The sequence below is a fragment of the Antedon mediterranea genome, chromosome 6, assembly GCF_964355755.1.
Source record: "Antedon mediterranea chromosome 6, ecAntMedi1.1, whole genome shotgun sequence".
Lineage (NCBI taxonomy): Eukaryota > Metazoa > Echinodermata > Crinoidea > Comatulida > Antedonidae > Antedon > Antedon mediterranea.
This window is the reverse complement of record NC_092675.1, coordinates 19,630,673-19,774,851: the sequence shown is the minus strand read 5'-3', so window position 1 is coordinate 19,774,851 and position 144,179 is coordinate 19,630,673. Positions and strand designations below refer to the sequence as shown.

Sequence of the window (144,179 nt, the reverse complement as noted above, 5' to 3'; positions counted from 1 at the left end):
TTATCTTCGTTCAATCATACATTTAAACATCGACATTAAATGTTACGATAATTATCACCATTCGTAATGAACACTATCATTGCATAATATTCAATGATTATAATCAACTTCTACTGAAACTATTACTGAAAAGTGAAATCATTATCAGCATATTCCAACAATTAAGTAAATTAAGTAACTATATGGATAAAATATAACATATAGCTTTAAGGCCCATTTACACTAGGGCGATAATGATCGACAATAAAAAGATAAACATAGGCCTACTTTTGTCTTGGATAAAACAAAAGAAATTAGAAACGTTTTTGTGCTAGAACTATAGGATAACCATCTATGCTGTCTAATACCCTTTTCACATCTCAGGTCAAGTCAAGTTAACATTTATTTCTTTCAAAACAAACTAACAATAAAAAAAGAACATTTCTTTTAATTTACAAATATTTTATGAAATTAAACAGACAGGAAAAGAAAGAAGTGTTTAAAAAAAAATGGTATTCATTTTTTAAAGTGGCAAGGTCCCAAAAAGTAAAATCAAAAGGAACACGGGCATATTCATGGTTGCAGTCGCGTGCTCAAGTTAGTGTTTACCGACCGACCGACCGACCGACATAGTGAGCTGTAGGGTCGCGTTGCACGCGCCTAAAACCCAAGAGAAACTTGTGTTGGGCAAGCCGTAGATATTATTAATAATGCTCTTTCATACATTATGTTTCATACATATACTGTTTCATACTGTTTCATACTGTTTCATACTGTTTCATACTGTATGCAGTAACACAACAAAAACAAACAGAAACATACACACAAATACTGAAACACAAGATACAAACAGAGGCAGTTGATCGATTACAATGAGTAGAGGTATTTATTTTTCACTTTTCTTTATTATTTTATAAGTTAAACTAATATGGCGTTTAAAATTATAGGAAAAGATTTTCTTCGTTGTGGATTTATGTATGTTGATGGGTAAGTTATTCCATCTGCGTAAATTATTACAACTTCTAACAACTTGTAATCTGCCGACTTATTACATGTTTCCACACACGCATCGGCGAACCTTGTAAAATCTCGTGGGAAGGATAGTTGGGCGCTATTTGATTACTATGATTGGTTAGTTAATACCAGAGCAATACATGCGCGCAGTAAAAAAACTCGGAAGATCTTGGAACATTTAAAAAACACAGGCCTTTTGTTGGTGTGTTTTTATCCCGAGATTTCACAGGGGATTTTCCAGAAAATTGTTGTTACAAGTTGTTACATTTTGCAGATGATATTTGATAAACATATTTATCATGACGTCATTTTTTGGACGTGTACAAATATTATTTTCATCAAAAGAAGCATAGATGGTTATGTATGAAAAATGCATGTTTATCTATTTATCGATCGTTATCGTCCTAGTGTAAATGGACCTTAGAGTAAGATCATTCAATACAACTAGGATTTGTCCTATATCAATGCAACAACACCAATAGTCCATGGGATTTAGACTTTTAACTCACACAAATTGCAAGAAAAATTTTTTTTTATGAAATATGTTTTTTAGACCTCACTGAACACATTTATCAACGTTAGGACATTTTTCGAAACGGCGGCCATTTTTAATAATGTACTATGTATCTTGGAAACCGCTAGTCACAGATACTTAATTATGGTGTTAAAATCGTTAGAATATATGTTTTTATATTCACTGTAATGAAAAAGTTTGTCCAAAAATGAATGGAAGTGCTATTTCTAACATTATTGACCTTTGACCTTGATTTATCATATATCAGCAACCACTAATCGGAGATAATTAGGGCTTAAATTGTTCAGAAACTACACATTTATATCCAGTCTAATGGCATGTTTTTGCAAAAAAATGGCGGATTCTAACATTATTGACCTTTGACCTTGATTTATCATATCTTAGCAGCCACTAATCTGAGAGACACACAATATGGCTCAAACTGTTCAGAAACTACATATTTATATTTAGTCTAATGGCATGTTTTTGCAAAAAAAATGGCCGATTCTAACATTATTGACCTTTGAACTTTGCACTACATAAAATCGAATCAAATTGTTCAGAACAAGGTAGAATAGTTTCAATACAGTTTAGCATTATAATTAACAATCTACTTACAACGAAAGCAGCCAAATTGTTTATATCTTTCTTTCGTGAAAATAAAACGTCTTCTTCGGATGCGCACATACCGCAATCATAACAACCGACTCATGGTATGTAAATTAGATTTACATACCAAAGCACGCCACCAACCGGTTCGACAATATCGGATACAACTTTCGATCCGCGACGACAACATACATACATGCTTTTATTTTCAAAAGTAAGTTTTTTTGTTTTGTTTTTTAAATCATTAACCTGATTTATATTTTTCTACTTGTGTTAAGCAAACAATAAGAAAACTAATATAAATAAATGAATATATTTACTGTAAATCTGGTTTAAAATACTAATAAATTTAGTATTGTAAAGTCCAACATTTTCGCGGCCCTAAATTTTCGCGATTTTACATTTTTAACTATTTCGCGATCTTTTATTTTCGCAATTTGAGTTTCTTGTGTAATTTGTTGAACGATAATTGGTGAATATATTGAACGTCAAACAACAATTGAATAGAGTCAGAGTAAAATTACAGAATACGCGATTGTACATTTAGGGATGTAAATAAATAAATGTTTTGGCTACACGATGGGTGACGCACGTGTTTAATAGACTCTTAGATAGTGAACACCCCATAATTAATGTACTCTACCAAATTATTGTTGTTTCTACAAAACGGACGCGACGCTTGCGATTGGTTTGTTTATATATAATTCAATATAATTATTATTTTAATGAGAATCAATAGATCGTTCTTCTATTCAAAGAGGTCTATGCTTGCGAATAGAAAAAATACATCTATCTCTATTTAAAGAACAATCGATTAGAAAATATTATACATATTCATACGCTCTGTCAATAATTTTCTGTTTTCTGTCTTAACAGGTTTATTTACATATGCACAGAAACACTATTTAAGCACCAGCAATTATAACCTGACAATCCCACGAACTAAACGAAAGACATTTGCTGACCGTTCGTTCGTCGTAGCAGGACCCAAAATTTGGAACAGATTACCAAGTCACATTAAACACTTAGACGACTATAATCAGTTTAAAAAACATTTAAAAGCACTATATTTCAAACAATGTTACGATACTAATTGATGTGAAGCACCGCTGATTATAATTAAATGTTGTATAAATGTGCGCTATACAAGTAATAATAATAACAATAATCGAATGTCGAAAAGGGACGTACTTGTTAATTACGCCTATACATTTACAACGGCTAACAACATTACCAAGTGAACAATTAGCATTTTGTAGTTAAGCTGCTAGTTTATCAATAAAAAGTAGTGTTTTTTTATTTTTATCCACATCAACTGATGCCCTTCTGATGACAAAGCGATACTGTTCGTTGGTTGAGACACATTATTTACTTCCGCCAAGGAGGTATATGTAATCGATCGCGTGTGTTTGTTTCTTGGCAAAACGAAATTTTGCCAAGTATAGTATTTACTTTGTTTGTATATATGTTTGTTTGTTAGCACGATAGCGATACAGTTTTCAAGTTATCGTTACTTAATTGTTTAGGTGTAGATAGGTATATACTTTCAGACAATGCTTATTGAAAATCAACAACATTGGTGTAGCCTATTAATAACTTCACAAATAACACAAATGATATTATTTTCAGACCGGCTAGTGTTAAAAGATAGGAGACCATTTTCAAAAGCCTGTGAGAAATCTTAAAGCAACACGTAAACTGAAATTGCATTTTCTCGAGAACTACTCTTGTCCAAAAACCTCATTTTTGGACAAGAGGCAAGGGTTATAATTTGTGATTTGTAATTTTAAAACATAACCATGTAAAGCTGATACCTAAAGCAAAAAAATGTATCATGCTCCAAGTCAGTGGATATATTTTGCCAAGTACTTCACTCAGTTTCTGAGTGCTTTCATTTGTCTGTTTGTTTGTTTGTTAGCAGGATTACTCAAAAAGTAATTAAAAGATCTTTACCAAAATGAATAACACCAAACTCGCATACACATGCTTGTAGTGAAACTAGCCTAAATCACAAACAGCATTAAGACACACACAAATATATATATGTATGAGAATTGTTACAGTAGGACTCGGAGTGGCTTTCTAGTTTAAATTTGGTATGGCGCGCCAATGGGAGGCTGATGAGCTATGAGATAAATATGAATACAGTATTATACTATTCAATGTTATATGCAAGAAAATAACATTACTTTTCCAATTATATTTTCTTAAACATGACTCAATCAATTATCTGTTAGATTACGTTAACATGTCTGTAATGTTCGCCGTTTATTACTGCAAATGTTTCGTGAGGTTGCTGAGTTGAATACAAGGTGCAACTGTTATTAGCCATTGTAAACTTGAACACGTCACAGCATTTTGATTTGCATATCTGACCACAATGAACCAATGATCGAGAATATACAGTATGTAGAATTTTGCCCTGAAAGTCCGCTAATGTTAACAGGGTCTCGTAAAGACCGTCTTGACCTGAAATTTAATATAGAAATTATAAAAAAATTATTACAAAGAGAGACAATATCACTCGGAGCTTAGAGCTCAAAAGCCCAAGTTTGCACTGATTTACATCAACAAAAACAGTGCTATCAGTTAACTATCGGTGGAGATATGAGAGGTATTGATATTTAATTATTTAAGAAGTATTATATTTATTACCATTAGTAGAACGATCTCGTACTGCTTTGATCTCGGATTCGTCAAGTACTCTATCATAAATTTGAAACATCGCCACGTTAGCTTGTGCCTCGGAGCCATCATGTCCAATTTTGATTGTTGTCTCATTGAAATAGAAATCTAAATGCGTACGTTGTGTATAACCAATACTTGCAATCTCTCCATTCCTCCAGAGTTTGACGTTTTCATTGATTCCATCGAAAGTCAGAGTAAGAAATGTCCAGACTTCAGGCAATAGAACATGAGCTCTAGTCAGTTCCTGATTTCCATAGAATACAGTTACCTCAGATTGATATAGATTGCCATTTGAATACGTTTGTTGTATTCGTAGACTGGTTCCTTTTTCGAATAATCCAACAATATCGCCCATCGAACTCTGGTACGGGTAGACATAGAAGGCGATTGTCAACGTTTGTATTCCGCTGGAGTATGGGTCTAAAGTCGCAACCTCAATCGACTCTGAAGTGTCACCTGCACACTCATTATTACCATAGTTACATGGTCGTATTGGCAGCTTTCCGTAGAAGTTTTCCAACAAACAAGCCATACTCAAAGTAAACAGTGTGATGGGATTCAGAATTCTCTGAAAATCACCTGAAAGTAATGGAAGATCGTTAATATGTGAACCCTGTATTTTATATCTGGCACAATTATGATTAAGATGACTTTTGTAAATGCGTTTATTACATGGTTCAAAACTTTAATTGAATTACAATAGGCCTACTGTAACTAGAATACAATAAGAATGTGGCTTGTTAGACTGTTATGTAACTTTGAACATTAATACTATTTAAAATAAAGTTTTGAAAGATACTTTAGGCTGACATACCAGTTACATATTCATATTCCGCATAGACTTTTATTTCACAAAAGTTCAAATACTGCGTTTTTGATGAAAACCATACCATTACGTAACGACCAATGATTGGAACTTTACAGATGATGTCGATGATAGGGCTAGTCTGGACATCAGTAACGGATCCACACAATGTGCTTGGGTAAGAATAATCAGATCCAATTCGTACTTCAGCATCTTGTAATCGTTTATGAAAGACACGTCCTTTGTGAAATAAATTATTTATAAATCAAAACTCACCAAATATAAACCTAAATTTAGCGATTTTGATATTATATTATAGGCTACACATTTTGTGCAAAACATAATTGTGGTACTGTTACCTTGGTCAACCATATTGATGATCGTCACACTCGTGACTTTGTGTTCCTGTGAAAGATCCACTTTCATCCATGGTTGATAGTGATAACCTGTGAGTTTATAATTACAATAGGTTAAATTTAAATAAAAAGACAGTTTTTGGATATGCAATTATTACAGCTTACAATTTAACTAACACATGTATACGTAGTTTGTACAGGAAGCTTTCGATTTGCGACCGACAACCAACAAAGTACGTCTTGTTTATTTTCAAGCTTTTCGTTTCATAACATTTATTTACAAACTCTGACAAAAAAAGAAAGGAAAAATACAATGCAAATAATATAATGATAATAGGTTAGAGAATGAAGGCAGATGCCCGGAAATAAGAAGACAAACACCTTGAGATGGGCGGCGAGCCTTAAAAAAATAAATACATTTAAAAAAAAATGAGTAAACAATATGGAAAAGGTACAGGTCAGAACATGACAGGCTAATAATAAGAGAAGATATGATTGTTCATTTGTTTTAAAAATACTTTTTGGAGGCGGATTCTAAAATGAAGGAAGGTAGATTATATCATAATGTGGGTCCGGAGTATCTAATATTGTAATGAGTTGGTTTTATTGACTTTACTGTGCGCAATCCCTCGACAGTTATGATGGTTTCTATGCAAATGTCCAGGATTTACTTGAAATAGGGAGGTCGTCGGTAATCGAACGTTCCCTATTATAACTATTGGTTTAGTAAGTAAGCTATTGCTGATAAGTAGCACTAACTGAGTATCTTACTAGAATGATAACAGTCGAAATTGGTATAATCTATTCCATCAGTTGCAAAGCTTGCATAATCCCAATAAACCACTGATGTTGAAGTCGCCTGTGCTTTGTAGGACAAGTATGCTGAAAATTACATAATATTAATAATCCTTAGCTACAAAATTGTAGGCCTATAACCAACAGAAAGGCTATCCTGTTGTAGGCCTAATACACATTAAATGTAATCATACTAAAAGTATACTTTATACAATCAAAGCACATTGAAAACGTTACAAATGAAAAGGTACTTAGTTTCAATAGTTTTAGTTTCAATAAACATTTATTTTAAAATGGTCATTTTTTTCATTACAAACAATATTTTAACAATAATCAACAATTTACCATTTTAGGGATCAAGATTACAACTTGTCTCACAGATAAGAGAACATATCGGTGCCGTTAACACAACACATAAAATGCATAAAATGAATTAAAATGTACAATGCGCAACATATTTAGTAGTCATTGGTTTGATAGCTAGAGAAATAAAAGGTTTTCATATGCATTCTAAATGAGCTTACAGTATTTAAACGAATCACGGTAGTTGTATCCAGATTATTCCAATACGTTGGTGCTAAATAAGCAATAAAAAACTGGCCTTTTCTAAGTTTAACAAAATGGAACATACAATTTATGATTTACCATCTATTCTAATTATATACAAACAACTTACAAGTGTCCGTGCCAGATATCAAATAAACAAAGGCAACAGCAAGAAGCAACAGCATTGTTACAGTCTTGCCTTTCGAAATGATAAACGTTGATGTGTTTTTCGTAGTTAATAAAAAAGTTGCAATTATTAAAACCGCTTATTACAAGTAACCATAACTACACAACACATAAATACAGTTATAAAAAATATGTTTGCAAATATCCATGACTACTGTACCAGTGAAATTATTTGGTTAACGAGTGGGGACATTTTTTTACACAGGCCTACAATAAAGTAGTATATTTTGTTCATAAAATGTTATGTTCTTAGTAAACGTTAGTAAATGTATGTTTTAATTAATTTGGTACCTCTTTTACAATTCGTAGATGGTACAGTCGTTTCACGAATACAAACTCTGTTTGTTCGCATTTATCCATTCTTATTACGTACGGTTTGAGAATCTGGATGGTTTCAAACCCCAGATTTCGGCGCGTAATGTCCACTAGGCCGTGTTTCGGCAGCCAAAACAAAATTATCCGATAAAATTGTTTACCAATAAGTGCGCATGATCAGTCACTACCAAACAAAAATGTGTCCTCAGGTCAAAGGTTAAAAAGTATCGCATTTATCCGATAATTATCCGATTTGCATGATAGATTATCGCTTAATTTTTCTCGAGTGGAATCGGTTAAACCCCAGTTCATCGGTTAATTTTTATCGATTAATTTCTGGCTGCGGAAACACGGCCCTAGATGTATGCCGAAATGAGTTTCCACAATAATTATATTTACTTATCTTCGTTCAATCATACATTTAAACATCGACATTAAATGTTACGATAATTATCACCATTCGTAATGAACACTATCATTGCATAATATTCAATGATTATAATCAACTTCTACTGAAACTATTACTGAAAAGTGAAATCATTATCAGCATATTCCAACAATTAAGTAAATTAAGTAACTAAGATATGGATAAAATATAACATATAGCTTTAAGGCCCATTTACACTAGGGCGATAATGATCGACAATAAAAAGATAAACATAGGCCTACTTTTGTCTTGGATAAAACAAAAGAAATTAGAAACGTTTTTGTGCTAGAACTATAGGATAACCATCTATGCTGTCTAATACCCTTTTCACATCTCAGGTCAAGTCAAGTTAACATTTATTTCTTTCAAAACAAACTAACAATAAAAAAAGAACATTTCTTTTAATTTACAAATATTTTATGAAATTAAACAGACAGGAAAAGAAAGAAGTGTTTAAAAAAAAATAGTATTCATTTTTTAAAGTGGCAAGGTCCCAAAAAGTAAAATCAAAAGGAACACGGCCATATTCATGGTTGCAGTCGCGTGCTCAAGTTAGTGTTGACCGACCGACCGACCAACCGACCGACCTACCGACCGACATAGTGAGCTGTAGGGTCGCGTTGCACGCGACTAAAACCCAAGAGAAACTTGTGTTGGGCAAGCCGTAGATATTATTAATAATGCTCTTTCATACATTATGTTTCATACATATACTGTATGCAGTAACACAACAAAAACAAACAGAAACATACACACAAATACTGAAACACAAAATACAAACAGAGGCAGTTGATCGATTACAATGAGTAGAGGTATTTATTTTTCACTTTTCTTTATTATTTTATAAGTTAAACTAATATGGCGTTTAAAATTATAGGAAAAGATTTTCTTCGCTGTGGATTTATGTATGTTGATGGGTAAGTTATTCCATCTGCGTAAATTATTACAGCTTCTAACAACTTGTAATCTGCCGACTTATTACATGTTTCCACACACGCATCGGCGAACCTTGTAAAATCTCGTGGGAAGGATAGTTGGGCGCTATTTGATTACTATGATTGGTTAGTTAATACCAGAGCAATACATGCGCGCAGTAAAAAAACTCGGAAGATCTCGGAACATTTAAAAAACACAGGCCTTTTGTTGGTGTGTTTTTATCCCGAGATTTCACAGGGGATTTTCCAGAAATTTGTTGTTACAAGTTGTTACATTTTGCAGATGATATTTGATAAACATATTTATCATGACGTCATTTTTTGGACGTGTACAAATATTATTTTCATCAAAAGAAGCATAGATGGTTATGTATGAAAAATGCATGTTTATCTATTTATCATCGATCGTTATCGTCCTAGTGTAAATGGACCTTAGAGTAAGATCATTCAATACAACTAGGATTTGTCCTATATCAATGCAACAACACCAATAGTCCATGGGATTTAGACTTTTAACTCACACAAATTGCAAGAAAAGTTTTTTTTTTATGAAATATGTTTTTTAGACCTCACTGAACACATTTATCAACGTTAGGACATTTTTCGACAACGGAAAGTAGCCTAATTTGCATAATTAAAAATGGCGGCCATTTTTAATAATGTACTATGTATCTTGGAAACCGCTAGTCACAGAAACTTAATTATGGTGTTAAAATCGTTAGAATATATGTTTTTATATTCACTGTAATGAAAAAGTTTGTCCAAAAATGAATGGAAGTGCTATTTCTAACATTATTGACCTTTGACCTTGATTTATCATATCTCAGCAACCACTAATCGGAGATAATTAGGGCTTAAATTGTCCAGAAACTACACTTTTATATCCAGTCTAATGCATGGCATGTTTTTGCAAAAAATGGCGGATTCTAACATTATTGACCTTTGACCTTGATTTATCATATCTTAGCAACCACTAATCTGAGAGACACACAATATGGCTCAAACTGTTCAAATCGCATAACTTTGAAAATATTGTACTGTACATATGAAATTATTTTTAGTGTCAAATTGTTCAGAACAAGGTAGAATAGTTTCAATACAGTTTAGCATTATAATTAACAATCTACTTACAACGAAAGCAGCCAAATTGTTTATATCTTTCTTTCGTGAAAATAAAATGTCTTCTTCGGATGCGCACATACCGCAATCATAACAACCGACTCATGGTATGTAAATTAGATTTACATACCAAAGCACGCCACCAACCGGTTCGACAATATCGGATACAACTTTCAATCCGCGACGACAACATACATACATACTTTTATTTTCAAAAGTTAACATTGTTTTTTTGTTTTTTTTTTTAAATCATTAACCTGATTTATATTTTTCTACTTTTGTTCAGCAAACAATAAGAAAACTAATATAAATAAATAAATGTATTTACTGTAAATCTGGTTTAAAATACTAATAAATTTAGTATTGTAAAGTCCAACATTTTCGCGGCCCTAAATTTTCGCGATTTTACATTTTTAACTATTTCGCGATCTTTTATTTTCGCAATTTGAGTTTCTTGTGTTGAACCGAATGGTGAATGTATTGAACGTCAAACAACAATTGAATAGAGTCAGAGTAAAATTACAGAATACGCGATTGTACATTTAGGGATGTAAATAAATAAATAAATGTTTTGGCTACACGATGGGTGACGCACGTGTTTAATAGACTCTTAGATAGTGAACACCCCATAATTAATGTACTCTACCAAATTATTGTTGTTTCTACAAAACGGACGCGACGCTGGCCGGATGATGGATCTCTGTGGTAGTGGTGGAGAGCACGATGGCGATGGTATTTTTGCCGCATGCTATACATACCACATGATAGGCTTACGCACGTAGAATAATTACTTTATGGACACATTACAACTTATTATATGATTTAATGGACAAAGGATTCGCCAAGCAAGTACGCTACACATTTCATAAAAAATTTCCTAAGAAATGTTGTAATGCTATTTTATTCCAATTCAAACATTATTTTAGCGATCAATCCTCACACGGATTTTAACCCAATCGTAATAAATATTTAAAAAAAATGTTCGTGTACAGAACAATGAAACTACACTCTTACCATTTAACTTTGTTTTACGATTGGTTTGTTTATATATAATTCAATATAATTATTATTTTAATGAGAATCAATAGATCGTTCATCTATTCAAAGAGGTAATGCTTGCGAATAGAAAAAATACATCTATCTCTATTTAAAGAACAATCGATTAGAAAATATTATACATATTCATACGCTCTGTCAATAATTTTCTGTTTTCTGTCTTAACAGGTTTATTTACATATGCACAGAAACACTATTTAAGCACCAGCAATTATAACCTGACAATCCCACGAACTAAACGAAAGACATTTGATGACCGTTCGTTCGCCGTAGCAGGACCCAAAATTTGGAACAGATTACCAAGTCACATTAAACACTTAGACGACTATAATCAGTTTGAAAAACATTTAAAAGCACTATATTTCAAACAATGTTACGATACTAATTGATGTGAAGCGCCGCTGATTATAATTAAATGTTGTATAAATGTGCGCTATACAAGTAATAATAATAACAATAATAGAATGCCGAAAAGGGACGTACTTGTTAATTACGCCTATACATTTACAACGGCTAACAACATTACCAAGTGAACAATTAGCATTTTGTAGTTAAGCTGCTAGTTTATCAATAAAAAGTAGTGTTTTTTTATTTTTATCCACATCAACTGATGCCCTTCTGATGACAAAGCGATAGTGTTCGTTGGTTGAGACACATTATTTACTTCCGCCAAGGAGGTATTATGTAATCGATCGCGTGTGTTTGTTTCTTGGCAAAACGAAATTTTGCCAAGTATAGTATTTACTTTGTTTGTATATATGTTTGTTTGTTAGCACGATAGCGATACAGTTTTCAAGTTATCGTTACTTAATTTTTTAGGTGTAGATAGGTATATACTTTCAGACCATGCTTATTGAAAATCAACAACATTGGTGTATTAATAACTTCACAAATAACACAAATGATATTATTTTCAGACCGGCTAGTGTTAAAAGATAGGAGACCATTTTCAAAAGCCTGTGAGAAATCTTAAAGCAACACGTAAACTGAAATTGCATTTTCTCGAGAACTACTCTTGTCCAAAAACCTCATTTTTGGACAAGAGGCAAGGGTTATAATTTGTGATTTGTAATTTTAAAACATAACCATGTAAAGCTGATACCTAAAGCAAAAAAATGTATCATGCTCCAAGTCAGTGGATATATTTTGCCAAGTACTTCACTCAGTTTCTGAGTGCTTTCATTTGTCTGTTTGTTTGTTTGTTAGCAGGATTACTCAAAAAGTAATTAAAAGATCTTTACCAAAATGAATAACACCAAACTCGCATACACATGCTTGTAGTGAAACTAGCCTAAATCACAAACAGCATTAAGACACACACAAATATATATATGTATGAGAATTGTTACAGTAGGACTCGGAGTGGCTTTCTAGTTTAAATTTGGTATGGCGCGCCAATGGGAGGCTGATGAGCTATGAGATAAATATGAATACAGTATTATACTATTCAATGTTATATGCAAGAAAATAACATTACTTTTCCAATTATATTTTCTTAAACATGACTCAATCAATTATCTGTTAGATTACGTTAACATGTCTGTAATGTTCGCCGTTTATTACTGCAAATGTTTCGTGAGGTTGCTGAGTTGAATACAAGGTGCAACTGTTATTAGCCATTGTAAACTTGAACACGTCACAGCATTTTGATTTGCATATCTGACCACAATGAACCAATGATCGAGAATATACAGTATGTAGAATTTTGCCCTGAAAGTCCGCTAATGTTAACAGGGTCTCGTAAAGACCGTCTTGACCTGAAATTTAATATAGAAATTATAAAAAAATTATTACAAAGAGAGACAATATCACTCGGAGCTTAGAGCTCAAAAGCCCAAGTTTGCACTGATTTACATCAACAAAAACAGTGCTATCAGTTAACTATCGGTGGAGATATGAGAGGTATTGATATTTAATTATTTAAGAAGTATTATATTTATTACCATTAGTAGAACGATCTCGTACTGCTTTGATCTCGGATTCGTCAAGTACTCTATCATAAATTTGAAACATCGCCACGTTAGCTTGTGCCTCGGAGCCATCATGTCCAATTTTGATTGTTGTCTCATTGAAATAGAAATCTAAATGCGTACGTTGTGTATAACCAATACTTGCAATCTCTCCATTCCTCCAGAGTTTGACGTTTTCATTGATTCCATCGAAAGTCAGAGTAAGAAATGTCCAGACTTCAGGCAATAGAACATGAGCTCTAGTCAGTTCCTGATTTCCATAGAATACAGTTACCTCAGATTGATATAGATTGCCATTTGAATACGTTTGTTGTATTCGTAGACTGGTTCCTTTTTCGAATAATCCAACAATATCGCCCATCGAACTCTGGTACGGGTAGACATAGAAGGCGATTGTCAACGTTTGTATTCCGCTGGAGTATGGGTCTAAAGTCGCAACCTCAATCGACTCTGAAGTGTCACCTGCACACTCATTATTACCATAGTTACATGGTCGTATTGGCAGCTTTCCGTAGAAGTTTTCCAACAAACAAGCCATACTCAAAGTAAACAGTGTGATGGGATTCAGAATTCTCTGAAAATCACCTGAAAGTAATGGAAGATCGTTAATATGTGAACCCTGTATTTTATATCTGGCACAATTATGATTAAGATGACTTTTGTAAATGCGTTTATTACATGGTTCAAAACTTTAATTGAATTACAATAGGCCTACTGTAACTAGAATACAATAAGAATGTGGCTTGTTAGACTGTTATGTAACTTTGAACATTAATACTATTTAAAATAAAGTTTTGAAAGATACTTTAGGCTGACATACCAGTTACATATTCATATTCCGCATAGACTTTTATTTCACAAAAGTTCAAATACTGCGTTTTTGATGAAAACCATACCATTACGTAACGACCAATGATTGGAACTTTACAGATGATGTCGATGATAGGGCTAGTCTGGACATCAGTAACGGATCCACACAATGTGCTTGGGTAAGAATAATCAGATCCAATTCGTACTTCAGCATCTTGTAATCGTTTATGAAAGACACGTCCTTTGTGAAATAAATTATTTATAAATCAAAACTCACCAAATATAAACCTAAATTTAGCGATTTTGATATTATATTATAGGCTACACATTTTGTGCAAAACATAATTGTGGTACTGTTACCTTGGTCAACCATATTGATGATCGTCACACTCGTGACTTTGTGTTCCTGTGAAAGATCCACTTTCATCCATGGTTGATAGTGATAACCTGTGAGTTTATAATTACAATAGGTTAAATTTAAATAAAAAGACAGTTTTTGGATATGCAATTATTACAGCTTACAATTTAACTAACACATGTATACGTAGTTTGTACAGGAAGCTTTCGATTTGCGACCGACAACCAACAAAGTACGTCTTGTTTATTTTCAAGCTTTTCGTTTCATAACATTTATTTACAAACTCTGACAAAAAAAGAAAGGAAAAATACAATGCAAATAATATAATGATAATAGGTTAGAGAATGAAGGCAGATGCCCGGAAATAAGAAGACAAACACCTTGAGATGGGCGGCGAGCCTTAAAAAAATAAATACATTTAAAAAAAAATGAGTAAACAATATGGAAAAGGTACAGGTCAGAACATGACAGGCTAATAATAAGAGAAGATATGATTGTTCATTTGTTTTAAAAATACTTTTTGGAGGCGGATTCTAAAATGAAGGAAGGTAGATTATATCATAATGTGGGTCCGGAGTATCTAATATTGTAATGAGTTGGTTTTATTGACTTTACTGTGCGCAATCCCTCGACAGTTATGATGGTTTCTATGCAAATGTCCAGGATTTACTTGAAATAGGGAGGTCGTCGGTAATCGAACGTTCCCTATTATAACTATTGGTTTAGTAAGTAAGCTATTGCTGATAAGTAGCACTAACTGAGTATCTTACTAGAATGATAACAGTCGAAATTGGTATAATCTATTCCATCAGTTGCAAAGCTTGCATAATCCCAATAAACCACTGATGTTGAAGTCGCCTGTGCTTTGTAGGACAAGTATGCTGAAAATTACATAATATTAATAATCCTTAGCTACAAAATTGTAGGCCTATAACCAACAGAAAGGCTATCCTGTTGTAGGCCTAATACACATTAAATGTAATCATACTAAAAGTATACTTTATACAATCAAAGCACATTGAAAACGTTACAAATGAAAAGGTACTTAGTTTCAATAGTTTTAGTTTCAATAAACATTTATTTTAAAATGGTCATTTTTTTCATTACAAACAATATTTTAACAATAATCAACAATTTACCATTTTAGGGATCAAGATTACAACTTGTCTCACAGATAAGAGAACATATCGGTGCCGTTAACACAACACATAAAATGCATAAAATGAATTAAAATGTACAATGCGCAACATATTTAGTAGTCATTGGTTTGATAGCTAGAGAAATAAAAGGTTTTCATATGCATTCTAAATGAGCTTACAGTATTTAAACGAATCACGGTAGTTGTATCCAGATTATTCCAATACGTTGGTGCTAAATAAGCAATAAAAAACTGGCCTTTTCTAAGTTTAACAAAATGGAACATACAATTTATGATTTACCATCTATTCTAATTATATACAAACAACTTACAAGTGTCCGTGCCAGATATCAAATAAACAAAGGCAACAGCAAGAAGCAACAGCATTGTTACAGTCTTGCCTTTCGAAATGATAAACGTTGATGTGTTTTTCGTAGTTAATAAAAAAGTTGCAATTATTAAAACCGCTTATTACAAGTAACCATAACTACACAACACATAAATACAGTTATAAAAAATATGTTTGCAAATATCCATGACTACTGTACCAGTGAAATTATGTGGTTAACGAGTGGGGACATTTTTTTACACAGGCCTACAATAAAGTAGTATATTTTGTTCATAAAATGTTATGTTCTTAGTAAACGTTAGTAAATGTATGTTTTAATTAATTTGGTACCTCTTTTACAATTCGTAGATGGTACAGTCGTTTCACGAATACAAACTCTGTTTGTTCGCATTTATCCATTCTTATTACGTACGGTTTGAGAATCTGGATGGTTTCAAACCCCAGATTTCGGCGCGTAATGTCCACTAGGCCGTGTTTCGGCAGCCAAAACAAAATTATCCGATAAAATTGTTTACCAATAAGTGCGCATGATCAGTCACTACCAAACAAAAATGTGTCCTCAGGTCAAAGGTTAAAAAGTATCGCATTTATCCGATAATTATCCGATTTGCATGATAGATTATCGCTTAATTTTTCTCGAGTGGAATCGGTTAAACCCCAGTTCATCGGTTAATTTTTATCGATTAATTTCTGGCTGCGGAAACACGGCCCTAGATGTATGCCGAAATGAGTTTCCACAATAATTATATTTACTTATCTTCGTTCAATCATACATTTAAACATCGACATTAAATGTTACGATAATTATCACCATTCGTAATGAACACTATCATTGCATAATATTCAATGATTATAATCAACTTCTACTGAAACTATTACTGAAAAGTGAAATCATTATCAGCATATTCCAACAATTAAGTAAATTAAGTAACTATATGGATAAAATATAACATATAGCTTTAAGGCCCATTTACACTAGGGCGATAATGATCGACAATAAAAAGATAAACATAGGCCTACTTTTGTCTTGGATAAAACAAAAGAAATTAGAAACGTTTTTGTGCTAGAACTATAGGATAACCATCTATGCTGTCTAATACCCTTTTCACATCTCAGGTCAAGTCAAGTTAACATTTATTTCTTTCAAAACAAACTAACAATAAAAAAAGAACATTTCTTTTAATTTACAAATATTTTATGAAATTAAACAGACAGGAAAAGAAAGAAGTGTTTAAAAAAAAATAGTATTCATTTTTTAAAGTGGCAAGGTCCCAAAAAGTAAAATCAAAAGGAACACGGCCATATTCATGGTTGCAGTCGCGTGCTCAAGTTAGTGTTTACCGACCGACCGACCAACCGACCGACCTACCGACCGACATAGTGAGCTGTAGGGTCGCGTTGCACGCGACTAAAACCCAAGAGAAACTTGTGTTGGGCAAGCCGTAGATATTATTAATAATGCTCTTTCATACATTATGTTTCATACATATACTGTATGCAGTAACACAACAAAAACAAACAGAAACATACACACAAATACTGAAACACAAGATACAAACAGAGGCAGTTGATCGATTACAATGAGTAGAGGTATTTATTTTTCACTTTTCTTTATTATTTTATAAGTTAAACTAATATGGCGTTTAAAATTATAGGAAAAGATTTTCTTCGCTGTGGATTTATGTATGTTGATGGGTAAGTTATTCCATCTGCGTAAATTATTACAGCTTCTAACAACTTGTAATCTGCCGACTTATTACATGTTTCCACACACGCATCGGCGAACCTTGTAAAATCTCGTGGGAAGGATAGTTGGGCGCTATTTGATTACTATGATTGGTTAGTTAATACCAGAGCAATACATGCGCGCAGTAAAAAAACTCGGAAGATCTCGGAACATTTAAAAAACACAGGCCTTTTGTTGGTGTGTTTTTATCCCGAGATTTCACAGGGGATTTTCCAGAAAATTGTTGTTACAAGTTGTTACATTTTGCAGATGATATTTGATAAACATATTTATCATGACGTCATTTTTTGGACGTGTACAAATATTATTTTCATCAAAAGAAGCATAGATGGTTATGTATGAAAAATGCATGTTTATCTATTTATCATCGATCGTTATCGTCCTAGTGTAAATGGACCTTAGAGTAAGATCATTCAATACAACTAGGATTTGTCCTATATCAATGCAACAACACCAATAGTCCATGGGATTTAGACTTTTAACTCACACAAATTGCAAGAAAAGTTTTTTTTTTATGAAATATGTTTTTTAGACCTCACTGAACACATTTATCAACGTTAGGACATTTTTCGACCACGGAAAGTAGCCTAATTTGCATAATTAAAAATGGCGGCCATTTTTAATAATGTACTATGTATCTTGGAAACCGCTAGTCACAGAAACTTAATTATGGTGTTAAAATCGTTAGAATATATGTTTTTATATTCACTGTAATGAAAAAGTTTGTCCAAAAATGAATGGAAGTGCTATTTCTAACATTATTGACCTTTGACCTTGATTTATCATATCTCAGCAACCACTAATCAGAGATAATTAGGGCTTAAATTGTCCAGAAACTACACTTTTATATCCAGTCTAATGCATGGCATGTTTTTGCAAAAAATGGCGGATTCTAACATTATTTACCTTTGACCTTGATTTATCATATCTTAGCAACCACTAATCTGAGAGACACACAATATGGCTCAAACTGTTCAAATCGCATAACTTTGAAAATATTGTACTGTACATATGAAATTATTTTTAGTGTCAAATTGTTCAGAACAAGGTAGAATAGTTTCAATACAGTTTAGCATTATAATTAACAATCTACTTACAACGAAAGCAGCCAAATTGTTTATATCTTTCTTTCGTGAAAATAAAATGTCTTCTTCGGATGCGCACATACCGCAATCATAACAACCGACTCATGGTATGTAAATTAGATTTACATACCAAAGCACGCCACCAACCGGTTCGACAATATCGGATACAACTTTCGATCCGCGACGACAACATAGGCCTACATACATACTTTTATTTTCAAAAGTAAGTTTTTTTGTTTTGTTTTTTAAATCATTAACCTGATTTATATTTTTCTACTTGTGTTAAGCAAACAATAAGAAAACTAATATAAATAAATGAATATATTTACTGTAAATCTGGTTTAAAATATTAATAAATTTAGTATTGTAAAGTCCAACATTTTCGCGGCCCTAAATTTTCGCGATTTTACATTTTTAACTATTTCGCGATCTTTTATTTTCGCAATTTGAGTTTCTTGTGTAATTTGTTGAACGATAATTGGTGAATATATTGAACGTCAAACAACAATTGAATAGAGTCAGAGTAAAATTACAGAATACGCGATTGTACATTTAGGGATTTAAATAAATAAATGTTTTGGCTACACGATGGGTGACGCACGTGTTTAATAGACTCTTAGATAGTGAACACCCCATAATTAATGTACTCTACCAAATTATTGTTGTTTCTACAAAACGGACGCGACGCTTGCGATTGGTTTGTTTATATATAATTCAATATAATTATTATTTTAATGAGAATCAATAGATCGTTCTTCTATTCAAAGAGGTCTATGCTTGCGAATAGAAAAAATACATCTATCTCTATTTAAAGAACAATCGATTAGAAAATATTATACATATTCATACGCTCTGTCAATAATTTTCTGTTTTCTGTCTTAACAGGTTTATTTACATATGCACAGAAACACTATTTAAGCACCAGCAATTATAACCTGACAATCCCACGAACTAAACGAAAGACATTTGCTGACCGTTCGTTCGTCGTAGCAGGACCCAAAATTTGGAACAGATTACGAAGTCACATTAAACACTTAGACGACTATAATCAGTTTAAAAAACATTTAAAAGCACTATATTTCAAACAATGTTACGATACTAACTGATGTGAAGCGCCGCTGATTATAATTAAATGTTGTAAAAATGTGCGCTATACAAGTAATAATAATAACAATAATGGAATGCCGAAAAGGGACGTACTTGTTAATTACGCCTATAAATTTACAACGGCTAACAACATTACCAAGTGAACAATTAGCATTTTGCTGCTAGTTTATCAATAAAAAGTAGTGTTTTTTTATTTTTATTCAAGACTTTCTTTGCATCCACATCAACTGATGCCCTTCTGATGACAAAGCGATACTGTTCGTTGGTTGAGACACATTATTTACTTCCGCCAAGGAGGTATATGTAATCGATCGCGTGTGTTTGTTTCTTGGCAAAAAGAAATTTTGCCAAGTATAGTATTTACTTTGTTTGTATATATGTTTGTTTGTTAGCACGATAGCGATACAGTTTTCAAGTTATCGTTACTTAATTTTTTAGGTGTAGATAGGTATATACTTTCAGACCATGCTTATTGAAAATCAACAACATTGGTGTATTAATAACTTCACAAATAACACAAATGATATTATTTTCAGACCGGCTAGTGTTAAAATACCATTTTCAAAAGCCTGTGAGAAATCTTAAAGCAACACGTAAACTGAAATTGCATTTTCTCGAGAACTACTCTTGTCCAAAAACCTCATTTTTGGACAAGAGGCAAGGGTTATAATTTGTGATTTGTAATTTTAAAACATAACCATGTAAAGCTGATACCTAAAGCAAAAAAATGTATCATGCTCCAAGTCAGTGGATATATTTTGCCAAGTACTTCACTCAGTTTCTGAGTGATTTCATTTGTCTGTTTGTTTGTTTGTTAGCAGGATTACTCAAAAAGTAATTAAAAGATCTTTACCAAAATGAATAACACCAAACTCGCATACACATGCTTGTAGTGAAACTAGCCTAAATCACAAACAGCATTAAGACACACACAAATATATATATATATTTTTCCCGGAGAAATCTAATGTATGAGAATTTTACAGTAGGACTCGGAGTGGCTTTCTAGTTTAAATTTGGTATGGCGCGCCAATGGGAGGCTGATGAGCTATGAGATAAATATGAATACAGTATTATACTATTCAATGTTATATGCAAGAAAATAACATTACTTTTCCAATTATATTTTCTTAAACATGACTCAATCAATTATCTGTTAGATTACGTTAACATGTCTGTAATGTTCGCCGTTTATTACTGCAAATGTTTCGTGAGGTTGCTGAGTTGAATACAAGGTGCAACTGTTATTAGCCATTGTAAACTTGAACACGTCACAGCATTTTGATTTGCATATCTGACCACAATGAACCAATGATCGAGAATATACAGTATGTAGAATTTTGCCCTGAAAGTCCGCTAATGTTAATAGGGTCTCGTAAAGACCGTCTTGACCTGAAATTTAATATAGAAATTATAAAAAATTATTACAAAGAGAGACAATATCACTCGGAGCTTCTTAGAGCTCAAAAGCCCAAGTTTGCACTGATTTACATCAACAAAAACAGTGCTATCAGTTAACTATCGGTGGAGATATGAGAGGTATTGATATTTAATTATTTAAGAAGTATTATATTTATTACCATTAGTAGAACGATCTCGTACTGCTTTGATCTCGGATTCGTCAAGTACTCTATCATAAATTTGAAACATCGCGACGTTAGTTTGTGCCTCGGAGCCATCATGCCCAATTTTGATTGTTGTCTCATTGAAATAGAAATCTAAATGCGTACGTTGTGTATAACCAATACTTGCAATCTCTCCATTCCTCCAGAGTTTGACGTTTTGATTGATTCCATCGAAAGTCAGAGTAAGAAATGTCCAGACTTCAGGCAATAGAACATGAGCTCTAGTCAGTTCCTGATTTCCATAGAATACAGTTACCTCAGATTGATATAGATTGCCATTTGAATACGTTTGTTGTATTCGTAGACTGGTTCCTTTTTCGGATAATCCAACAATATCGCCCATCGAACTCTGGTACGGGTAGACATAGAAGGCGATTGTCAACGTTTGTATTCCGATGGAGTATGGGTCTAAAGTCGCAACCTCAATCGACTCTGAAGTGTCACCTGCACACTCATTATTACCATAGTTACATGGTCGTATTGGCAGCTTTCCGTAGAAGTTCTCCAACAAACAAGCCATACTCAAAGTAAACAGTGTGATGGGATTCAGAATTCTCTGAAAATCACCTGAAAGAATGGAAGATCGTTAATATGTGAACCCTGTATTTTATATCTGGCACAATTATAATTAAGATGACTTTTGGAAATGCGTTTATTACATGATTCAACACTTTAATTGAATTACAATAGGCCTACTGTAACTAGAATACAATAAGAATTTGGCTTGTTAGACTGTTGTGTAACTTTGAACATTAATACTATTTAAAATAAAGTTTTTAAAGATACTTTAGGCTGACATACCAGTTACATATTCATATTCCGCATAGACTTTTATTTCACAAAAGTTCAAATACTGCGTTTTTGATGAAAACCATACCATTACGTAACGACCAATGATTGGAACTTTACAGATGATGTCGATGATAGGGCTAGTCTGGACATCAGTAACGGATCCACACAATGTGCTTGGGTAAGAATAATCAGATCCAATTCGTACTTCAGCATCTTGTAATCGTTTATGAAAGACACGTCCTTTGTGAAATAAATTATTTATAAATCAAAACTCACCAACTATAAACCTAAATTTAGCGATTTTGGTATTATATTATAGGCTACACATTTTGTGCAAAACATAATTGTGGTACTGTTACCTTGGTCAACCATATTGATGATCGTCACACTCGTGACTTTGTGTTCCTGTGAAAGATCCACTTTCATCCATGGTTGATAGTGATAACCTGTGAGTTTATAATTACAATAGGTTAAACTTAAATAAAAAGACAGTCTTTGGATATGCAATTATTACAGCTTACAATTTAACTAACACATGTATACGTAGTTTGTACAGGAAGCTTTCGATTTGCGACGGACCACCAACAAAGTACGTCTTGTTTATTTTCAAGCTTTTCGTTTCATAACATTTATTTACAAACTCTGACAAAAAAGGAAAGCAAAAATACAATGCAAATAATATAATAATAATAGGTCAGAAAATGAAGGCAGATGCCCGGAAATAAGAAGACAAACACCTTGAGATGGGCGAGCCTTAAAAAAATAAATACATTTTTAAAAAAATGAGTAAACAATATGGAAAAGGTACAGGTCAGAACATGACAGGCTAATAATAAGAGAAGATATGATTGTTCATTTGTTTTAAAAATACTTTTTGGAGGCGGATTCTAAAATGGAGGAAGGTAGATTATATCATAATGTGGGTCCGGAGTATCTAATATTGTAATGAGTTGGTTTTATTGACTTTACTGTGCGCAATCCCTCGACAGTTATGATGGTTTCTATGCAAATGTCCAGGATTTACTTGATATAGGGAGGTCGTCGGTAATCGAACGTTCCCTATTATAACTATTGGTTTAGTAAGTAAGCTATTGCTGATAAGTAGCACTAACTGAGTATCTTACTAGAATGATAACAGTCGAAATTGGTATAATCTATTCCATCAGTTGCAAAGCTTGCATAATTCCAATAAACCACTGATGTTGAAGTCGCCTGTGCTTTGTAGGACAAGTATGCTGAAAATTACATAATATTAATAATCCTTAGCTACAAAATTGTATAACCAACAGACAGGCTATCCTGTTGTAGGCCTAATACACATTAAATGTAATCATACTAAAAGTATACTTTATACAATCAAAGCACATTGAAAACGTTACAAATGAAAAGGTACTTAGTTTCAATAGTTTTAGTTTCAATAAACATTTATTTTAAAATGGTCATTTTTTTCATTACAAACAATATTTTAACAATAATCAACAATTTACCATTTTAGGGATCAAGATTACAACTTGTCTCACAGATAAGAGAACATATCGGTGCCGTTAACACAACACATAAAATGCATAAAATGAATTAAAATGTACAATGCGCAACATATTTAGTAGTCATTGGTTTGATAGCTAGAGAAATAAAAGGTTTTCATATGCATTTTAAATGAGCTTACAGTATTTAAACGAATCACGGTAGTTGTATCCAGATTATTCCAATACGTTGGTGCTAAATAAGCAATAAAAACTGGCCTTTTCTAAGTTTAACAAAATGGAACATACAATTTATGATTTACCATCTATTCTAATTATATACAAACAACTTACAAGTGTCCGTGCCAGATACCAAATAAACAAAAGCAACAGCAAGAAGCAACAGCATTGTTACAGTCTTGCCTTTCGAAATGATAAACGTTGACGTGTTTTTCATAGTTAATAAAAAAGTTGCAATTATTAAAACCGCTTATTACAAGTAACCATAACTACACAACACATAAATACAGTTATACAAAATATGTTTGCAAATATCCATGACTACTGTACCAGTGAAATTATGTGGTTAACGAGTGGGGACATTTTTTTACACAGGCCTACAATAAAGTATTTATTTTTTTAGTAGTATATTTTGTTCATAAAATGTTATGTTCTTAGTAAACGTTAGTAAATGTATGTTTTAATTAATTTGGTACCTCTTTTACAATTCGTAGATGGTACAGTCGTTTCACGAATACAAACTCTGTTTGTTCGCATTTATCCATTCTTATTACGTACGGTTTGAGAATCTGGATGGTTTCAAACCCCAGATTTCGGCGCGTAATGTCCACTAGGCCGTGTTTCGGCAGACAAAACAAAATTATCCGATAAAATTGTTTACCAATAAGTGCGCATGATCAGTCACTACCAAACAAAAATGTGTCCTCAGGTCAAAGGTTAAAAAGTATCGCATTTATCCGATAATTATCCGATTTGCATGATAGATTATCGCTTAATTTTTCTCGAGTGGAATCGGTTAAACCCCAGTTCATCGGTTAATTTTTATCGATTAATTTCTGGCTGCGGAAATACGGCCCTAGATGTATGCCGAAATGAGTTTCCACAATAATTATATTTACTTATCTTCGTTCAATCATACATTTAAACATCGACATTAAATGTTACGATAATTATCACCATTCGTAATGAACACTATCATTGCATAATATTCAATGATTATAATCAACTTCTACTGAAACTATTACTGAAAAGTGAAATCATTATCAGCATATTCCAACAATTAAGTAAATTAAGTAACTATATGGATAAAATATAACATATAGCTTTAAGGCCCATTTACACTAGGGCGATAATGATCGACAATAAAAAGATAAACATAGGCCTACTTTTGTCTTGGATAAAACAAAAGAAATTAGAAACGTTTTTGTGCTAGAACTATAGGATAACCATCTATGCTGTCTAATACCCTTTTCACATCTCAGGTCAAGTCAAGTTAACATTTATTTTTTTCAAAACAAAATAACAATAAAAAAAGAACATTTCTTTTAATTTACAAATATTTTATGAAATTAAACAGACAGGAAAAGAAAGAAGTGTTTAAAAAAAAATAGTATTCATTTTTTAAAGTGGCAAGGTCCCAAAAAGTAAAATCAAAAGGAACACGGCCATATTCATGGTTGCAGTCGCGTGCTCAAGTTAGTGTTTACCGACCGACCGACCAACCGACCGACCTACCGACCGACATAGTGAGCTGTAGGGTCGCGTTGCACGCGACTAAAACCCAAGAGAAACTTGTGTTGGGCAAGCCGTAGATATTATTAATAATGCTCTTTCATACATTATGTTTCATACATATACTGTATGCAGTAACACAACAAAAACAAACAGAAACATACACACAAATACTGAAACACAAGATACAAACAGAGGCAGTTGATCGATTACAATGAGTAGAGGTATTTATTTTTCACTTTACTTTATTATTTTATAAGTTAAACTAATATGGCGTTTAAAATTATAGGAAAAGATTTTCATCGTTGTGGATTTATGTATGTTGATGGGTAAGTTATTCCATCTGCGTAAATTATTACAACTTCTAACAACTTGTAATCTGCCGACTTATTACATGTTTCCACACACGCATCGGCGAACCTTGTGAAATCTCGTGGGAAGGATAGTTGGGCGCTATTTGATTACTATGATTGGTTAGTTAATACCAGAGCAATACATGCGCGCAGTAAAAAAACTCGGAAGATCTCGGAACATTTAAAAAACACAGGCCTTTTGTTGGTGTGTTTTTATCCCGAGATTTCACAGGGGATTTTCCAGAAAATTGTTGTTACAAGTTGTTACATTTTGCAGATGATATTTGATAAACATATTTATCATGACGTCATTTTTTGGACGTGTACAAATATTATTTTCATCAAAAGAAGCATAGATGGTTATGTATGAAAAATGCATGTTTATCTATTTATCATCGATCGTTATCGTCCTAGTGTAAATGGACCTTAGAGTAAGATCATTCAATACAACTAGGATTTGTCCTATATCAATGCAACAACACCAATAGTCCATGGGATTTAGACTTTTAACTCACACAAATTGCAAGAAAAGTTTTTTTTTGATGAAATATGTTTTTTAGACCTCACTGAACACATTTATCAACGTTAGGACATTTTTCGACAACGGAAAGTAGCCTAATTTGCATAATTAAAAATGGCGGCCATTTTTAATAATGTACTATGTATCTTGGAAACCGCTAGTCACAGATACTTAATTATGGTGTTAAAATCGTTAGAATATATGTTTTTATATTCACTGTAATGAAAAAGTTTGTCCAAAAATGAATGGAAGTGCTATTTCTAACATTATTGACCTTTGACCTTGATTTATCATATCTCAGCAACCACTAATCGGAGATAATTAGGGCTTAAATTGTCCAGAAACTACACTTTTATATCCAGTCTAATGCATGGCATGTTTTTGCAAAAAATGGCGGATTCTAACATTATTGACCTTTGACCTTGATTTATCATATCTTAGCAACCACTAATCTGAGAGACACACAATATGGCTCAAACTGTTCAGAAACTACATATTTATATTTAGTCTAATGGCATGTTTTTGCAAAAAATGGCCGATTCTAACATTATTGACCTTTGAAATTTGCACTACATAAAATCGCATAACTTTGAAAATATTGTACTGTACATATGAAATTATTTTTAGTGTCAAATTGTTCAGAACAAGGTAGAATAGTTTCAATACAGTTTAGCATTATAATTAACAATCTACTTACAACGAAAGCAGCCAAATTGTTTATATCTTTCTTTCGTGAAAATAAAATGTCTTCTTCGGATGCGCACATACCGCAATCATAACAACCGACTCATGGTATGTAAATTAGATTTACATACCAAAGCACGCCACCAACCGGTTCGACAATATCGGATACAACTTTCGATCCGCGACGACAACATACATACATACTTTTATTTTCAAAAGTAAGTTTTTTTGTTTTGTTTTTTAAATCATTAACCTGATTTATATTTTTCTACTTGTGTTAAGCAAACAATAAGAAAACTAATATAAATAAATGAATATATTTACTGTAAATCTGGTTTAAAATACTAATAAATTTAGTATTGTAAAGTCCAACATTTTCGCGGCCCTAAATTTTCGCGATTTTACATTTTTAACTATTTCGCGATCTTTTATTTTCGCAATTTGAGTTTCTTGTGTAATTTGTTGAACGATAATTGGTGAATATATTGAACGTCAAACAACAATTGAATAGAGTCAGAGTAAAATTACAGAATACGCGATTGTACATTTAGGGATTTAAATAAATAAATGTTTTGGCTACACGATGGGTGACGCACGTGTTTAATAGACTCTTAGATAGTGAACACCCCATAATTAATGTACTCTACCAAATTATTGTTGTTTCTACAAAACGGACGCGACGCTTGCGATTGGTTTGTTTATATATAATTCAATATAATTATTATTTTAATGAGAATCAATAGATCGTTCTTCTATTCAAAGAGGTCTATGCTTGCGAATAGAAAAAATACATCTATCTCTATTTAAAGAACAATCGATTAGAAAATATTATACATATTCATACGCTCTCTCAATAATTTTCTGTTTTCTGTCTTAACAGGTTTATTTACATATGCACAGAAACACTATTTAAGCACCAGCAATTATAACCTGACAATCCCACGAACTAAACGAAAGACATTTGCTGACCGTTCGTTCGTCGTAGCAGGACCCAAAATTTGGAACAGATTACCAAGTCACATTAAACACTTAGACGACTATAATCAGTTTAAAAAACATTTAAAAGCACTATATTTCAAACAATGTTACGATACTAATTGATGTGAAGCGCCGCTGATTATAATTAAATGTTGTATAAATGTGCGCTATACAAGTAATAATAATAACAATAATAGAATGCCGAAAAGGGACGTTCTTGTTAATTACGCCTATACATTTACAACGGCTAACAACATTACCAAGTGAACAATTAGCATTTTGTAGTTAAGCTGCTAGTTTATCAATAAAAAGTAGTGTTTTTTTTATTTTTATTCAAGACTTTCTTTGCATCCACATCAACTGATGCCCTTCTGATGACAAAGCGATACTGTTCGTTGGTTGAGACACATTATTTACTTCCGCCAAGGAGGTATATGAATCGATCGCGTGTGTTTGTTTCTTGGCAAAAAGAAATTTTGCCAAGTATAGTATTTACTTTGTTTGTATATATGTTTGTTTGTTAGCACGATAGCGATACAGTTTTCAAGTTATCGTTACTTAATTTTTTAGGTGTAGATAGGTATATACTTTCAGACCATGCTTATTGAAAATCAACAACATTGGTGTATTAATAACTTCACAAATAACACAAATGATATTATTTTCAGACCGGCTAGTGTTAAAAGATAGGAGACCATTTTCAAAAGCCTGTGAGAAATCTTAAAGCAACACGTAAACTGAAATTGCATTTTCTCGAGAACTACTCTTTTCCAAAAACCTCATTTTTGGACAAGAGGCAAGGGTTATAATTTGTGATTTGTAATTTTAAAACATAACCATGTAAAGCTGATACCTAAAGCAAAAAAATGTATCATGCTCCAAGTCAGTGGATATATTTTGCCAAGTACTTCACTCAGTTTCTGAGTGCTTTCATTTGTCTGTTTGTTTGTTTGTTAGCAGGATTACTCAAAAAGTAATTAAAAGATCTTTACCAAAATGAATAACACCAAACTCGCATACACATGCTTGTAGTGAAACTAGCCTAAATCACAAACAGCATTAAGACACACACAAATATATATATGTATGAGAATTGTTACAGTAGGACTCGGAGTGGCTTTCTAGTTTAAATTTGGTATGGCGCGCCAATGGGAGGCTGATGAGCTATGAGATAAATATGAATACAGTATTATACTATTCAATGTTATATGCAAGAAAATAACATTACTTTTCCAATTATATTTTCTTAAACATGACTCAATCAATTATCTGTTAGATTACGTTAACATGTCTGTAATGTTCGCCGTTTATTACTGCAAATGTTTCGTGAGGTTGCTGAGTTGAATACAAGGTGCAACTGTTATTAGCCATTGTAAACTTGAACACGTCACAGCATTTTGATTTGCATATCTGACCACAATGAACCAATGATCGAGAATATACAGTATGTAGAATTTTGCCCTGAAAGTCCGCTAATGTTAACAGGGTCTCGTAAAGACCGTCTTGACCTGAAATTTAATATAGAAATTATAAAAAAATTATTACAAAGAGAGACAATATCACTCGGAGCTTAGAGCTCAAAAGCCCAAGTTTGCACTGATTTACATCAACAAAAACAGTGCTATCAGTTAACTATCAGTGGAGATATGAGAGGTATTGATATTTAATTATTTAAGAAGTATTGTATTTATTACCATTAGTAGAACGATCTCGTACTGCTTTGATCTCGGATTCGTCAAGTACTCTATCATAAATTTGAAACATCGCCACGTTAGCTTGTGCCTCGGAGCCATCATGTCCAATTTTGATTGTTGTCTCATTGAAATAGAAATCTAAATGCGTACGTTGTGTATAACCAATACTTGCAATCTCTCCATTCCTCCAGAGTTTGACGTTTTCATTGATTCCATCGAAAGTCAGAGTAAGAAATGTCCAGACTTCAGGCAATAGAACATGAGCTCTAGTCAGTTCCTGATTTCCATAGAATACAGTTACCTCAGATTGATATAGATTGCCATTTGAATACGTTTGTTGTATTCGTAGACTGGTTCCTTTTTCGAATAATCCAACAATATCGCCCATCGAACTCTGGTACGGGTAGACATAGAAGGCGATTGTCAACGTTTGTATTCCGCTGGAGTATGGGTCTAAAGTCGCAACCTCAATCGACTCTGAAGTGTCACCTGCACACTCATTATTACCATAGTTACATGGTCGTATTGGCAGCTTTCCGTAGAAGTTTTCCAACAAACAAGCCATACTCAAAGTAAACAGTGTGATGGGATTCAGAATTCTCTGAAAATCACCTGAAAGTAATGGAAGATCGTTAATATGTGAACCCTGTATTTTATATCTGGCACAATTATGATTAAGATGACTTTTGTAAATGCGTTTATTACATGGTTCAAAACTTTAATTGAATTACAATAGGCCTACTGTAACTAGAATACAATAAGAATGTGGCTTGTTAGACTGTTATGTAACTTTGAACATTAATACTATTTAAAATAAAGTTTTGAAAGATACTTTAGGCTGACATACCAGTTACATATTCATATTCCGCATAGACTTTTATTTCACAAAAGTTCAAATACTGCGTTTTTGATGAAAACCATACCATTACGTAACGACCAATGATTGGAACTTTACAGATGATGTCGATGATAGGGCTAGTCTGGACATCAGTAACGGATCCACACAATGTGCTTGGGTAAGAATAATCAGATCCAATTCGTACTTCAGCATCTTGTAATCGTTTATGAAAGACACGTCCTTTGTGAAATAAATTATTTATAAATCAAAACTCACCAAATATAAACCTAAATTTAGCGATTTTGATATTATATTATAGGCTACACATTTTGTGCAAAACATAATTGTGGTACTGTTACCTTGGTCAACCATATTGATGATCGTCACACTCGTGACTTTGTGTTCCTGTGAAAGATCCACTTTCATCCATGGTTGATAGTGATAACCTGTGAGTTTATAATTACAATAGGTTAAATTTAAATAAAAAGACAGTTTTTGGATATGCAATTATTACAGCTTACAATTTAACTAACACATGTATACGTAGTTTGTACAGGAAGCTTTCGATTTGCGACCGACAACCAACAAAGTACGTCTTGTTTATTTTCAAGCTTTTCGTTTCATAACATTTATTTACAAACTCTGACAAAAAAAGAAAGGAAAAATACAATGCAAATAATATAATGATAATAGGTTAGAGAATGAAGGCAGATGCCCGGAAATAAGAAGACAAACACCTTGAGATGGGCGGCGAGCCTTAAAAAAATAAATACATTTAAAAAAAAATGAGTAAACAATATGGAAAAGGTACAGGTCAGAACATGACAGGCTAATAATAAGAGAAGATATGATTGTTCATTTGTTTTAAAAATACTTTTTGGAGGCGGATTCTAAAATGGAGGAAGGTAGATTATATCATAATGTGGGTCCGGAGTATCTAATATTGTAATGAGTTGGTTTTATTGACTTTACTGTGCGCAATCCCTCGACAGTTATGATGGTTTCTATGCAAATGTCCAGGATTTACTTGAAATAGGGAGGTCGTCGGTAATCGAACGTTCCCTATTATAACTATTGGTTTAGTAAGTAAGCTATTGCTGATAAGTAGCACTAACTGAGTATCTTACTAGAATGATAACAGTCGAAATTGGTATAATCTATTCCATCAGTTGCAAAGCTTGCATAATCCCAATAAACCACTGATGTTGAAGTCGCCTGTGCTTTGTAGGACAAGTATGCTGAAAATTACATAATATTAATAATCCTTAGCTACAAAATTGTAGGCCTATAACCAACAGAAAGGCTATCCTGTTGTAGGCCTAATACACATTAAATGTAATCATACTAAAAGTATACTTTATACAATCAAAGCACATTGAAAACGTTACAAATGAAAAGGTACTTAGTTTCAATAGTTTTAGTTTCAATAAACATTTATTTTAAAATGGTCATTTTTTTCATTACAAACAATATTTTAACAATAATCAACAATTTACCATTTTAGGGATCAAGATTACAACTTGTCTCACAGATAAGAGAACATATCGGTGCCGTTAACACAACACATAAAATGCATAAAATGAATTAAAATGTACAATGCGCAACATATTTAGTAGTCATTGGTTTGATAGCTAGAGAAATAAAAGGTTTTCATATGCATTCTAAATGAGCTTACAGTATTTAAACGAATCACGGTAGTTGTATCCAGATTATTCCAATACGTTGGTGCTAAATAAGCAATAAAAAACTGGCCTTTTCTAAGTTTAACAAAATGGAACATACAATTTATGATTTACCATCTATTCTAATTATATACAAACAACTTACAAGTGTCCGTGCCAGATATCAAATAAACAAAGGCAACAGCAAGAAGCAACAGCATTGTTACAGTCTTGCCTTTCGAAATGATAAACGTTGATGTGTTTTTCGTAGTTAATAAAAAAGTTGCAATTATTAAAACCGCTTATTACAAGTAACCATAACTACACAACACATAAATACAGTTATAAAAAATATGTTTGCAAATATCCATGACTACTGTACCAGTGAAATTATGTGGTTAACGAGTGGGGACATTTTTTTACACAGGCCTACAATAAAGTAGTATATTTTGTTCATAAAATGTTATGTTCTTAGTAAACGTTAGTAAATGTATGTTTTAATTAATTTGGTACCTCTTTTACAATTCGTAGATGGTACAGTCGTTTCACGAATACAAACTCTGTTTGTTCGCATTTATCCATTCTTATTACGTACGGTTTGAGAATCTGGATGGTTTCAAACCCCAGATTTCGGCGCGTAATGTCCACTAGGCCGTGTTTCGGCAGCCAAAACAAAATTATCCGATAAAATTGTTTACCAATAAGTGCGCATGATCAGTCACTACCAAACAAAAATGTGTCCTCAGGTCAAAGGTTAAAAAGTATCGCATTTATCCGATAATTATCCGATTTGCATGATAGATTATCGCTTAATTTTTCTCGAGTGGAATCGGTTAAACCCCAGTTCATCGGTTAATTTTTATCGATTAATTTCTGGCTGCGGAAACACGGCCCTAGATGTATGCCGAAATGAGTTTCCACAATAATTATATTTACTTATCTTCGTTCAATCATACATTTAAACATCGACATTAAATGTTACGATAATTATCACCATTCGTAATGAACACTATCATTGCATAATATTCAATGATTATAATCAACTTCTACTGAAACTATTACTGAAAAGTGAAATCATTATCAGCATATTCCAACAATTAAGTAAATTAAGTAACTATATGGATAAAATATAACATATAGCTTTAAGGCCCATTTACACTAGGGCGATAATGATCGACAATAAAAAGATAAACATAGGCCTACTTTTGTCTTGGATAAAACAAAAGAAATTAGAAACGTTTTTGTGCTAGAACTATAGGATAACCATCTATGCTGTCTAATACCCTTTTCACATCTCAGGTCAAGTCAAGTTAACATTTATTTCTTTCAAAACAAACTAACAATAAAAAAAGAACATTTCTTTTAATTTACAAATATTTTATGAAATTAAACAGACAGGAAAAGAAAGAAGTGTTTAAAAAAAAATAGTATTCATTTTTTAAAGTGGCAAGGTCCCAAAAAGTAAAATCAAAAGGAACACGGCCATATTCATGGTTGCAGTCGCGTGCTCAAGTTAGTGTTTACCGACCGACCGACCAACCGACCGACCTACCGACCGACATAGTGAGCTGTAGGGTCGCGTTGCACGCGACTAAAACCCAAGAGAAACTTGTGTTGGGCAAGCCGTAGATATTATTAATAATGCTCTTTCATACATTATGTTTCATACATATACTGTATGCAGTAACACAACAAAAACAAACAGAAACATACACACAAATACTGAAACACAAGATACAAACAGAGGCAGTTGATCGATTACAATGAGTAGAGGTATTTATTTTTCACTTTACTTTATTATTTTATAAGTTAAACTAATATGGCGTTTAAAATTATAGGAAAAGATTTTCATCGTTGTGGATTTATGTATGTTGATGGGTAAGTTATTCCATCTGCGTAAATTATTACAACTTCTAACAACTTGTAATCTGCCGACTTATTACATGTTTCCACACACGCATCGGCGAACCTTGTGAAATCTCGTGGGAAGGATAGTTGGGCGCTATTTGATTACTATGATTGGTTAGTTAATACCAGAGCAATACATGCGCGCAGTAAAAAAACTCGGAAGATCTCGGAACATTTAAAAAACACAGGCCTTTTGTTGGTGTGTTTTTATCCCGAGATTTCACAGGGGATTTTCCAGAAAATTGTTGTTACAAGTTGTTACATTTTGCAGATGATATTTGATAAACATATTTATCATGACGTCATTTTTTGGACGTGTACAAATATTATTTTCATCAAAAGAAGCATAGATGGTTATGTATGAAAAATGCATGTTTATCTATTTATCATCGATCGTTATCGTCCTAGTGTAAATGGACCTTAGAGTAAGATCATTCAATACAACTAGGATTTGTCCTATATCAATGCAACAACACCAATAGTCCATGGGATTTAGACTTTTAACTCACACAAATTGCAAGAAAAGTTTTTTTTTGATGAAATATGTTTTTTAGACCTCACTGAACACATTTATCAACGTTAGGACATTTTTCGACAACGGAAAGTAGCCTAATTTGCATAATTAAAAATGGCGGCCATTTTTAATAATGTACTATGTATCTTGGAAACCGCTAGTCACAGATACTTAATTATGGTGTTAAAATCGTTAGAATATATGTTTTTATATTCACTGTAATGAAAAAGTTTGTCCAAAAATGAATGGAAGTGCTATTTCTAACATTATTGACCTTTGACCTTGATTTATCATATCTCAGCAACCACTAATCGGAGATAATTAGGGCTTAAATTGTCCAGAAACTACACTTTTATATCCAGTCTAATGCATGGCATGTTTTTGCAAAAAATGGCGGATTCTAACATTATTGACCTTTGACCTTGATTTATCATATCTTAGCAACCACTAATCTGAGAGACACACAATATGGCTCAAACTGTTCAGAAACTACATATTTATATTTAGTCTAATGGCATGTTTTTGCAAAAAATGGCCGATTCTAACATTATTGACCTTTGAAATTTGCACTACATAAAATCGCATAACTTTGAAAATATTGTACTGTACATATGAAATTATTTTTAGTGTCAAATTGTTCAGAACAAGGTAGAATAGTTTCAATACAGTTTAGCATTATAATTAACAATCTACTTACAACGAAAGCAGCCAAATTGTTTATATCTTTCTTTCGTGAAAATAAAATGTCTTCTTCGGATGCGCACATACCGCAATCATAACAACCGACTCATGGTATGTAAATTAGATTTACATACCAAAGCACGCCACCAACCGGTTCGACAATATCGGATACAACTTTCGATCCGCGACGACAACATACATACATACTTTTATTTTCAAAAGTAAGTTTTTTTGTTTTGTTTTTTAAATCATTAACCTGATTTATATTTTTCTACTTGTGTTAAGCAAACAATAAGAAAACTAATATAAATAAATGAATATATTTACTGTAAATCTGGTTTAAAATACTAATAAATTTAGTATTGTAAAGTCCAACATTTTCGCGGCCCTAAATTTTCGCGATTTTACATTTTTAACTATTTCGCGATCTTTTATTTTCGCAATTTGAGTTTCTTGTTTAATTTGTTGAACGATAATTGGTGAATATATTGAACGTCAAACAACAATTGAATAGAGTCAGAGTAAAATTACAGAATACGCGATTGTACATTTAGGGATTTAAATAAATAAATGTTTTGGCTACACGATGGGTGACGCACGTGTTTAATAGACTCTTAGATAGTGAACACCCCATAATTAATGTACTCTACCAAATTATTGTTGTTTCTACAAAACGGACGCGACGCTTGCGATTGGTTTGTTTATATATAATTCAATATAATTATTATTTTAATGAGAATCAATAGATCGTTCTTCTATTCAAAGAGGTCTATGTTTGCGAATAGAAAAAATACATCTATCTCTATTTAAAGAACAATCGATTAGAAAATATTATACATATTCATACGCTCTCTCAATAATTTTCTGTTTTCTGTCTTAACAGGTTTATTTACATATGCACAGAAACACTATTTAAGCACCAGCAATTATAACCTGACAATCCCACGAACTAAACGAAAGACATTTGCTGACCGTTCGTTCGTCGTAGCAGGACCCAAAATTTGGAACAGATTACCAAGTCACATTAAACACTTAGACGACTATAATCAGTTTAAAAAACATTTAAAAGCACTATATTTCAAACAATGTTACGATACTAATTGATGTGAAGCGCCGCTGATTATAATTAAATGTTGTATAAATGTGCGCTATACAAGTAATAATAATAACAATAATAGAATGCCGAAAAGGGACGTTCTTGTTAATTACGCCTATACATTTACAACGGCTAACAACATTACCAAGTGAACAATTAGCATTTTGTAGTTAAGCTGCTAGTTTATCAATAAAAAGTAGTGTTTTTTTTATTTTTATTCAAGACTTTCTTTGCATCCACATCAACTGATGCCCTTCTGATGACAAAGCGATACTGTTCGTTGGTTGAGACACATTATTTACTTCCGCCAAGGAGGTATATGAATCGATCGCGTGTGTTTGTTTCTTGGCAAAAAGAAATTTTGCCAAGTATAGTATTTACTTTGTTTGTATATATGTTTGTTTGTTAGCACGATAGCGATACAGTTTTCAAGTTATCGTTACTTAATTTTTTAGGTGTAGATAGGTATATACTTTCAGACCATGCTTATTGAAAATCAACAACATTGGTGTATTAATAACTTCACAAATAACACAAATGATATTATTTTCAGACCGGCTAGTGTTAAAAGATAGGAGACCATTTTCAAAAGCCTGTGAGAAATCTTAAAGCAACACGTAAACTGAAATTGCATTTTCTCGAGAACTACTCTTTTCCAAAAACCTCATTTTTGGACAAGAGGCAAGGGTTATAATTTGTGATTTGTAATTTTAAAACATAACCATGTAAAGCTGATACCTAAAGCAAAAAAATGTATCATGCTCCAAGTCAGTGGATATATTTTGCCAAGTACTTCACTCAGTTTCTGAGTGCTTTCATTTGTCTGTTTGTTTGTTTGTTAGCAGGATTACTCAAAAAGTAATTAAAAGATCTTTACCAAAATGAATAACACCAAACTCGCATACACATGCTTGTAGTGAAACTAGCCTAAATCACAAACAGCATTAAGACACACACAAATATATATATGTATGAGAATTGTTACAGTAGGACTCGGAGTGGCTTTCTAGTTTAAATTTGGTATGGCGCGCCAATGGGAGGCTGATGAGCTATGAGATAAATATGAATACAGTATTATACTATTCAATGTTATATGCAAGAAAATAACATTACTTTTCCAATTATATTTTCTTAAACATGACTCAATCAATTATCTGTTAGATTACGTTAACATGTCTGTAATGTTCGCCGTTTATTACTGCAAATGTTTCGTGAGGTTGCTGAGTTGAATACAAGGTGCAACTGTTATTAGCCATTGTAAACTTGAACACGTCACAGCATTTTGATTTGCATATCTGACCACAATGAACCAATGATCGAGAATATACAGTATGTAGAATTTTGCCCTGAAAGTCCGCTAATGTTAACAGGGTCTCGTAAAGACCGTCTTGACCTGAAATTTAATATAGAAATTATAAAAAAATTATTACAAAGAGAGACAATATCACTCGGAGCTTAGAGCTCAAAAGCCCAAGTTTGCACTGATTTACATCAACAAAAACAGTGCTATCAGTTAACTATCAGTGGAGATATGAGAGGTATTGATATTTAATTATTTAAGAAGTATTGTATTTATTACCATTAGTAGAACGATCTCGTACTGCTTTGATCTCGGATTCGTCAAGTACTCTATCATAAATTTGAAACATCGCCACGTTAGCTTGTGCCTCGGAGCCATCATGTCCAATTTTGATTGTTGTCTCATTGAAATAGAAATCTAAATGCGTACGTTGTGTATAACCAATACTTGCAATCTCTCCATTCCTCCAGAGTTTGACGTTTTCATTGATTCCATCGAAAGTCAGAGTAAGAAATGTCCAGACTTCAGGCAATAGAACATGAGCTCTAGTCAGTTCCTGATTTCCATAGAATACAGTTACCTCAGATTGATATAGATTGCCATTTGAATACGTTTGTTGTATTCGTAGACTGGTTCCTTTTTCGAATAATCCAACAATATCGCCCATCGAACTCTGGTACGGGTAGACATAGAAGGCGATTGTCAACGTTTGTATTCCGCTGGAGTATGGGTCTAAAGTCGCAACCTCAATCGACTCTGAAGTGTCACCTGCACACTCATTATTACCATAGTTACATGGTCGTATTGGCAGCTTTCCGTAGAAGTTTTCCAACAAACAAGCCATACTCAAAGTAAACAGTGTGATGGGATTCAGAATTCTCTGAAAATCACCTGAAAGTAATGGAAGATCGTTAATATGTGAACCCTGTATTTTATATCTGGCACAATTATGATTAAGATGACTTTTGTAAATGCGTTTATTACATGGTTCAAAACTTTAATTGAATTACAATAGGCCTACTGTAACTAGAATACAATAAGAATGTGGCTTGTTAGACTGTTATGTAACTTTGAACATTAATACTATTTAAAATAAAGTTTTGAAAGATACTTTAGGCTGACATACCAGTTACATATTCATATTCCGCATAGACTTTTATTTCACAAAAGTTCAAATACTGCGTTTTTGATGAAAACCATACCATTACGTAACGACCAATGATTGGAACTTTACAGATGATGTCGATGATAGGGCTAGTCTGGACATCAGTAACGGATCCACACAATGTGCTTGGGTAAGAATAATCAGATCCAATTCGTACTTCAGCATCTTGTAATCGTTTATGAAAGACACGTCCTTTGTGAAATAAATTATTTATAAATCAAAACTCACCAAATATAAACCTAAATTTAGCGATTTTGATATTATATTATAGGCTACACATTTTGTGCAAAACATAATTGTGGTACTGTTACCTTGGTCAACCATATTGATGATCGTCACACTCGTGACTTTGTGTTCCTGTGAAAGATCCACTTTCATCCATGGTTGATAGTGATAACCTGTGAGTTTATAATTACAATAGGTTAAATTTAAATAAAAAGACAGTTTTTGGATATGCAATTATTACAGCTTACAATTTAACTAACACATGTATACGTAGTTTGTACAGGAAGCTTTCGATTTGCGACCGACAACCAACAAAGTACGTCTTGTTTATTTTCAAGCTTTTCGTTTCATAACATTTATTTACAAACTCTGACAAAAAAAGAAAGGAAAAATACAATGCAAATAATATAATGATAATAGGTTAGAGAATGAAGGCAGATACCCGGAAATAAGAAGACAAACACCTTGAGATGGGCGGCGAGCCTTAAAAAAATAAATACATTTAAAAAAAAATGAGTAAACAATATGGAAAAGGTACAGGTCAGAACATGACAGGCTAATAATAAGAGAAGATATGATTGTTCATTTGTTTTAAAAATACTTTTTGGAGGCGGATTCTAAAATGGAGGAAGGTAGATTATATCATAATGTGGGTCCGGAGTATCTAATATTGTAATGAGTTGGTTTTATTGACTTTACTGTGCGCAATCCCTCGACAGTTATGATGGTTTCTATGCAAATGTCCAGGATTTACTTGAAATAGGGAGGTCGTCGGTAATCGAACGTTCCCTATTATAACTATTGGTTTAGTAAGTAAGCTATTGCTGATAAGTAGCACTAACTGAGTATCTTACTAGAATGATAACAGTCGAAATTGGTATAATCTATTCCATCAGTTGCAAAGCTTGCATAATCCCAATAAACCACTGATGTTGAAGTCGCCTGTGCTTTGTAGGACAAGTATGCTGAAAATTACATAATATTAATAATCCTTAGCTACAAAATTGTAGGCCTATAACCAACAGAAAGGCTATCCTGTTGTAGGCCTAATACACATTAAATGTAATCATACTAAAAGTATACTTTATACAATCAAAGCACATTGAAAACGTTACAAATGAAAAGGTACTTAGTTTCAATAGTTTTAGTTTCAATAAACATTTATTTTAAAATGGTCATTTTTTTCATTACAAACAATATTTTAACAATAATCAACAATTTACCATTTTAGGGATCAAGATTACAACTTGTCTCACAGATAAGAGAACATATCGGTGCCGTTAACACAACACATAAAATGCATAAAATGAATTAAAATGTACAATGCGCAACATATTTAGTAGTCATTGGTTTGATAGCTAGAGAAATAAAAGGTTTTCATATGCATTCTAAATGAGCTTACAGTATTTAAACGAATCACGGTAGTTGTATCCAGATTATTCCAATACGTTGGTGCTAAATAAGCAATAAAAAACTGGCCTTTTCTAAGTTTAACAAAATGGAACATACAATTTATGATTTACCATCTATTCTAATTATATACAAACAACTTACAAGTGTCCGTGCCAGATATCAAATAAACAAAGGCAACAGCAAGAAGCAACAGCATTGTTACAGTCTTGCCTTTCGAAATGATAAACGTTGATGTGTTTTTCGTAGTTAATAAAAAAGTTGCAATTATTAAAACCGCTTATTACAAGTAACCATAACTACACAACACATAAATACAGTTATAAAAAATATGTTTGCAAATATCCATGACTACTGTACCAGTGAAATTATGTGGTTAACGAGTGGGGACATTTTTTTACACAGGCCTACAATAAAGTAGTATATTTTGTTCATAAAATGTTATGTTCTTAGTAAACGTTAGTAAATGTATGTTTTAATTAATTTGGTACCTCTTTTACAATTCGTAGATGGTACAGTCGTTTCACGAATACAAACTCTGTTTGTTCGCATTTATCCATTCTTATTACGTACGGTTTGAGAATCTGGATGGTTTCAAACCCCAGATTTCGGCGCGTAATGTCCACTAGGCCGTGTTTCGGCAGCCAAAACAAAATTATCCGATAAAATTGTTTACCAATAAGTGCGCATGATCAGTCACTACCAAACAAAAATGTGTCCTCAGGTCAAAGGTTAAAAAGTATCGCATTTATCCGATAATTATCCGATTTGCATGATAGATTATCGCTTAATTTTTCTCGAGTGGAATCGGTTAAACCCCAGTTCATCGGTTAATTTTTATCGATTAATTTCTGGCTGCGGAAACACGGCCCTAGATGTATGCCGAAATGAGTTTCCACAATAATTGGTTATCCGCACTTGGCGGATAACCCCTTGTTATTGTCAGGATCTTTTTTTTTTTTTTTTTTCTTTTTCTTTTTCTTTGTTCTTCTTTCTTTCCACGAATTTTGTTGGTCGCATATCTCTAATTCTGGCAAATATAACATTGTATAACTTTGTCATAAGATTGACCTGTAGCTGTAGATGTGCAGCCAAGCTTTTGGACGATTTGGAAGTTGCGCAGCGTAAGTTACGCGCGATTTTGTGAATTTCAATGATTGATCATAGAATAAAAACTAAAAGTCGTTTTGTATTGAAACTTGGTGAACTTTTAAGTCATATAATGCGCAAACTTTCTATGGATTAAAAATGGCATGATTCACAAAAAGTTACGCGCGCACGCGCGTTTAAAATTTCAAATTGCGAAAAATCAATATCTAATCAACTTTCTACGCGTTTCATGTCATTTTGAGCATTTCAAAAATTCCCACGCGTGCGCAATTTTTTTACGCGCACGTGCGCACGTAGCGCAAAAACATCATTTTTTTGCTTGATTTTTGTTTTTCCTGTCTTTTTTAGAAAATTTACCAACTTTCAAACAATTTCAACTTAAAATCACGTCATACGAGCACGTAGAATTAAACAATTTACGCGCATTTTTGATGAAAAAGTTCAAAAATTTGTCAAAATTATGCCTTTTTTTAAACAGTCATAGATTCTAAACTACGTGGTGAACTTTTTTATAATTACATATTCTGGTAGTAGATTAGTTGCAGATATCAAATCATGCATCAATATGGCTAACCGGACATTGTGACGTCATCGTATGACCACTCGAATATAAAATAAATGATTTTTGTCTCTTTCCTCGTAGCTCGTCACATTTAATATAGCGCATCTCCACTTATTTGTATTCCATTTTCCCCCATTTTTTTATGTTGTCTAGCTCTATCAATTATCTTTTGGACGATTCACCATTTTCAAAATTGTGATGACGTCATCATGTTCAAAAGCGTCAATAACTTTGGTCACTTATTTTCACCTATTCTGCACTGCATGTAGTACGTATACAGTATATAGTGTATACCGTATATACTCACACGTGACGAAAAATAGAGAGCACACTGAAATTGTTTCAATGACTTAATCGTTTTTCTGCGCGCAATATTTTAACGTATGACGTGCGCGTGGCCTTTGCGCTGCGGATAACCTAACTCGTCCGTAGTGACGAGTTCAAATCTAGTTGGTTATCCGCACTTGGCGGATAACCCCTTGTTATTGTCAGGATCTTTTTTTTTTTCTTTTTTTTTTTCTATCTTATTAGTTATCCGCTTAGTAGCGGATAACTCCTTGTAATCGTCCTGTTTCATCATATTTTTTTTTTTTTTTTTTTTCTGTATTATACTTCTTTCCTTCTGTCATTTTTGTGCGTCGCGTTTCTCTGAAACGTGTAAACAGAACAAATCGTAACTTTGTCAACATATCGACATTTACGTGAACTTGTGCACCTCCTATTTTTTAATGACGTCAGAGTTGCGCAACGTGACTTACGCGCGATTTTATGAATTTCAATGATTGATCATAGACTAAAAACCAAACATAACTTTGTTTTGACACTTTGTGAAAATTTAAGTTACATCAAGCGCAAACTTTCTATGGATTAAAAATAGCATCTTTCACAAGAAGTTACGCGCGCACGCGCGTTTAAAATTTTAGAGTGCGAAAAATCAACTTCTAATCAACTTTCTATGCGTTTCATGTCATTTTGAGCATGTCAAAAATTCCCACGCGCGCGAAACTTTTTACGCACGCGGTGCACACGTAGCGTTAAAAACATATTTTTTTCGCGTGATTTATGTTTTTTCAGCCTTTTATAGTAATGTTACCAACTTTTAAACAATTTCGACTTAAAATTACGTCATACGAGCACGTCGAATTAAATAATTTGCACGCGTTTCTGGTGAAAAAGTTCAAAAATTCGTCAAAATTATGCCTATTTTTAAACAGTCATAGATTCTAAACTACATGGAGAACTTTTTTTAAATTACATATTCTGGAAGTTGATGAGTTGTAGATATCGAATCATGCATTAATATGGCTAACCGGACATTGTAACGTCATCGTATGGCCACGCAAATATAAAATATAGGATTTTTGTCTCTTTCGTCATAGTTCATCACATTTAATAGAGCGCATCTCCACTTATTCGTTGTCCATTTTCACCCCGATTTTAATATATTCTAGGTCAATCAACTATCTTTTGCATGAATTAAAAATTTTTTTAATTTTTTCAACGTCATCATGCCTAAAAATTTAAATTACGTTGGTCATTAATTTCATCTTTACAGTAAATTTTAATCTGTTATAGCTCGTAAGAATAAAATGTGATAATCACGATTAAAACGTTTTCAGGAAGCTATTGTATTGTAGATACAAAATCATGTGAAAATTGCTCCAATCGAATGTTGTGACGTCATCATATGGCCAGTTAAATACAAAAAGTCGTATTTTCATCTTTTGCGTTATATTTCATTACATTTAAAAGAGCGCGCATCAATATTTCACGTATTCAAATTTCTTCTACACGTTAATATGTTGTTGCTGAGATAATTTCATTCTGAAATTTCTACTTTTGCATTTCATTTTGAAACCGTCAAGATGTTAAAAATTACAATAAAATACGGGTCCCGTAATTTCACCTATTTTACACTGTTTGTGATATGTATACAGATTGTACTGTGTATACTATGTATATGACACAAAATAACAGAATTCAGAAATAACAACATATCATATTCTTCAGTTCAGGTCATAGTGCCTTAATATTTTTCTGTGTGCAATATTCTAACGTATGACGTGCACATGGCGTTTGTCGAGCGGATAACTAACTCGTCATAGTGACGAGTTTCATGTCTAGTTCTTCTTTCTTTCCACGAATTTTGTTCGCAGGGTATCTCTAATTCTGGCCAACATAAGATTGTATAAATTTGTCATAAGATTCACCTATAGCTGTAGATTTGCAGCCAAGCTTTTCGACGATATCGGAGTTGCGCAGCGTAAGTTACGTGCGATTTTATGAATTTCAATGATTGATCATAGATTAAAAACCAAAAGTCATTTTGTATTGAAACTTGGTGAAAATTTAAGTCATATCATGTGCAAAATTTCTATGGATTAAAAATGGCAGATTGCGCAAAAAGTTACGCGCGCACGCGCGTTTAAAATTTCAAAATGCGAAAAATCAACTTCTAATCAACTTTCTACGCGTTTCATGTCATTTTGAGCATTTCAAAAATTCCCACGCGTGCGCAATTTTTTTACGCGCGCGTACGCACGTGGCGCAAAAACATCTTTGTTATGCTTGATTTTTGTTTTTTCAGCCTTTTATAGTAAATATACCAATTTTCAATCAATTTCGACTTAAAATCACGTCATACGAGCACGTAGAATTGAACAATTTACGCACGTTTTTGATGAAAAAGTTCAAAAATTCGTGAAAATTATGCCTTTCTTTAAAAAGTCATAGATTCTAAACTCCGTGGTTAACATTTTCAAAATTTCAGATTCTGGAAGTAGATGAGTTTTAGATATCAAATCATGCATCGATATGGCTAAGCGGACATTGTGACGTCATCGCATGGCCACTAAAATATAAAATATAGGATTTTTGTCTCTTTCGTTATTGCTCATCACATTCAACAGAGCGCATCTCACTTATACGTATTCCATTTCCCCAGAGATTTTAATATTGTCTACGTCAATCAACTATCTTTCGCAGGAGTTAAAATATTTTAATTCTTATGACGTCATCATGTCTAAAAATCTAAACAACGTGGGTCACTTATTTTCATCTTTACAGTGAATTTTAATCTGTTATATCTCGTCAGAATAAAAAGTGATATTCATGATTTAAACGTTTTCTGGAAGTCATTGAATTGTAGATACGAATTCATGTAAATATTTTGCCAACCAGATCCTGTGACGTCATCATATGGCCAGTTGAATAAAAAAAGTCGTATTTTTATCCTTTGCGTAAAAGTTCATTGCGTTTAAACGAGAGCGCATGTCACTTTTACGTGCCCAACATTCTTCAAATTTGTATTAATGTAATTATTTAGATAATTATCTTCTAAAATAGTTATCTTTATATGTCAATTTGATGACATCATCGTGTTAACAATTGGATTTAAAAGATGGTCTCGTAATTTCGTATATACTACACTGTATATAACATATAACAGTGTATTCTATAACATGCTGTATGCTACATAATAGGTACAATTCAGCACTGTAAACATGTTTAATTCATGTCATAGGATGGCATAATATTTGTCGAAGTTCATATAGTTTAAAGTATGTGCATGTTGCCTTTGCGCGGATAACCCGAACTCGTCAAAGTGACGAGTTCAAATCTAGTTATTCTTCTTTCTTTCCGCCACTTTTTGTACGCGACGTTTCTCTGCAACGTGTTAACATAACATGTTATAACTTGGTAAACATGTAGAAATTTAACTGAAGATGTGCAGCCAAGCTTTTGGACGCTGTCAGATCCGCGTAGCGTAAGTTACGCGCAATTTTCTGAAAATCTTAAATTGATCATAACTCAGAAACCGATAAATATTTTTTAACGTAACTTGCAGCCACGTTTTCTTCACATCAATTGCTAACTTTTTCAATCTTTAGCACATTTTTGGAGACTAGAAAGTTTGCGCGTAAATTGCGTTTGAAATTTTAAATTGCTCCAAATTTGTACACGCTGTTTCTCTGCAACGCGTGAACATAACATGTTGTAACTTGGTCAACATATAGACATTTAACTGAAGATGTGCAGCCAAGCTTTTGGACGCTGTATGATGCGCGTATCGTAAGTTACGCGCGATTTTCTGAAAATCTTAAATTGATCATAACTTTGAAACAGATAAATATTTTTTAACGTAATTTTCAGCCACGTTTGCTTTACATTAATTGTTAACTTTTTTATCCCTCCCGAATTTTGTAACATTAGAAAGTGCGTGCGTAAACGGCGTTTGAAATTTTAAAATGCTTCAAATCAAATTCTGATTAAATTAGAGCACGTTTCAGGTCATTTTAAGGGTTTAAAAATTGCCACTGGTGCGCACATTTTTACGCGCGCACGGCGCAGGGAACGCGTATGGGCTTTTCTTTTACATAAATTGTGTTTTTCAAACTTAGGTTAACAATTTTACGTAATTTTATTCACTTTTCAACTTGAAATGGCGTTCTACGAGCACGTTAAACATGACTGGTTGCGCACGAAAACGTCAACAAATTGTGAAAATGTTGCAAAATATGTCTACTTTTAAAAGTGATACAGTTCATCAGAATGCAAGGTTACCCCCATTTTTTATTTTATTTTATTACAGTCTATGAATTGTAGATCTGATTTATTATAGTGTTGAATGTTAAAACGTGTTTGATGGCTACATTATTTGCATATTAAATATAATTTTCGAAATTTTTATCATCAAACAAACAATAACATATTAAAAGAGCAAAACAATAAACATAACGTTTATCTTTTTTTTTACATGTTGATATATAAAACTTGAAAGTATGCACTTTGCTAATATGTCACTGTTTAAAATTTGTGAAGATTTCATCATAGTAAAATTTATGATTTAAGTTTGATATGTAATAATCAACTTGCATCGAGGGGATTCACGACATACCGAATGAACGAGGACTCTTTCTTCGGATTTTCTTCAGCAGGTGCTCATATGGCTCGATGTGTAGTGCAACCGACTTTGGTATCAGAGGTACCGGGTTCAAATCTCATCACGGAGAAACAATTAAATAAAAGGATTTGTTTGGTTATTACACCGATAGGGCAGTTTTAATTTTGAATAGGCTACTTTTTGGAAAAGTCAAAACTGAAAAGTACTTGAATGCACAAGATACGTTTTGTTGCGGGCGGATAACCAAACTCGTCCTCAAGTGACGAGTTCAGATCTAGTTATTCTTCTTTCTTTCTCAGATTTTGTGTACGCGTTTTCTCTTGAACGTGTTAACATAACATTTTGTAACTTGGTCAACATATAGACAATTAACTGAAGATGTACTGCGAAGCTTTTTGACAATGTCAGATCCGCGTAGCGTAAGTTACGCGCGATTTTCTGAAAATCTTAAATCGGTCATAACTTCGAAACCGATAAATATTTTTTAACGAAATTTTCAGCCACGTTTTCTTCACATCAATGGCTAACTTTTTCGCTCTTCAGCAAATTTTTGAACACTAGAAAGTCTGCGCGTAAACTGCGTTTGAAATTTTAAAATGCTCCTAATTTGTGCACGCTGTTTCTCTGTAACGCGTTAACATAACATTTTTTAACTTGTTCAACATATAGACATTTTACTGAAGTTGTCCAGCCAAGCTTTTTGACGATGTCAGAGCCGCGTAGCGTAAGTTACGCGTGATTTTCTGAAAATCTTAAATTGGTTATAACTTCGAAACAAATGAATATTTTTTAACGTCATTTTCAGCCACGTTTGCTTCACATCAATAGTTAACTTTTTTAACGCTATCGCAATTTGTAACATTAGAAAGTGCGCGCGTAAATGGCGTTTGAAATTTTAAAATGCTTCAAATCAATTTCTGATTAAATTAGAGCACGATTCAGGTCATTTTAAGCGTTTAAAAAATTGCCACTGGTGCGCACATTTTTACGCGCGCACGGCGCAGGGAACAGGTATGAGCATTTCTTTTACACGATTTGTGTTTTTAAATCTTCGGTTAACAATTTTACGTTATTTTATTCACTTTTCAACTTGAAATGGCGTTCTACGAGCACGTTAAACATGACAGGTTGCGCACGAAAACGTCAACAAATTGTGAAAATGTTCCAAAATATGTCTACTTTTAAAAATGAAACAGTTCATCAGAATGCAAGGTTACCCCCATTTTTTATTTTAATTTCTTGCAGTGTATGAATCATAGGTCTGATTTATTATAGTGTTGAATGCTAAAACGTGTTTGATGGCTACATTATTTGCATATTAAATATAATTTTTGAAATATTTATCATCAAACAAACATAAACTTATTCAAAGAGCAAAACAATAAACATAACATTTATCTTTTTTCTTTACATGTTAATATATAAAACTTGAAAGTATGTACTTTCATAAAATATCAGCGTTTAAAATTTTTGAAGATTTCATCATAGTAAAATTTATGATTTAAGTTTGATATGTAATAATCAACTTGCATCGAGGGGGTTCACGACATACCGAATGAACGAGGACTCTTTCTTCGGATTTTCGTCAGCAGGTGGTCATATGGCTCGATGTGTAATGCAACCGACTTTGGTATCAGAGGTACCGGGTTCGAGTCCCGTCACGGGAAAACAATTAATTAAAAGGGTTTAGTTGGTTATTACACTGAGAGGGCAGTTTTAATTTTGAATAGCCTACTTTTTTTGGAAAAGTCATAACTTGGAAGTACTTGAATACGCAAGATACGCTTTGTTGCTGGCGGATAACCAAACTCGTCCTCAAGTGACGAGTTTAAGTTCTAGTTATATTTACTTATCTTCGTTCAATCATACATTTAAACATCGACATTAAATGTTACGATAATTATCACCATTCGTAATGAACACTATCATTGCATAATATTCAATGATTATAATCAACTTCTACTGAAACTATTACTGAAAAGTGAAATCATTATCAGCATATTCCAACAATTAAGTAAATTAAGTAACTATATGGATAAAATATAACATATAGCTTTAAGGCCCATTTACACTAGGGCGATAATGATCGACAATAAAAAGATAAACATAGGCCTACTTTTGTCTTGGATAAAACAAAAGAAATTAGAAACGTTTTTGTGCTAGAACTATAGGATAACCATCTATGCTGTCTAATACCCTTTTCACATCTCAGGTCAAGTCAAGTTAACATTTATTTCTTTCAAAACAAACTAACAATAAAAAAAGAACATTTCTTTTAATTTACAAATATTTTATGAAATTAAACAGACAGGAAAAGAAAGAAGTGTTTAAAAAAAAATAGTATTCATTTTTTAAAGTGGCAAGGTCCCAAAAAGTAAAATCAAAAGGAACACGGCCATATTCATGGTTGCAGTCGCGTGCTCAAGTTAGTGTTTACCGACCGACCGACCAACCGACCGACATAGTGAGCTGTAGGGTCGCGTTGCACGCGACTAAAACCCAAGAGAAACTTGTGTTGGGCAAGCCGTAGATATTATTAATAATGCTCTTTCATACATTATGTTTCATACATATACTGTATGCAGTAACACAACAAAAACAAACAGAAACATACACACAAATACTGAAACACAAGATACAAACAGAGGCAGTTGATCGATTACAATGAGTAGAGGTATTTATTTTTCACTTTTCTTTATTATTTTATAAGTTAAACTAATATGGCGTTTAAAATTATAGGAAAAGATTTTCTTCGCTGTGGATTTATGTATGTTGATGGGTAAGTTATTCCATCTGCGTAAATTATTACAGCTTCTAACAACTTGTAATCTGCCGACTTATTACATGTTTCCACACACGCATCGGCGAACCTTGTAAAATCTCGTGGGAAGGATAGTTGGGCGCTATTTGATTACTATGATTGGTTAGTTAATACCAGAGCAATACATGCGCGCAGTAAAAAAACTCGGAAGATCTCGGAACATTTAAAAAACACAGGCCTTTTGTTGGTGTGTTTTTATCCCGAGATTTCACAGGGGATTTTCCAGAAAATTGTTGTTACAAGTTGTTACATTTTGCAGATGATATTTGATAAACATATTTATCATGACGTCATTTTTTGGACGTGTACAAATATTATTTTCATCAAAAGAAGCATAGATGGTTATGTATGAAAAATGCATGTTTATCTATTTATCATCGATCGTTATCGTCCTAGTGTAAATGGACCTTAGAGTAAGATCATTCAATACAACTAGGATTTGTCCTATATCAATGCAACAACACCAATAGTCCATGGGATTTAGACTTTTAACTCACACAAATTGCAAGAAAAGTTTTTTTTTTATGAAATATGTTTTTTAGACCTCACTGAACACATTTATCAACGTTAGGACATTTTTCGACAACAGAAAGTAGCCTAATTTGCATAATTAAAAATGGCGGCCATTTTTAATAATGTACTATGTATCTTGGAAACCGCTAGTCACAGAAACTTAATTATGGTTTTAAAATCGTTAGAATATATGTTTTTATATTCACTGTAATGAAAAAGTTTGTCCAAAAATGAATGGAAGTGCTATTTCTAACATTATTGACCTTTGACCTTGATTTATCATATCTCAGCAACCACTAATCGGAGATAATTAGGGCTTAAATTGTCCAGAAACTACACTTTTATATCCAGTCTAATGCATGGCATGTTTTTGCAAAAAATGGCGGATTCTAACATTATTGACCTTTGACCTTGATTTATCATATCTTAGCAACCACTAATCTGAGAGACACACAATATGGCTCAAACTGTTCAAATCGCATAACTTTGAAAATATTGTACTGTACATATGAAATTATTTTTAGTGTCAAATTGTTCAGAACAAGGTAGAATAGTTTCAATACAGTTTAGCATTATAATTAACAATCTACTTACAACGAAAGCAGCCAAATTGTTAATATCTTTCTTTCGTGAAAATAAAATGTCTTCTTCGGATGCGCACATACCGCAATCATAACAACCGACTCATGGTATGTAAATTAGATTTACATACCAAAGCACGCCACCAACCGGTTCGACAATATCGGATACAACTTTCGATCCGCGACGACAACATAGGCCTACATACATACTTTTATTTTCAAAAGTAAGTTTTTTTGTTTTGTTTTTTAAATCATTAACCTGATTTATATTTTTCTACTTGTGTTAAGCAAACAATAAGAAAACTAATATAAATAAATGAATATATTTACTGTAAATCTGGTTTAAAATACTAATAAATTTAGTATTGTAAAGTCCAACATTTTCGCGGCCCTAAATTTTCGCGATTTTACATTTTTAACTATTTCGCGATCTTTTATTTTCGCAATTTGAGTTTCTTGTGTAATTTGTTGAACGATAATTGGTGAATATACTGAACGTCAAACAACAATTGAATAGAGTCAGAGTAAAATTACAGAATACGCGATTGTACATTTAGGGATTTAAATAAATAAATGTTTTGGCTACACGATGGGTGACGCACGTGTTTAATAGACTCTTAGATAGTGAACACCCCATAATTAATGTACTCTACCAAATTATTGTTGTTTCTACAAAACGGACGCGACGCTTGCGATTGGTTTGTTTATATATAATTCAATATAATTATTATTTTAATGAGAATCAATAGATCGTTCTTCTATTCAAAGAGGTCTATGCTTGCGAATAGAAAAAATACATCTATCTCTATTTAAAGAACAATCGATTAGAAAATATTATACATATTCATACGCTCTCTCAATAATTTTCTGTTTTCTGTCTTAACAGGTTTATTTACATATGCACAGAAACACTATTTAAGCACCAGCAATTATAACCTGACAATCCCACGAACTAAACGAAAGACATTTGCTGACCGTTCGTTCGTCGTAGCAGGACCCAAAATTTGGAACAGATTACCAAGTCACATTAAACACTTAGACGACTATAATCAGTTTAAAAAACATTTAAAAGCACTATATTTCAAACAATGTTACGATACTAATTGATGTGAAGCGCCGCTGATTATAATTAAATGTTGTATAAATGTGCGCTATACAAGTAATAATAATAACAATAATAGAATGCCGAAAAGGGACGTACTTGTTAATTACGCCTATACATTTACAACGGCTAACAACATTACCAAGTGAACAATTAGCATTTTGTAGTTAAGCTGCTAGTTTATCAATAAAAAGTAGTGTTTTTTTATTTTTATCAACATCAACTGATGCCCTTCTGATGACAAAGCGATACTGTTCGTTGGTTGAGACACATTATTTACTTCCGCCAAGGAGGTATATGTAATCGATCGCGTGTGTTTGTTTCTTGGCAAAAAGAAATTTTGCCAAGTATAGTATTTACTTTGTTTGTATATATGTTTGTTTGTTAGCACGATAGCGATACAGTTTTCAAGTTATCGTTACTTAATTTTTTAGGTGTATTTAGGTATATACTTTCAGACCATGCTTATTGAAAATCAACAACATTGGTGTATTAATAACTTCACAAATAACACAAATGATATTATTTTCAGACCGGCTAGTGTTAAAAGATAGGAGACCATTTTCAAAAGCCTGTGAGAAATCTTAAAGCAACACGTAAACTGAAATTGCATTTTCTCGAGAACTACTCTTTTCCAAAAACCTCATTTTTGGACAAGAGGCAAGGGTTATAATTTGTGATTTGTAATTTTAAAACATAACCATGTAAAGCTGATACCTAAAGCAAAAAAATGTATCATGCTCCAAGTCAGTGGATATATTTTGCCAAGTACTTCACTCAGTTTCTGAGTGCTTTCATTTGTCTGTTTGTTTGTTTGTTAGCAGGATTACTCAAAAAGTAATTAAAAGATCTTTACCAAAATGAATAACACCAAACTCGCATACACATGCTTGTAGTGAAACTAGCCTAAATCACAAACAGCATTAAGACACACACAAATATATATATATTTTTTTCCCGGAGAAAACTTATGTATGAGAATTTTACAGTAGGACTCGGAGTGGCTTTCTAGTTTAAATTTGGTATGGCGCGCCAATGGGAAGCTGATGAGCTATGAGATAAATATGAATACAGTATTATACTATTCAATGTTATATGCAAGAAAATAACATTACTTTTCCAATTATATTTTCTTAAACATGACTCAATCAATTATCTGTTAGATTACGTTAACATGTCTGTAATGTTCGCCGTTTATTACTGCAAATGTTTCGTGAGGTTGCTGAGTTGAATACAAGGTGCAACTGTTATTAGCCATTGTAAACTTGAACACGTCACAGCATTTTGATTTGCATATCTGACCACAATGAACCAATGATCGAGAATATACAGTATGCAGAATTTTGCCCTGAAAGTCCGCTAATGTTAACAGGGTCTCGTAAAGACCGTCTTGACCTGAAATTTAATATAGAAATTATAAAAAAATTATTACAAAGAGAGACAATATCACTCGGAGCTTAGAGCTCAAAAGCCCAAGTTTGCACTGATTTACATCAACAAAAACAGTGCTATCAGTTAACTATCGGTGGAGATATGAGAGGTATTGATATTTAATTATTTAAGAAGTATTATATTTATTACCATTAGTAGAACGATCTCGTACTGCTTTGATCTCGGATTCGTCAAGTACTCTATCATAAATTTGAAACATCGCGACGTTAGTTTGTGCCTCGGAGCCATCATGCCCAATTTTGATTGTTGTCTCATTGAAATAGAAATCTAAATGCGTACGTTGTGTATAACCAATACTTGCAATCTCTCCATTCCTCCAGAGTTTGACGTTTTGATTGATTCCATCGAAAGTCAGAGTAAGAAATGTCCAAACTTCAGGCAATAGAACATGAGCTCTAGTCAGTTCCTGATTTCCATAGAATACAGTTACCTCAGATTGATATAGATTACCATTGGAATACGTTTGTTGTATTCGTAGACTGGTTCCTTTTTCGGATAATCCAATAATATCGCCCATTGAACTCTGGTACGGGTAGACATAGAAGGCGATTGTCAACGTTTGTGTTCCGCTGGAGTATGGGTCTAAAGTCGCAACCTCAATTGACTCTGAAGTGTCATCTGCACACTCATTATTACCATAGTTACATGGTCGTATTGGCAGCTTTCCGTAGAAGTTTTCCAACAAACAAGCCATACTCAAAGTAAACAGTGTGATGGGATTCAGAATTCTCTGAAAATCACCTGAAACCAATGGAAGATCGTCAATATGTGAACCCTGTATTTTATATCTGGCACAATTATAATTAAGATGACTTAATTTGTATAATCGTATATTAAATCTATCAAAATAGTATTCTTTTAAGAAAATCGGCCTGTCTTCAACATTATGATGCTGTACTCTAGCTGTTCAACCAGTTTTCAGCTATTAAAAACAATTATCGTAGGAGGAGATAGGAAAATGCGAAGCCTCCTCGCATTTTTGTGGCGGGTATTTTTCAAGATGGACATCCATTAGACAGTGTATACCACGATCGGAAAACACCCCTATTTGGGGCAAATCGTTGAACCTAAATTCGTTTTAATCGTCAATAACTAATTACCTAACTCAATTTAATTAGTAAACAGGGTTATGTCAGATGGTTAAAATCAGTACCGAAAGTATGAACCAACTTTATATACCATCGAGTAAAAATTCTATAAATTAACCGAGATTTATCGAATTTTGCCCTTACGTAAATTTATATATTAGATGCGTTTATTACATGGTTCAAAACTTTAATTGAATTACAATAGGCCTACTGTAACTAGAATACAATAAGAATTTGGCTTGTTAGACTGTTGTGTAACTTTGAACATTAATACTATTTAAAATAAAGTTTTGAAAGACACTTTAGGCTGACATACCAGTTACATATTCATATTCCGCATAGACTTTTATTTCACAAAAGTTCAAATACTGCGTTTTTGATGAAAACCATACCATTACGTAACGACCAATGGTTGGAACTGGACAGATTATGTCGATGATAGGGCTAGTCTGGACATCAGTAACGGATCCACACAATGTGCTTGGGTAAGAATAATCAGATCCAATTCGTACTTCAGCATCTAGTAATCGTTCATGATACACACGTCCTAAATATTGTCAAATAAAGTGTATAGAAATAACAAAACACAGAATATAAACATACACATTTTAAATACTGTAAACTACAGTTCAGAACCTTTTATTCATTTAAGAAGTACATGTGACCAATTATTGAATTGATCACATTTGTAATTTCATTTTGCTGTGTTTATTACACATAGGCCTAAAAGTTACAGTTTTATCTGTTACCTTGTTCAACCATATTGATGATCGTAACACTCGTGACTTTGTGTTCTTGTGAAAGATCCACTTTTATCCATGGTTGATAGTGGTAACCTACAAGGTTTAATACAAATTAATTAATTTGAACTTTCATCTAAATTAAAAATGTATGACGTGTAGGCTAACTTATTATATGGCTTAAGAAAACAAAAAAACTACATGAATGCCTTTTAGCAGGTCATTACATTAGTTTCATGATTGACGCTGACTGTTGTTACTTTTTTTTCTCTTTCGTGGGGGTCACCCACATTTATTCATTCCTTTTACAAATATATATTACATAACATACATACATTTTTATAAAATAAAGAACAATAAAAATGCAATATAACAGCTAAAAAGGCACTATATCTATACATGTACATAAAATCGATGGAGTAAAAGTATGCTTTAAAAACGTACATTTTATGTTTATTGCAAGTTATAGTAAAAGTACAACTATTTATCATTTAAATTTACTTTATATTAAGAAATGTATTAAAAAGTAGCTGTTTCTTTTATTATATCTTAAATCAGTACTCACAATTTGTTTCTTTATTTCTTTTGACCTTATATTACATCCGTTACAAATATATACACACATACACACATTAATATACCTATTTACATTTACGAATCAGTTTAATATAGTTATTATAAACACATTATATGCTACTTTTTATGTTTTGGCCTTGTATAACATTTGTTTCATTCCACTATTTCTATTCCTTTAAAGTTCTTTTCTTACTATGTTGGCCCTTTACATTTACCAGTTTGTTTACTTATATGCTTGACCGTGTGTTTCAGTCTATGTTTTACCCTAATACATTTATTTCTATCATGTATTAGTTTTAGTATAAGTCTAGGTGTTAGTTTTACACTACAGCTTGTACTAGTTTTATATTTTTCTTATTTTATGAATTCTAATAATTTAATTTTAACATCATTCCATTTTATAACTGCTTTATACTGATTACATGCGTATTCATTTTCTATAAGATTTTTTAATTCAAACTTAAACATATTCAAGATACTTTTTGATTCGTTACCCATCATGTTATCTAATAAACTAAGCCTTATGCGGGATTTGTATATACAAAACGTAAAGATAGATGTTAGCTCATTTACAAGTTTATCTTTGGAACCAGTAACTATATCAAACCAATGTATTGGCGTTTCATTGGGAAAACATTCAACAATAAGATTATTGAATTTCCTCCAAACTGGCTTAATCACTTTACACTTAAGTAACATATGTTCTTCGTTTTCTATCACATTCTTACATCTATCGCAAATATTAGTTTTAGACAATTTCCAAATATGTAATCTTTTATTACAAACAAGTATGCGATGTAAAAGTTTAAAATTGAATTGCGCAACTTTTACCATATGTTTCATATCTTTGACTTTATTATTCCATATTTTGTTCCATACCATAGTCTTATTTAAAAACTCTGCTTCCCATTTTACTTGGGAGATTGGCACTGTCTTTAGTTCAAATATAAACTTATCATAAAAACCTGTTTTAACATTTGATTTGAATAATTCATTTTTAATATCAACATTAACTTGTTCTTTCTCTAATCTATGTCGTGCCAATACTTCCTTCCATTCAATAGGAATAGCATTCATGAGCTTGAAGTATTCTATTATCCCATTATGCTTTACTAATAACGTGGGAATTAAATCTCTAAGACTTACAATTGTGTTATTGACCAAAATGTCACCAATTGTTTTATAGCCCGACTTTAACCAATCTTTGAAGTATAAAGACTTTCCGTCTGACAGTATATGTTTATTTTCCCACAAGGTTTGAGATTTAATTTCCTGTACATTTTGAGGATCTAATATTTCAATATTATTTATTTTCACAATTGCATTAATCATATTTAAATAAAATTCAGGCATAATTTGTAATTGTTTATGCTCTTCAAAATTAAGCCTACTTATCTCTAATGTACATTCTATAGGGTACATGTAATATTTTGGAATACATTTCCACTTGCCTGGGTCTGGGCTAAGTAGTCTCTTAACCCAGTTTAGCTTTAACGAGTTCACAACTACATAAAAATCAATCATATTAACCCCTCCTTCTTCTATTTTATTTATAAGTGTTTTCCTCTTAATCTTTTCTTTTTTATTTCCCCATAGGAATCTATACAGTAACTTCTCTACCATTGGAAATACATGTTTTGGTACATTGATAATACTAGCATTGTATATTAATTTTGAAATTGCTAGACTTTTAATTATTATCATTTTTCCAAAGAAGGTAAGGTGTCGTTTTTCCCATAGCCTTAAAGTATGTTCTAACTCCATAATTTTATCATCCCAGTTTTTTTTTTCACAAACACCTTTTTTATAGCCTACATAAATTCCGAGGAATTTCACTGGCTCTTTCGTCCAAGTGATACCACAAGGGGTTGCTAGGTTATTCTGAATTGATCCAATCCAGATTCCTTTACATTTTCCTTTATTTAGCTTCAACCCTGAAATATTACAAAATGCATTGATTTCAGTGAAAAAATATTTTAAACTATTTTCACCTGATGTAAAAATCACAGTGTCATCAGCGAGCTGAGCTATTTTCACCATATTATCAATATTTTTATTCTCAGGTAATTCAATTCCCTTACACAATGGATTATTCCTTATATTTATTGCCATTACCTCGACTACAACTGTAAATAATAGTGCAGACAACGGGCAACCTTGACGTACTCCACATTCCATATTAAAACTGTTTGAAACCCATCCGTTATTTTTAACCATACATCTAGTGCCTGTGTATATTACATTTATCCAATGTACAAAAGATAAACCAAAACCAAACTTTCTTAGAACATTTAACATTAGCTTTCTATCTATTGAGTCGAATGCCTTAGCAAAGTCAAGAAAAATCATGGCTCCTGGTATTTGCTTTTCTTTCGTATAAGACAACACATCTTCAACTAGTCTAATATTTTCTCCTCCAAATCTCTCATTAATATATCCTTTTTGATCATTACTGACAATAGACCCTAATACTTTTTTTAGTCTGTTTGAAAGAGCATGTGCCATTATTTTGTAATCTACATTTAGCAATGTAATTGGTCTCCAGTTTTCGAGACACTCTCTCTTTCCACTCTTAAATAAAAGATTTATTACACCTAACCTCTGTGAGTTACTTAAACTCTTATTGTTGTAACTGTAATTTAAAGAATTACACAAAATATCTTTTAGATATTCCCAAAAATGACGATAGAATTCGACACTTAGTCCATCGGAACCCGGACTTTTATTCAACTTCATGTTAGATATTGCTTTTGTTAGTTCTCCTTCTGTTAATATTCCCTCACATTCTATTTTATCTTTTTCTGATAGTTTTTTAACTGTAGTATTTCGTAAATATTTATTTATTTCATTTTCTGTTAGAATTTTATTTGAATACAGATGTTCATAGAATCTAATTTGTTCCTCTAGTATCTCGTGAACATCCGTAGTATGTTTTCCATTCCTTTTTAAGAGCTGACAGCTGACTGTTGTTACTAATTAACAACAGCAAACTAAATATTCTACTCATTGGTAACATTATACTAAGACTACAATTACTTAGGTTGATTAAGCACACGATAATAAGTAGCACTTTGACACAGACTGTGAATAGCTTACTGGAATGATAACAATTGGACGCATTAAAAACTGAATAATCAAGCCCATCGGTTGCAAATGCTGCCTCATTCGCATATACATATGCAGTTGAAGTCGCCTGTGCTTTGTAGGACAAGTATGCTGCAAATAAGAAAGCTTTCATTATAATATACCAAAAATTCAGTAAAATTGATTACAAAAACATGGTATACTTCAGTGGTTACATTGAAAAAGAGGAACACATTAAGCACACTGACATTAAGGTACTGTAGAAAAAACGAACTTTAAGGTACATTAAAAATATGAAAAACATTAAGATACGTTAAAAAAGATAAAAAGCATTAAGGTAAAAGGAAAAAAGACGAAAAGCATTATGGTATACAGTAAAAAAGAGGAAAAGTTATAAGGTATACAGTAAAAAAGATGAAAAACATTAAGATACATTAAAAATAATAAAAAGCATTATGGTAGGCCTATACAGTAAAAAAGATGAAAAGTATTAAGGTGTACAGTAAAAAAAACCCAATTAAGGTACATTAAAAAAGACGAAAAACATTAAGGTACAGTTTTAAAAAAATCGAAAAAAATTAATGTAGTGTACATTAAAAAGATGAAAAACATTTAGGTATTATAAAAAGAAAAAAAAACATGAAGGTATTGTAAAAACAATAAAAAACATTAAAATACATTAAAAAAGACGGAAAACATTAAGGTACATTAAACCCATTAAGGTACATTAAAAAAGACGAAAAACATTAAGGTACAGGGAAAAACAGATGAAAAACATTAAGTTAACAGGAAAAAAGACGAAAAGCTTTAAGGTACAGTAAAAATGATGGAAAACATTAAGGTATACAGTAACAAGGCCAACAGCCATTAAGTCGCGTGCTACAATGCATAGTGATACCGGACCGACAGACAAACAGACCGACAGACAGACAGACCGACAGACAGACGGACCGACCGACATAGTGAACTATACTGACCGAAATTACTGAACATGTTTAAAAATGTTGAAATGTTTAAAAACATTTATATTTTTTTAATTTACACGTGCGTAGCCTGTCACTTTTGACGTGCTCGTATAACGTAATTTCGAGTTGAAAAGTAAGTCAAGAAAACAGAAATCGGGCAAGAAGAGTGCGCAATAACATTTAACGCGCAGTGCGCGCGCAAAAATATGCGCACTCATGGCAATTTTGTAAACGCTTAAAATTGCCTGAAACGTACTCTTATTTCATCGAAAATAAATTGTGAAAATTTTAAGCGCGCTTACGCATGCGTTACATGCGCTACGCACGTAATTGTATTGCCATATGATGATTTATGCCCTGAAATTTATGAGTACCAAATTTTATTTAATTGTGATTCATGGTTGTTAAGATATGATTACAAACGTGATTTCGTTAAATCGTGCGTAGACCGCGTAATTTTTTATTGCGCACCGTGAAAACATAACCACATCGATTCCTGGCCATAAGGAATATTCTGTGAAAAATTGACTTAGCTAGATTAAACTGATATCAAGATAAGGTCATAAAGCGATAAAACGCACAGTGATACCGGACCGACAGACAGACAGACCGACAGACAGACCGACAGACAGACCGACAGACAGACCGACCGACCGACATAGTGAACTATAGAGTCGCTTCCACGCGACTAAAAAGACGAAAAGTATGTAACAGTGAAAAGACAAACATTAAGGTACTGGAAACTGAAAAATAATAACATATGTAACAATTGTGGAGTCATTGAAGACGAAAAACATATATTTTATTATTGTAGACGTAATCAAATACTGTGGAAAAAAATTGACAATATATTTAAAAAGCTAGATAACAGCAGTAGCTCGTTCAAAGAACTCCTTTTAGGAAGTAAATGTCAATTAAAAAATCAATTGTATTCAATAGCTGTGTACGTCATATACATAATTAAAATTAAAACTGAACCTAAAAAACCTGTATGCCAGAATCCCTGGATTCAGTTTAAATATATTTTAAAAGATATGAATACACTAGGCATGTTGTAACTTATAAGTGGCATCCATATTTGTATTTTAAAATGTACAGTATTATATCATGTACAAAATGAAGTGTAGATTGTTATGGTTTTTGTATGCATATAATCAAAACACTATATGTATAAAGGTTAAAAGAGTAAAAATCAGAAAATAACGAAAAAAGTAGAAAACGGAAATTTAATGTATGAAAATGAAATGTGAACGAAATATGTATGAAATATTGAATGAATAAAGGTGGTGGTTAACCACAAAAGAGAAAGAAAACAAAACATTAAGGTACAGGAAAAAAAAGATGAAAAACATTAAGGTACATTTAAAAAAAATCGAACAAAATTAAGCTACTGTACATATAAAAAGGCGAAAACAATAAGGTACAGTAAACAGACGACAAAAATTAAGGTACATTAAACTATAGTTATTACTTTTTAATTGTAAATAAACTTACCACTATCAATGCCAGATATAACAGAAAAGAAGTAAAAAAGCAACATTATTGTAGATCGAACTCTTAATGATGTTGATTCATACAAGTTGATGCGTTTTGAATGTTGAAAGATCCATTAAAAAAACCAATGCATTACAAGTAACCATGACTACCGTACACGTATAATTGATTGGTTAAAGATAGATATAAATATTTAATAGGTCTGAAGTAATGCAGTATTGTTATTTTGCTAAGATGAAACCAGATAGTCTCCATGACCATGTGGTTTCAAATGTCTACTGCTTATGTATCCACCCCCCTAAAGCTATTTTATCAATAAGAATATTTTATGAGAATTTACTATTCTTTTGACCTCATTCTGCAATAGGAAACTCATAAAGAATTCAATATTTGAAAACAAAATAAATATTAATATTTTATTATTAGTATATTATAGAAAGGGTTTATGGTTATAAGAATATTCATTTATTTAACCCTTTCAAAATTGTTATTCATTGAATTCAAAGGATAATATTTTAAATAAAGGATACACATTTATGCAAACAGCCACTAAATAGTTGTCAAATAAAAACCATGACACAATGCATCAGTTTAAAATGTTACATACGATAAAAAATAACTGCCTGGTAAATGCATTATTATAACTTCTTTTTTCCAGGCCTTTGACATCTAAAATGTAAAATTAGACAAAAAATAAGACTTTACAATAGCATCCATTCCGAGTTTATTTGTTTTACCATGAAATGCTCGTTTACGTAATGTTTATAGCTTAACATGTTTACCTTTCGCCACATTAAAAACAAATAAAAAATTGGTTACTAGCCTGGTAAATGGACCACAGAGTAAACATTGTGGTTACTAGCCCGGTAAATGGACCACATAGTAAAGTATTGTGGTCATTAGCCTGGTAAATGGACCACAGAGTAAACATTGTGGTCACTGGCCTGGTAAATGGACCACAGAGCAAACATTGTGGTTACTAGCCTGGTAAATGGACCACAGAGTAAAGTATTGTGGTCATTAGCCTGGTAAATGGACCACAGAGTAAACATTGTGGTTACCAGCCTGGTAAATAGACCACAGAGTGAACACTGTGGTCACTAGCCTGGTAAATGGACCACAGAGTAAAGTATTGTGGTTACTAGCCTGGTAAATGGACCACAGAGTAAAGTATTGTGGTTACTAGCCTGGTGAATGGACCACAGAGTAAAGTATTGTGGTTATTAGCCTGGTAAATAGACCACAGAGTAAAGTATTGTGGTCATTAACCTGGTACATGGACCACAGAGTAAACATTGTGGTCACTAGCCTGGTAAATGGACCACAGAGCAAAGTATTGTGGTTACTAGCCTGGTAAATGGACCACAGAGTAAACATTGTGATTACTAGCCTGGTAAATGGACCACGGAGTAAAGTATTGTGGTCATTAGCCTGGTAAATGGACCACATAGTAAAGTATTGTGGTTACTAGCCTGGTAAATGGACCACAGAGTAAACATTGTGGTCACTAGCCTGGTAAATGGACCACAGAGTAAAGTATTGTGGTTAATAGCCTGGTACATGGACCACAGAGTAAAGTATTGTGGTTACTAGCCTGGTACATGGACCACAGAGTAAACATTGTGGTCACTAGCCTGGTAAATGGACCACAGAATAAAGTATTGTGGTTACTAGCCTGGTACATGGACCACAGAGTAAACATTGTGGTTACCAGCCTGGTAAATGGACCACAGAGTAAACATTGTGGTTACTAGCCTGGTAAATGGACCACAGAGTAAAGTATCGTGGTTACTAGCCTGGTAAATGGACCACAGAGTAAACATTGTGATTACTAGCCTGGTAAATGGACCACAGAGTAAACATTGTGGTTACTAGCCTGGTAAATGGACCACAGAGTAAAGTATTGTGGTCATTAGCCTGGTAAATGGACCACAGAGTAAACATTGTGGTTACCAGCCTGGTAAATATACCACAGAGTAAAGTATTGTGGTCATTAGCCTGGTAAATGGACCACAGAGTAAACATTGTGGTCACTGGCCTGGTAAATGGACCACAGAGTAAACATTGTGGTTACTAGCCTGGTAAATGGACCACAGAGTAAAGTATTGTGGTCATTAGCCTGGTAAATGGACCACAGAGTAAACATTGTGGTCACTGGCCTGGTAAATGGACCACAGAGTAAACATTGTGGTTACTAGCCTGGTAAATGGACCACAGAGTAAAGTATTGTGGTCATTAGCCTGGTAAATGGACCACAGAGTAAACATTGTGGTTACCAGCCTGGTAAATAGACCACAGAGTGAACACTGTGGTCACTAGCCTGGTAAATGGACCACAGAGTAAAGTATTGTGGTTACTAGCCTGGTAAATGGACCACAGAGTAAAGTATTGTGGTTACTAGCCTGGTAAATAGACCACAGAGTAAAGTATTGTGGTCATTAACCTGGTACATGGACCACAGAGTAAACATTGTGGTCACTGGCCTGGTAAATGGACCACAGAGTAAACATTGTGGTTACTAGCCTGGTAAATGGACCACAGAGTAAACATTGTGATTACTAGCCTGGTAAATGGACCACAGAGTAAAGTATTGTGGATTGTATTACATTGTTGAAAAGTAAAAAAAAAAAATGTTTTCTTTGAAATTTCAAATACTCTTCATTTGGATATAAATAAATTTCATTCAAATACTAAAAAAAGACAAATTTTAAATGTAATGGCACTATACTGCGAATCAATTTTTAAATTTGCAACCAATCGACTTCCATTATGAGACTACTGGTACCAAACTGATTAACACCTTACTTGTCAATGCAACTGGAGTAATAAAGTATTTTGCAATGTAATCATGAACTATATTTGACCTTATCACTTCTTAAATAATCCCAATTATATTACTGTACAAATATTTTTTTTTCTTAGAATATAACATTTTAAATTACTTTCATGGACGGATTTAATAATTCAAGTTAAACAATTGCTGTCAGCTAAAATATAACTTATATACAAATAAAATTGATATCTAATCTCATGAAAATAAAAATAGGTAATATATTTTTCTTCACTTTTTTCCATTCAATACATTGTATTTGTATATATATATTATATTTAAAACAGCAGTATGTATATAGCTGTTCATGACATCATACTCTGGGTGTCTGTGTCATTCAACTGCAATACTGGGTTATTAGAAAGCAACACATTCCTGATGTCCTGTTGATAATAAAGATTAAAAAAAAAGAATAAATTAAAAACAAAAAGTGTCATTTTAATCCAATTCAGTTTCTAAAAAAAGATAAGCATTCTGAACAACCTCAATTACCTTAAATGCATTGTTTAAGTTTGAGAAATATGGACAAAAATATGTCTAAGCCTAGGCATATCTTCATATGCTACTACTAGTTAAACAGGGAGCACAGGCTCTTAGCGCAGGGATTCAGTTGTCTTTTTGTTTCCTGCCAACTTACTTAGTTGTCTTTGCTGTTTTATACCAGAATAGAAACAATTTCCAACAACTTACTGGTGTCTTAAACCGATGACACATCGATAGACAATCTTGAATGATTGGATGTTCCATCAACGTATAAAAACATATAGGCTCTAAGTTTTCACTACCAAGTTCCTGGTAGACTCCTGCCAGACGTTCTCTTGAGAAAGTATCTTCTGGATCGGAGGTTACACTGAACCGGTGACTGTCACCAAGCAATGGCTGACCATGATGTAAAACCTGTATAGTAGGAATTGTTTGTTTTAGCTGGTTAAGCCTTTGAATTACATAGCTCTTGAGTTGACTCTTGTGAATAATAATAATAATAAAGAGTATTTCTCTTATTGAATGTAACTAGGCGAATATCTAACATAACATATGCTGTATAAACATTTTAGTAGGCCATAACCAAAGTATTCAGTTTATTTTGAAAGGTTTTAGAGTTTGTCCTGAGCAGCAGTTCGTCTTACTCATTGAATGTAACTATAGGCAAAGAATATACATCACAAGAATGAGTAATTCGCGATTTTCGATGTAACAGTAAAATTTTCCATGCGGTAGGGTGCCGCCATAAGTCAGGATGTATACAGCTTTTTGTGACGGTCACACTAATCTAAGCCTGGATCACTGGTAGTGTTTTCATGATAAAAAATGTTCAACTACATGGCAACATTATGTTAAATGCTGTTTGGATATTTAATTGTTCGTTTCATGTTATTTATTTAGTAAAAAAATGCCGAATAAACAGTTCGCTTCATCAAGCGGGTGCTACCGGGCGTGTTGTTGTTTACCATAGGCCAAGCTGAATAATTTTGGTTTATTTTTGTTGTTGATGTTCGGCCTTTCTTTGTGATTTAAATTAGCATGGTGGTAAATAATTTTCTGTAGAATGTTCACTAGTTATTAAATATGTTTTATAAAATGTTTTACAATTGCAAAATATATTATTATCATAATTCTATTTAATGTGACATTACTATTTAATATCTATTAAACCAAATCTTATTTAGTACTTATGAGGGCAGGCATCACTCTCTGTTACAAATTTCTAATGCAAAAATCGCGGATTACTCATTCTTGTGATATATATTCTTTGCTATAGGCTAGGCTAATATCCAACATACTATATACTGTATAAAGATTTTAGTAGGCTATAACCAAAGTATTTCTTTATTTGATTTTAAAGGTTTATACTTTGTCTTGAGCAGTAGTTCGTCCAACTCATTGAATATCCAACATACTATATAAAGATTTTATTAGACGTTAAGTTTTTAGTTTGACTTTTAGAGGTGTTATACTTGTATATACAGTAGTTTGTCCTGGTTAGCAGTAGTTACCTGAACTAGAGCATCAAGTGGTACAGTAGCATTAGTAGCACTTTGTGGAATATCTTCCTCTGGTGGTCCTACATACACGGTCGAATGTGCCTCACTCATTAACTTAGCAATCTGTACAAAAACACATATCAAGCAATTAGCTGTAGCTATTCAACTCCAATGGGTTATACATGCAAATTTGAAGCATTATGTATTATAAATAAACAATAGATCATTCCATTATGATAGAGGTGCAAAAGTAATACCGGTTTATCCAGGTAAGTATTCTTGAAATATAGTTATTCAATAGGGCCTACCAGCATAATTTTAGTGACGTAGTAGATTATTGTATTATCTGTAAGGATGTTTTGCACTGGTAATCTACTGTATATCAAGTACTTAATTAAATAACAAATTAAACCAACCTCCTTGACAGTTGGTGGGTTAACAGGATCTAACTGTAAAGGCAAAATCTCATCACTTTTAGGCCTGGGCATGTGTGTGTTTGCAGTAACACTAAGTGCTCGGAAGAATCCATTTTGATAATCGGGGGAAACGCTGAAGTATAGAAGCTATGAAAAAAAAATCAATATCAATATAATAAAGTCATGCTAATAAAATAATTTAATATTACACGGCAGAGAGAAATTTGACCTTTTGATTATTCGACTCACTTTTGGTCAAGTATTTTGGAAAATTAATGTAAAACAAAGCCTCAATTTATTCAATCGATGTACTGACAAAAGATTAATATTAAATGCACATTTCCTAAAGATATGTTCACATCTCTTGGTTGGTTAAACCTTTGTGATGTATACCTTAAATCATATTTTAAATTTTCTAATGAAAATAATGATCATTTTACAAGAAATAGTTGCAAATCACTTTCCCTGGAACAGAGTACTATAAGCATTATGTACTATTGTACCCAGGGCCCCAAGGAAGACCAGTCTTTTTGACTGATTGGGCCACCCTGGTTAAATATTGTGAATAAATAAATAAACTAACCATGTTGACATAGTCCAACATAGGTGGATTTGAACAGTCACAGAAAATGTCATATACAAGAGGAAGTATGTTAGCTAGTCTATCATAAGGCAGAGGTTCATTAGGGTCAATGGGTAGAGTCGATGTGACCCCTTCTGATAGAAACCATAATCCAACCTATAAAAAAAAAATTAAAAAGTTATAAATATTCGATGAGGAAAGTTTTTTTTTGTAGATCTCAAATTATGAAACAAAACTATTTCGTTGCAAATGTTGTCATTTACTTATATTTTGTAATACTACTGTACTTACAATTACTGTAGGTCACTTTTCTTGTTATAACAAACCTTGCCATTCATCTATTAAATAAATATCTATGGCCACCTATAATATTTTTATTAGCATTTTGTGCTTCTTTTATTTGTTTTTTATTGATGTTGTTTTATTATTCATGCCCATTAAAATTGTTACAAATGAAATAGGCTTTGCTGTTTTTTTTTAAATTTTAATGTTTATCAAATAATTTGTTATATTGAATTTAAAGGTACAGTAATTCTAGTGTAATGACAAGGCATATGTACAATAAAGTATAGCCCATTTTGCTGCTCTAAATGGTCATGATTTTACAAATCCAACTATTTCGCGACCTTTTATTTTCGTTGGAACAAGTAAAGGCAACCAAAAAATGAAGGCTATACTGTGTTTTACTTTGTGTACTCACTTTTTCAAACTGTTGTCTGCTGATTTTACCAGTACCTTCACTGTCAATACTTTTGTATTTGCTGAGAGTTTCCAGCAACTGAGCTTGTGTAGGCTGTGTCCATGGTTGAGTGGTTTGCAACAGGAACCTTCTCCAATCAATGTATTCAGAATCTGAAGACAAGGTACTGGAGAGTTGCTCAAGCTGTAGATGATAGAGAGAATAAAAATGAACATTAACCTATGTCTACACTATCAAACTTAGTTTGACAAATAAAAGTGTGATGTGCCCAAATATGGTAGTGATATGACCAAATCATCACATCACATTTATTTAGTGGAGACAGAGCTTTAAAAAAAATGATCAAAAAAAATCTGATCAATAGGTTGCAATCTATTCGCTTGACAAATATACAGGACAGCAGATGTTCTGCTTAAACAAAGACTTTGGGAGTGGAGTTTTCATGTGTCATGTTGGTAGATAGACACTGTCAACATAATAAAAGATTTTAACTAAGGAATATAGACACCACCATAATCAGATGTATGAACTAAAGGCCTGTGCCATTGGTAGGCAAGGCCGTAGCGACGGCTTAAAAACAGACGAGGCAAAGATGCTTTAAATGTAATTATTAAATATAAAATATGATCTCTGCTGGGGAATTGGGGTGGGTAGTGAAAATTTCACACAAGGGGAGAGTCTGCCTCATGCTGGCTACGGCCCTGGACAGTTAAGGAAACAATAAACATGTATTTGCACTTAAAATAAATATTAATCTGACCTGTACAGGTGTTAATGCCATCCAGTAATCAGGTAAAGCAGACATTCCATGCTGTAACAAAACACATTCAGTTTATAATAATAAAAAGTTTATAATATACATACTATTCCAATCCGGTTCATTTTTAAAGCATGCGGTAAACAAATATTGTAAACTTTGACTTCTTTATGGACATTATCGTAAAATAAAAAAAGAAAACATAATATAAAGTTATATATTTTGCTAAGTATACTGTAAAACCTAAACTAATTAATTATTGGAAATCATTTTTTTCATTCTGTGCACTGTTGCATTGAATAAAATAACTCTGATAAATAAGCAACCAGGAATTACTTCACATGTTGTGTAGGAGTAAGGCAGTACCAATTACAATTATACTGTACCATATACCACTATTAACATGGAAAAAGCTTACAGTGAGAGCAGTGAGATCTGACAGTGTGTCAATGAAAGCCTTGCTTGAAAGGAAACCAGACGGCGCTGATTTAAGGAACTGTGCCAACAGCATCCTGATCTCTTCCACTGTATATTGGTCTGGCAAGTCATACTCTCTTGGTGATGGCCTGGGTGGTGGGCTTGGTGTACGGAATACCTTCACCTCCTATTATTATAATATAATTGTGTCATCATTATTACATTGTTATTATTAATGTTATAAATGTTATATTTAATATAGTAGCATTGTAATGTGGTTGTTAATAATTGTAGTTTAAGAGAAAGTGTGATGTGGCCAAATATTGTAGTGATATGACCAAATATGGTTGTGATATTACATCATCATGTCAATATATGGGCACATCACACTTCATGTCGAAGCGTATATTGTTCAATAAATTAATCAATGTTAGTTATTCAAGTTAAGTATACACAATATTGATTAGCACAATGACATAAGAAATTAATTCATTGTGTACATAGGATATCTTCGTCACGTAGTTTTAGGCCGATTTCTAGGCCCAGACGACCATGTCTAGGTCATAGGTAAAAGTTTCTTATTACTCACCTTATTGACAAGGAAGTCATCTTGAAATAGAATCAACTCCTGTTGTATTTTCTCTCTCTTTTCAATTGCTCTATGGTACAGGTCACACATGGAATCAATGCTAGATACAAAAAATATTTATTCATAAAGAAAATATATAAAATAAATAAAATACAGTATCATATATATTTTTCTTGTCCTAAGTGATTTTCTAAATATAATGCGAGTAGTATATAATAGTATTTTATTTTCAGTAAAACCATTGCCTACCTCTTCATTTCAGTGAGGAATCTGACTCCAAGCCAGTCATTCATGTCATTATAGGCTGAATCTGCTTTTGATTTCAAATCCTGTAGTACTGCTATGGCGTGCACCTTGATCAGTTCCATACGAGCCCTTAACCCATGTTCTAAATAATTCAAAAATGATTATGATGATGATTTTTTCCAGTTTAGGAGTTGAATTCAGAAACAACTATGTCATGATTACCATTAATTCTTTCACAATACTTTTTGTTTTCTTTGTACTCTCCATGTATACAATTTATTTATTTTTATTTATTTGACAATATTTCAAGAGGGTGATCCAGCCAGCATAAGCTGATTTTGAGAGGCCCTCAACAACACAAGCAACATAAAAACATTAAAAAAAATATATCACAATAGTTAAAATTCAATAAAGTATAAATATATAAATGTAAATTGAAAGGCAAAAATGTAAAAAGGTTAGTAAGCTAAGAATTTAAAATGTGTCATTGTTAGGAATATAATTCTTTAATTTACTTTAAAAATAAAGTATCACCATTATATATCGATTTTCCTGAACTAATACTGAAGGACACATGAATCATAATTCACCAATTGAGGATACATACATGTGTGTTAGAATAGTTAATGGTATGTAAAATGTACAAAAACATTGCCAATATCAAATTATTCTGTTCGTAAATCATATTTTGTTTAATATGCAATACTATTTTCATTAATATGAACATTCATTTTGTGTACAGAACATATAAATAATTAAAAGTGTATTGACAAGTCTCTTCTAAACATACCTTCATGGTTAATAGCAGAAATATATTCTTCTTTCATCCTTTCTCTCAGTTTCTTCTTTGCTTTTTCTTCTGGTGTGTCTTCAGCTAAAAATACAATTTACTCAATTTCACAGAATGTTTGTGTTTTTGTCAGTTAAGCTCTGTCTACACTATCAAACTTTATGTGACAAAAATTTGATGTGACCATATATGGACATGATGATGTCATATCACCACTATACTTGGGCACATCACACTTTTTTTGTCACATAAAGTTTGATAGTGTAGACAGAGTAAATAGAATAGAAATTATAAGATAACACTGCACATAAATCTTTGTGATGAACTCACTTGGCGGTGGTGTTGGAGGAGGAGTTGGCGTAGCAACTTTCTTGCCCTTCTTTGGTGACTTCTTTCCCTTGGGAGATTTTGATCTTGCTCTTGGACTCTTGCCTCGAGCAGCTGACGGTGATTTGCTCTTGCTGCTTTTCTTTTCAACCTTTTTCTTGCCGCCTGCATCTTTGCTTTTCTCAGGCTCTTTCTGCTTCTCAAGTTCTTCTTCAACTTCCTTGGCTGCAAGTTCAGCTGCCGTCTAAAAAAACAAATTTGCTAGCTTAGCAACTAGGGCCCAACATACTTCTCATATAGTACCACAATATGTTTTATGGCCAGACTAGTGCCACTACCTAGCCCTCTTAGAAAAGGTCTGTCTCCTAACCTGAAATTGTTAAGTTGGACTTGCTGAAATAACAAAAGGTTTTTTTTTTATTATAGATTTACAAATAGGAAACTTTGAATACAGTTAAAAATTAAGTATCAAAATCTGAAGTAATTTTATTTTAATAAACAGTACAACAGTATACACTATACAGTATATATAGTGGTTATGAAAGCAAAGTCACACAAGAAGAATAAAGTACTGTTTTCATTAAACACAAAATCAGTTAAGTATCATTAATAAATGACATGAGTATTCACTGCAAATTGAATAGCTTGTGAGAGTAGCTGATTGAAGAGATGAGAGTTTGACTTGAAGCAAATACACTGCAGATACAGGATATAAATAAATAAAAACAGTGTATATAGATACTGAAGATGACAATGATGATTGTGAATATTATCAATAACGAGACAGCTGGTGAGATAGGATAGTGATGATACATATTTGTCGTTTTTCTTTTCATGTTTGATATTTCAAATATAATAATGAATCCATGTCAGGGCTTGGATGTTATAACATGTTGTATTGAGTAGAGTGCTAGATGTTGACTGATCATTTTAGAATATGTCACTCATGGTTAGTATCTGTTAGTTTTAAAACACAGATACAGTTAATATAAATTAATTACAACTATTTTTTATTCTTTTAAAAATAAAAGCATAAAAGCAAGCAATAGTAAGCTTGTTGATTTATTCTTCACAACTTTTAATCAGACAGAATCGCAAAGAGAGAGAGTTTTGAATTTATGTTGAAAGGAATAGTAAACTGCACTGAAAACACACTTGTCTACCATGACATTTGAAGCAACTTACCAAAAGGGCTGTAGAAAAACCTGTTGACTGTATACACAACCAAGAAAACAATTACAAATTTAACATGATATAATCAATTTCAGTAACAAAAAACCATTTTAAAATACGGTATTTGAATGGAGATGAATCATTTTAAGTTTTTTAAATTGTTTTTTTTTTTATAAAAACCATGCTTTTGTTGGCTTTTAATTACCGCTCAGCAGAAACAAGTCCATTGACAATCACGGTTTGATATTTCTCGATTCCCCAACAAAACCAATTATTATCAATAGACACTTCATTTAAATGTACAATTTCAAGTGACATACATACAAAGGTCACAATTTAAATTGATGAATAACTGTAAAGAAATTCTTAAACTTATACTCACCATCTCACTGATTTTGAAGAGTCCAAACTGTAGTGCTTCAAAAATAAGCTAGAGAAAGATAAATAAAATAAAATAATACAAATGTAATTTTCACTTTTAGGCTCACAGGTTCTTTGGTAAATTGCTCTAGAGTAATGTGATTTTGGCCACAGCATCATTGCTTGCTTTGACAGGCCTCAACCCTTCTCAACACTGAGAATTGCTAATAAAAAGAATGCATTTAAATACCCTTTCATCTGGGTCTGTTGGTGGCAATGGACTTTCTTGTGTGTCTTCCATAGACATTGGTGCCACAGACTTATCTTTTTCCTTTTTAGCACCAACTTTGATCTTCCCTTTATCCATCTTTCCACCAGCAGAAGTCTGGTTTGGAAAGAATCCTTCAGAAGATGTTGGTCGACGTGCAACCAGAGGAATCCTGGAATAAATTGTTATTGATATCAATTATCAGTTCCTGTAATTCATTTCATCAAAATTAATCAATGAAAATTGAAACATATATATCGGGTAGTTTTTTGTAAATCTTGATACTTGTAAACAACATGGTAGATGAATATTTCTTTATTGTTCATGCTCAGAAGTAGAAGAATGTAATAACTATTTTCAATTTGCTTTATTTATTTATAAAGAAACTCTTAACCGCCCAGTGATATATTATAGTGAGATTAAATTTAATTTCTTTTTAAACAGTCAAGATCATGCTGCACCATTCAAACCTGAAACCCTCTGTATGATATACTTATTACATTTAATTATTATTGCTAAATGTTTCAGCCTGTAGAACTGTTTCTCTTACTTTGGTTTTTCTTCAGGCAGATCACCTTCATCCATCTTTCCCTCATCTAATGGGTCTTTGCTCTTCTTTCCTTTAGCCGACAATGGTAGCTTACCTGGTCCAGGTGTGCTTGGTTGAGGTGATACAGTAACAGATTCTATAAAATTGGTTAAATATTTAAAGAAATTCAAGTTATTTATATAGTAGTGAAAGTAGTGTCAATATCAGCAATCAGTTAAAACAGGAATGCTGTAACCCATATCCATGTAGTTTGGATCTGTCTAGAGTTGTTGGACTGGACACACACGCTGTACAAGTTGTCTCAACATCAAGGTAAATGATAGACTTAAATCATTACAACATTATCATTATTCTTTCCTAGATCTAGAAATTTGATCACAATTATTTTGTTTCAGCCTACCCTCAGCATTAGCCGATCCAGGCCTTTCCATTGGTGGCAGGTCAATCAGTGGAATACGTATGAAGTCTTCTTTTGGTTCCTCTGGCGTTTTACCTTCCATGCCTTGATAGTAGTCTTTCAACATGTGAAGTGTCTGTTGATATCGATCTACTTCGGCCTAAAACATGTATAATTGTCAAGGCATAAGGATTATGTGTAAAACAACATTCATGAAATTTCCGAATAATATACATTTTCTGTATTGATTGAAAAGGTAAAGTGACTTTTTATTGTACCAATAGCTCAGGGTCATTATCAAGTGACTTATATAATTTGAGTTTTATACCTTAAATTTATTAGTAATATAAAAAATGTATTACCTGCATTTGTGTAAGGTAATGGTTTGTCAGTAAACCTAGCCTATCTTCCAACCAGCCTTCATCCATCACACTGGTTCGTTCTTGTTCGGCGTCCAGTTTACGGTTGTCAGATATTGACCACAATCGTTCACGCAAATCCTTCATAATTATATTAAAGTAATGATTAATAAAATAGCAGAGAAACATACATAAATATTGAATTTAGGTGCATGAACCTAAAATAAACATTTTAGGTATTTGGCCAAGTACATTCCCAATTTGTCTATGAACCTTTGTCTTTTTCCTGTATGGAATATTGACAATAAGTACAGACATTAAATAAATGATCTCAGGAAATTCATAAAAACATTGTACCTCGATACGTTGGTGTAATTCAGACTTAGTCTCCTCATCATCCCTTACGTCCTCTGCTATTTCGTTATACTCAATCTGCCAGTTTGCAATAAATTCCTGTTTTGAGTCTGGTCGGCGTAGATACTCCTCAAAGGTTCGCCGTATCTTGTAGAAATATCGGTAGATGGTTTCTCGTTCCAGTCGTACACATCGGAAGACATGCATACTTGAGGATATGTACGTGGCCTCTGTATTTTCCCAGTAGGGTACTAAGGCACCTGCCAATTCCTAAAAAAAACAACAGTTGTTTACAATTGAAATAACAATAAAAATAATAATTGAAAAATACTACAGGTAATTGAAAAATAAAAATTTACTTGTTCAATTGGTTCATCAACCCATATCCAATCCTCTGAACCTGGTTGTGGTGGTGGCGGACCAGTAGGTACTACAGGAACCTCTGGTTCTGGTTCAGGTTCTGGTGTTGGAGTTTTTCTTTTAGGAGATTTCCTTCCGGATTTCCCACGTTTTGGCGAAACTAGTAAAAAATGAAAACAAACTTTGATGCATGCATTTAATCTTTTCCCCTAAAGGTTGTCTTCACATTGGAGTATAAAAGTCTATCTTCAAAACATAAAAACTGATGAAACATGTAAAATGTAGTCCAAGAGTAATTAATACTAAATATATAAATTCTTTTTTAAATAAGTGCTTAAAATCATAACTGAAATTTTATTGAAATTGTATTCTAAAAACCATACTGTTTAGCTTTCATTAAAATTTAAGGATGGCTCGATTATAATCCCATCCACAGTGGGCTTATCAGTAGACACTGTACAATAATAGTAAACCTACCTGCTTTGCCCTTCTTGCCTTTACATCAGACATTTGTGAATAAGAAAGAAAAGTAACAATCAAGACAACATGACAGAGATAAAACAAATAAAACAAAATAATGAACCACAATTGTACAAAATTCAAAAATAATAATTCAATAAACATAATATAATGGAAAACAAAACATATTCAGTATAAAAAAACACAATAGAACAGAAAATAAAACCGATAAAAAATATTAAAAGAATTATAAAACATAATAAACAAGATATAAAAAATAACAAGAAGTTTAAAAACGACAACGTAAAAAAAAAACCAATACCAAGTACAACCAATTAACAAATAAAATAAAATGAAAAAAAAAAAGAAAACAATTATGCAAAAATACAATTGAACAATTCAAAATAAAATAATGAATACTTACCAGACTTGCTCGATGACGGAGATCTTTTAGGACTGGCACCTCTTGAAGCTCCTCTGCTGCCCTTTGGAGAGCGCCCTCTTTTAGATTTTCCTGAACCAGGTCTTTTTCCAGAAGCTTTAAATAGAATTAAAACAAATTACTGTTTGAAAAAATTAACACAAGTAAAAGGTTGATCATTACATATAAGATTCGGTTTTCATAAGAGGAAAGGAAATAAGTATATAGCTATTGTCACTTTACAGGTCAACCAACCTCTTAATTTATGTATAAAAACTTAAATGAGGCAGATATTGGATTTACCTGGACGCGATACGACCTTTGGAGAAACCAAGCCAACAGAATTTTTATCATCAGAAAGTATGTCAGCTGTCTGTACAACAAGAAAAATAAAAGGTTTAGATATGTTGAGCAATTTACTTAGCAGGCACAAACTTAGGCCTAACTAACTTGAAAGAAAAATGAAATAGCTTACCAGTTCAGAGGGTTGGGCAGCAGCAGAGTCCTGGCCATCTGTTGATGTAGGTAATGTGGATGACTGATCAACAGGTTCAAGTGCTGTTTTATCGGCATCTTCTACTGCCTTCTCTAGTTCATCCTTGACAGCTTGAATCTGAAAAAAAAAACCAAGAGGAATCATATAGATTTGTAAAACTCACTAACACATTGACTTAAGGCTGGTTTCCTGTCGACGTAAGAACATCACTTTTGTTGCAACTACGTCGATTTGTCGTAAGAAATGCGGATTTTACAGGAAACCGATTACGATCGAAAATTTACAAAATCGACGCAACGTAAGAAAAATGGTAACGACAAACGATTTTACAGGAAACCGATGACCTAACAATTGTTGCGTTACGACGTTTTCTCCCGATTTTACAGGAAACCGGGATTTTTTATCTTACGCTTGAATGAACGCCCTTGCGTCACGTTTCTTACGTCTCTTACGAAAGTTGACTTGAAGTCAACTTTCGCAAGAGACGTAAGCGCAATCGTAACAAGCAACCAATGAGTGACAAGAGTTATGACGTAATGTGTATGTCCTTATAGTGAAATAAAGCCGGACAATAACATTTGTATGTATTTACTACTATAATGTTAGCCCACTTTACGATGTTGTACATACTTTACAAATGCACAGTAGTGTCAATAATAGGCCTAATAATGTTCTAATCAGGGAGTTTACAACTCATATCAAAATCTAATACTCTTATTTATGGACGTGCAATAAACAATCAGCATCGGTAGAAACGTCACGAAAATGAACATTTGCAACAAGATAAGATATAGAAAGCCCCTTTGTAAACAATATAATATTATTATGTAACTTTAAAAAAAAATTGTTTGCTTGATTTTGTATAATTTATATTGTTTTGTTAAATTTATTCTTATTATAGGCCTGTAAATAATGGGTATCTTACTGCGGTAGTACTATCTCATGCTCGATTAGAGTATGCCTGGGCCCATAGGCCAAGGCCTATCCTAGGGCATAAGTAGGTCTAATAATAATAGGAATCCCAAAATGATTTGCCTTTTTTTAATTTTGAAAACTATTTAAGGCTAGGCCTAAAGGGCCAGGATAATTCATTCATATTTTGATTCATACAATAATACATAGGCCTACTAGCCTAGGCTCCTTATAGGCTAGTTTGATTAGATTTTGGTCAAATCAATTCCTATTAGTACAGTATTAATTAAGTATTATTACTAATACTAGGGCCTAGCCTATCTACTATAAATAATATGTTGGTGTGCTGCACTGACACTGATGCTGAGTTGCACTGACACTGATGCTGAGTAGCTACAGGTACAATAACATCATTCAACATTTCGCGCGAAAAATGATAAAACCCGCTCTAAAAAGAAACACCAATCAGAGATGTTGTTTCAAATACGTCATAAATCTGACCGACGTAAGAAAAAAATTTCAACTTTCGTAACAACACTAAAATCGACGTAAGCATACGACGTGTGTTTCACAGCTAAAATTTCAACTTTCGGGAGCAGCATAACTACAGATGTTTTTCTGCGGCCCGACACGATCTTGACTAACGTCAACGACGTCAATTTTTTCTCAACTTTCGTAAGAGACGTAAGAAACGTATGAAACGCAAGAATCGTTACAAAATTCGACTTCTTACGTCGACAGGAAACCAGCCTTTACAAAGCATGATTGTCTTATTGTTTTGGTGCTGGTGTTGTAAAAAGGACTAAGGCTCACTTTAATTAAATGTAAAAGTTAACCACTTCATTTTATTTAGGTCCTGGAACCCCTACATCAAAATCCTAATTTTATGATACTACCCTGACACTATACCTTTTCCTTAGTTCCTATCATGATATTTTCAACTATATCAAATGTTGCTTCTCTTTCAAGACCAGCATCAACTTTTTGTAGCAGACCAAAGCTGTTAAACCACTTGTCCAACTTCTTCCAGTTGTCTTGAAATCCAGTAAGTCTACGTTAAACGAAGTTAGAGTAAGCAACATAAATAACAACATAATAATTTTCATCCAAGTATGAAATTATTCTACTTTTACAAAACCTTCAAAAGGCAAATAGTCATCATTTAGCGTGTGGAAGAAACCTTATCATTTTTACTATAATGTTGGACACAACCTATGATTTGTTAATACTTTACCTAAGCTTTGTCTACACTATCAGTATCAAACTTTATGTGACAAAAAAATGTCATCATGATGGCATATCACTTTTTTTGTCAAATTAGTTTAAGGTTATGAATACCAGAGTACATTAATCTAACATCATGATATACTTCTAATTTATATAGGATACACTACACCTTTACTGTATTTTTCTCTTTACCTGTGCTGAATCTGTTCCTGGTCGTGAGCTGCATCTTTTACAGGCACCACTTTTTCCTGCTTACCAACTCCTGTTGCACTGCCCTCTGGCGGTGGTTTAAATTCCTGTTGATATTCTTCTTCTGATTGCGATGCAACTTGAAGAAAAACAAATGAAAAGAATATGAAGACACTTTGTAAAAATAATTTAAAAAAACTAAAGCTAATTCACTTAGGTCTGGATTTAGCCCAGGTTTTTAACATTATCAATTTGATATACATAAGAACTCCTTCCACCAAAGGGTTCTCCTCAATAGGGTTGACCATAGTGTTACAAAAAAAAATATTCTCCTGTCGCTTTACAGCAAAGTGTCCTCTCAATGTGGATATCTTTTGAATAGCAGGGTACCTAAAATGAAGGGATCTATTGTGATAGTATATATAGGTAAAATGTATAGGCATTTCCTAATGTTCTTTATGCTCTGTTAAATATAAACTCAAATGCATTAGTACATGTAAAGATATTATACATTACTTTTAAAGGCCAGGTGCGGGCAAAAAATTTCTATTGATCATACATTCCAATAATTGTCGATCTATAGTTTCCCCTATGTTTCATAATTTTTGGGATTTTATTTGTGTTACATGAGCTTTTTGAAAATTAGCACTTTCTTATCAGAGGGGTGGGGGGGGGGGGGATAGTTCAAATTACACAGTAAAATCTCTATTCTTTTGTACACAAATTTGGAAAATAGAGAGGCATTTTAAAAAGCTATGAAAAATAAATGGTGTGGTAAAAAATGTTATCAGATGACTAAATATAGGTAATATAACTTGAATTTTACATTTCTGGTATTTTTATTCAACTTCAGAATTTTATTTTCATGCTATAGCAAAAATTATCCACCGTATATCCACTATCTTTTTTCACCTTCTAGGGAGTCACCAGAAATGTTATTACATGTTAACTACCTAAGTACTGAAAAAAAGTCTTCTTAGTTTTTTTGGCAGAATTTTACCAAATTTTTTATTTGACCATATTAGGGGAAATTCATGTTTTTTCGTCTTGATTTCTGTTACAAATATTTGATTTATGTACAATTTACCAGATATTATATTTAAAATTTATGCCTGTACCTCAGCTTTAAGTTAAGTAAAAAATCAATCAATTTATAAGGCTATATTTGAAATGTTGAATACTTATATAAGCCTTCTATGTTTGTCACAAAGAAATAAAAAGGTTTTAAAATTTGCTTACTTGTCCTTCCAGCTGCTCTTTTTAATGCTACCTCATCAACTACATCAAAATACAACACAATATCAATGCCACTGATAGGGGGTGGAGGATCCTTAGGTGGGTTAGGGTCTGGTGCTAAACGACTTTGCTTTGATTTAGCCTTGACTGGTTTAGCATTAGCATCATACCCAGTCAATGCCTTCTCCAGCAGCTTAGCTTGAGCAACTGTTGCTGGAAAACCATCCATTATCCAACCCTGGGCTTCTGGCAGTCTCCTGAAATATGAATACACAATTTGCAAGTAAAAGTTTATATTGTGTGCTGGTATAAATGGTTTAAGGGTCTTTCACACCCGTTAATATGCTGGAACACGTGTGAAAGACCCTGGTAAATTTAACATAGAACTAATTAGAAAAAAAATTAAGCTAATATATAGATATGGAAGATAAAATAGATCATTAGAAACTTGCAAAGAACCATTGTGAGCATAAAAGATGAAGGGCAATATTAACAAAGGAGCACAATCAGAAAATCATGGAAATACTCAGCATAGAAACAATTGTATTAATCATTTAAGTACTTACTTTATTGCCTCTACCATAATTTCAACGATCAGTTCATCTTTCACTGGCAGTCCTTTACGAAGAAACTTATTAGCCTTCTGTCCAAGTTTGGCTCTAGTTGTCAACTAAAGGAAACAACCAATATTTGGTAATAACAAAAAACAAGAAATAACATTTAGAAATAACTGCAACCAAAATAATAAACAGAGTACAAAACTACCATTGGTAATAATAATTGCTAATTCTTAAAGCTGGTCCACAAAATATGCCATTTTTTAAAATACCATTAATCGTATTAACGTACATTGAGCTTGGATTTTCTACCAGATGGTGATTTAGAATTCTGACTATCAAGAGATTCTGTTGATATTTTACCATCTACATCTTTCTCTTCATCCTTTTTCTCTTCATCTCCTAAAAAAAACCACAAAATACTTTAAAATAAAGTTACAAATAAACATTGATGTATGATGCTGAATGAATTATATTATCATTTTGTTGTGAACCAACCCAAAATGATCAAATCACTGTTTCAAAATTGACAGAGCACAAGTTACAGCAAAGTTCTTTTAAATTACCCTTTTCTTTTCCTTCATCTTTTATCTCTTCAGCTTTGATGTTACTGTCTAAATTTTCAGCAGTTGAACCCGTTTTTGGTGTTGGTGGCAAAATGTTCACTAATATAAACAATAATAATGAAGTTCATCTTTATTTACTGTTTTTCCAAAATTAATATGATCTATTTTTAGTACTAATTCTTTTTCAAAGGAATGCCTCAAGAAGAATAAGACACATGGTAATGTTGAAAATAAAAATCTACAGAAAAATTCAATTGATTGTAGTGCAAATCATAAAATTAAAATCAGTGTTGATGTCTTACCTTCTGTAAGAAGACTGTCTGGCAGTTTGTCTGTGAGAGCTTTAGAATCTATTCCTGCTATATCTTGCTCTTCATTGATTTCACCTGCCTTGTAAGCATCAACTGCCTCAATCACCAGCTGTTCAATGTCTAAAACCTCTAGGCCATGCTCTAATAGCAAGGTAGGAAAAGGCACAACAATCAATCAATATATTTTTGGGTGTTTAGAGGTAAATAAATAATTACCAAACAGAAAACATTTATAGATCGTCCTATCCGGATGTAGTTGTTAAAGCTTAATCATCGCAAGGGGGATGTAATATTTATGTTGTCTTACTTTCACTCATTCTTTTTGCAGCAACAGACTTCCCTGCAAAATTTTTTCCAAGGAAACAAGCTTTGACAGGGAACGATGGCATCTCAGGTACTTCTGGTGGTGGCTAACAAAAAAATAGTAAAAATAGGATTATATTAATTATGTACTGTAGTGTAATGAATAGTAGATTTCTAACTAAAAACAAATTACAAGTATTTGTTGAAGTGTGTAAGAATAATTACAAATTTATACTTGTATATCAAACCAAAATTATATTGGTTTGGAGTTCTATGATCAGCTTCAGACAGACAGCCTTTGTTATAGTTGGTTGTGAGTTTTTCCAAATCAAGCTACTAATGATATATTAGGAAGGTTTCGCAATCTTCCGAATACGATAACGAAAACGGATACGTCACGCACACGTATTCGTTTTTCGTAAGCCAGTAAAAATCTGTTTCGCATGGCAACGAAATATTGAGGGCGCCTTCCAAAATATGACTGCGGTAAATGTGAGGGAAGCGCAGGTACGTGTTGCTTGGTGCTTGGCTGCCTAGGTCTAGCGTAACATCAAAGTGAGTGAAGACTTTAAAAATTGCTATTTATCAAAATTTACCTGGCATTTTAGTAAATTACTTTAGTAAATTACTTTCAATAAAAGTATAATTATATTATAATCATGAATCATTTCCGATTCAAATGCAAAATGTGCAAAATAGATCAAAAACAATACTCGTTTTGTAGTTACGAATATGACTGGTGATATTCGTCAACACGAATACTCTTTACGAATATGAAATGGGGATCAGCTCAAAAGTTTCACAAATGTGTGACGTATCCGTTTTCATTATCGTATTCGTAAGGTTGCGAAACCTCCCTATTTAAGTACAATCTACCATACCACCACCATCATCATCTTTTACATTATTCCACTTATGTATACATTACATTTTCTATTCTTTTCCATAACTCTCTTTCGGTGGTCAGATCATAATTAACTTTATGTCTTAGAAATGTAAATACTAACTGTTGGAGGATGAACAATGTTAAAAAGCCTCGCTAGAATATGTCCAAGAACTGCATTTGGCTGTGGGGTGACAACTTCAGAATCTTCTGGTGGCTGCCATTCACCAACCATACTCTTTGTGTTTAAATGAGAAATAAGGACTAACAAAGATATATGTTTGACAATTTGATTATACAGGCCAGATTAACATAAAACAAAAATTTAATAAAACTTGAAATCATCTATCTACCACTGGCACAATTTAAAGACAATGTTTAACTAATGTTTCAAAAAATTTATAAAATAAGTTATTGCTAAAATCATAGCAGGATGTTTCTAATAATATTATGGAGTCATACCTTATATTCCATGAAGTCTCCCTCATCCAAAAGGAGTTGACGGTCTTCTTCTATCTTTTGATCCTCTGATGACTCCTCAACCTCATCACCTTCAGTTACCTATTCAATCACATGCAGTATAAATAAACTAATAAATAGTTTAAAGGGGTTACCAAGAGTGTTTTCCTACAAATATCACAACTTTTAGAAGACAATGAGTTTTTATTCTGTAAAAAATGTGTGCTTTACCTTAGCAGGTTTATGTAAAGGTTTACCCTCAACAAACAAGGTTTTCCATTCTCTCATAAGCTTAGGTGGAAGCAATCTGAAAGTTATAATAATAGAAAGAATAATTAATAAACGCATGTTACCTATATAATCTATGTATTATATGAATACATTTTAATGAATATTTTTACACTTTTTAATGTTTAATATAATTATTTTTGTTATTTATCAAAATACATAGAGTAGAGAATAAAAAAAACTTTTTTTAAAGTAAAATTTAGAAACAACAAAACAACACTATAAACAAAATATATGACATACTTTTCTGTGAGCTCCCTGTATTCAGCAATGTTGCTGGAGAAATCCACAATACCAAGTAAAATCTGCATACAGATGTTGTAATGTTTATGATACTTGGCTTCAGCTCTCTCTTTCATTATTTTCTCATGTAGTTCCTTGTCTTTCTTTGTCTTGTCAACGTACTCAAGTTTTGCCAAGCGTGCAAGTTCCTAAAATGTAATAAAAACTGTTTAACTCATTCTCTGCAGCCACTCACCATAAATAAAAGAAGAATATAAATGTAATGACTACTCACGGCTTCTTTGTTGAGTGCATCTTCAAAGTCTTTTATTCGACGCTCTTCGTACTGCTTCTCTCGTAGAATTCGGTTCTGGCATATGATGGCCTTCTCATGCCGAAGCTGCATTAGTTGCACAGCAATGCGCTTCTCTTGTTGTGACTGGCGCATCAGACGATTCACAAGCATCTCTTCACGTCGAGCACTCTACAAAGAGAATTTTGAAAGACTTTTAAAATCAAAGGTCATAAGCCATTTTTATTATGAACTTATGTAGGCCTTCTATTATGGGACAAACTGTAGGTAAGATTAGAACATAGCAAAGTAGTTGTATAATCAAAATTAGTTGCTTTACTTTTTTTCCCCCTTCATAAAAAATACAGTCAGCTTAATCAAGATTTCTTTTAATATCCAAAAGGAAACAAATTTTATTCTATAGAAATTGCATTTGGGAAATCATAATTTCAGGCTGGTCCAAGGGAGTATAGAGTTGAATATACATATTAAATATCAGTAAGAAGCATTATCATATTCTTGTGTAATATTAAAATCAAAAGAGTCATATTGGTTACAAGAACCTGCAGAGCTCAAAGGAAAATGTTTTTTTCTTACTTCTTGTGCTTCATGTGCCTTCAGCTGATCAACAAGAATCTTACGTCGTCGCTTTTCTCGCTCCTTCCTGGCAACCGAGTCTTCTTGAAGACGGTTGCGTATCTTGTTGATGTACTCATCGTTTGAAGACTGACCCTTGGCAGAAATAATCATATAATTGAAAAATTAAAATAGTGTTTCTACATTTGTTCATTAAACACATTATTGCTATTGCACTCATTTATAAACAAGGGGTATCAAAATGACGCGAATTGCACTGGGAGGGTTTTAAACCATATTTGAAAACCGCTATGAGGGCCAGCATCTATCTCAGTATAGTATAAATAATAGATTGTGACAAATAATAATAAAAATGTCAAGACCATTCGAAAGTAAAACACTGTTTACCTGGGTGAATGCCATCGTGTAATCAACTTTTGTGACTTGTGTCTCAGTTGTTTTTAAATACATTGCTACTTCTTCATCATTGTCTCTGAAAAATGAAAATTCAAATTGCAATTAACAGAGGGCATTATTTAAAATACTTTGGACATATTGCCAGACTGGATGGAGATAGTATGGAGAAAATGATTATGTTAGGGAAACGAAAAAGAGGAAGACAGAGACTCAGATGGATTGATGGTATAAGTGGTGCTGCTAACCGACCAATAATCAGTTGCTACAATGAAGCTCAAGATCGGCAAAATGGAGACACCTCATCAGAATGGTCACGAGTACTCAGATATGAGTAGAACGACGAGTCAATTATTTAAAAGAGAATTTTGGGTTGAATTGTTATAACAATAATATAATCATTTATAAACACATTTCTTTTTTTAAAAAATCAGAATAATGTTACACATACTCAGTTTCTGTTTCTTGTATAATTATGCAAATTAACATGAAGGACAACTGCTTTGATAAGGTTGTCCACAGTCAATTTTTATTTCAAACTTTAAACCAAACTAACTATACTAAGGTTGCAATGTGACATTAATTTGAAAACTTTTAGCAAAACTGTGGCTGATTTAGGGAAACTTGTCCAGTGGCTAAACCAATTGGCCCCTGAGCTAATGAGGCATTAAAAATATGTTGAAAAGGCTAAAAACACCTGAGGCCTCCAAAGATTGAGGGCCACTTGGGGTTCCTAAACCAGGGGTCTCAGGTCTCTATGTTACGCCACTAAACTTGTCACTAGCTTTCCTCAATAGTACCTTACCTATCATCCTCCTGTTCAGTTGTTGGAAGCATGTGCGACAGACGCTGTTCAAAGGCAGATATCTCTTGCATGGTTTGTGCAGCTTCTTGTGTTCGTTTCATCTCCTTACGCATTGTGAGCGCCTTCAATGTCTTGTTTGCTGGTGGTTTCAGTGTTTCTACCTTTGCAGCCCTACAATAAATATTGCAATAATTACAGCGTTAAACAATTTTTGATTGCATAATGTGTAGCAAATGACTTATAATTATAAGATTGTATAACTTTGTATTGTATAGGTCTTAAGATATATATCCAAAGGCAAATTACTGAAAAAAATGACAATGCTGTGGGTATCAGTGGCTGGATCTCAATGGAGATACAAAAATAAAAAGCGAAAAGCTAAATCAAAACGATAAAGTAAACAGCCAGAAAAGTTAGCAGAGCTTTCGGGCAACACTAGCCCTTCATCAGTGCAAGTGAAGGAATTTGGATATTATTCCATTCTGTAAGGGGCGGGGTTCCCGCTGTTGAATTAGATTAAATAAATAAAATAAATTAATGTTTGCACATGCTTAGAACTAATCTGTGCTGTGATAACTAAATAAATGTAAAGTCTGCTCAATTACAAAAAAGTATTTAGACATTTAATTTATAAACTGTATGTGCTACAAATGGTGAAAATAGTTTCCGTGATAATGAGCAACAAAAAAATACTTAAGCTATGTCTACACTATCACACTTTATGTGTAATGTGCCCATATATGGTCATGATGTCATATCACTATCATATTTCAGAATATCATTCACTACTATATTTGGGCACATCATACTTTTTTTTGTCAAACTAGTTTGATAGTGTAGACATTTGTATAATGACAATGTGATGAATACAAAATAAACAAGAGAACAATGCACCTAAACAATTTGAGCCTAAAAATAAATATAATTATGTTCATCTAAAATTTCAAAAAAAGGTAACTGCTTAATTATTCACAAATATAAGAAACAGTATTTACAATTTAAATATTACCAAATGTACTGTAGTATAGACTTTTCTGACTGATACTGTACTTTACGAAGTATTGTGCTTTTACTGTATTACCAATATAAAACATAATAATATTAATAGCCTTCTACAGTGTAAGCCAAATAATACATACCTCTTACAACTTCTTGAACTGCTATTTAAATAATAACAGAAACAACATGAATATGAACACTCGAATGAGTAATGAAAACCTGAATGTTGTACAGTATTTAATAGCTCAATGACATACGGTAAAACATCAAAAAGAAGCCCATGGTATTTTTATAAGGACTCTGGTGTGGTATTCTTTTTGAAATGGGCTCCTTGTTGAGATTATTTAGTGGGGGAGGGGGTGGGTGTTCTTTCGAAACTGTACATGGTAATGTTCAAAGTTGGATACAATTTTGATTAATTAGTGTAAAGGTTAAGGAAATAATGAATTACCTGATTCTAGCCACTAATTCTGTCTGTTTCTGTCTAGCATCTGCTGCCTTCTGCAGTTCCCGCATTCTTTGCTCTTGTTGCCATTTTCTTAAATTCTCTTCCTCTTCAAATTTTGTGCGGAATTCAATGTCAAGATGTTGCTTTTTTCGTTCTCTGAATCGATCTACTAGTTGATTTAAATTTGTGTCAGTCTGCCTTGGTGTTAGCAAGGTCAAGCGCTGGGAAAAAAAACATAACACAATCAAATTTAAACAGTATTATTATTATTATTTATGGTATGGAGTTCTCGGTCCAATAAATAACTAAACAAAGGGCTAAATATACAGTGACATAGTGTTTGGCTTTCTCTCTCACTTTTTTTTAGAATTCATTACCAAAAGAAAGGCCAGAGAATATGTTGTAATGTGGTAAAGAAAACATTACGTTTGATGAATTAAAAATTGTTATTTTACATAGAATTCAAATTGACTTTCTTGGTTTTACAATATTTATCTTGAAAAAGAGCCTTTTAGCTCACACACACAAAATGTTGTAATAATTTGGAGCTTAAAAAAAAAATCATCACCTCCTTATAAGGTACACGTTCCATTGCTTCTAGTTTGACTGGAGCTCTGGGTCTCATAGTTTCCATAGCCACACCCGTCAACTTGGCCTCCTTTTTATTGTTTAGTGCAATGTACAGTTGGTAGAGAAGACGAGTGGCACATCCATGTTCCTCTGTCATTATAGAATGTGCAATATTTGTGTTGAACGCAATTCCAAGCAACTTTAACGTTGGTTCCAACCGTGTAAAATTATTGAGCTTTGAATCAGCAGTCCTAGAAGAATATAAATGGTTTGAACACTAAAGTTGAAAACACTACAAAGTACAAATCATAGAATTGTTGATTGATAATACAATAATGCAATGATAAATAAAATTATTATTTTAAATGAATACAGTAAAAATAATTACAGTACAATTCAGCAACTAAAAATGAATAAAAATTAATATTAATTTAAAGACCCCTTCCCTGCAATTTTGGACGTTTTTTGGAAAATTATACATATATATCACTTTAAAAACATTAAACTATGTCATTTCTTGTCTTAAATGTACGTTTTATGGTAAATTATGATAAAAAGTGAGAAACAATGCACTACCTAAGTAGCTCGCGGCGATCGACCTCTCGTGGACGGTCTAAGGCCTAGCCTAGCTAGGCTTAGTTTTGTAGGCCTAGCTGGTAAACATCGGTAACGTACGAACATCGTACGCGAGCTATATACCTAGCCTGACGTTGTATAGTTGCTGCATTAATTGTCTTTCTATTTTTGCCAGACTCCGTTGATACAAATTGGGGAAAACCCGGTATTTTCGCTGAAAAGTTAGGAGTCTTCCATTTGTTTTGGCCTCACGATCGATCGAAAAGTGGGCGAATTACAGGTGAAAAACAAAAATATCAATCCGCGCGCAATGCATTTTGGGATTTATAGCGGGCCGCTATAATTATTAGAATCGACTTATTTTTCACATTTTTAACCGTTTAAAGACGAAAAAAGTTATCGCAATAGGACCATATTATAGTATTATTTTTACATTAAATATAGTTTGTGATCTTAAATTAGATCTAAAAAACGTAGGGAATGGGGCTTTAATTCGGTAACTTACTTGCTCTGAGAGAAGAGGTTGAAGTCATTTTGAAGTTCATAACACTGTAATACTTCACCAATCATGTATCCCGTTGCAAACTGATGACCAAAACTATGTTTATCTGTCGTATTATAAAAAATAAAAACAACTTTATTATGTCAACACGGCCTTGTAAAAATTACACTAAATAATGGTAAAACTAAGTAATTATTATAATACTACAGTAATAGACCTAGGCTAGGCCTAGTTTAGCATGTAGGCATGTGGAAAAGTCACAGACAGACACAGTAGCATCCTGTATGTATCTCCTAGCCTCTATGCCTAGGTTGACAGTAAGTAAGCCTAGATTCTAGGCAGGCCTAGCCTAGGCTATTATAAATAATGGTGTGAGGTGAAATTTTGGATAGAGAAGACAGTCACTGAGCTGTTTGTGTATGTTGTTGTGGAGAGATACTGAGCTGAGTCAGTGCAGAATCAGAACAAGAATTAGGCCTAGGCCTACCTAGGGAGGCCTAGGCCTAGTTAGGCCAGGCAGGGAGGTGAAAATATCACCTCCCTGGTTAGGCTAGCCTAGGGCCAGGCCCTAGCTAGACTAGCTAGTAGAGGCTAGGCTAGGTAGGCAGCCTAGGCTCTAGCCTAGCCTTATTATTAGGCCTGCCTATAATCTGTCTGTCATCCTGTCTTTACTTTACATTTTTAATAATACTAGGCTAGGCCTAGCTAGTAGACCTGCCAGATAGATTAGTACACGTCGGTCATACACAACGCTAGGTTTAGCTATGCCCTAACTATAGGCTTGCTAGCTAGGCCTAGCTAGGCTAGTTACAGCACATGACCGCTCCTGCGATCTGGCCAGCGCCAGCGCCTCTGACGGCCGGGTAAAATGTAGATTGTTAGGCCTAAATAATTCCAGCAAGAAATGCTGTCTTACCAATGGCTTGCGATAGTTTCAACCCATTCAGCCATTTACATAATATGTCAGTCATTGTAGATGAATTTAATTCACATAAACCCACTATTTAGATCATCTGTAATACAAAATATCAAGCTTTTGACAAGCGGTGGTTCATACAAAAATGGATCTGTCTATCATCGCTTGGCAACAGTGCATTGCATTCTGGGGGAAACAGCTTACAGCTCCGGCCGCCGTATGTAAGCATCTACACAATAATTATAGGCCTACAAAGGTTACCATATAAACTAAATTTAAAAACCTATTAAAATATTAATAGATATAATACTGAAGTCAGATATCTAATCTTTCTTTATCTAAACAACAAATACCAGAATCTAATAAGTGTTACCGTTTCATTCATGTCGTTCTGGGAATGTACCTATTCAACTTCGCAAGTAGGCCTACCCATTATATTATATATTTTGGTATATTTTATTCAACATATAAATCAATAAAACATATTTATGACTAGTATTGCAGAAAGAGCTGAATTGCAGAAATAATATATAGACCTACATCTAATTGAACATCAAAACAGTTACGAAAAAAGCAAATTAGGTAAAAAAATAACTATGGCATTAAAAACAACAAATTGTTAATTTTTATTTGCGCAAAGGCCTACTTGTATATATAACGAGTATACACTAGTTTTGTTCTCGGTTGTGCTTTTTTGTGATAACAGTAAGAAGTGAACGCTCTATTTATGCTGTATAAGCTATATACTGGGTTTTGAATTGATAAATATTTATTCGCATTTGAGTGACATAGGCCTACCATGGACAGGAGGACTACGGACAACTCAGTCTGTTAAAAGCAACACTAATTTATCAACGACTGATTCACACAATTAATCCTTGTTTAGGGCTAATAATATTTATTATTCGTAATTCCTTTAAATGTATACGACGTTGTTAGGCAACTCAGAAGGACATAATCTGTTAACTACACAATCGTATTTAGCACAGTTACAATGTTATTATGTAAAAACACAGAGAAGTCCAAACAGAGTGGAAGGACCTTCTTACCGTTATGTCCACAAACTGACAATTGGAATTTATAACACTTACTCTCGAGTATTTTGATCAACATTATGAAGGAACAAAGCAAAACGGTTCATACGGAAGGTGATTGGCCACCAAATCCTATTGTGATGAAACGATAGTTTGACAAATTTACATTTCAAAGTTTATTCATTGCCAGATTTCTTGAAATCACACAGTGAAACATTAGATCAGATCATATATTGTGGATCAAATAGTACTTGGTGTTGGCATGCGAACATCTTAAACATAAAACAGGAGTGTAAAGGGTCCATTTATTGCGATTGCTCAATTAGGATTATCTGGAATGGCAGCGTCACAAAAAACAAAACCAGCACGGCAACTTGGAACGATACAAGAAAATATTGTGACTAAACCAATTTCCCGACATCAAACAAAAGACACTGCAACGAAGAACGGGAAAAATATCTACGGACCATCTTCTTACAATCAGTTAAGACGAAATAGTTTGAATGATGCAGCACTCTCAATGGCAACATCTGCTTCTCGACGGAGTAGCATCGATTCTACCACATCAGCCAGAAGATACTCCTTGGATGGAAGAGGACGCTTGGCCTCTCCTGAAAGACGAGCTTCTTTTCAGTCAATGGGGAAGTTTTCTATCGACGCTGGGAAACCACTGTATTTATATAATAAAACAGAGAACTCGTATCAATTGGAGCCAGAAAAAGACGAAAAATTTAACGTCACTAAAGTTAAAGAGTTATTGGAACAGATTTTGGAAATGCAATTGAATGGCAAAGTATATGATCCATTGACAGCATCAGCAATGACGATGACTTTGACAGAACACGTTAAAGATAAAGTCAAACTTCTTGGTTTCCATAGACATAAACTGGTTGTGTATATTGTGTTGTGTCCTAATATGGGACAAGATCTTGAGATAGCAAGTCGTTGCGTTTGGGACGAAAACTACGATAATTTTGCATCGGCAAGTTACTATGGAAAAGGTTTATGCGCTGTTGCTATGACGTTTGGATTATATTATGACTAGTTATTAAACAGCAACGACTTCTTTTTACTTTACAACTTTTTAAAAATCTCCTTTGTCGATTGTATTTAAAATACCATGACTACAAAAGCATATCTACACTAATTTTTTAATGTATACGAAATCAGACTTAAAGTACGTCATCACATACGCAACATGATCGATCATTCACTCTGGCGCAAGGTATGCGTATAAAGTTCTATACGTAAACTACATGGCTAAGCTTTTTTGTTTATGATCATATACATATATATAATGAACCAATAATGTTTCAAATGTTGTTATATCTAGGCCCTAAACCTCTAGAAGATGGTTGTAGCGGAACATTAACAACATAAACATTGAAACATTATCATATATAACGTTTTTGGTGTAGGCCTACCGTAAACCGAGGCCTACTTGTTTTTATTTGTCAGGTAAACCTATTATAATGAGAGACAGTAGGCCTTATGCATATAATGAGAGACAGTAGGTCTTATGCATATAATGAGAGACATAGGCCTAAAAGCCACCCATTTAAAATATTGTTCTTTATGCATAGACACGGAAAAATGTAACTGGTTAGCATGCGTAAAATGCATAAGTTAATCTCGATCGACTGACTATCTTTTTTATTTATTTATAAACATTTCCACTGGATAACAATATCAACGTTGTCCCACAAAGGTAAAATTGTTGTTTTTCAAAAGGTTCAGCATAAAACATTACAACATACATAATAAAATTTTCTTAAAAATAGTAAAAAAATATTAAAGAATGTTAAAAATCTTGCTCGCTCCCCATGCAACACGTATGTAAATATTGTTATTTTCCTTAATTAAATCTATTTTGTTATATTAAATACCATAATTTGTAATTTCATCGTGAGGTAATTTCCCGATTGATCGTAATCAAAACGGTACTGGGCATGGTCTACTAATTTTTCTGCTCCCAACCAGTAGGCCTACATCCATTCATAGAAGCCTTGATGAAGTAAGCCTACCTGGTGGTAACCAAGAACGGTCCCGAGATAACGACTATACTTCGGCTTTAGTCGATAGACGATTGAAAAAATTGTTAGAGATAGAGTATACGATGTTTGATTACATTAGTGTTTTATTTGTTACATTTATTTATTTATTTATTTCGTTTTCTTTTAGTAGGGTAGCCCTCTCAGTAATAAAATGAAACTGCTCTTCCGAGGGGCCCTACGGCACATTTAAACAAAATTTGAAAACAACTTAAACTAAACTTAAACTAAAACTTAAACTAAAACTAAACTTCAATGCATGTTCTCATTATTATTATACTTTTATACCATATTTAAATATATTTCACTGGAACCATCCTAGACCACCGGCAACAATAAATGAATCTTAACAAGTGATTTAAAACGGTTATAATTGTTTTGTTTTCTTAATTCATAAGGTAGGCCATTCCAGAGTGAACTTCCATAATAAACAAAACTACGTTTGTATATTTCGAGGTTACATCTGGGCAAATACAACAGATTATTTTCATAGTTTCTGGTTTGAATATTGTGTAATTATGTGTGGAAGAGTCTATATAGAATTGATGTTCCGCGTTGTTATAGTTAATATGTTTATTCCATGTCGTTTTGGTTTGGTTAACCTATATTATTTTACACACTATATTATTAATAAAAATGATATTTGTTAGTATAAATTCCCTAATAAAAACAGGTATAAAGAAGAAATAGCAAAGAGATAGGGCGGCTATTCCTGAATATACAATAATAAGTATCGTAAGTTAGTTTATAAATTTTAGCCGATCTTGTCAAAGGTCATATTTTATAGTGCTGTATTATTTTAACAGTAATTTTTAGCGATTTATACATTATTTGTAGATTGTTAAAATTGTCTTGGTAGTACCTTTAAAAAAAAATTAATGCAGGCATACATACTTCTTCTTATTGGAAGTTATTACCTTGAAATAAATACTTCTCTTGCGGAAGTAGGCCTACAAATCCAGCCAACACTTGTAACTGAAGTCCATACCGTTCTATATTGATTTCTCCTCCTTCGCATATTTGTGATTACACGACGGCTACCATGGACTATTGACCACCGAAACCAACCAATGAATTGATAATCCAAAATACAACCAATTAGCAGACTCTCAAGCCTATTGATTATTGTACTCCCGATTGTACTACTCTAGAAATCTAGTTCACACTTGAACTTTATAATACAAGCGTTCCGGGGAATTTCAAAATATTATCTACTTCGCTTTATGATCATTATTAGTGGACGCAACGTATAAGTACAAAAGTACCGGTAGTCTATCTATAGTGTGTCATCTTGGAACTTAACATTCATAAACAGTGACAGTGTTTATTACATTGGCTATTCTATTACAAAAATGCATAAAGAAAAACTTTAACAGGCTCGTAAAATTGTCTTTACTACGCGGCTGTCTCGGCTGTCTGAATGTCAGGCATAGCGCCACCATTCAGCGTCCAATGAAGTTTACTTTACAGCGATTCAGATAACTTTCAATTTTAAATAAATGAATTTCTTACATTATAAACATGTTTATAATGACGTAATGAATTGTAACTTCTTGTTGTAGTTTCGTTTTGTTTTTTTTGTTTTACGTCTGTCGTAATTTATTCTTACACATGATTCAGGTTTGAGGTGATCTTTTCTGTGATTTAAAAAAAGTAAAAGTGAGAAGAAGTTTAGACTAGACAACATTATTATTACAATCCTTTACATTATCACTACATTAATAATTGTATATTTTGCTGTATTTATATTTCGTATTCGCTATTATCCGAGATCCTCGATCATTCACACTGTAACATCAAGAAAAAAATATATCAGTAGGCCTACCTTAGGCCTACATCATGTTATCCCTTGACACACATACTACACCGTATCTCACAAACACGTAATAAAATAAGCTAATTGATAAATAAATCAATCGGTAAGCCAATTCTAAATATTTATTTACAATTTTGGATTGGTTAAGTTTTAGCCACTTAAACCTGACAGAGTCCATCACAGTAATTAGGCTTAAATGACATAATTTTACTTGCACTAAAGACACGATGACTCACTAAATGTTGGCAGATGCCTTTCGTTCATACGTGATAATACCACGGTTTTTCGCCAGTAACAGTAAAAATTCCAGTAGGTCTATTGCACGGGGTTTTTAAGCGAAAACCTTGACATAGGCCTACAAATTGTATTATAGTACCATAAGTATAGAACACCCAGGCTGAAATCAACACACACAAAAATAGAGAATATCGAGGATACATTGCAATAACATAAGATAACATATACACAAAAGTGTTGTGAATAATTTGATAATAATATATAAATATCGAAATCGTTAGGATTCGCAGAAGGATGCTTTTCCCATGTTTAACCATTAACCGTTTCCAATACCGACATTGGTAAATGAATAACAAGTAGGCCTACATAAATAAGAACATCTTGAGGCCAAACTCGGACTCTTCCATAAGGTGGTATGGCTTAATGGATGGATTTACCAAATATAGGCCTATGGTTAATTAATTATGTATAAGTAAACATTAACCAGACTACTGAAAAAACAACTTGTTTTGGTACGTAAATACAGACAATTGTGTGAAGGAAATGCTGCATTTAAACAAATAAGTACGAAAACATGTAATGTTCGCACTAATGGTAATACGAATTAATAATCCATTGAAATCACGTGCTTTGCATTTAACAGAGACCAGAAGGTGATTCTTCCACATGAACTATTTCGTACTATTGCGATAGTTTATACTCGGAAGTTGCGAATCGGATATTTGTATAGTGGTAATTTGTGGTGGTATGGATGGATGTTGTTTCACCTTTATCTGTGTGATGTCCTAGACGCATGAGTAATACACGCTATTATCTATAAATTCGTGATATTCTTAACTAAAATCCGATTGTGGGATATTTTGTCATAAAACATCAAAAGCAAGCGTGAGTGTTTGGTCATTTCTTTTATTTTCATCATTCTCCAAGAATGCTGTGACGAGAGACAACTTTATAGGATGCTCTTCTGTGAACAGATTGGTTGATTTTTTTTTGTTCAAGCGGGTGTAAAGAATTTTGTCTAAGAGATGATCGTGATAAGGAACGCACCTTAGTGTAAATGTAGGCGAGTAGTCATAACTTAAGTTTATGGTTTGGTATCGCTACACACAAATAATAAAACGTCGCTTGAAGGTGAAGATGGTCCATGTATGAGTTTGTATAAAGATGGTGTCATCCTTAATATTCTACAAGGTCGTTTCAAACCTGTTTATTTACTAAACCGATAGTGTGTAATCTACAGAAAGCATCTTCTTTTCTTTCTTTGATTTTTAGCGGGCAGGAACATCGTTATTAAAAACATTATGTTTTGTTTGAAACTGTTGCAGTTTTCCATGTTTAACATTCAACTGCAAGGAATCTTCAAAGTTGTTAGGTGTTGTCTCGTATTAATGTTATTGATAAGTCTACCTGTCAAAGCCGGACCACTTAGCAATGTCCAGCGTAGGTCAACAGATGAAAACAATACAGGACGGAATATTAACGTTCCTCAAAATGACCAGCCGAGGCCTAACAGCTTAGAAACAGAATCGGACTACGATTATGATGATGACAACTATAATAGTAAGTTAAATACAGAGGATCAGCTCAATATGGACATTACTTCGTCGATTCTTCTAGGAAATATGTATAATACGACTTTTGCAAGCATGCCCGGTGCCACTAGGGTGGACGTGTTGGGGGCAATTCTAAAGAGTAGAATCGACCGATTGAGAGATGTTCAAAACGGCCAACTAGAATTAGTATTTCTCGTTGACAGTTCTGCGAGTGTTGGGAAAGCAAACTTTTTTAACGAATTAAAATTTGTTAAGAAGGTTCTTGCGGATTTTGTTGTCTCGTATTGGTCGACTAGAGTTGCTGTCATTACATTTGCATCCAGATCTAGAGTATTAAATGTCACGGACCAGATAAGTTTTCCAACAGTAGAAAATCATAAATGTTCGTTATTCACAGAGGAACTGCCAAATATTACGTATGTTGGAGGAGGAACGTACACCAAGGGAGCTTTTGAGAATGCATATGTAAGTTTTTTTGCTTGTTATGGTTGTGGCAATCATTAAAGATGTCAGGTATATATCTATATATAATATAGTTTAGGAAATATTCTTATGGAAAAAGGCTTACAACTCGTTATAAAGTATATAGTAGTATACAGTAAGCATATTTTTATTTAAAAAAAACAATACAGCTATAAATAGCATTATTTGATTGAAAATAATGTTACAAGAAACAGTTAGAGCCCATATTAAGAAAACGCCTTTGGATCCAAAGACAGTATTCCTTAATAAGGGACCCACATTATTATCACGGGAAAGTTTCTTTTTAAAATAGGGACGTCGCCTGAATAGGGGTGTCCCAAATGAGGGATTCCAATCTATCTAAAATTATGAAAATAAACATGAACAGAACATAGACAATAAATGGTTCATTGGTTGGCATTGCAAGCATGGACATGGGAATAAAAGAGGTAACATTACTTCAGTTCAGATTGGATTTGCAACTCATGTAAAATAAGGCGTTTGACTTCATTCTGTAGCGAGGAAAGGTATATTATTATACTTATTATATACTTTGAATCTAAGGTATACTTATTATAAGTAAATAAGTTACTTAGCATAAATACGTTGATATTTACGGTATATAGCAAATTGTTTTCGTACAAGCAAAACCAATGTTGTTGTGACAGCACCTGTAAGCTTAGAGTCAAACCCCTGGAGGTATTATCTCCTCATCGTTCTATTTTATTAAATTCACATTATTTCACGCATTTATTTTTTTATGTTCACTTTCGGACCCTCATTTATTTATCAAAAAATGTCTTTTTTAAAATGTGTGTCTGCTTAATTGAATTACAGTATTATTCAATATTTTAATAATAATTATTCATTGCACACATTTTTTTAAAGAACCATTTTTACCGCTGCAGACAATTCTTACAATGATATATCAATTATTTATTATTAATATCAATCGATTCTCAGTTTGTTTGAAGTGTCCTTAATAAACATAAGTTAATTAATATAAATAGTAATAAGTATACATTCAATCTTAAGCAACAATCAATTTAAACTAGTTTGACAAAAACATTGTGATGTTCCATTATCATGTCCATAAATGGGCACAACACACTGGTCTGTCAAAGTTTGATAGTGTATACAAGGCTTATTGTGCTCAATTAATATAAAGAGAGATATTTTTTTACGAAAAGAATTCTTGAGGTTGGCATCATTCAAGAATTTAGGACCATAAACGGAAATAACTAAATCTTCTTTAATAGTTCTTTTCACAACTAATAAAAATATACGTTGTGTACCGCAAACTTTGTATAAACATTTGATTTCGCCATGCAAACAATATATAAATATTCTTAGTCTTAAATAACTACAATTTACAAAGTCCGTACGGAGTAGTACGTTCGTGGCTAAAATGTAATGAATCACTGAGGACGTTTAAAGAAATAAGAAGTTTACAATCAAATTTACAAAAAAAATTGCCCAGATCTAACGTGTGGTAGTGATTTCAAGAAATCTACACCGCAAGTATTAGACGTCCCGCTGGTTTTAACATATCGTCTTAAACATAATTTATTTATGTATCATTTGCATACAACTATACACATATATTATGTGATACCAACAGAAAAACAAACAGCAATTTCACAGACACTAAACACAAACATGTAAAAGTATTGCGAAACATGTTGGAAACATCATTCTTTGAATTCACAAATAAACCAATTTTAGAAAAAATAGGGTCGTGAAGTTTGAAAAAAAAAACATAATAAATACAGAAAATGATTGACACTAGAGTTGCAATTAAATTATTTTTAAAACATCTTGTAACGAAATATCGAATTACCAACAACTTAAAGGAAAGTGAAGGATCGAAAACTGCAAACATCATTCGGCAGTACTAAAGTTATATTTGTTGACTTTTTGTTTTTTTAAGAAATAAGAATATCGGTATTACTGTGTGGGACCAGCGGAAAATAACATTTTTGCCAGGGCGAAGATCCACCTGGATCTTTAAAAATGTTTAGATAAACAAAACTGTCATGCAAAGTGTTTATCTATACTATGTGTATGAAATACAAATCGTCGTAAATAATCTAAAGAAATATGCGTAGGAGGCATAGTAAACATAATTCAATTACTAAAAAAAAAAACATAGTTTATCGTAACACGGTGATTTATAAAAAAACGCGGGATTATGTAAATCATATGATCACATCACACCATATCAGCCGATCATTATCAACCTGTTCATTGACGCTGAATATTAATAGTATGATTTATGGATAATTCCGGATGCGGTTTAGTCACATTCATTTGAGGCTGGCACATGTTTCACCTAAATAACATTAGTTTAAAGAAAATTATCCCAGGAGGAAAGTTATAAATAAATTATAAAATAATAATTCAAAAATTATTATGTCTATTTTTGATTGGCTGAAATGGAACACATCATCATACTTTACATGCACATTCTCACATTAATCTCACAAGTGAATAGTATGAATAGTATGGCACGTGGCCATGCAAATTTCAAAAGTTTGAACTTTTGACATTGAAATAGAAATACACAAAAAAATGTTGTGTATATGCGCAATTAGGGCGAGCGCACACTACGCACGTGGATACTATACTATACGCACAGAGAAAGAGTACTGTGTAGTCTGTATACATTTTTTATAAGGACATACTCGTTTCAACGTGTTAAACTCTGTGAACCTTTGGCACCATTAGACAAAGTTTAACAGCTAATAATGTTTCTCTTTTACGATTTATTACTTCAAGGAACCATCGGGTTGGACGTCTATTTTATAAACCCCTTCGGATGTCTACTACATTTCAGTCAATTGAACCTAATAACAGAAATATAATTCTGGAATGTCATCAATTGTCAATAATAGTAGTAACGTGCGATATGTATTGGGAATTTGTCCAAACATGTTCGTGTTATGATATGTCATATTGTAATGAATTATGTGTTTTACTATGAAACTCTTCAGGGAATACATTCAATGTAACGTTTTAAGGCAAATCAAACGCGTTTATTACGTTGGTGTAGAACTGTAATGAATGTAAAATTAAATGAATTGAGGCGAAATTTCTGATGATTTTAGAATGCATTGCGTTTGGAATGCATTGCGTCTGGTGTGATATTAACAGTTTTATGTTCACCGTAGATAGCAGTTTAATACTGTACGCTGCGCGTTACCACCCGATTTTTAGTAAGTCTGTCGACACAATGACAAATGTACAGTTACTCTAGGCAAATTCCGGAATACAGCATCACATGTGTATCACATGTGGTTATGTAACATGGAAGGTTATGTTAAGGGTTTTGTTATGGTCTACGGTTGTGCCGTTACCTTTGGATGATAAGTTTAGGTACAGCACCAGTAATGGGCTAGCGCATGCTGGTGTAGGCCTATTCCGAGTCACGTGTACTGGAAGAATTAAAATTAACAAACATTAAATGAACGTGATCAATAGTAACCTGTAATGTAAACTGGTCAAGGTTTATGATAATATCAAATACGATAACTGCTTAGAGATTAAAATCATAACGGTACAATTTTCCATCCTACATTTAAAAGCTTCCGATTTCCGCGAAAAGTTGGCAGTTATTAGGACTACGTGATTAGTAAATGTAACATTTAAAATGTTTAGGTAGTTGATATATTCTTATACTGTACATATTAAATAATACAGATCACTTGGGTCTACTAATAAATTATGAATACATTTGATTTACTGAATTATTTAATTTTTTTAGTCTAGACCAAATTCCAAAAACATTGGCTGATATTTGAAGGGAGTGGTTTTTGTCAAGGGAATGATATTTACGAGTACTGAGCCAATATAGACGCATAAATATAATTTGATCATCGGATCATACTTAATTTGGTTAACATTAGCAGATGGGGCCTAGTAGATTCTTTTCAATAGGCAAATAAATATAAATATAAATAAAAATTAATTAAATTTGGTAAATCTCTTGAAATAATGTCAAAATTAATCAGCGTCCATGGAGTTACAACGCTAGTGGTGTATCAAATGACGCTAACAACGCAACTTCCTTGTTCACACGCAAAGGCGTACGATACGCCATTACGTGGTATACGTGTGAACATACCCAAAGTCAAATAACTGGTATTTTACATTAAACGTATAAACCAGTTAGTTTAAATAACCATTTACAATAAACTAATACTTTACAACTATCACACATTGGATAATCAATAAAACAAAAATGTGAACAGAACAACTAACGGAATATTCTTTCTCAACTACTGAAGTACCTGCAGTAATAGATTAGTAGTACGCCTAGTTATACAGATATATATATATATATATAGTGAATAAGGGGTGTAAAGCTTTTATGTCGGGACTTTCTAAACTAAGGCTTTAGGAATAACAGAAGGCACAATCATTAATCTTTCCACAACCGACTCATTGATAATGCGAAATCACCAGATTACCCATGGCGAGCAAATTAAGATAATGTTGAAAGAACTAGAAAAAACTGGATAGGTACAACAGCCATAAACCCAATCCACACCTTGATCATTGAGATTAGACTGAACATGTTACATTTCATAAATCGATCATTTCTATATTTTGTATTAGAAAGTGTCATAGTTGCATTCCGTCTCGTGTTAAATACATTATATTGTGATAGTCTAATCTTCTTATTTACTTTTCATTTAAGCGTTTTTTTTTCAATTTATACGCTTTTTCATGGCGTCCCTTTTCAACATTCATTTCATTTCTCTAGTTTCAACTAATAATATAGTATAAGCCTTCTTGACAGTATGTATGTTTGTATAACTAGGCCTGCTATTTATTATTGCAGTAGTTGAGAAAGACTATTCCATTAGTTGTTCTGTACGCCAGTTCTTTTACTTTGGGTATGTTCACACGTATACGACGTAAGAATGGATGGCATATCGTTCGCCTTTGCGTGTGAACAATGAAGTTGCGTTGTTAGCGCCATTCAATATACATCCTTAGCGTTGTAACTCCGGTGACGGGAAATAATTTTGACATTATTTCAAGAGATTTACCAATTTTAATTCATGTTTGCTGTGAAGGGATTAAGAAACTTAACATCACCGGCGTAACCAGCAACCACAATTAATAAACTTCAACTTCAACCATTTTTTTACCGAATTGCATAAAAAGTGATCATAGAATACAATTTTTATTTAAAGCAAAAACGGTCGGACAACAATCAACAGACTGTTGTTCCTAGTGGCTGTTTATGTAGTAGGGTGCACTCTCCTAAACATTGAGAACAGTATGAATAAACGGATAGAATACATGTTGTATACTACAGTATAACACAGAATGTAGTCAAAAACATGTTATAGGTTTTCCTCTAGTGAGAATAACCTAATAAGAAACATTTTTATGTTGAAATCATGTAAAATGAAAGAAAATATGATACTAGAAATATTTAAGAATATTGGTCCTTAACAAGTGTACTGTGAATACGGTGTATAAGGTATCGGTAGGCTTACTGTACTCTGATCACAAATTATGAATAAGATCCATTTAATATAAAATGACATTCTTAATTGGTAATAAATAAACTAAACATTCATGGAAAAGATAGACATTTTATGAAATCGAGTACATGTATAGCTTTAAAGGTATTTTTTTTGCCAGGTGATAAATGTAATACATCTTAAACTTACACAGCCTACACAACGCAATAGACACTGTTAATATACGATTGTGTATTGACCAAAAACGAGAAAAAATCGCAAACTTTATCATTATTTTATCAACGAATCATGATTGAATCGTACGACTGTCAGTTAATAGAAGGTTTCAAATAGCAAGCTTTGGTTATGGCTCTATCACCAAGGATATAAAAATATCCATCCCAGCGTGTGCCAAAATGCTGGCATAACATCAACCCCATGCTCATGGGAAGGTGTTTGACATTAAATATGAACACTATTGTCTAACCCCTGTGTCCACTGCACTGGCAGACGGTCTGAACAAGTTAGTGAGAAAATACATTTCAGCGGGGATGCTATTAAAATAACCCACAACGTATTATCCTCTCTTTAACTAAGATTTACAAAGGCCATGGAAACTTTAGGAGGAAAGCCAAAATCTCAGTACGTGGCCAAACAGAAACAAAATTCAAGTTCACAATCGAATCTCTACTTTGGTTTCATGCACATGTTTTCACTACCGTTGTATTGTCTATATACCGTATACATTTTATTCATTATATTTTATATTATAAAGAAGAATATATGTATTAAAATGACAATGATAAATATTATATATTTAGAAGATTATAACATTATTTTATAGTTTAATCTAGTAACAAGGAAACAATAAAATGCAACACAATGATACATTGCTGCTGTAGTTTGGGCTAAGCCTATATTTATCGACGAATCATAATGTAATTTTGCATTCTAATTTGAATGCACTGACTGAGTTGTAGCCAGGCTACAAGGAATACATTATTGTATAAATCAGGAACGTCAAAAATACGTCAGCAAGCAACATCAACCAAAAGCTAGACCAAGTCAAAAATGTATCGACATACCACACTAAATACCTAAGGTTTCTTAGCCTAAACATCTAAACACTAGCCGCGGTTGGACTTCTAATTTGAGACTAATTTAGTCATTCGTAATATTTTCATGTTACACAAACCGCGAGAGATACAGTATTTTCATTCGTCAAAAAACAATAAAGACTGTATAAAGTTACGTCAATGAACTCAACGAATAGTGCAAAACGTATTGATGTCCTTAATATAAATATGACACACAAAAAAACATGCGTAAACTATAAATGTTAAATAGGACAAGAAAAAGCTTATGCGTTTTACGTCTTTTGAGACGTAAAACGTTTAAAAACATTTAAGCCAGTAAATACAATAAAGTTTATAAAGTGATCAATAATTTCAATAAATTAGTTCATTAATCCCTAAATTGCAATTTTCAAATTGACCATCCCTTCTGTGGGAAAAAAAGTTATAAACTGAACTATGCCTGGAATATACAGTAGAAAAAAATATAAATGAAAAGCTTATCAAATCGAATCAAACCAACGGGGTGTTTTGTCGCTAAGGGGAAGCACGCAAATTTTGATGAACTTTGACCCGTCCGTCATTTAGTCAATGTATTACACTCATTAGTTCAGCTTTAACAGCTTAGCCCAAAGTAATGATTTCAATACGCTTCAAATGCAAAGAATGTACCTTAAAACAACCGTTTCACCACGTTTCACCAGCAAGAATGAAGTTAAACCGGTCAGGTAACTTAAAGTAGATGAGTTCAATTGAATGTACGCGCTGATCCATGCGTACCTCAGTCACTGACCAATCATAACAAGGAAAGGTCTGGATGTTTCAATTTGACAAGCTTTGTAATCGTCACAACTGAAAATTGGGAACAAGTACATGAATCAGTTATTTAAAAAAATGGACTACAAAATTTCACTCTTGCCTACTTTAACTACCAAAAGGTCTTCAAATTTCCCGATCTACAATAAAAACGACATAATTTTATCGTGAGATGAATCATTTATTTGACCACAACAATTTCATTGGGTAAAATTGAATACAAGTACAAGATATAAATCTACATTATTGTCAAAATTTTACAATTTTGAGATATGTTTTGTAACATAGTAGATCATTAAATTATACAAAGTGATACTAATATATAAATAAATGAATACAAGTTACTATCTTTTAAATGTTTGATTAAATAAATTGCATGCCATATACCGTGTTGAAAATCTGAAACGGTTTGTCAAAATTGTTTTTTTTATTTATTTATTTATTTTATTTTATGTTTTTAGGCAAAGTGGCCAAAGATTACCAATAGTGAATTAATCACTGTCCTATCAGATAGGTGGTAATCCCCCTGATACAGGGGCTATTTTGCGAACCAGTTCACCGGGGTAACCCACTACTCTTTTCGAATAATGAACTGGGTTCTTTAAAGTGCACACAGGTTATAACTGTGTACACTTGACCTACGGTTTATAGTCCTTATCCGAGAAGACTTGTTCCACCACCAGAACTAGGAGCGAGTCAGCCTCGAACCCTTGCCGATGTTGTTGGCTCTTTAGGTACGGTAAACGGCGCCCCTGCCTTAACCGCTCGGCCATTTGACTCGCTTTACTATGGCTGTTAACATTAATATGAGAAAACCAAATAATAATAATCAATACGAAAGGATTGATTGTATTATTGATTTTCTCATATTAATGTTAAGCGTGCTTAAAAATGTTGATAATTGGTACGCGACTCAGTATAGTTAACTGACAAATAGGCCTAATACAACAACAGCCTACAAAGTTGTAAAAAATTTCGTGGATAGCACGAAAGTCATATCATGGTAGGCCTATTGAAGGTGGACCCAAAACAAGAGTAATTTAAACCTTATCTATGCAATGGACTAAAAATTAAAATCTATTTCCACTACTTGTTATTCTTCGACTGTATGAGCTGATAATTAAATTATTAACTTATTTTCAGAGTTTTGTAATTGTATGGTAAAAATAAATTTGTTTCTTATGGTCATTTTCAGTAGTTTTGTAACAAACTTGCCTTGCCAAACTAACCCTTAAATAAAATGTATGTATTTGCCGCATAAACCTAGCATGGAACATGTTTGTTTACTCAATGTCTGAATCAAGTAATTGCCAAAAAAAGTTTGCACACATATTTTTTCCAATAAATTTCTTTTATTTAGTTTTATCACGGTTAAATAAGCGGGTCATCGCTTATATAGAAGATGTGAACATGCTGTCCATGTTGACCTGTACAGTATAATATTATTTCAGTTAACGGAAAAGGTTTTGCTTAATTAATAAACAACCCTACAGATATTTCCTTCCTAAATCTATAAACTTGTTCCTGAGCCAACTATCCACAAGTATCATTTAATTGTGATCATTAAACTCCAATACCCATTGTTTTCACTTACACACATTGGGTACTCAGATTGTAATTATTATAATGTTGGAATCGACAAATATTTCCAATATCTATCAACGAAGGGGCATGTTCAAATAATGTATGATCGTAAGTTATATAAGGCATCAACAGTAGGCCTATAGTCGTACAACCAATCACATAGTGTCGTAATATGTCGACTACTATCAATCCAAAAATGAGATACAAACACTTTTATGTTGATACGTAATTTTAATGATCTTGCTTGAAATTAGTAGAAATTTATGATAAATACACGGGTCTATAGGCCTAAATCAATGCAACATCGAGACAAAATAACCTATCATCATAGACTCGCAATGTATAAGGTAGGCTCATTAATCGATCGATTAAAAGGTCATTAACTCTTCCCTGGTCAAACCAAATGAGAATTAAAAGTACCGTACCGTAACATTGGTTTATGAAAAAAAAAATAGAGTTTGGACGTTTAAAAACATTTTAATAACGGTTCTATAAGGCCGAAATCAATAAACAATTGTTAATTTACTGTCCAAAATTTAATTTAAAAACAATTGCTTTGAAAATGTCCTGTTGACAGAGAACAATTATCAAAATATTTAGCGTGTCTATGCTAATTTTATTTGACGTCTGTTTCCAATTGGCGAAAGTTGGTTGTCTGGGGAGCGATTTGTACGTTATAATTTAATTGGTTATTTAACCTTTTAAACACCTAGTTTGTCATGATGTGAAAGAAGCTAACCATGTTTTCACAACCGAGTACGCATCATCTTAGGCTACGTTGCTATAGCAATCAAGACAGGTCAGATATAGGCCACGGACAAGATAATTATGAAATTATCATGTAGGCCTCTCACATCAGCAATGATATATTTAACAGGATATGACATAATATATATCCTTCGTATATCGTAAATTATACTTTTTAAATGATTGATAATGCTGGAATTTGAATAATTGCTCAACATACTGTTATTATGTGTCAATAAATTACTGTAAAAAAATATGACTTCTCCATTGGGACACCGCTATTATTAGGCAACACTTTCATGTGAAAAACTAAGGGAATGGCCAATCCCAACACATACGTCCCGAAAATGTCTTCTTAACAGGGGTAGTTTGATAATAAATTTTCTTTGAAATTGGATAATTATTATTTAATTTTCAGAGCATTTTGAAGAAGGCACGTAATGAGGCCACAAAGGCTGTTTTCTTGATAACAGATGGCTATTCAAACGGCGGCGACCCTCGATCAGTGGCCAAAAAATTACGCGATAGGGGAGTCGAGATATTCACATTCGGCATATCAAATGGAAACATCCGGGAATTGTTTGAAATGTCATCGGAACCTAAACACGAACATTGCTATATTTTACAGGATTTTGAAGAGTTTGAATCGTTGGCACGAAGGGCATTATATGAAGGTATTCTGGGCATTGGCATAGGTAGCAAGGGAGTATGAGAGAGAGAAGGAGAGGGAGGGAGGGGAAGAAGACCCGGGTTCAATTCCCGATATGAACGACTTTCAGTAGCCTATAGTAGTAGGAGAGAATAAGTTGTGACGTTGAGGTTTTTTGCATAATATTGTTAGTGTTTTAATGAAGAAATGAATGTAAATATATTACATGAATAATGAAATCTGTCATATATCATATAGAAACCCCAAAGGATATAATAAGTTAAAATTGTATGCGATACATTTGACCTTTGGCTCTTTCGCACACTTCTTTTAGTATCATCATTACGAGTCTGGTATCAATCAATGTGATGTTATCGTTCTAAGCACTCACTTAAAGGGACAGTTATATGTTTATCCGAATTCGACTTATTTCTATTTGTAGCCCCAACATATATGAAATCGATAGAAAACTCTCGCATTTGGTCTTTTTTTTAACCTTCCACGGTATCCCGAAAAACCACACCCCTTCATCTACTAAAATCAAAATTAATCAATCGATTATTAATATTATGAAATCAATTGTACATTTTTCAGATTTGATGACTGGAGATTATATCAAAGTGAACAACAAGAAATGTGTGACGAATTGTGAAGAACGAGAAGATTGTTGCGATTCTGAGGCAATATGCAAATGTGGTACAATCAGTGGCCAGTATGAATGTGTTTGTCCCGCTGGTTACTTTGGAACTGGTCTGAAAGGAGGATGCCAAGGTATAATGTATAAAAATCATGTGTAAATTATATATTCATAAATAATACATTTCGATAAAAGATTTTCAATAGAAAAGTTCATGTTGAAAACCACAAAATACAAATTACCAGTGCTTGGATTTGAGCATACGACCTCACTCCACTCCCACATCTGTATATTTTTATTAACTTACTTAAAACCAATACATTACAACGAACAACAACATTTGAATATAATGTCTATTTTGTATCTATCTCAGCATGTCCAACCAATACGTATAAGAGTGAATCTTCTCCTGGAGGTATTGGAACCTGTGTACCATGTCCACAACCTTATCGTTCAAGTCCAATAGCAAGTACATCAATAATAGATTGTAAATGTGACGAAGGCTATGCCGAGGACCTTAGTGGCAGATGTGTGGGTGAGATAGTATTTAATGTTTCATATAAGAAAATGGAACCAGTAGATTTAAAACACACTTTAACAGACGTATGTCTTGTTGTCTTTCTATGATCTTCAATGATAACAAATCTCCTTATAAGTGACATAAGAGGAGCCACTCACTTATGAGACCACATCCACCAACATTGGGACTGAAGTCTACAGATATTCCTGATTTTTGTCTCTAATGATGATCTCTAATGATCATGAATCTCCCGATGGTGTATCCTTTCTTCCGAAAATGAAACGATAATCTGAAACATCATGCTTTCAAACTAACAATACAACCACAGAGCAATTCCAGTTCAGAGCAGAGAGGAACCTCTTGCATACTCTCCTGACAATACGCAACTGAACTTCAACAACATGAGTTGTAATTTGGATCCGTCATCATTTCTTTTTATACAGCTATCAGATGCCCTTCACTGCTTCCTCCAGAGCATGGTAGCTTCATCAATGAGTGTAGCAACCAGATCCATTCAGCTTGTGCTGTTACATGCGAGATAGGTTACAGGATTACTGGTGGAGCTAACCTCGTTCTTTGCACTCCAAAGGGAACATGGAACCAGCAGATACCAGACTGCGAATGTAAGTAGTTAATCTTATCTTATAGCTTCTATCAGTATTTTGTATAAAGACGATGGAAAAATAGTCTGGAAGCGACTGAAAAAAGACTATTAATTCATGTGAAGACACTATTTCAGGCTTCAATCCTGAATTGTCTGAAAACTTTGGTTCTTTCCATGTTGTCTTTTCCTGATGCCGAAATAAATCAAATCAAATCAAATCAAACAGGGTAAATCTGAGAAAAACGAAGATTCTTGCAGATCTTGAAGATCCATAGAAAATTGAACCAAAGAGTATAAAGCAAAAGCAATAGAGCAAAAAGTCCATCTTGATTGTAAACCAATAATTGCTGTTGCTTAAAGTTAGTTTATAATTTAATAATTGATAAGTTTCTACTGTTTCTACACTCACGATTTAAGCAAAACTGGTAACAAACTAAAGTAACAACAATTGGTAACTAAATTGTTGAACAGTACAGCAGTAGGACGGGTGTAGATTAGTGCACTTTATTGCTAAGATATTCTACAATTGTAAGTGTAACTACCTACTATCTACTGTTTCTACTCACATAATTTAAGCAACAATGCTATAAATTAGTAGCTAAATTGTTGACATAAATACCGTACATCCAAAGGTAGGGCGGGTTAGTGCTCTTTATTGTGTACTATCTATATATTGATATAATTATGTACAAAACATTCCAAAGATAATAAACACACACCTTTCAGTTCATCTTACTTCATAATCGTGATAACCTTTAATTACTTTACTAATGGTGATTGATCATTTTATTAGAATAAAAATACCAACAAAATCTTTCCTTTTACAATAGCTAAATGTAGTTTAAATGAATGTTGTGGTCTATTTATTATCTCACTCCTCCTCCTTCACTCAAACCTTGCATAGTATTTGTTACAAGACTAAAAACAAATAATCTAAAAGCTCTGTCTACACTATCAAACTAGTTTTCGTTTTCACATAAAGTGTGATACAGTAGACAGAGCTTAAGCTACATAATAAGCTACAAAAGAAAACCCAATATTTTAGGCAAATTCTACTGGTTTATAATATTATTCCTGGGTAGCTAAAACAGCTAATCTACAATGAAGAAACAACCATAATTTAAGTGTGAATCAGTCAGTATTAAATCAAATTTGTTCTGTTTCAGTAAAAAAATGTGAAATGTTTCCAACACCAGAAAATAGTGAGATACAGTGTAGCCGAGAAGATTATGCTTTTGATACAGTGTGCAACACAACCTGCGACCAAGGCTACAAGCTACTTGGCTCTGTTAGCCGAGTGTGTCTTCCAATAGCAAAGTGGGATGGTCTGAATCCAATCTGTAAACGTATGTAATTTAACAAGTTAAAATTGCTTGATATATCTCCAGAAGAAATTTTACCCATATACTTTAATTACAATTACATATTGATTGTTTTAAAATTGTTAATTATCTCCAAATTATACATACTGTATATACTCTAGATAATGTAATTTTTAAGTATTCTTGTAAAACTTATTTCACAAAACCAGATAAATTGATTTCAACATTAATGTGTTTATTTCCAAAAAAAGCTGTAACATGCAAACCTAAGCTGAAATCACCCCTCGGCAGTTTTTCACCAGCATCATGTACGAAGGAAACGAATAGTATAGGCCAAGAGTGCGTATTCAGCTGCAATCAAGGGTATGAGGTCATTGGAAACCCCTCTTATAGATGCTTGGATTCTGGGCAATGGGACAGAAAATTTGACCTACTCAATCCTTGTAGAGGTTTGTTAAATTAAAAGATTTTTCTAGTGATTAAATCATAACAATATATTGTACAGATGCGGTGAGTATATTGATGTCTAGAGACTAACAGAAACACAGGAGACAAACAAATTAGTGTAGTTTGTTAAATTAAACGATTTAAAAAAAAAAGTTTTAAGTGAATATGTGCAGAAGATTCATTCAAAAATCTAACTACAGAAAAATAATGTTGTTAAATATATATTTTGTTTTCTAGTTCCTGGTACAATTATTTGGTTTTTCTACTCTAAAAATGAAAATTACATTTGTTTAAACTTTTTTTCATAACTGTCTATGGAATGCCTAAATTGTTTAGAAATAAAGCAAATCCATTGTACAGTAACTATACACTAAATCAAAAGTAAAGTCCACATAGGCTTCAGGAGAAATGTTACAACAAACAATGTGTACATTATTTACAATCTGTCAGGTATTATTCTGTAACTTAAAAAAATTAACTTGACTTGACTAGCATAGTTTCAAACAATTAGTGACTATTTAAGGTTTATTTAAATACTATGTTGTTGAATTTATCTCTGCAGATATCACTTCACCAGATATTACTTGTCCACATGATATATACCTAGAAGCTCAGCTGCATACCAACAAGGCAGAAGTGTCACAGCGTAGATGGCGTGTGCCAAGAGCTAGCGATAATTCCAACAATGTTACAATATCAGTCCTTTACAGAACACTACCGCCCTACATCTTTACTATTGGTAAAAATAATATAACGTACGAGGCTCGTGATAGAGCAGGGAACACAGCCCATTGTTCTTTTATAGTGTATGTAAAAGGTAAGTAGACTGTTTAAAAAAAAACTTATTTATATAAGACATTGTCTACAGCAACTATGATTTCATTCATTCATTTCTTTTATTTCCGATAGCATATCCGGTCTTATGTCAGGCAACTTTAAACTTTTTATTTTTTTTTATCTTTAAACAATCATTTTTATCTGTACATAATATTTATATTTATATATTTTTTAGATTCAATTTTAACGATTGTTCAATTTGATGCCTCGCAATTTTTAAATTTTTATATCTTTGTATTTTTATTGTTTACTTATATGTTCAAGTGCAGTATATGGAGAGCCATCTCGATAGTGCTTTGCACTCATGGCAATCCTCAGGGTGCTGCACCGCTGTCTTGTCATGTATTTTTGTGCCTGAAAATTGAATAAAATAAATAAACAAAACATACAAAACAAAGAACAAAATCAACCAGAAAATTAACCATCTTCCACCATCACAACCTAAAATATTACACTATTTTGATACATTGTTATCAATTGTTGGCGAAAAAATTACTGATTATTAAATATTAATTTCAGAGATAACCAATCATACTGGACTTTGCTGAAAAGGATGTAAAATACTTAGTGAATATGCCATTTAAAAAATCTAGTTATAACAATATACATTCCAAGTAACAAAAGTTATGTAACATACTAAATATTATACCTCTTTCTACAAAATTTGTAAGAAAGTGCTTGTTCATCTAAAATATTTCTGATTACAGATATTGAGAGACCGATAGTTGTCAAGTGTGGTTCTCCACCTCCAATTCTGTCCCCAAAACCAATGACAAGTATAACATGGAAAGAACCAAAGTTTTCAGACAATTCAGGATTGAAGCCTGAAATAGTGTCTTCACATAGACCAGGGGACCAGTTCCCCTGGGGTACAACAGTGGTAAAGTACAGGGCTGCAGACCATTCTGGAAACACCAAGACTTGTGATATTATTATTGAAGTTCAAGGTAAAAAACAAATTCACATTTTTATTTTGGATAAACTCTGAACATTTTACAGTTTTATTAAAATAACAACTGGCAATTTTGCCAACTTGATTGACAATATAAGAGACCTACGGGAGAGGAAAAAGGCAACTACAAAACACAAGAAACCCAAACTAGGCTTAATTATAAAAATTAGAGTAACTAAAAAGACATTTTACCTTAAAAGTAGACAGTTTTTGTTATCTTATTTGTGAACAGACAAAAATAAAAATGTTCAACAGAAAGACAAACTAAATTATTTCTATATTTTCGGTTTAATTTATAGAAAGTGCATGTAAGGTTCCTCAGAGTCCATATGCTGGACATACAGACTGTAACCAGCACGGACAAACTTTAAATTGTACAATAGCGTGTAAAGATGGATTCAGTTTTGCCATCACGCCACATCCAGTGTACTCCTGCTCACCAGATGGAGTCTGGAGTCCAGAAGATTCTATGCCTTGGCCGGACTGTTCAGGTACTTTTTCTGATCATCTAATTGTTGTATTTTTCTTTTGCTATTTAACGTAATAAATGAGTGATTAAATCATAGCAATGTATTGTACAGATATGGTGAGTCTATTACTATAACAGCAACACAAAAAAAAAAATTCAATACGAATTAGTATAGAAGTATAATTTTGCAAAGTGTCATACGTAACTAAAATACATTAAATCCTGCTCTTTTTTCTCCTATAGAGTATAAGTACATAAAGAGTGTACAGTTGCCAGTAAAGGTGAAATATTCCTTGTCAAAGTGTAATGAAGAAAGCATTGAACAGATTAGAGACAAAATAAGTACAAGCATTGACGTACAGGTTTGTAATAAATAATTAACATGTATCATTTTGGCATTAAATTGATTAAGAGGTTTATTATGTGTTAATACTAATGTAATATTTTAATAACCCTATTTATCTACATTTCTTTATTGTAGTTAAACAAGCTCTGCGGTCAGAGATATAAATGTATTGTCTCTTATATAGAGGCTAATTGCAAAGATCAAGGTATAATTATTTTTATTCAATAGTGTACAGGCCACTATGGTACTTTAGTAAAAGCGAAACATAATGTTGTCTTAACAGCAAAACTTAGAAATCTAAGCAGTACATGGGTGTAGATAAATTACTTGAAAACATAGGGCACTTACACCATATGCCAATAAAATAAATTTGGCCATGTGTTATTACAGTATAGATTGGGATTCAAATGGGAAACGCACATATTGTACATCATGGAAGCTTATTTAGTAACCTTATTTATTTAGTTACAATTCACATTATTTATTATATTATGTATTTAATATGTTTGCAGATGATTCACATTTTGTAAGAAAACGAAGTGTTGAACAAGAGGATGGGAATGTCAGAACTTTTGATCAAAATCTGAATATACACAACACAAATGTTTCACAATTAGAACCAGAAGTTATAGTTGAAATAATCATTAATGGTAACTGTACTTATTATTCATTTTTACATAAACAGTATGAAACAGTTCACAAAGTATACAGGGCTCGGTTAATAATAAAAATAATAGTCACATTAATATGGGAAAAGTAGAAAACCCCAAAAAATCTTTCTGCAAAATTTACTAAAGTACACATATTTATTTTTAGCCAATCAGGCAACATCCTTTACCTCTGATAGTGAGATTGGTGAACCTGATGAATTTCAGAACCTGGCAAATGCACTAGACAGTATAAAAACACTGTTGAACTTTGAAATAACTGCTGATGTTTTGAATGTAACACAAGGCAGTGGACAAGCAACTTTTGAACATGTGAAGGGGACATGTCCAGAGGGAACAGTGCTAAAAGAAGGCAATAAATGTGGTAAAAAATACTGTAGCTTTAATTTCAAATAATAATTTTAAATTTTACATACTAAAGGTGCCAAAACAGTTCTGTAGATTGAGTATGTTGTGAGGCCAAAACAAGCATTTGGTAAACCAATGATTCCTCCCTGTACAGTATGTTCTTGGTATTTTAATGCATCTTAATGTTTTGTTTAATTTTGTTGCTGAGTCGTATACTAAAATGGAAAACGTGAATGTGATGTTTTATACACATAAATAACTACAATTTGAAACACCACTTTGTTTTAGTGAATTGTGCAAAGGGCACATACTATAAGAATGGTAAGTGTGTCAAATGTCAGATTGGAACTTACCAGACTGTAGAGGGCTCAATGGAATGTCAAGAATGTCCAACGAACTCGTCAACTTTATATAAAAGATCTAAAAATCAAGATGATTGCAAAGGTGGGTTTTTAAGCCTTAATACTAAAATATCAACAGGGAGCAATGGTATTCACTATCAACCACATCTCATCACATGTATAGAGAAAAGGCCATAATTTTTTATTTTGATACCTCAGATGATACATTTTATTTATTGATCAAAGTATAGTAATTATGATAATAATCATTATCTGAAAATGTATGAAGCACTCTTTACCATACTTACAGTGCTTAGAAAGAAACATTGTGATCGTTTATACTTACTTATCTACATAAAACTTCTTTCTCCTCTGATAGACATTTGCCCACCAGGAACATGTTCCAACACTGGCTTAGAACAGTGCGAGAGCTGTGGCCAAGGATCCTATCAACCCAATGCCAATAGTACAGATTGTCAGCCTTGTCCATATAACACCACAACTGCATCTACTGGTGCTGTTTCTCATTTGAACTGTATATGTAAGCATAATTGAAAATAAATGTTACTTATATTTACAGAATATATTTGTTCAAAAATACAATATACCATAACAATAAAAGTTATGCCTATGTATTATTTTCAGCACAATGCCAGCCTGGGTTTGTTTCGGACACTGGGTTATCTCCCTGCTACCCCTGTCCAGAAGGGTATTACCAGTCAGAAGTGGGACAACAATACTGTGATAAGTGCCCAGCAGGGTCTACTACAGGTTCAGTTGGATCACAATTGTTGGAAGATTGCAATGGTATGTTTCAAATAATATTATTCTTTTCAAAATATTAGACAAATAAAAGGCAGCTTACTGCATGGTGAGGATAAAAGTTAAACAATATTTTTTGTTAAAACAAATTAATAGAAACTCATTTGATAGGGCAAAATAACTCATTGGAACAAGCCAACTAATTTATTTTTTAGAATTAGTTACATTTGAACATAAATAAAACTTTTTTTTTCAGTTGAGAAACAAGTAGCTCAAAAGCCAAATATTAATGTTGTACCAAGAATAGTATTTAACGAGTGCTTCAAACAACCATGTAAACATGATGGAACCTGCCAAAAGAATGATGGAGGATATGTGTGCCTTTGTCGCTCTGGATTTGAAGGTATGACATCTTCTAATAATAATAATAATGGTAGTCTTATAGCGCCTAATACAATGTTTCAAGAGCTTTACACACATAAAATATCTTAAGATAACCATGGCTGAACCTTGGTATTCTTAATGGTATTTAATGGAACTTGGTAGATTTTGCAAGTAATTATCTATGCAGAAAAAATCGATAAATGCAACTAAAAGTGACTGTGCTAAATTAATTCAATTCAACTATATTTAGCCATGGAGGCCAGATCAACACATGGTGGTTCTTCCCTGGGGGCTGGCACAAAAAAAAAAAAAAATACAATTTCAACAATGCTTTTACAATATTATGTACAGTATATAAATAAATATTTAAAAGCTTTTAGAAAGTTTATGTTTAAATGATTTTAGGAATGATTTTAAATGCCTAAAATTGACTGTATTAGTAAAGTTTGAGAAATCCAGAAACTAACTAAGCATGCATGTTATTTTCCAATCTACAGTGCCATATTTTGATGTTTTAAACAATGAATAATGTATACGCTTTATCTGTAGGTGCGCATTGTCAGGTAGATGTAAATGAATGTGATGGTGTAGTCTGCATGAATAATGGAACATGTCATGATGGAATTGATGTGTTTAACTGCACTTGTGAACCAGGATATCAAGGTAAACTCAATTCAAATTGACACTGCTTAGGCATACTGGTACAATGACAGAACCAAGGCATTATTTTTTAAAAACCTCAACAATTGCAGGTCTAGTGTCTTTAACAACGTCGAGAGAAAAAGAGTACATTAAAGTAGCTCCGATGTGCATCAGACACTCAAGTGTGTTTTAACAGTATGACGTCATGAGCATGCATCATGAATAGTCATGATATATGCATGCCCTGTATAGTTTCTGCCTTAACCTAATAGGAAAAAAAATAATGCAGCCAGGAGTACTGAACCCTGGAAAATCTGCTTTTGTTATTTTTAATGTTGTAATGTTGTACATCATTTTTTTTAGCAGTCGCTATCTATCTTGTGCATTTTTTTTTAGAAACTTCTACTCATCACAGTGGAAAAATATGTTGCAAAAAAAATTAATAGATAAAAAAAATGATATTGTTTAATAACCAATAAACAGGTGTCCTTTGCGATGAGGATATAAACGAATGCCAGTCAAACCCATGTCAAAACCAAGGCAGATGCACTGATGACATCAACAATTACTATTGTGATTGTCCAGAGGCGTATACAGGTATCTTTTGATGAATTCAACCTTTAATACTAATAATATAATTATTCCAAAGTGTCAACATATATATTAAATAATGCTTATGACTTTATTTATGTTAATTGATTAAAAATGTTTGTAAATCCAACAGCAAGTAACTAAACTACAAGTTTGATTTGAAGCTTAGGGAGTAGAGTAGAAAGAATGGTGAGTTTAATCCTGGCACTAGGTCAGGATTGGAGACAAGCATGTTAACTTTGGTACTTTTTTATGTGGTTTTAACATTTCCCAAAAATAGTATTATCTATTAGATAACCTATATCTATAAATGGAATTGCCAATTTGAAAGTGTCAAAAGTTATTTTAAGGAAAATAATGTATTTATTAAATAAAGATTAAAAAAAGCAAAAAAAAAGCATGTTAACCACCAAGTTTATTACTATTTTCCAGGCTTAAATTGTGAGATTGAAGTGAATGAATGCTTATCATCTCCTTGTGCCAATAGCGGTAGATGTAGTGATGAAATCGGTGGTTTTAGATGTCTTTGTCCTGATGGTTATTTTGGTGATCGGTGTGGGTTAGAAATTAATGAATGTGACAGCACTCCATGTGAATATGGAGGCACTTGTATCAATCAAGTGAATGGATTCAGGTAATCTTACTTTCTATACCATGGTCTACCCTGCAGTGTAATGTATATTTAAACACTAAATAATATAGAAATGTACAAAATAATAATTTTAAATAAAAAACAAACAAAAACACATCACTCTTGTACAGTATACTGACAAGCATTCAGTGCCCGAATATATCACAAAGAAAATATATATCACAAAGAAAATATTACTTTCTTTGAAATGCAATAAGAACATACCTGTACACTCAGAATAACTTTATATTTTTTCCATACAAGCTGTACCTGTTTGAATGGTTTAGAGGGTGACCGTTGTGAGATCAACACAAATGATTGTCAGCATGAACCTTGTGTTAGTGGTGCCACATGTCAAGATCTTATCAATGATTTTAAGTGTTTATGTCGTCCAGGCTATGGGGGTAAAGTTTGTGACATTGGTAAGAAAACATGTTTGTCATGTAAAAGTGAATTATTATCTTATGTGCAACCTAGGATTCCAGGAACCATGACATATATATTGTGTCCATACTATTGTTTCCATAATAAAGCAAAGTAAGGTTTCTTCTGGGCCTACCTACAATGTTATAATGGAAAAGACAAAAATGATGATATTTGAGCAAACCAGAGTTAAACCAGTTCATGTCTGTTTAACTTTAGTACCAAACCAAGTTAAACCAAAAGTGAACCAGAACCATTGAACCACAAATAAGCACCAAAAATACTAATAATTTGTTTTAAAACAATTATATCAATCTTATATCAAATAATTTGAGTACCTGCACATGTCAAATAATTTAATAAGTTAAATCTTTTTTTTTAGAATTACCTTCCAACTTCAGTTTATCTTTTGAATACACTGGTACAACAGACTATATACTGCTTGATGGAATTCCCGATTTGCATGCCATAACTGTTGCATTTTGGATGCGTACTTCAGACACTGAAAATTGGGGCACTGCAATCTCCTACACTGTTGATCAGGACTCGTTTGATGATCTTGTTTTGATGGATTACACTGGGTAAGTGCTGAGTATAAACGGTGAAGATTCACTGTACTGTAGGTGGCTGTTTCTACAAGACACAATGAATGAACATTTTAATTTATCTTGTGTGACAAGAATTTCTTTAACTGAGAGTTTTAGATAACAAGAATGCAGACTTGATTGTAATTTTATCAATTAGGGCTCCTAAGTTAAACCACTTGGCTGGAAGGGCTCTTTAAAGACAGACAATTTAAAATACAGGGTATAATGAGTAAAAATCTTTAAGCTACTTTAGACTGTGACAGACATTTTCAATATTTTAAACGTTACATATTTATTCTTCTTGAATTTTACTCTATTTTTTATATTTGACTCAATTCTAATCTTGTGTTACATATAATTGCAATAGACAGTTAACAGTTAAGGTTTTAAATATTATGGCAAAATTTGTCTTGCACTGACATTGCAGGTGGGTAATAAAGGTGCGTAATACAACAGTAATAACTGACTTACAGACTAACGATGGCATATGGCATCACATGGCTCTCACTTGGAGCAGTATTGGTGGAGAATGGCACCTGTATTCAGATGGAGATGAAGTAATTCAGCAACTAACTGTACCTCTTGCAGTCAACGATATTATCCCAGGTGAGAGTCTGAAAGTATTACAAAACTGTTTTTGTTAATATTGAACCAAATCACACAAAATATTTTGATCAAATTTCTAAAATGACATTTTCAAATCTTGCAAATATTGAGTTCAGTATTATAAAAATGAAATACTGCACTTCACAAAGGATTGAATTTAAGATCTTGGTACAAGTATATAACTGCATCAATGGTTCAGCACCCGTCTAACATTAACTAATTCAGAAGTCGCCAGAGACTCAGATATACACGAGATATTACTCGTCTTGCTGTTCTTAAAACTAGTAGACTATTTGATGATAAATCATTTTCTGTCATTGGACCTAAGTTATGGAATAATTTACCTATTATAGCTCCAAGTGTACAATGTTTTAAAAAATTGTTAAAAAGTTTTCTTTTCCCAAAGGAATAATTTAGATTTGTCCTTGTATACTGCTCTAATTAATGTACAGCGCTTTGGTCTTTTTTTTGGAAAAGCGCTTTATAAATCTATATAGTATAGTATAATAGGATTTTTTACACTTTTAAGATAATCACCATAAAAAAATATATTTAAATATTTACCTTTCTGAAATACAGGTGGTGGTGTGTTTGTGATTGGTCAGGAACAAGACACCTTAGGTGGTGGATTCAGTTCTCGTGAAGCATTCATTGGAAATATTAGTCATCTGAATGTTTGGGATTATGCATTTAGTGCACGTGAAATCGCCTCATTATCAAAAACGTGCGAGCAGGCTCGTGGCAACGTTCGTGGCAATGTGATTGCATGGCCTGATGTCAAGAAAGGCATGTATGGCCGTGTCAAATCTATACCCAATCATTTTTGTTCAGGTTTGTGAATAAACGAAATAGACAAATACGTTCTTTATAAGTTAAAAAGAAGAAGATATTCATTCAGTCATATCAATTAAGGTAAATAACTGAAACTTATGATCAATACTTACTTTTTTAAATTGTATTTTAAGGTTGTCCTAAGCCTGTTGAGATTGATCATGGTTCAGTGTCAGGCTACCTACCATCAACTGCTCTACAAACGATTACATACAGCTGTAATGCTGGTTATATAATGGTTGGAATCCCTGAAGCATCATGTAAAGTCTATGGTCATTGGCTGTTCCAAAAACTTCCAAGATGTTCCAGTAAGTTTAGTTCAGTACAAAAGTTTGAAGTAAAGATATTTTATAGGGATGGGAGGAGGAGTCTTTTTTGCACAATAGGAAAAAAAATTGTCTTGAACAAAGCTAGTTTATGCCTATTTACCATCACTTCTGCTGATAGTCTCTGATTTGAAAGGATTTCAGCAAAAAAGAGGTGGTGTTTACTCTGATTTTGGTCTTGCAGTGCAGTCCAATAACATGGATTAATGAAAGTGCTCATAGTGGCTGCCATGACATGTTTCTTAGGGGAATCTAGTTAACTTTAGTGCCTTGAGACAATCTCTAGTCTGTAATGCTTCTTACTACCAATAATTACCTCTAAATTTTCATATTTTTTTTGTAGAAAAATTCTGTGGACATCCTGGATTCATAGATGATGGTGATTTCATTGGGGATAACTTTGATTTCAATGACACAATCAAGTATCAGTGTTATGATGGTTTCAAATTAGATGGTGCAGACACACGGCGATGTTCAGAAGACGGTGAATGGGATATTCCACCTCCTCAGTGTTTAGGTAATTTAAATGAACAATAAATTGAAATATATAAGTGGATTTTCTTCTGTATTAGGGTAAGACCAATCAATTTGGAACAAAATCAACATTTTTTATTTAATTATTTAAAATTGTATTTAACTGGTTTCTTTAATGAAGTTATTTTTCTGTCAAGAAATCCTATGCAACAAGGTTCTGGATTAGGGTAAGCCAGAAGACCAATCAATTTGGAACAAAATCAACATCAACATTTGATTTAATTATTTAAAATTATATTTCACTGGTTTCTTTAATGAAGTTGTTAAATTTATTTTTCTTTTAAGAAATCCTATGCAACAAGGTTCCAACAATATCAAACGGTCAGGTGAATTTTATTAGCCAAACACAGAATAGACAAGGATCTACCTTCAACGTGTCTTGCAACCAGCACTACATGTTAGAGGGACAAAACACAGTGTCATGTCAGCGCAATGGCCACTGGTCTAGAATGCCGAGATGTCGGCCTTTGACCTGTAAACCATCAGTAATTTCAAATGGTTATAGAAAGCAGAACACAGACCCTGTTAAAATTGGTGATCATGTGACTTATTTCTGTGATCGGGAATTTGAGCTGATTGGAGAACCAGTTTTAACTTGTGAAGCAGATTTAAGATTTAACGGTAGTGTTCCACATTGTCGAAGAATTCGATGTTCTTCAGTTCCAACTGTGCCAAACAGTGAATACAGTCCCATCAAAGCCGAATACCTCTTTCATCACATTGTTCAATATACATGCATCCAGGGTTTCAATATAGAAGATGTTGCAGTGTTATCTTGTGTTGCTATGGACACATGGGATAATGACCCACCACATTGTGTTCCTCTAACTTGTCTTCCACCAGAGGAGATTGAACATGGACACATCATTGGATCAGATTTTTCTTTCCAGCATTCTATAACATATGAATGCAATTCTGGTTATCGAATCACTGAAAATGTACACCGCAGTTGTCTTGCTAATGGTACTTGGAGTAATACGATGCCAAGGTGTACACCAGTTGAATGTCCACCACCTCGACAACAAAACTATATGAATATCGTTGGCAACTCATTCCAATACAATGATATTATATTGTTTACTTGTCAGGAAGGATATTGGTTAGACGGAGAGAGTACAATACAATGTGGTGCTGAAAAGCAGTGGAATGCCACAATCCCAACATGTCGAATCATTGATTGTGGAAAGCCACCAATGCCACCTGATAGAGTAGCACATTACATCACTGGACATACTTATGGTAGTCAAATGAATTATTTCTGTAAAGAAGGCTACAGACCGTTAAAAACTGGGACCGTGTTTACATGTGGATCCAATGGCGCATGGATCGGAGAGCTGCCATCATGCAAAATAGTATCTTGTCTACGGCCTATTATTCCTATACATGGTTTTATGAATGGACAGAATTTTACATATGGAAGCACTGTGACATTTAGTTGTGAGGATAGGTATTTAATGAATGGGAACTCAACAATAACATGTGGAGCAAATGGAAAATGGAGCTCAAATGTACCCGTCTGCTTGGCTATGTGTGATAAACCTGTATTTCCTCCAAACACTATCATTACCAGTCAGGGTGGCGTCTTCACTCTTAATAGCACATTGACCCTAAGTTGTGATAGAGGTAAAAAGATAGTAGGTCTGTCAACTATAACCTGTCTAAAGGATGGGTCATGGTCTGGAGAGCCTGGTAAATGTATCGATATTGTTTGTTCTTCTCCGAATATTCCAAATGGTGTTCCAGATGCATTGGATTTCAGGGAGAATCAAACTTTGTTGTTTCACTGTTTGGATGGGTATCAAATAGTTGATTGGAACAAATTTGTGTGCACGCATTCTGGCAAGTGGCAGGGGATCATGCCATCATGTAAGCTTATCTCATGTCCAAATATCACCAACTTCCCAAATGGACAGTTCATCGCTGCAAGTTTCAAATACGGTAGTGAAGTAAATTTCAGTTGCAATGCTGGCTATCAACTTATTGGAGCAGAACGGATTATTTGTAGATCTAATGGTGTATGGAACCCTCTGATTCCAATCTGTGTGAAAGTGTCCTGTCCAGACTTACAAATTCTTAAGAATGGCTTAATACGAAATAATGATAACACATTTGGAAGTGTTGCAATATTCTCCTGCATACAAGGATTTAAACTTGAGGGCAGCAATGAGTTAAGATGCTTGGAAAATTCACAATGGAGTGGTGAGCAACCAATTTGTGTAGCTGTAACCTGTGGACAGCCAATGGTATTAGAAAATGGTGATTTCACTGTAAATGGCAATGTGTCCTATTACTGCCTACCAGGTTTTACATTAATAGGTAAGTTTATATTAAAATATATTATAATTTGAATTATGAATTTTAAAATTGAATATTATTGGTGTAAGAGCATTAAATTTCAAATAAATGTTAGTTTGTATTTTTATTATTAATTTACACATGTGATAATTTCTTTTCAGATTAGATAAAACATTTTTGTCATATAATATATGGTGAAAGATAATTGTTTTTCTTCATAAAATAGGAAACAGCATTTCAACATGTCAAAATGATGGTACATGGAGTGTGGGACCACAGAGTTGCAAACCAAATACTTGTTCACGACCAGATAACTTTCCAAATGGATATTACACACCTGTAAAAAGAAGTTACTTGTTTACTGATCAATTAGTATACACATGTAATCAGGGTTACACACTTCAAGGAAACAGGCAACAGATATGTGGATGGAATGGAAAATGGAGTGGTGGTCGTGTACTGTGCAGACGGAGTTCATGCCCGCAGCCTACTGCTCCGTCTAATGGATTTGTGCGAGTTGAAGTTTTACCAAATGGATCAAAACATAGTCATTACTCTTGTCAAGAAAATTACACGTTGGTTGGAGAATCATCATCAATGTGTTCTTCACAGCGCTGGAGCAGTGCCCAACCTCAATGCAGATTAATTGATTGTTCACTTCCACCAAAACCAAAAAATGTTGTTGCTATTCGTAATGGAACGACATTTAGAAGTATTGTTATTTACTCTTGTAAAATAGGTTATAGGTTCGAAGGTAAAAAAAAAAAAGTGTGCCTGGAATCTTCTAACTGGAGTCGTGGACACGTGAAATGTATTAAAATAACTTGTTCAAGGCTTGATGCTCCAGAAAATGGAGGTGTTTCTGACCATCTATTAACAGTCAACAGTCTTGCACGATACCACTGTTTGAATGGATATGATCTAATAGGTCATAGCAAACGCACATGCAGCAAAAATGGTGTCTGGACAGAAGCAGCTCCAACATGCAAGCCAGTTACGTGTCCAATACCACGTGAAATAGAGCATGGAAGAATACGTTATGATGAAGTTACCTATACATCAGTTACACATTATGAATGTAATGAAGGATTTTCAATACATGGTGATAAATCCACAAGGTGTTCAAGTTCAGGAAGATGGAAACCATTGCCACCAACATGTGAAATCATTTCATGTGGAGTTCCTGACAAACCAACACATTCAGTTATCAATTATGCAGATGGCACATATCAGGATGTTGTCACATACATGTGTGATATTGGATACAATCTTGATGGACCAACTGAAAGGACATGCTTAATTGATGAAACATGGAGTGATTCAGCACCAGTTTGCTCTTCTGTCAAATGTCCACCACCCCCTCTATTCACAAATGCATCGCCTGCAAATACAAAATCAGACTACAGCTTTGGAGACATCATTAATTTTGTATGTAGTCCTGGATTCAAACCGCAAGGAAACACTATGATATGCCAAGCTAATGGAACATGGAATTTTACAATTAATCCATGTATTGCAATCGAATGTCCATTTCCACTTGTCTTGCATGACAAACATCTCACTGTTAGTGGTCTTAATCATTCAGTTGGAGCAGTTATAGAATTTAGTTGTAAGAATAATTTTCAAATTCATGGACCAACCTCATTAACATGTAATAGTAATGGTGCATGGAATGGCTCAATCCCAGTATGTAAACCATTAACCTGTCCTCCATTAAACCTTACGGATGGCGAAGTCACCATACTCGAAAATGAAAATGGACACAGAACAGTTATTTTCAGATGTAATTCTGGGTTTGAAATCAATGGTGTTGAAAGCAGCACATGTATTGCAGATGGAACATGGGATAATCCTAAACCACAATGTGTAAAGACTTCTGGCTGTGGACCAGCACCTGATATCCAGAATGGTAATTATCGATTGGGAGTCTCGCCAAGAGGTCATCAAACTGCTTTCTACACTTGTACCAATGGTTATGTAATGAAACATTATCGAAGTCAAATGTACTGCAATATCAACAACCAGTGGCAAGGGCATTTGCCTCAGTGTGTTCGTAAGTATAAAAAATGTGCACACACTCTAGAAATTGTGCTATTCAATGTACCACATAGAGGGTGAAAAAAGTACTATTCAGATATCATACCATGATCTAATGGTAAGGGAGCTCCAGTAGTTTAACGGAAAGGGTGCTCCATTAGTTTAACGGAAAGGGTGCTCCATTAGTTTAATGGAAGGGGTGCTCCATTAGTTTAATGGAAAGGGTGCTCCAGTAGTCTAATTGTAAAGGGTGCTCCAGTAGTCTAATTGTAAAGGGTGCTCCAGTAGTCTAATTGTAAAGGGTGCTCCAGTAGTCTAATTGTAAAGGGTGCTCCAGTAGTCTAATTGTAAAGGGTGCTCCAGTAGTCTAATTGTAAAGGGTGCTCCAGTAGTCTAATTGTAAAGGGTGCTCCAGTAGTCTAATCGTAAAGGGTGCTCCAGTAGTCTAATTGTAAAGGGTGCTCCAGAAGTCTAATTGTAAAGGGTGCTCCAGTAGTCTAATTGTAAAGGGTGCTCCAGTAGTCTAATTGTAAAGGGTGCTCCAGTAGTCTAATTGTAAAGGGTGCTCCAGTAGTCTAATTGTAAAGGGTGCTCCAGTAGTTTATTGGAAAGGGTGCTCCATTAGTTTAACGGAAAGGGTGCTCCATTAGTTTAATGGAAGGGGTGCTCCATTAGTTTAATGGAAAGGGTGCTTCAGTAGTCTAATCGTAAAGGGTGCTCCAGTAGTCTAATTGTAAAGGGTGCTCCAGTAGTCTAATTGTAAAGTGTGCTCCAGTAGTCTAATTGTAAAGGGTGCTCCAGTAGTCTAATTGTAAAGGGTGCTCCAGTAGTCTAATTGTAAAGGGTGCTCCAGTAGTCTAATTGTAAAGGGTGCTCCAGTAGTCTAATTGTAAAGGGTGCTCCAGTAGTCTAATTGTAAAGTGTGCTCCAGTAGTCTAATTGTAAAGGGTGCTCCAGTAGTCTAATTGTAAAGTGTGCTCCAGTAGTCTAATTGTAAAGGGTGCTCCAGTAGTCTAATTGTAAAGGGTGCTCCAGTAGTCTAATTGTAAAGGGTGCTCCAGTAGTCTAATTGTAAAGTGTGCTCCAGTAGTCTAATTGTAAAGGGTGCTCCAGTAGTCTAATTGTAAAGGGTGCTCCAGTAGTCTAATTGTAAAGGGTGCTCCAGTAGTCTAATTGTAAAGTGTGCTCCAGTAGTCTAATTGTAAAGGGTGCTCCAGTAGTCTAATTGTAAAGGGTGCTCCAGTAGTATAATTGTAAAGTGTGCTCCAGTAGTCTAATTGTAAAGGGTGCTCCAGTAGTCTAATTGTAAAGTGTGCTCCAGTAGTCTAATTGTAAAGGGTGCTCCAGTAGTCTAATTGTAAAGTGTGCTCCAGTAGTCTAATTGTAAAGGGTGCTCCAGTAGTCTAATTGTAAAGTGTGCTCCAGTAGTCTAATTGTAAAGGGTGCTCCAGTAGTCTAATCGTAAAGGGTGCTCCAGTAGTCTAATTGTAAAGGGTGCTCCAGTAGTCTAATTGTAAAGGGTGATCCAGTAGTCTAATCGTAAAGGGTGCTCCAGTAGTCTAATGGCAAACATCACACATAAGCTTTTTTCCTTTCTTCCAATTGCCAAGTTTGTGTTTATGGTGTCAGTGACAATCCAATGATCTACAAGACATTTAACTTTTCTTTTTCCAAGCTCTACATGCCATCTACTATCCAAGAACACCAATCTGTACTCAACACTGTCGTAATGGTGGTATTTGTGTAGGTTACAATGTCTGCCAATGTCCTGCTGGCTTCACTGGTGAAAGATGCCATACTGGTGAGTACAGGTATACATATAGTACAATAAATACAACAGAGAAAGAATGGAGAATATCAAATTATTGGCCAGCAAATAGGGCTATAATATGATTGACTAGCATAGACCAAGTAACTATATATTATGTAAAAATTAAAAACGTCCAACTCTATTGGAAATAATTTTTAAAATACAAATTGTGAAAATGTAACACGAATATTGTTTTGTAATTTGTTTATAAGTCAATCTTAAACTTTAAAACTGCTAGGCCAAGAATAATATTTTGGTAAAAAACCCTTTAAAATGAAATTTGTTTCTCTTTTAACCTGGTTCTTGCAATTTTTTTTTAGCTGTACACAACTAATTTAATGAAGACAGAAGACTGAAAGCTGGGTAAAAAGTGATTAAAAACCAATTATGTACAAATTTAATATTAAACAATCGTAGTGATTTATATTACTGACTAAAATGAGCACTTAAATTGTTGGATATCAAGACATACTAAGTGTTCTTAAATGATCACATGTTGAGGGGTTGAAAAAGATATCTTGTGTCTTTGTTTTCTAAATCCATGTTCATATAGGGCCCCCCCCCCCTCCATTTAAAAAAAAAACCAAAATCATATTGGAAGTATAGTTTAATCCCATGATCTGTTGGGCTTATGCCTTATTTAGTTTAAACCGATTAGTTGTGAACATCAGTATAATATTTGGCATAAATTAGATATTATTTAGTTTATGTTGTACACTAATAAACATTATTGTATATAGAAATTGTCAGAAAGCTAATTATGACCAAAAAAGTGTTTATTTTGCTGTATTTTGAATCATATAATATTATGAATGGTGTATGCTATGTCTACTAACTAAAGTATAATCAGAAGTTTAACAAGGTTGTAGAGAACATGATTCATTTGTTTCGACAATGATATACAAAAATATATTTGATAATATGATGACAAATTTTAAGTAATAATAACATAAAAATGTAGTTTTTAATCATTATTCTATTACATACCAAGATGTGTTATATAATCATTAAACAATTTAATGTAAAATAGATTTTTTATTTGTTTTGAACTATGCATTAGTTTTGTATATAAATTTGAAGCTATTAATTACATACATATTTTATATATAAATTTAAAACAAATGTTATTAATAGCAGAAATATGATTCAAGTAGTAAGCATGTACAGTATTATATAAATCTAGTTGTAGTTGAAATCTATTTCATAAGCTAAGAGCATTTAGCAAATGTTTAGGATTTTATTCTGGTGCACGTTTGTTCTATTGTTTGTCTGTCATTTATGGGTTAGCAGTTTTATGACAACTTTCGAAATTCTACTATAAATTCTCGTTTTCTGTGGTCGGAGTTTGGCCATAAGAAATAATTGTCCCCATTATCATTGACATTTTGTTTATTTAAACTGTAAATATTGTTTTTAGCTGTGTATGCGTAATAAACTCAAGAAATAACAATATTGTCTTATCTTTTTGATTATCATGTTAAGTTAACTTATAAAATTGATATTTTGTTGATAAATATTTTACCCCTGCTACCACCTCGGTACTGAAGTTGGTATTGTATATGTAAGCAGTGTTTAGTGGCGTAACGGCTATGAGCACTCACTGGCTAAGCCCAGGGGCCCCTGAGCAGTGGCCAGGGAAAAAAAACAGGCTTTAAAATATGTCGAAAAAGGCTAAAAATGACCAAGGCCTCCAGCGTTGCTTAGCCTGGGGTCTCAGGCACATGCGTCACACCACTGGCAAATCTAAGAAACTTTGCTCTACATTGGGACAGAGGGTGCAATATCAATCGGTGAAACATAAAACTGTGGGGTACTGTAGAGTAACACTACAACAATAAGTTTAAAATAAAATGACTTGTCGGTTTTAATGCATATGCATGTTACAAACACATTACATGGAACTGAAAAGTAACTTTAAATTATAATTTGCCAATATTGAAATTACATACGGAATGATACCAACCCTCAGAAAATGCTTTCACTTTATTTGATCTTGTATTGTTAATGCATCCAGAACAAGAATTCAATAAGTTTTCAGTCTAATGAATGAATGGGGTGAATGAATGGATGGATGGAGTGAATGGATGGATGGAGTGAATGAATGAATGGAGTGAATGAATGAATGGAGTGAGTGAATGAATGAATGGAGTAAATGAATGAATGAAAAAATGAATGGAGTAAATGAATGGAAGAATGAATGTAGTGTGTGAATGAATGGATGGAGTGAATGAATGAATGAATGAATGGAGTGAATGAATGAATGGAGTGAATGAATGAATGGAGTGAATGAATGAATGAAGTGTGTGAATAAATGAATTGAATGAATGGAGTGAATGAATGAATGAATGGATGGAGTGAATGAATGAATGAATGAATGGAGTGAATGAATGAATGGAGTGAATGAATGAATGAATGGAGTGAATGAATGAATGGAGTGAATGAATGAATGGATGGAGTGAATGAATGAATTGAATGAATGGAGTGAATGAATGAATGGATGGAGTGAATGAATGAATGAATGAATGGAGTGAATGAATGAATGGAGTGAATGAATGAATGAATGAAGTGTGTGAATAAATGAATTGAATGAATGGAGTGAATGAATGAATGGATGGAGTGAATGGATGGAGTGAATGAATGGAGTGAATGAATGGAGTGAATGAATGAATGGAGTGAATGAATGAATGAATGGAGTGAATGAATGAATGGAGTGAATGAATGAATGAATGGAGTGAATGAATGAATGGAGTGAATGAATGAATGAAGTGTGTGAATAAATGAATTGAATGAATGTAGTGTGTGAATGAATGGATGGAGTGAATGAATGAATGAATGGAGTGAATGAATGAATGGAGTGAATGAATGAATGGTGTGAATAAATTGAATGAATGGAGTGAATGAATGAATGGATGGAGTAAATGAATGGATGAATGGAGTAAATGAATGGATGAATGAATGTAGTGTGTGAATAAATGAATGGAGTGAATGAATGGAGTGAATGAATGGAGTAAATGAATGAATGAATAAATGAATGAATGGAGTGAAGGAATGAATGGAGTGAATGAATGAATGGAGTGAATGAATGAATGAATGGATGGAGTGAATGAGTGAATGAATGGAGTGAATGAATGAATAGAGTGAATGAATGGATGGAGTGAATGAATGAATGGATTAATGAATGGAATGAATGAATAACACTATTTATTGTATAAATCTTCAACATAAAATTTTAAAAAGTAAATACTCTAGTTATTAATTTCAGTTTTCTTTATTTTATTTTCCAAAATAAACAAACTTGATAGCTCATACTTTCACTATGAATAATATAGAGGAAGATAACAGAATATTATATTTCTCATGTGTGATATCTACAGTCAAACATTTAAGTTGTATAAAAGCAATTAAAAAAATCAAAGGTAAAGAATATTAAAATACAATAAAAGCTTGTTTTGTTCTAACTATACAATTAAAAACATTAATGGCTTCATTTATAATGACTTCATTTGGCTAAAAACGCAAAAATACATATTCCAGATGTATATATTTATACTTGTGATTAGAAGAAATAATATTTTTAATAATAATTATATTACTTTTTAGTTATTATTATGATATATCAATTATATATTTTCTATAAAAATTAGCTAAGCAAATAAATACTATTGGTAAAAAAGAAAAAATAAATAATAAATCTAAGAAACTTTGCTCTACATTGGGACAGAGGGTGCAATATCAATCGGTGAAACATAAAACTGTGGGGTACTGTAGAGTAACACTACAACAATAAGTTTAAAATAAAATGTTATATTGCACTTAAAAAACGAAAAAAAAAAATCACACACTGCTGAAATACAAAAAAAAAAAATATATATATACTGTTTATAAACCAGTTCCTTCACAAGGTACAAGTCAACTATTGTTATCATTTTTTATTTGATCAACAAAAGAATTGAAAAACATACACATACTTTGCTTCTACAACTTATATTGGGCTGGCTATGCAATGAATAAAAATACTGGATCACTTTAGAATATCTACATTGGCTTCTTAGTAAAAAAAAAAATAAAGGAAAAAAAATGGTAAAAAGAACCTCTCATTTCTTTAAAAAAACATTTATAATATATTTAAAAACATTGATTTGATTTTTTTTATAAATGTACAACGATATTGTTTTCTCAATATTTACAAACTTTTTTTAGTTCTGATATGATTTGTTTATTCATTTTGAATATGAATATAAAAAACAATATTAAAACAAAAACATTATTTTGGTCCTAAAAATATCAAAAATTGGTAATGATATGATATTGGTGGGAAGGTTAAAGGTTATAGTGGACTGACCTCTTACTTGCATTGCGTTCTATGGTTGCAATTTTTACTCTAGATTTTGCTTTAAAAATGAATTTGAAATATGTATAGACAAAATTGTATTCTTCCTTATATGGATTGAAAATGGAAAACAATTTTAATGCTTTACTTCTACTTTATAGAAATAAATTTTGTTCTTTCTTAATATACTTTATATTTTGTCTGGGGCCTTTCCGCTCCATAATCTCAACATACCAGTTTAGACGCAATCAATACTTAGTTCCAGTGAATAAATGTGTTTAGTTATAATAATAATAATTCTAAATAATTCTTCCATGGTTAGTGTTAAGATTATGTTGGTTTATGGTGTTGTAGTGTGCATGCTCAGTTCTACACTAGAGGGATACATGTTATTATGATTGAGTTCGCTGTTGGGAGTCCCTGGGGTCTAGCATGTGTGTTAATTTATTGTTTGTATTGTTCATGTGAAATCTGGAATTAATTGACCATGACTTTCAATAACAACATATTTTTATGTATTGGTTGTTAAATAAATGTTCTCACACATATCTACAGAATGGTTTATGTTCAGGTGTGGTGACTGTGATGATCTTTGTTCTTCTCTTCTTGTTCTTTGTCACTGATTTGAAATTCTGGAGGTGTCTTCACCTTCAATTTGAATTCCGTCTTAAATTTCTCACATGACTTTCGGAATTTTGAATTTGAATCTTCTTTGATCCACTGATCAACTTCCTACAAGAAATATTACATTGAAATTGGCAAAGCATCTTATTGCCATATCATACCAAGGACATCCAGTGCTGCAATAATCTTCCTAAGATTTGATCTAGGAAATGATTACTTCAAAAGGTAGTTTCAAACTTGACGCGATGGTTATATCCAATGTTTAAAAAAAAAAAACCATGAAAACACATGTGAAACACAACCAAAGTCTCTTTCATCCGCATATTATTACTGCTTTAGTGGATGATTGTCACTCATCCCGTGTTGTAATTCTGTGTCCCAACTTCTTATAATTGTCTTCAAAATCTTCTTCCAATTTAATTTTAAGGCTTTCTTTTTCGTCTCTTCAATTTCATCGTTATTCTATTGGTTATTTTTTTAAATTTTATTCAAATGACATGCTCCTTTGTTGACTAATTAAACTTACCTTTAGTATCCTGTTCTTCTTCAGACAGAAATGCTTCATTATAACATCTTCAAATCCATAGGCTGGATAATCAAGGTAGTGTAAGATAGCCCACTTCATGCAGTTCATTCGCACTTCTGTAAAATTTAAAAATTATCATATTATAAACAACACAAACCAACAGTGGTGTCGGTAGTCTATTCGAGTGAGATACCTACCTGTATAGACATATGCCATTATTCCCAATATGGACACCTCTTGAAAGGAAAATGGAATAGTCCAGGTGCCGTAGCCGTTTGTACAAACGTCTCTCACGCATGACATTGTCCTCATAATTAATATAATCCCAGTGCCTTATTTAGGCTAAATTTGGACACAGGCCCTGGGGAAATCCATTGTTAAGGCAATTCGAGTATGATTAAAAATTCAAATTTTTTACCCAGTCCACACCATATATGGAAATAATTATCATCAATAATACTATATATGATGGCATGTTAGCATCAATGGGTAACAAAAAAATGGTTAAAATCAATCGACAAACAATTGAAGCTAGTTTGACAAATAAGAATTTCTGTTCCAAACCATTTATATGACAGAAAGTATTCACATAAAAATATATATTTTATGAAAATCTGTTGATTTTAAGATTTAAGCATTATCATATTTCTTCTTCTATAGCTAGTTTCAATTCATCATTGTTCATGAAAAACAATGCTCTTCTATAGCTAGTTTCTATCCCTCTCACTGTGAACCTTGCTATTGTTTTTAGCTTTCACACCAGGCACACCTAATTTCACTTATATTCCCAGTTTCCTGGACTTTCTGCATTCTCACTCCTGAGGACGATCAAAGTGTATTGATCGAAATGTCAAAAAACTCAACAGTTCTTTTCAGAACTAAATATACTTGGTGTAACGCAAACTATATATCAACATTATCATTTTTCCTATTATCATAATTAACACAGTAAAAAAAGCTAAGCACCTCTATTGTACTCTTTGTTGTGTTTATCACCTTGAACTGTTCCAATTTCCCTCTCAGTTCCAGGCTCATTGAAAAATGGATCAGATACCAGTATGAGCGACTGGATGGATACTAGAATTTGAAGAATCGTTGACGTTTCATTCCACTGCTCCCCGGAGAAACCCTCCCATGTTCCAAGCAATGAAAGACATACCCTGCCGCTACTGCAGTTTACAAGAAGTAGATAGATAAATGATTATAAAATTGTTACTATGAAATCAGAAATTACAGTAGTAGATACAATGATACTAGCATAAACAGGTAAACACAAATAATGAATGATTTGAATGGGAATAATTATTTTCATCATGTTGATATAAAGTTTACGATACACCACGTATATTTAGTTCTGAAAAGAACTGTTGAGTTTCTTCAAGTATGTTGATCGAAACGTTGAGAAACTCAACAGTTCTTTTCAGAATTAAAGCCTGTTTTCCTGTCGACGTTATTCGACGCTATTGTCGTTGATCATTAACAACAACAACGATCGTCAAATAACGTCGACAGGAAAACAGGCTTAAATATACATGGTGTACCGTAAATTTTATATCAACATTTGATAATGATTAAGATGGCATTCATGTATTGTTTAGATGTATTTACAATACAATGATTCAATATTTTCAAGCGTCAATTTGACATTTTTGCCCTGTTAGCAAAATGTAGCAGAATTCAACATGGTAACACTACTAAGACTTCCGCAAGAAATTTTGGTCAAATGTCGTGAGGTAATTTCCCGCTTGAGTGCAAAAATGTTTGTTCTATTTGCTATCTATTTATGAATAATTATAATTACCATTATTCATCATAAGAAATATATATTACCTGTACAGATTTGGATTGAAACGAACGGTTCCTGAACCTGTTGTCTAATTTAAAAAGAAAATGAAAAGAAATTATTTAGCTGTGTTTGCTGTTTCTGTCTTTCTAAACTTTATTAATTAATTCGCTGCTTTCACTCTTGAATCAATGCTGGAGGCAGGTGAACAAGGATCAGTCTTGCAGGTCTTACATTACACACAATTCTCAAAATATTTATATATTTTATCTGTATTTTATTGTTAACCGTTTTTGGTGTTGTATTGTTTTATGTTTTAAACCTGTTAGTGGCGGTATTTATCGCTGTTGGTTTTAATTGAATAATTGAATAAAAAAATGTGTATTGTAAACCTGAACGTGCAATAACTACCATTAACTAATACTGAACAGCACATAATTAACCAATCAAATGGTAAAGATAGGTGTGTTATAACATTGTTTATTGTTTTTATAGTATTATTTTAAAGAAACAAAATAAATGTATAAAAAAACATGTCAAAAAATACTTTTTTTTATCACTATATGCTGATTAACAACACCTTTGTTTATGGGAAATGACTGTTTTATCTAAGTTCTATTTACTTGTATTGTTCTTATGTAAAAGGGTCCTACAAAAAAAACCCCAAGCTACAGATTTTTTAATGCAGGATCCTTGTTATCAGTTGTATTGCAATTATGATGTAATTGATGACTACATAAATGTGGAATAAATGAAATAAAGACGTGTTGAGCATGTGACAATAGTAATTTGTAACTAGAATTTAATTCGTCACTTTGACGAATTATAGGTGATCATTTTATCATTTTACTGAAATTAATTTTTTTTACATGCACGTACGTTATCATACGATCAGAAAATGTTGATGTATGACGTCCTATTATATGCTTATAGTACTGAGTTGTGCCTATTATATGCCATATACAATATGTACATATATTTAATGTATATCATATACAGTGTAGCATAGGTGAAATTACGGGACACACATCATGTTCTAATTTTTTGTTATGATAGAATTATCAAAATAAACTCGATGATGACAATTTCGAAAGATAATGAATTGAGCAAATAAATATAAGAATTGGAAGAGAATTTGGCACGTAGAAGCGCTGTGCGCGCTCTTTGAAATTTGTATAACTTTGACGAAAAAGATTAAAAAACTACTTTTTAACTTCAACTGGCCATATGTTAACGTCACAACATCCGATATGCTTGATTTTTATATGATTTAATATCTACATTTCATCAGCTTTCATAATAAATTATAATCATCAAGGTAACCTTAAATTCTGAAGAGCTGTAAGATATTCAAATTTACGGCGAAGGTGAAATTACACGACCTACGTTATTCAAGTTTTTACGCGTGATGATGTCGTCAAAAGTCCTGAGAAAGTCAATTAATTGAGCAATCACATACTAAAATTTGAGCGAAAATCGGGCACAAAATAACAGATATGCGTTCCATTGAATGTGATAAAATATGACTAAAAAGAAAAAAAACTTTATTTTAAATTTAAGTGGCCATTTGATGACGTAATAACATTTTATACGTAAAATATGTACATGAATTCATATCTACAACTCAATAGCTTCCAGAATAAGTTAAAAAATTTGGGGGTCATCGTGCATTCTGAAGAAATATTTTCATTTAAAAAATGCCTAATTTTTCACCATTTTCAGCACTTTGATGCAATTAATTTGCGCATTTTGTCATTTTTAACCTGCTCGTATAGCGTTATTTTAAATCGGAACTGACTCAAATTTGGTGAATGTACTAAGGATGGTGAGTAGAATGCGATTTGTACAAAAAAAATCGTATTTTTACGCTTTTTAATATCGCGCGCGCAAAAACGTGTTTTTGCGCAGTAATTTTTTTAAACACACAAATGGTCAAACTTAATTTTGAGCTTTATAAATTTTTAACTCGCGATTTCACGCGCATGACCCTACGTGCTCGTGCGTTTTTATTTGCTAATATTTTTACCCTTGACCTGAAGTTTACGTGTTGTGAATTTCGTTAATATGTGATAATGAATTATGGAGATATGATTGATAATGTGATTTCACAAAATGGCGTATAAATGACTTCACGGATTAGTGATCACGCTGAAAAGCTTATTAGGACTAAGTTAAAGTATTTGAAAGACATTGTGAAATTTTGGTAATCATTAACATTAAACTTTTTGAGATATTTGTTACACAAAATCTGTACAGAGAGAAATAAAGAAGAATCATAAGAATAAAGATTTTATACAATAACAATAGGTGATCATTTTATTCTAAATGAGCACCTAATTATTTTGCCAAACTTACAAGAATAGTAACCATTGGAGGAGCCTTTGGGTAACTTGGAGGAAAAAAGATATCAAATACAAAGCAGCCACCTGAATATGGAGTACCTTCTGGCCTACAATGAAAATAACAGTTTTAATTTAAAACACTGTCATAGCTACACACTAATTGAATGGCCTACAAAAACATTGTATTATAATTATAATAACATATTATTATAGAAATATACTAAAGAAGCTTTTAACATTTGATTTAAATGGCAGGAATATACAATGTTCTCCAGTTTTAAAGAACACAGAACTGCGCCATTGAGGTTGATAACAACACACATTATCTTTCAACAAAACAAACAATACTAGCTACTATCTATTATTCAATATGTTAATACGAAAACCACATTGTATACACACCCAGTAATTAGGGCTCTCATGAGGTTGATTTTTTCTTCATCCTTAAATTGAAAAAGTTAAGATAATGCATAATGTTAGTTCAAAAACCCATAGCTGAATACAAAAATGTGTACAAAATTGAAGGTTTTTCATGGTCATAATATGAAATTAGCCAAGTATAACTCAGTCTTCAATCTTGAATATAATAAAAAATATTGCTACTTTAAATATATATAAATAATAATAATAAAGAGAAGAAAAAAACAGTAACAATGTTTGTAACTTTCTGTGGTTGAAATAAATTACAATTGTAATAGTACAATGCATATGGTTTGGTAGTTTTTTTGAAAAAAAAAAATTAAAATAATTAATTGAAGTTGAACTTACAGATCTCACAAATATTGTGGATGACAATGAAAATGGTAATGATGATGATAATGTTGAAAGTTCTTGAGCAATTCGGAAAATCTGAGATGGAAGTGGTTTGGCAATCTTTTGTGTATTCGAATAGAGACTACGGCCAGCACCTGTTGCTGTTGAAATAATCAAGCAAACATTTTTTTTCAAAATGTATAAGAAATGTAAACTTATATAAAGGAATGTAATTAGTTTGTAATAGGAACAGGTAGTTAATAAAAATTGAACTATTTATGGTTTTTCTGGTCACATGTAAAAATAATTGTGGTAAAGTAGAAATTAAGAATTCTCATGCTTTGACAATCGGCATATTATTGTCTACACTATCAAACAAAAAGTGTGATGTGCCCAAATATGGTGGTGATGTGCCCAAATATGGTAGTGATATGACATCATCATGTCTATATATGGGCACATCACATTTGTTTGTCACATTTGTTTGATAGTGTAGACAGAGCTTTACAAATGTTATGATCAATTTAGAGAGACTTACTTGCAAATGTAAACTGCATAAACTGTAGACAATGTAAGTGCTGGTAATACAACTCCTCTATGTTACCATTAATAGAACCCTGCAAAAAATATACATTTATTTAGTGTGTTCATTTTGCTTTCTTTATCAAACATGTGTTCTCAAATATTTTACGAATTGAAATGTCAATTGGGATATTTTTATTAGTGACAACTTACATTATAACCTTACCTTCTTTTAAAAAAAATACTTAATCAATATTTATTAGATATTTAATAAGTTTGCTCCTATGGAATTTATATCTTTGTTAACAACATTATGTATTTGTTCACCGTACCTACCACAAATTTCAGATTACTAGTTTCAATATAAGAAACTATGTGACAAAACAAGACAATCATGTAGATGCACTCAAGCAGTTTAACCGCAGATATTTTTAAGTATTTGAAAAATAAAAGATTGTTCCTTTTTTTCCAAATTTTATTATTTAAATTCAATTTATAAGTTGATTTTAATGGCATACCTCATCAGAACTAGTGGATGCATCACCACATGCACCATTACAACAGGGACTACTGTCACTTGTCAAGACATTTTCCATTGAGTCTTGTGTGCTTTCTGCATCAGCGCTAGACGGAGAGTCATCTTTTACCGCAATTGTAATTGCGTCTTGTAATTTTGTGCGAACCAGGTGTGAAACACAGAGAAATTGTCTATAAAATTAATGATAAACAAACAACATTTTTAAATTTATCTGTATACATGATTAATTTTTGTAAATTGTTGAACCTGATAATAATATTATTATTAAAGATGTATTGTCCCCCTGAAAAATAATTTTTTACAATTTTTTTTGTTGAATATGCCATTTTAATGTCACATAATAGTTATTGACTTCGACCAAAAATTGGATCGGAAAAAAATGGAATTTAAAGCAAAAAATTGTCAAATTGGCTACTACCAGCCAATGGATTTTTGGTTGAATTTAACCATTTATCATGTTATTTTATAATTGAAACATTATTTTTTTTCAATGGAAGTGATTAACTTTAATATTAAAACTGCACAATAACCTATTCAAAGTCTGGTTTAATTAATCTTCATTTTTCATGTTTTTGGGGGACAATACATCTTTAATGTACGCCTTATTGATGGCAATTCTTCTGTTAATTTACAAGACCTAGGCCTAAGTGAATATTGTATTGCCAAGGAATCATTAATTAGTAATTATCTGTATTATTATTCTTCGCAAGGCAAGGCTTATTTACATAAAGGAGGCCTAGCTACCTAATCCAGCTACTAGCTACTTGTGTTGTTGGCTATATAATATAACAGATATCGCCTTTTATATCGGTAAAATATAAGATTTGACATCACTGAGGAATGATATTTTGCACGAGGGAATATATATTTCCTGAAGTGCCAGCTGAGGGAAATATAATTCTCGAGAGCAAAATATCATTCCCGATTATTACCTCTAAGCATGCAATCTGTATATTATTAAATGTATGTATGTTTTATGATGAATTAATATACTTAAATTGAAAAACATGACAATTTAAATTAATATAAACACATTGCATGATGATTACATGATAAAGTAAAATATAAAAATATTTAAAATATATTATTTCTGAAATTCTAAACTACATTAATGTATCAGTTAAACAAATTTCATGTACATATACACACACCTTGCTAACGTTTCACCAGCGACCGTTGTGTTGTAGTTTTCCATCAGTAACTCCTCCTCACTCTTTTCTTTCATTTCCTCAGAGTCCACCATTCCGCATGATATTGCCATCATAAGGAGCGATGGTTTGGATCCTTGTTCCACTTTCATTCTTTTGGAGTCTTGATCCTTTGGAATACTGCCATTGCCGATTTTATCCACATGTTGAAGGACCCCTGAAGCCTATAAAATTAAATTTCAAATTAAATGTTTCGAAAACTAAAGTTGATGTTGTATTACATGTTTTATATTCAATACTATCTCAGGACCCCATGACAGACCAGTTTTTTGGATTGATTAAACCATAAGAAAAATAGATTATAAACACATGAAATAGAATTCTTTTCGTACTCATACTTACACTGTTTTCTAGTACTGATAAATGCTGGCTGATAGATTTGTGTTGATTCGGTAAGTTGCCCAAAAGTCCTACTAATTTTGGTTTTAATGCTAAAAATGAAAAAAATGAACAACATATTCGCCAAACGTTAAGCTTCTTTCCGAACGTGCAGTGCAAATATTGTGTTGCAAATAATAGTTGTAATTTCTAATACAGAATGTATGATAAAATATAATTAAAATTATATCAATATAATTTTTAAAACTTACCAATTTCTTTAATTATGTCGAGTATAACTTTGTAAAGCTAAAAAGAAGATAAAAGTGAAATATTATTGTCATTATATTATTTTTATTATTAAACTTATAAAGTATATATAAAAATATAAAAAGTTAGCAAAATATTCAAACTATATATATAAAATTATCATAAAAAATAATGGACAGGACGAAAAACAAACTGAAACACTAGGGGCTCAGTGCTCAAGTACTTCATCCATGTGGCATATTGTCATTGTCATTATTATAGAAAAGATAAATAAAGATTAAAGAAAATATTTGTTTCAGATGCCTTATCTCATGGTTATTCTAACTTGGTATCAATTTGTATCTTTTTTTCTTATATTTGGTTGGTAGAGTAGTGAGATAAATGAGTATTGTAATATGTTATTTCGTTCTACATAAACTTTTTTTTTTATTTCATTGTATATTAATGACATTTTATTTCTTCAATTTGTAGAAAATTGAAATATTACACTTACAGATGTGTGTCGACATATTTCAAGTAACGACACATCCTTTAAACTGGCCTGAAAAAAAAATTGTATGCATTACATGTTTACAAGATAAAAGATACCAGAAACAACAGCAGACATGAGCTCAGGAAGGAGTGTATGTCTACTTTGGCGAGTAGGGTAAGAACATTTTGGGGAGTAGTTAGACAATTATTTTTACAAGTATCATTTGACTCAGAAATACCGGGATGGTGTCCGGCGGGGGATAGTTTAACCCTAGCTTAAGTTGTGCATGCTTCATTTACTCTCTATTCTTAATTCTGGCCCTGAAACCTTGACTCAGAAATACCGGGATGGTGTCCGGCGGGGGATAGTTTTACCTAGTTAAGCATAGTTAAGCTTAGTTACATTTTTTTTCACATTATTGATTGTCTCCATCCCCGAAACCTCGACTAAGAAATACCGGAATGGTGTCCGGCGGGGGATAGTTTATTACCATTAGTTAAGGTCTAATGTAAAGCACCTAGAGGGGTCAGTGATCCATTAGGCGCTATATAAATACTGTTTATTATTATTATTATTAAAGGCACATCCTTTATAAACAAGTCACTATTGGCTAAAGAACTTGGTCAACCAATGACTAGGCTATAATGAATTCATTACACAAATGCTTGTTCCATTAATATATTTCTTCCTAAAGCGTGGTTCCCACTAGAATGCAAAGCAGTGATGTATCGACGCAAAGTGTTGTATTGCGTAACCACAAGTGGAAACCGACGACGCAACAGTGCTGTAAACATCGAAGGTTTGATTTCACGCAGACAGGGGCAAACACAATTATTAGAAGGGCAAACATTAAGTTTGGTACTTCTTTACTTAATTCTGAATTTAAAGAATGGTTACCACCCCTAAGAGAAGAAACACATAAGAAATAGAAAACACAATACGATCCCCAGTGTCAAAACAGAACGATACAAATGTAGCCCCATTCCCTACCTCGTAAATATTTTAAATAATCGAGCCTAATGCAATTTACTACAATTCATATACGTGGGGCAATATTATATTATTCAATATCAGACAGTTCAAAATTTCTGTTTTAATAATTGTATTTTATTATATAATGTATATTTTAAATTGTAATTGTATGTTGTTGATAAATGGAGATGTTAATTTTAATGGTAAATGTTTTGATATTATGTATCCAATTTTTATAAATTGTCATGAGTGTTTTTTTTTAACTGCAAGAACAATTGAAATAAATAAACCTTAATATATATTTGCGTACGTTGCGTAGATTGCGTTACGTTGCGTCGCTAGTGGGAATAAAATGTTTACACTACCTCCATAAATGTTAAAAGAGCTGACCCTTCAATAATTGCATAGAGATATGTAAGTGAGACCATCTCTTTCATGTCCTGGTCGTCAGACATTTCAGATTCTAACAGTAGCTGATTGGAGCAAATGTTTCGAAGTTGAACCACTATATTGTTTAACACTACAACTATTTGTTTATCCTTTTCCTTCTGAGCAGCAATAAATGCATTTATATCCCAGCCTTATAATAGAAAAGTAATTTAAGGTAAACATTTAGTTGAATACTATATGCATATATAAGTATGACTTTAGGGTATTCATTTTAGTGATGTTTAGTATTTATTTTAAGTACATTTTTTCAAACAAACAGTAAGATATTCTTGTGTGTGCCCAAGACCTTACAAACATTGTTTACAAAAAATATTTTGTATCTTCTCAGTGTAAGGTCTTTGGTTGAAACTTACCGGGTCTATTATTATGCCCATAACCAATTCCTTTTTGCCAATATTCATTGCCCCGTCCCTAAAAGAAATGATCACAAAACATTAAAATGTTGTCTCTTATTTAAGTTAATTTGTTGTCAGTTGAAAAACATTGTGAAGTTCTCAGTTAAGTTATAATAGATAAATGAGTGCACTACTATCAATCAACATGAAATTCTCTCATCTCCGATTTGATGCGCAGACCTCCGGTAGAGTTTCCTCCACTTTACCCTTTCAGCATTCACTCTCTCTTGCCTATATAAGGTCAATATTAACCACTTTTCTGCTTTCTCAGATGATATTAAAATTGTTTCTATTTATATTGTATTGTCCGACTGTTTATATGGATATTTTCCCTTGATTGCATTGGTAACTATTAAAATTAATATTGTAGAAATTCAAAGTTTTACCTGATTTCGTGGCACTTGCTGATTTGGCCTATAGTGTACCGGCTTTGAGTTCATCATTGATAGAAACTCTTGATTTGCTCTTGGATTTATTTCACTCACCTACAGTATGAAGACACAATTTATCTATTATTTTATGTGAAATGTGATGTGCCCATATATGGACACGATGATACTTTGATAGTGTAGACAGAGCTTAAAGTAGCTTCAAGAAATTTACATTTTTATTTGCATGGTCAAAAAAGAGTTAAAAAAATCAGCTACTAAATTTTTTAATTTATTGGTTGAACATTAATGTCTTGAAAACAAAAAATTCATCTTACATGTTAACTATGTGTCTGTTAATGTGTTTATGGTTTACATTCTTAAAGCAACGGTCTACATTATCAAACTAGTTTGACCAAAAAAGTGTGATGTGCCCAAATATGGTAGTGATATGACATCATCATATCCATATACGGGCACACCACATTTGTCACATAAAGTTTGATAGTGTAGACAGAGCTTTACAAAGAAAGATTGATTCTTTTTTAATATTCTTCCAAGTCAACAGACTAGATCAAAATCTGTGGTGAAAACAGCTCCAGAAGAATTATGTTTACTTACCAATGCTAACTTGACTAAATCATGTTCTAAGTCTGTGTAAGCACCTTCCCAGTAAACCTGTGGATCATTCCTTGCACTGTCAACATCAACTCTACAAACATGAAAGAAAACAAGGCTTGATTAGATATGCCTACCATAACATAGGTTGGTGTCAGTTTATTGCACAGGTGTTTTCCTAACTCTGACCCCATTGTACGAAATGCAGTAGATTGAGAACCCTCGTGTGTGGGAATAACGTTCTCAACGCACTAATAATCTTAGTATTCAGTTAAATTCATGCTAGATTTGGGCGTATTTGAAAATAAAACAAGTCTTACACAATTCCTTGCCTAGCTTATAGAAAGGTATGCATATAATTATATAAACTATAATCACTTACCTGGCCCATTTTTCTAAATAATCCCAGATTTCCATCAACACCGTTTTCATGTCTTTAGTCGGATTCCTTAGAAGCAAAGAAAAGCAACATTTTAAAATATAGTATTATATTATATATAAATATACAAAAGATAACAGTCTACTCTTAAGACTAAGGGCTATACAATTCAATTCAATTCAATTCATCGACAACACACTAAATCAACACGGTTCTAAG

The 144,179-nt window shown here is 32.8% G+C and overlaps 3 protein-coding genes across 6 annotated transcripts in view; 1 reads left to right on the top strand and 2 right to left on the bottom strand.

Annotated features, from left to right (window-relative positions):
• Positions 1-64,369: 64,369 nt before the first annotated feature.
• Positions 64,370-89,795, bottom strand: LOC140052702 (sperm flagellar protein 2-like). 3 transcript variants are annotated; one of them, XM_072098384.1, is made up of 44 exons: positions 89,644-89,795; positions 88,731-88,833; positions 87,648-87,900; positions 87,083-87,300; positions 85,633-85,803; positions 84,822-84,906; positions 84,435-84,569; positions 83,841-84,029; positions 83,567-83,754; positions 83,267-83,342; positions 83,039-83,137; positions 82,701-82,814; positions 81,698-81,800; positions 81,382-81,531; positions 81,080-81,178; positions 80,806-80,915; positions 80,523-80,626; positions 79,960-80,213; positions 78,724-78,859; positions 78,214-78,355; positions 76,372-76,509; positions 76,200-76,269; positions 75,900-76,013; positions 75,494-75,511; positions 75,016-75,176; positions 74,660-74,926; positions 74,306-74,443; positions 73,947-74,103; positions 73,547-73,682; positions 72,979-73,168; positions 72,751-72,798; positions 72,381-72,407; positions 71,199-71,439; positions 70,869-70,952; positions 70,082-70,220; positions 69,833-69,932; positions 69,245-69,430; positions 68,830-68,880; positions 68,070-68,252; positions 67,370-67,525; positions 66,787-66,933; positions 66,383-66,493; positions 65,079-65,285; positions 64,370-64,771 (listed from the first exon to the last, which is right to left on the bottom strand). In XM_072098384.1, the coding sequence occupies exons 1-44, from the start codon at positions 89,696-89,698 to the stop codon at positions 64,694-64,696; spliced, it is 5,931 nt and encodes a 1,976-aa protein (XP_071954485.1). In that variant the 5' UTR covers positions 89,699-89,795; the 3' UTR covers positions 64,370-64,693. The 3 variants fall into 3 exon arrangements, with proteins under 3 accessions (XP_071954485.1, XP_071954487.1, XP_071954486.1); XM_072098386.1 differs by lacking the exon at positions 72,381-72,407; XM_072098385.1 differs by lacking the exon at positions 75,494-75,511.
• Positions 89,796-96,080: 6,285 nt separating this feature from the next.
• LOC140052460 (sushi, von Willebrand factor type A, EGF and pentraxin domain-containing protein 1-like) lies at positions 96,081-128,535 on the top strand. The gene is made up of 31 exons (XM_072098070.1): positions 96,081-96,799; positions 106,912-107,167; positions 107,737-107,913; positions 108,153-108,314; positions 108,743-108,922; positions 110,070-110,249; positions 110,477-110,674; positions 111,235-111,489; positions 112,217-112,456; positions 112,761-112,952; positions 113,174-113,292; positions 113,412-113,481; positions 113,789-113,926; positions 114,093-114,308; positions 114,581-114,736; positions 115,013-115,174; positions 115,279-115,440; positions 115,652-115,798; positions 116,329-116,442; positions 116,905-117,018; positions 117,445-117,646; positions 117,908-118,065; positions 118,449-118,647; positions 119,081-119,259; positions 119,839-120,090; positions 120,225-120,398; positions 120,760-120,933; positions 121,236-123,266; positions 123,472-125,298; positions 126,958-127,093; positions 127,413-128,535. The coding sequence occupies exons 1-31, from the start codon at positions 96,083-96,085 to the stop codon at positions 127,429-127,431; spliced, it is 9,306 nt and encodes a 3,101-aa protein (XP_071954171.1). The 5' UTR covers positions 96,081-96,082; the 3' UTR covers positions 127,432-128,535.
• Positions 128,536-133,654: 5,119 nt separating this feature from the next.
• Positions 133,655-144,179, bottom strand: part of LOC140052612 (uncharacterized) — a 17,205-nt gene continuing 6,680 nt past the window's right edge. The window contains exons 11-25 of one of the 2 annotated variants that reach the window (XR_011845636.1): positions 143,964-144,029; positions 143,585-143,675; positions 142,982-143,080; positions 142,554-142,611; positions 142,116-142,330; positions 140,800-140,847; positions 140,309-140,345; positions 140,061-140,149; positions 139,662-139,882; positions 138,491-138,680; positions 137,989-138,067; positions 137,466-137,611; positions 136,711-136,804; positions 134,403-134,446; positions 133,655-133,741 (exon numbers count right to left, since the gene is read on the bottom strand). Coding sequence is in view for 1 of the 2 variants with exons in the window: in XM_072098258.1 (XP_071954359.1) it covers positions 137,063-137,140; positions 137,466-137,611; positions 137,989-138,067; positions 138,491-138,680; positions 139,662-139,882; positions 140,061-140,149; positions 140,309-140,345; positions 140,800-140,847; positions 142,116-142,330; positions 142,554-142,611; positions 142,982-143,080; positions 143,585-143,675; positions 143,964-144,029 (1,417 nt within the window). In the remaining variant the exon portion in view is untranslated. Of the gene's footprint in view, positions 133,742-134,402; positions 134,447-136,710; positions 136,805-136,990; positions 137,141-137,465; positions 137,612-137,988; positions 138,068-138,490; positions 138,681-139,661; positions 139,883-140,060; positions 140,150-140,308; positions 140,346-140,799; positions 140,848-142,115; positions 142,331-142,553; positions 142,612-142,981; positions 143,081-143,584; positions 143,676-143,963; positions 144,030-144,179 lie in introns of those variants that run through there. The other variant, XM_072098258.1, reaches the window with a different exon arrangement.

What these genes read in the sequence shown, in the direction of transcription:
- LOC140052702 (XM_072098384.1), bottom strand. Translation starts at nt 89,698, where the DNA reads ATGACTGACATATTATGTAAATGGCTGAATGGGTTGAAACTATCGCAA. An exon ending in TGGATCGGCTAATGCTGAGG is followed by an intron (nt 73,683 to 73,946) that starts GTAGGCTGAAAC and finishes CCAATTTTATAG; the next exon opens with AATCTGTTACTGTATCACCT. An exon ending in TCCTCCAACACCACCGCCAA is followed by an intron (nt 70,953 to 71,198) that starts GTGAGTTCATCA and finishes TTGTATTTTTAG; the next exon opens with CTGAAGACACACCAGAAGAA.
- LOC140052460 (XM_072098070.1), top strand. Translation starts at nt 96,083, where the DNA reads ATGTTTTGTTTGAAACTGTTGCAGTTTTCCATGTTTAACATTCAACTG. An exon ending in TATTATTATTGAAGTTCAAG is followed by an intron (nt 112,457 to 112,760) that starts GTAAAAAACAAA and finishes TTTAATTTATAG; the next exon opens with AAAGTGCATGTAAGGTTCCT. An exon ending in AATCAAGTGAATGGATTCAG is followed by an intron (nt 117,647 to 117,907) that starts GTAATCTTACTT and finishes TTTCCATACAAG; the next exon opens with CTGTACCTGTTTGAATGGTT.